Source organism: Myotis yumanensis, unplaced genomic scaffold (genome assembly GCF_028538775.1).
Source record: "Myotis yumanensis isolate MYYU_CA2020_CCGP unplaced genomic scaffold, mMyoYum1.0.hap1 SCAF_5, whole genome shotgun sequence".
Lineage (NCBI taxonomy): Eukaryota > Metazoa > Chordata > Mammalia > Chiroptera > Vespertilionidae > Myotis > Myotis yumanensis.
This window is the reverse complement of record NW_027223756.1, coordinates 99,087,827-99,218,086: the sequence shown is the minus strand read 5'-3', so window position 1 is coordinate 99,218,086 and position 130,260 is coordinate 99,087,827. Positions and strand designations below refer to the sequence as shown.

Sequence of the window (130,260 nt, the reverse complement as noted above, 5' to 3'; positions counted from 1 at the left end):
GGGGTAAGGGGTCCAACAAAGAGGGAGATGGATGCACATGCCATGAAGTTGGGATGATGGAAGGAAGGTGCTTGCTGGTCAGTTGAACCTGGGAAAAAGATAATTGGCTAGAGGGGGGTGGTGCTATTGCAAGTTCTCAAAACCCTGAAGGATTCATTGGATAAGCTCCTAATTAAAATCCCCATTGAATTCTCTCTCTCTCGTTCCTCTTGGCTCTTTTGCTCCTGTTTCTCGCTTGCTCTGTGACCCCTGTGCTAGCCTGCCATGTGGCTTTAAAGAGCCGCATGGCCCATGGTCATGCAGATTCCACACACAATGGACTGCAGCTGGGAACACATGCTAAGCTAGCTGGACTGTACTGTGATAGATCCTCACTTCCCTCAACTGGTGGGCCGAGTGTGACATAACCTGCAGCCTGGAAATACCTGAGTGACTAACCATGTACCTTCTATTGAGCCACCAATCAACACCTTCCAAATACCGTAAGCCCTTGCTCCTATATGGACCATACATTAAGCCACCAATCAGCCCGAATACACTAAGCACCCATACCTTCCCATTCTTCCCCTCAAAAGGCATGCTCACCTCTGTACGGGGTGCTGTTCTCCCATTGCGAGACAGCCTGGCAGGTCTCTTTCCCCTAATAAAGCCTGTAATCCTGGTTTTCAGCTCCCAACTGGTCTCTCAGACTGTGCTTTGGTGAGGAGTGGCAACTCTGGCAGTAGCTTTAATCCTACCTCTGCTGAAGAAAACATTGGATTTTTTCATGGAGGGATGGAGGGAGATGGGATTTTGGAAGGAAGTCTCTTTTTTTTTTTTTATTTTAATAATTTTTATTTCTTAAAGTATTACAAAGAGTATTACATATGTCTCCTTTTTTCCCCCCCTTGACATTCCCCCGGCCCCAACCCCCCCGCACCCCCCGCCCCGTGTCTTGTGTCCATTGGTTAATCTTATATGCATGCATATAAGTCCTTCAGTTGGTCTCTTAATCCCCCCCCCAACCCTCCCCAGGCTTCCCACTGTAGTTTAACATTCTGTTCAATGTTGCTCTGCTTCTGTATCTACCCCTGTTCATCAGTCCATACTGGTCCCCTTTATTTGTCCCAACCTCACTGGAGTAGTCTGAACCTCACCAGGGCCGTCTGAGCCTCACCAGGGCCGTTTCAACCTCACCGGGGCCGTCCCTACCTCACGGGGGCCGTTTCAACCTCACCGGGGTCGTCCCTACCACACCGGGGCAGTTTCAACCTGACCGGGGTTGTCCCTATCACACCAGGGCCGTTTCAACCTGACCTGGGTTGTCCCTACCACACCGGGGCCGTTTCAACCTGACCGGGGTTGTCCCTACCACACCAGGGCCGTTTCAACCTCACTGGGGTCGTCCCTACCACACCGGGGCCGTTTCAACCTGACTGGGGTCGTCCCTACCTCACGGGGGCTGTTTCAACCTCACTGGGGTCGTCCCTACCACACCGGGGCCGTTTCAACCTGACCGGGGTTGTCCCTACCACACCAGGGCCGTTTCGACCTCACCGGGGTCGTCCCTACCTCACGGGGGCCGTTTCAACCTGACCGGGGTTGTCCCTACCACACCGGGGCTGTTTCGACCTGACCGGGGTCGTCCCTACCTCACGGGGGCCGTTTCAACCTCACCGGAGTGGTCCCTACCACACTGGGGCTGTTTCAACCTGACCGGGGTTGTCCCTACCACACCGGGGCCGTTTCGACCTGACCAGGGTCGTCCCTCCCTCACGGGGGCTGTTTCAACCTCACTGGGGTCGTCCCTACCACACCGGGGCCGTTTCAACCTGACCGGGGTTGTCCCTACCACACCAGGGCCGTTTCGACCTCACCGGGGTAGTCCCTACCTCACGGGGGCCGTTTCAACCTGACCGGGGTTGTCCCTACCACACCGGGGCTGTTTCGACCTGACCGGGGTTGTCCCTACCACACCGGGGCCGTTTCGAACTGACCAGGGTCGTCCCTACCTCACGGGGGCCGTTTCAACCTCACCGGGGTCGTCCCTATCTCACGGGGGCCGTTTCAACCTGACCGGGGTTGTCCCTACAACACCGGGCCCGTTTCGACCTGACCAGGGTCGTCACTACCTCACGGGGGCCGTTTCAACCTCACCGGGGTTGTCCCTACCACACTGGGGCTGTTTCAACCTGACCAGGGTTGTCCCTACCACACCAGGGCCGTTTCGACCTCACCGGGGTCGTCCCTCCCTCACGGAGGCTGTTTCAACCTCACTGGGGTCGTCCCTACCACACTGGGGCCGTTTCAACCTGACCAGGGTTGTCCCTACCACACCAGGGCCGTTTCGACCTCACCGGGGTCGTCCCTACCTCACGGGGGCCGTTTCAACCTGACCGGGGTTGTCCCTACCACACCAGGGCCGTTTCGACCTGACTGGGGTCGTCCCTACCTCACGGGGGCCGTTTCAACCTCACCGGGGTCGTCCCTACCTCACGGGGGCCGTTTCAACCTGACCAGGGTTGTCCCTACCACACCGGGGCCGTTTCGAACTGACCAGGGTCGTCCCTACCTCACGGGGGCCGTTTCAACCTCACCGGGGTTGTCCCTACCACACCGGGGCTGTTTCAACCTGACCGGGGTTGTCCCTACCACACCGGGGCCGTTTCGACCTGACCAGGGTCGTCCCTACCTCACGGGGGCCGTTTCAACCTCACCGGGGTCGTCCCTACCTCACGGGGGCCGTTTCAACCTGACCAGGGTTGTCCCTACCACACCGGGGCCGTTTGGAACTGACCAGGGTCGTCCCTACCTCACGGGGGCCGTTTCAACCTCACCGGGGTTGTCCCTACCACACCGGGGCTGTTTCAACCTGACCGGGGTTGTCCCTACCTCACGGGGGCTGTTTCAACCTCACCGGGGTCGTCCCTACCTCACGGGGGCCGTTTCAACCTCACCGGGGTTGTCCCTACCACACCGGGGCCGTTTCGACCTGACCAGGGTCGTCCCTACCTCACGGGGGCCGTTTCAACCTCACCGAGGTCGTCCCTACCTCACGGGGGCCGTTTCAACCTGACCAGGGTTGTCCCTACCACACCGGGGCCGTTTCGACCTGACCAGGGTCGTCCCTACCTCACGGGGGCCGTTACAACCTCACCGGGGTCGTCCCTACCACACCGGGGCCGTTTCGACCTGACTGGGGTCGTCCCTACCTCACGGGGGCTGTTTCAACCTCACCGGGGTCGTCCCTACCACACCGGGGCCGTTTCAACCTGACCGGGGTTGTCCCTACCACACCAGGGCTGTTTCAACCTGACCGGGGTTGTCCCTACCACACCGGGGCCGTTTCGAACTGACCAGGGTCGTCCCTACCTCACGGGGGCCGTTTCAACCTGACCGGGGTTGTGCCTACCACACCGGGGCCGTTTCGACCTGACTGGGGTCGTCCCTACCTACCGGGGGCCGTTTCAACCTCACCGGGGTCGTCCCTACCTCACGGGGGCCGTTTCAACCTCACCGGGGTTGTCCCTACCACACTGGGGCTGTTTCAACCTGACCGGGGTTGTCCCTACCACACCGGGGCCGTTACGACCTGACCAGGGTCGTCCCTCCCTCACGGGGGCTGTTTCAACCTCACTGGGGTCGTCCCTACCACACTGGGGCCGTTTCAACCTGACCAGGGTTGTCCCTACCACACCAGGGTCGTTTTGACCTCACCGGGGTCGTCCCTACCTCACGGGGGCCGTTTCAACCTGACCGGGGTTGTCCCTACCACACCGGGGCCGTTTCGACCTGACTGGGGTCGTCCCTACCTCACGGGGGCCGTTTCAACCTCACCGGGGTTGTCCCTACCACACCGGGGCTGTTTCAACCTGATCGGGGTTGTCCCTACCACACCGGGGCCGTTTCGACCTGACCAGGGTCGTCCCTACCTCACGGGGGCCGTTACAACCTCACCGGGGTCGTCCCTACCACACCGGGGCCGTTTCGACCTGACTGGGGTCGTCCCTACCTCACGGGGGCTGTTTCAACCTCACCGGGGTCGTCCCTACCACACCGGGGCCGTTTCAACCTGACCGGGGTTGTCCCTACCACACCAGGGCTGTTTCAACCTGACCGGGGTTGTCCCTACCACACCGGGGCCGTTTCGAACTGACCAGGGTCGTCCCTACCTCACGGGGGCCGTTTCAACCTGACCGGGGTTGTCCCTACCACACCGGGGCCGTTTCGACCTGACTGGGGTCGTCCCTACCTCCCGGGGGCCGTTTCAACCTCACCGGGGTCGTCCCTACCTCACGGGGGCCGTTTCAACCTCACCGAGGTTGTCCCTACCTCACGGGGGCTGATTCAACCTGACCGGGGTTGTCCCTACCACACCGGGGCCGTTTCGACCTGACCAGGGTCGTCCCTACCTCACGGGGGCTGTTTCAACCTCACTGGGGTCCTCCCTACCACACCGGGGCCGTTTCAACCTGACCAGGGTTGTCCCAACCACACCGGGGCCGTTTCGACCTCACCGGGGTCGTCCCTACCTCACGGGGGCCGTTTCAACCTCACCGAGGTTGTCCCTACCACACCGGGGCTGTTTCAACCTCACCGGGGTCGTCCCTACCTCACAGGGGCCGTTTCAACCTCACCGGGGTCGTCCCTACCACACCGGAGCCGTTCGACCTGACCAGGGTCGTCCCTACCTCACGGGGGCCGTTTCAACCTCACCGGGGTTGTCCCTACCTCACGGGGTCGTTTCAACCTCACCGGGGTCGTCCCTACCTCACGGGGGCCGTTTCAACCTCACCGGGGTTGTCCCTACCACAGCGGGGCTGTTTCAACCTCACCGGGGTCGTCCCTACCACACCGGGGCCGTTTCGACCTGACCGGGGTTGTCCCTACCACACCGGGGCCGTTTCGACCTGACCAGGGTCGTCCCTACCTCACGGGGGCTGTTTCAACCTCACTGGGGTCGTCCCTACCACACCGGGGCCGTTTCAACCTCACCGGGGTTGTCCCTACCACACCGGGGGCCGTTTCAACCTCACCGGGGTCGTCCCTACCTCACGGGGGCCGTTTCAACCTCACTGGGGTTGTCCCTACCACACCGGGGCTGTTTCAACCTGACCGGGGTTGTCCCTACCACACCGGGGCCGTTTCGACCTGACCGGGGTCTTCCCTACCTCACGGGGGCCGTTTCAACCTCACCGGGGTTGTCCCTACCACACCGGGGCCGTTTCGACCTGACCAGGGTCGTCCCTACCTCACGGGGGCCGTTTCAACCTCACCGGGGCCGTTTTGACCTGACTGGGGTCGTCCCTACCTCACGGGGGCTGTTTCAACCTCACCGGGGTCGTCCCTACGACACCGGGGCCGTTTCAACCTGACCGGGGTTGTCCCTACCACACCAGGGCTGTTTCAACCTGACCGGGGTTGTCCCTACCACACCGGGGCCGTTTCGACCTGACTGGGGTCGTCCCTACCTCACGGGGGCCGTTTCAACCTCACCGGGGTCGTCCCTACCTCACGGGGGCCGTTTCAACCTGACCGGGGTTGTCCCTACCACGCCGGGGCCGTTTCGACCTGACCGGGGTCGTCCCTACCTCACGGGGGCTGTTTCAACCTCACCGGGGTCGTCCCTACCACACCGGGGCCGTTTCGACCTCACTGGGGCCATCCCGACCTCACCGGGGACATCCCAGCCTTACCGGGGAAAGAGGAAGTTTGGCCCTCTGTCCCCTGCCGGCGGCTCCCCACTAGACAAAATCTCCAGGCGTTCCTGGTGGTTGAACATCCAGCACTCCTGCCCTCCACCAAGTGCACAGACTGCCTGTCTGCTGTCCCCCAGCGCCCCACAAGAGACTGGGACCAGTGGGCATGTTTGTGGGCTTGCTGGTACAGCAGTTCCACAGTGCCGGCCGAGTCAGGCCCAGCCCTGGCCGGCCCCGGACCCGACTCTGCCCCCCGATTGCGTCCCTCCCAGATGTAAGGAGCTGAAATCTGCAGCCTGCTGGGATGGGCTCTGAACTTGGTGCCTCTGCACATCCTACTCAGTCTCAATGCGCTTCTTTCTATGCGAGGAGTTGAAATCTGCAGTTTGTTGGGTTGGGCTCTGTACTTGGTGTCACATCCTACTCAGTCTCAATGTTCTTTCTCTCCTTCCAGTTGTAGAGCTTCCACTGGGCCAACTTTCCCATGGTTCTGTATGATAGGTGTTTGTCTGATATTTGGTAGTTTCGATGTTGTTGTGTGAGGTAGCACGCACAGGTCTCTTCCTTATGCCGCCATCCTGGTTCTCCTGGGTCTGCTTCTTGAGTGTGTCTCTCATGGCTGCGAGCAGTTGAAGTCTGCAATTTGTTGGGATAGGCTGCAAAAGCGCAGGTGGGTCTTTTTGTGCACCTGGCACAGCTTGGATGGGGATGTAAATTGATTAGGGCTGAGACTCAGGGAGTCGCCATGGCGGAGCAAATAGCACTGGCTGAGTCTCCGCGGCCCCTTGACTCTCTGCCAGGGCTTTGTGTCCCCCAGTGCCAGCGAGCAGCTGTGCAACAGAGTCTCCCTTGCTTTCTGATGGCTGCAAGGCCGTGCTGCCTCTCCCCGTAGGGTCTGGTGCCTCATGATCCCGCCTGAACCAGCTCAGTGGATTTGAAAGTTTGCAGAAGCAAAGGCGTTTCTACTTGTGAGTCTGGCACAGCCCAGATGGGAATGTAAATTGCGTAGGGCGGGGTCACAGGGAGTCGCCGGGGCGGAGACTCAGCGGCCCCTTCCCTATCCAGGACTCCAGGACTTTGCGTCCCCCAGTGCCGGCGAGCAGCCGAGCGCCAGAGCCTCCCTCGCTTTCTGACCGCTGGAAGGCCGTGCTGTCTCTCGCCTTGGGGCCTGGGGCCTCAGAGAACCGCCCGAACCAGCTCAGTGGATTTGAGAGTTTGTAAAAGCACAGTCATTCCCTCTTGTGCCTCTGGCACAGCCCTGAGGGTAGGGCGGGGTCACAGGGAGTCGCCAGCGTGGAGGAAATAGCGATGGCGGCGTCTCCGCGCCCCTCGCCTCCCCGGGACACCAGGACTTCTTGTCCCTCGGTGCCGGCGAGCAGCCGCGTGTCAGAGCTTCCCTCGCTCTCCGACCACTGCAAGGCCGTGGCCGCCTCTCCCTGTGGGATCTGGGGCCTCAGAGACCCGCCCCGAGCAAGCCCAGCGGATTCGAGGGTTCGTAAAAAACCGAGAATCCATTTGCAGCCCGCGTGGCGTGTGACTGCGTACCTCTGGTTTTGGTGCCTCCGTAGCTCCCACTCAGTCTCACTGCGCTTCTTTCTTTTCCTCCAGTTGTAGATCTCCCACTGGGCCAACTTCCCCATGGTTCTGAGTGGCGGTTGTTTACTTCATAGTTGATAGTTTCAATGATGCTGTGAGAGAGCAGCACACACAGGTCCGCTCCCTACGCCGCCATCTTGGTTCTCGGAAGGAAGTCTCTTAATGTTACCTCATCCATAAAGCTTTCAATGATAACTGATCCTCTGATGTGGGCCTCAGGAAATTATTGTTCCAGCGGCACCCCAAGAAGCCCACTTCCACCAGTAACAGTGGGGGACATAGAGGACACACCACCAATAACGGATGGCAACTCAGCTGGGAATTCAATAGGAGAAGAAATGGCTCTAGAAAGCTGGCAAGCATCCCTTCTCATAATCTCTGAAGCTGCAGATGGAGAAACAGCAGAAGGAAATCCTGGCCTGGGTTATGGTGAGAAATGGAACCTTACCTTCCTATGCTGGGAGTTTTATAATTCGTTTCTGTCTCTCTCTCCTGTCCTGGTTCCTGTGTGGGCTTTTCACTTCCTTTTTTCTGCCCTCCGTCACCTCAATCACTGCCCCTTCAGACTCGGGCCCAGGACTAACGTCGTGGGTGTAGGGTGTCCAGCTGTGCCCCAGGCCAGGGCTGCGGCTGCAGATGCCTGCGGCCTGGCAAGCAGTGGAGTCAGAGCTGGTGCTCCCTCAGTGCCACTGCCTGGGCAGATGGGGCTGTGGTTCCCCGCTGGGCGGGAGGGGAGTGTACGTGCTCCCAGTACTAATTTCGTGGGTCCTATATCTGGTGCGAGAGACATTGGCGCGGGGGAGGGGCGCTCCTTGGACTCCTGTCTCTATTCACAGCGACTGCACTCAGAAGCAGAAACCTATTTCAGCTGCGGAGCTCGGCCGCTTCCCTTCTGCAACTCCTCACCTCCATCCTGCCAGCTTTTTCACAGCTTCTGGGGTGCAGCGGGCCACAGACACACACTGCTAAAGCCCAGCGGGGAGGGGGGGGGGAATACTTAGGGCATGGTTCGAGCCCAGCACCAAGGGTCCCCAGACTCTCGCTTCCCTCTGCCTCTACCCTGGCGGTACTCATGCCTCTGCAGCATGAAACCGGCAGGGCACCAGCGGAGAGCAGGCGCACACTCAGTGCTGCTTGGATTTTACTACAGTGCCTTTCCCTGCTCTCCACCTCCCTGTGACTAAGACCTCACTCAGAAGGCTTGGAAATTTGCCCCCTTCGGGCATTCCTGCGTGGGGCGCCCCAGCCCTGCGGGCTTAGGGCATGAGGCTGGGACCTTGTGGTTGTGTGCTGGGGCGGGGGACAGGCACCGGTTAGCTGCCAGCTCCCAGAGATAATTCTCTTGGCAACCACTCATGTTGCTAGGGGGTGGGAACCACAACTGCCACTCCCCGTAACCTCATTGCTAGGGGGCGGAACCACAGAAACTACAGCCAAAGCCCCATCTGATGCTCACAGCTGCTGCTGTGATTTTGACTCATGCAGACACGGCCACTGCCTGTTAATGCTTCCACAGGTATAAGTAATACAGAAAAGCTTCAAATGTACAGGTGCTCAGAAAAATGAAAAGTTTTTGGTAACTAATCTTGGAGACTGACTAAATATTTATTACTATCCCTACAAAAAGACTAACAATTTAACCACAGGGCCCAGGTGTTAAATCTGTTTTGCCAAGTTAACAGGAAATGCTCTCTCTTCTTCTCACTTTGTTAGGCCTCTTGAAAGTCTGATCCTGCATGAAATACAGGAGGAAAGAAACAGGTTACTAGCCCAGCTATTAAAGGCCAGAGTTTTTCTGCCTGACAGTGGAGGGTGGAAACCTCCAGTAAGGTCAGAGGCCATCAAAATCTCTCACATAAAGTTATGTGAACCCAACTAGCAGGGTCAATAACACTACATACCTGGATAATTGTGTCACCACTTCCACTTAGGGAAGACCCGTCGTGGGAAGAGACTTTGAGCTGTGGACAAATTCCACAGCCAGCTTAGGCAGGATTACCATAGGATGCCTCGGGGGGCTAAGGGGTGATAGGCAGTCCCAAATTATACTCTGTGATAGAGCTAGGGAACATTAGGGATGCTCATTCTCCCTCAGCTACCAATATCTCCCTCTGATTAAGAGGATAAAAGGTTTTTAGGTTTTTCTCCCTGAAGATAATAAGTAATAAAATCATTCACTGCACCTCAAAAGAAACTCCTTTGGGTGCATATTCAACTGGCAAAAAGCTAACTCTAGATTTTTTTTTTCAATAAAAGGGCTGTCTGCCTTTAAAGTGCTAATACCTGCTCCCCAAGAATCCTCATCTGAGCCATCTCTTGGAATGCAGATTTCTGGAAGGAGCTATCTAAGCCAATCAATTTAACTTAGTTCACCTGTGACTTGCTACACCAGTGAGTTTTGTTACATGATATGTTTCTAGAAGTTAAGGAATGTGTTTGCCAATCTAGGAAATGCTAATTGCTTACTTTTAGTTTTTCTCCCTACCTTATCACTCCAGAATTTGGCAGTACTTAATGAGTGAATCCTGGCAATATGTTTCTTTGCATAAATTCAATAAGAACAGTCTTCACTTGTGGTATATTAATTAAGACTTTAACTAAAATGCTATGTCTGAGATAGACATGCATGGACTCTGGATGTCAGCAGAAAGTTTAAGGGATTGAGATTAATTTCCAAAGCCCCCACAGCAGAAATGGTCCATTACCTTGCTGGGTCACGTGATTTCCAGGTAAGAAACAAAGGTTGCTTCCCTGAAAGATGGCAAGAAAGGAACCTCAAGATATTTTTGGAACCTCAAGGACTTGAGGAATTTATACAGACCTACAGGTATCACAGACAAAACCTGATGGTAACTGTAGCTTGGCTTCTTTGTCCTGAGGAACTGATTAAAGATCAATCTAAAGATTCCTTGTGAAAAATCCCAGCAAAGCAGACTTGAAAGAAGACGTGTGATTGATTTGATCAATTACTGTTCTTATTGTCACCTCTGCTCCAGTCTGGTTAGTCTTCAGCAAAGGGAAATGCAGTCTTCAGTTTTCTGTGAAAAGGGAAAGTGCACACACAAACCAGAGGGGAGCTGACATATAGAGAGAAGTCCCCTCCCCTAGTCCATGATATGGGAAGCCACCTATTGTCTTCTCTAGCAGAGAGGGTGGACAAAGGAGCCTGGAATGCTGGTGACCCTTGAAGCCCTGGCAAAGGTCAAGGCTATGCACCCACTGTTTAGTCAAGACAATGGTAGCTGAAGCAACTTCCCCACCAGATAGTCATGTAAATTCTTACTGATAAGATAGTCTGTTACTGAAATCCCTCTAGTGTTAACTACAACAATTAAGGCTTGGCTAGAACAAGACTGCGCACAGAGACCACAAGGGGGTGCACCAAGAAAGCATAAAAGATGCGGAGACAAAAAAACATGACAGAAATGGAGGATATGGAGCTAAGAATCGCAATTTTGAGGGCTTGCCATAAATTTGTGCAGAGCCTCACGAAAACTAATGAGACCCTCGATGCTACGATAAAGAAATTAGAAAGTAAGCATACACGGACTGAAATAAAGAATATTATACCCAATAGCAGACCAGAGGAGTACAATAATCAAACCAAAGATTCGACAAAAAACACCCAATTGGAAAAGCAAAATGAAAAAAGAATCCGAAAGTGTGAAGATAGTGTAAGGAGCCTCAGGGACAGTTTTAAGCGGTCTAATATCAGAGTCATTGGAGTCCCAGAAGATGAGAGACAGCAAGATATTGAAAACCTATTTGAAGAAATAATGGCAGAAAACTTCCCCCACCTGGTGAAAGAAATGGACTTACAGGTCCAAGAAGCGCAGAGAACCCCAAACAAAAGGAATCCAAAGAGGACCACACCAAGACACATCATCATTAAAATGCCAAGAGCAAAAGACAAAGAGAAAATCTTAAAAGCAGCAAGAGAAAGAGGCTCAATTACCTACAAGGGAATACCCATACGACTGTCAGCTGATTTCTCAACAGAAACTTTGCAGGCCAGAAGGGAATGGCAAGAAATATTCAAAGTGCTGAATACCAAGAACCTACAACCAAGATTACTTTATCCAGCAAAGCTATCATTCAGAATTGAAGGTCAGATAAAGAGCTTCACAGATAAGGAAAAGCTAAAGGAGTTCATCACCGCCAAACCAGTATTATATGAAATGCTGAAAGGTATCCTTTAAGAAGAGGAAGAAGAAGAAAAAGGTAAAGATACAAATTATGAACAACAAACATGCATCTATCAACAAATGAATCTAAGAATCAAGTGAATAAATAACCTGATGTACAGAAAAAAAAAAAAAAAAAAAAAAAAAAAAGATAGTCTGTTACTGGAACTTGCCTGCCTAAGGGCTTTGGGTCTATCCCAAACTCAATAAAATGATGGCAAGGCCTGAGTACAAGCAGAGTCCATCCTTTTGGGATGAGCTCTGGCCTGGCCCCCCCAATTTCCAAATTATCTCTTGTCTCTTTCATTTGTGTGCAGCCCCTCTTCCAGATCCTGAACCCTGAACCACGCAGGATGTGGGGAAACATACACATCTACACACAATTGGACTGTTCTCGTGTAAATGAGAACTCCCAATCCTCACAATTTGATTGGTCCAAAAAGCACTGTCCTGATTGGCCAAAACAGAGTTGCTCTAATTGGTTGGTGAAGATGCTAATGAGGATATAGCTGCACAGCTCCAACTGGATAGGTAAAGTCTCAAACCTATTGGTTGAAATAGGATTCCAGGAACTCCTTTATAAGAATTGGCTCAGCTGACAGGAACACAATGCAGATAAATAGCTTAGTGCCAGAGGCAAGTAGTGTAGTGCAGGCTTCTCCCTTAAGTGTGGCTTGCATGAAAGGTCCCTTTTAGCAACAGTTGCCAGTCTGTTTATAAATTTGAGCCCAGTTAGCCATTAGGAGCCCTTTTCAACAGGTACATTTATTTTCCGGGTCAACAAAACCTTCCTTAAACCTTCAAGAGGGGATGGTAAAAACAGCCTCATATAAATTGTGAGGATTAAGTGACTCACTCACTATACATGTTACAGACGAACAAAGAAATACCAAGCACACTTCCTGGAGAAAGGGAGGAACCCATTTATTAACACTAGTGGACTCTGGGAATAATTTCCAAATCAGAGTGAAGTAACACGCAGAGGCTTCACTTTTTATAACCTTCTAGGGTCATTGTCTTGCAGATGTGGTTCCGCTGCCTTCTGTGGCTTACAGGAAGGCCCCCAGGTGTCGATGATCTGTCCTGAGGCCAGTAATAATGACCTTTACCACCCCTGGCCCCGGGCAATGCATTGTTCACAGTTTTTATGGCCTGACACGCCTTTCAAGACCAGTTTCCTCCTCATACACAGGGTGCTTACAACAGTACCTGGCACAAGGTATGCCCTTAAATGTTAACTGTTCTCCCCAGCAATGTAGCTGGAACACTATGGTTTCTGGGGTCAGGTAGGTTTGGTTGGCCATGTGTGCACCTAGGTACAGATTGGTCATAACAATATAAAAACACTTGGAAGCACAAGTCTGGCATGTTTTAGTTAGATCTGATTAGGTAAGCAGGCAGCACAAATGCAACTTGTACATCTTAGAACACTGTGTACTTTTCTCATTATTTTCAGAAAGACACACTGAAAAATACTTTTTATGGCAACAATATTTAAGAATAGTGATATGTGGTGTACAGGGTAACACATAAAACAGGGAGGATATATCTGCATGACCAAATCCTGGAACTTGCAGAGAATGGCCATTTGCACAACTGAGAAGTTCTTGAGTGATGGGGAAAATCAAGCTTTGTATTTCTTTTCCCTTCACAAACTGGTATAAAATTATTAAAAGCAAAAATATTACTGCAAATATATTTAGCAGGAGTTGAGATCAGCCAAGAAACTGGGAACCCTCCCACTGCAGGTGAGAGAATTTTGTTTCCATATGTCCTGCTGGCTAATACAGTGCTTCAAGGGAGGGAAGCACCAAGTGCAAAGGAAAAAAGGAAAGGAGAATTAGGCAGCTAGAGGCTACCTATTCTTAAATTCATGTTTAAGGGAATTGTCTTCTTAACCTAAGGCATGAATGCAGTTTGGGGCTATTTGATTCCAAGACTCTGGGGCTCAAGCACAGTAAACTGTGAAACCAAGCCTGATGCAAGGTCAGGGTGCTATTTTAAAAGCAGTTGCTGAATATGGAGGAAGGTAACATCTTAGGGAGATCCCACTGTCAAAGTTAGGCAAACTCAGGTGGACAGGGAGAACCTAGGTGCAAAATCAATCAGCTGGAGATGAGTTAAGACCTAACAAGAGAGGAGGATTAAAGGAATTTAAAAGGGGAAACTTGGAGTAATTTTTTTTTTTTCTCCTTGAGAGCAGGCAATTTCAGTGGCTGTTCATGAAAGTCCATAGTCACTGAAGAATGTAATAAAGTCTAGATGCCATTCCTCTACTCAAATGGTTCCCCAGGCTGAATGTAATTTGCACTTCCAATGGGTTTGCCCACTTGGCAACTCCAAAGTACATGAGGAGAGTACTGTAAGAGGTGGACCAAGGTCCATTTCTCTGGCTCATAGCTTAGCTACAGTCTAGGTGATGGGGTGTGGAGATTGGCTCACATATAAGTCCAGCACTTTCTCTGCCACATGCACATATTCATCATCTGGAAATGGCATAGTCGAGGGTGTGCTGGGAAGTCTTCTGAACTATGTGTGGCCGGGAGTAGTAGGGGATAGGCTGGATGTACTGAGAACTGCACATCACCAGCCCAAACTCAGTAACCCTGAAGGGTGGGTCCCAGTGGTCCCCACCTTTGTCCATCAGAGTCTATGTGGCCAGTCAGCAAGGATAGAAAAGAGAGGTACAGAATGAACTGTTCTTAGGAATCTCTAATGTGTAGGGAGTAACCTGGCTGGGGGTAGGGTAAAGTCCCTCTCAATAATTGCTGAAATCTTGTCTAACACTTTGCAAATCAGTTGGTAGAGAAGGTAACTGAGGAACTCTACCTCAAAGTTCTTGAAAATGCATTTCTAGGGATGAGCCAAAAAGTGATGCTTGGGTAGGTCAGACTGCCCAGGCAGAGAGTGGGTCAGAGCCTTTTGAGAATTGGCTGTGAGGCTCCAACTTCTCATGTAGGTTGCACATCAGGAAATGACAAGTCACAGAAGTGGAGGTAAACTAAAATACCACCAGGTGGTTGGTATTTGTCACACCTGAGGTTAAGCATGCCCCTGCCTGCTGTGTGTAGAGTAACTGCAGTACAAACAATTGGAGAATGTTTACAAAGACTAAGCCCATACTTTAGGTATCACCCCAGGGTCAGAGTCAAACTGAGGCCCAGAGGAACTGGGTAACACAAGAATCTCTGAAACCCCAGGCATAACTTCTAAGTTATAAGTTCTGAAGGCTGAATTTGGGTGCAATATCCAGAATCATGGACTATGTGTGAGGTTAGATCACTATACTCCCCAAGAACAAATGGGCTGGTATTAAGTCGCATAATGTTACCAGTTAGGGGTTGCTAAATCAAAAGAGGGACACACCATTCAAATGAACTGTCCGGGAAAGAGAAGACAGATAGACAGTTAGTGGACACACAGACCAGGGAGATCAGACAAAAGATGATTTGAAGCAAGAGGTGGGGAGCACAATTTAAGTAAGTCCTGGGCTGATACATGAGTAGTAAATACACTTTCTTTACTCTAGGTGTCTCTTATATAAGAGAATCAAATAGAGGGAAATGCTAGCAGACCATTTTCTTACCTTTTTGTTCCTTTGCTTTTTAAACTTAACTTTTACAATTTTATAATTTCTTTTAATAATGAAAATGTAAATTTGATCAACAAATTTCTATGTTGTTAATGAAGCTCCATTTTGCTTCTGATACTTGGTAATTCAGACTAATTACACAGTACTGCTATTCCGTTGAGGCAGTTCTTGAACCATGAGGAGTGTTTGACATTCTAAAACTATCAAAACCCACAATACTGTAAAGCAGTGGTTCTCAACCTTCTGGCCCTTTAAATACAGTTCCTCATGTTGTGACCCAACCATAAAATTATTTTCGTTGCTACTTCATAACTGTAATGTTGCTACTGTTATGAATCGTAATGTAAATATCTGATATGCAGGATGGTCTTAGGTAACCCCTGTGAAAGGGTCGTTTGACTGCCAAAGGGGTCGCAACCCACAGGTTGAGAACCGCTGCTGTAAAGCTTGACTCTCAGTAAATAAAATGACTATTTTATATAAGCTTTCATGGTTAATTTCTAGAATGGATTCTCTTAAATTCAATTATTCATATACTCAGTCTCAAAGCCCTTCCTTATAAACTGCAATTATATCACTTTTCTCCAAAATGATGTTTCTGATGCTGAATGAGGTTTGCAGTCTGGTTGAAGGCTTTCCCACATTTATTACATTTGTAGGGTTTCTCTCCTGTGTGAATCCTCTGATGTTGAGTAAGGTGTGTGCTTCGGATAAAGGCTTTCCCACAGATTTTACATTTGTAAGGTTTTTCCCTAGTATGAATTCTCTTATGTTGAGTAAGGGCTGAATGGTCACTGAAGGCTTTCTCACATATATTACATGTATATGGTTTTTCCCCAGTATGAATTCTCTGATGTTGAGCTAGTGCTGATTGGTCCCTAAAGGCTTTCTCACACAAACCACATCTGTAAGGTTTTTCTCCAGTATGAATTTTCCGATGTCGAGCAAAGGATGAATTATCTCTGAAAGCTTTCCCACATTCATTACACTTATAAGGTTTCTCTCCAGTATGAATTCTCTGATGTTCAGTAAGGGAAGAGTTCACCCTGAAGGCCTTTCCACATTCATTACATTCAAAGGGCTTCTCTCCAGTGTGAATTCTCTGATGCTGAAGAAAACTTGTACTCTGGTTGAAGGCTTTCCCACATTCATTACATTTATAGGGTTTCTCTCCACTATGAATATTCTGATGTTTGGTAAGATGTGCCCTGCACACAAAGGCTTTTTCACATATATTACATTTAAAAGGTTTCTCTCCTGTATGTATTCTATGATGGTGGGCTAGGTGTATATTTCGGATAAAAGCTTTTCCACATAAGTTACATTCAAAAGGTTTCTCTCCAGTGTGGATTTTCTGATGATAAGTAAGTGAGGAGCTCACTGAGAAGGCCTTGCCACATTCCTTACATTCATATGGTTTCTCACCAGTGTGAATTCTTTGGTGATGGATAAGGTGTGTACTCTGGTGAAAGGCTTTCCCACATTCTCTACATTTGTACCGTTTCTCTTTAATAAGAGTTTTTGGATTTGAATTAAGTTTTTCAGTATGAATTTTCTGATGTTTATTAAGAGTTGAACTCTTAGTGAAAACTTTTCCACACTCACTACAGTCAAAGGCTTTTTTGCTAGATTGAAATACCTGACTTTGAACAAAAGATGAGCTCATGATGCAGCGATTCCCAGATCTCTCACATTCCTGGTCACTACCCACAGATGAGATTTTCTGGTGAGTGAGTACCATTTTCTGCAACTTTATCTCCTGGGCTTCATGCTGCCATTCCAATAGGCTATCATATTTCCAGTGACTATTGCTAGTGAATCTTTCCTTTATCATCCACTGATCCAATTCTTCTTCAGGAATATCTGCCTTGAGAGTAGACTTCTTACTGACAGGGATAGTCATCCAGTCTGAAAGACATCAAAAATAAAAATGTCTGTTTTATCCTAGTGAAACATCTAGTTGGGGTAAGATGATGAGCCTGTTTATAATGCTAATAAAAAGGTTGCAGTTTTGAAGATTTCCTGAAGAAAGGAAAGAGGAGGAGAGGTGAACAGAGGACAAAGCAGAAAGGGGTTGATCTAATGTATAATGCATTGAGCAGGAGACCTTGGGAGCTTGAGTTCAGAAGTCACAGGCCTGGGGGGGGATGGGGGGGGTTCTTGAGTATGTTATTTTATTTGTGATTACAGAGAAGTTATCAGACTTTATGGGCCACAGAAAAACCTGTACAGACCAAACTATGTCAACAGTTAAGAATAAATGTACCTTGTTTATTTTAGTGATATGGTCTTTAAATTAATCCAGATGTAAACTTAAGAAACCATTGAAACTACAGGCAACACTAAGCAGAAAAAATTCAACTCCAGAGTAACTACTAAAATCAATATTTTACTGTTTTATACACTCATTTTAGCATTCAGATGGATAATAAAAAGGCTATGATTAAGGTTGTGTGAAGGACCTCCTACTACTGGTGAGGAAGCAATGTCTTCAAACTTATATGAACAATGTAACATCTATATGAAAACCAGGAACAAACGTGCAAATCTGCCAGAATATACCCACTACATCTCTAAAGGCAAGGCCCTGAATCTAGGGAAGGGGGAATACTAGTCACTAGAATGGAAATCTGCTACTAGGATAGGAGCCATGGTCCCATGAATTATCTGACAAAGTAATTCCTCTCTCCAAATACAAACTTCCCAATTATACTGTCTCACTTGCTTTCATTCATGGGTTCCTTGGTATTTACAGAGTTCTGAATGGCATATTAGTTTTGCATATGTTTTGGTGAATATCTGCCTTTCATGTTGTTTGTTTAAAACTCTGTGTAAAGATATGCAATAATAAGGACTAGCTACTAAACACACATGATGCAAATTACTGGGAAGTGCTATCAAGAACAAGCCTCCCTCATTACTTTTTTCCCCCACTTAATCCAGAAAATCTACAAAGAGCTATAATAAAAATAACTAAATAAATAAATTCTTTGAAACTTATCTGAAAAAGAAAGTTAAATAGATGCACTTTACGGCTAAATATCCAGGTGAGCTCAGAATAATGTATCCTTGCTCAAAACAAAGAATGGTCAACATTGCCAAATTTCAAAATCTTAAGGACTGACTTGCACCTCCGGATCTGATAGAGTAACCTGGGACAGACCAATATTCCTTAGAAAACTACTGGAAAATCTTAAGTGAAAATAAAAAATTATGTCTAAAGGCATAATATGTCACTTGAAGCAAACTTGATAGTCTAATTTTGTGGAGAGAAGGGACATACAGAGATGTGATCCCAAAACTTAGTGCAGTGGTTCTCAACCTATGGGTCGTGACCCCTTTGGCAGTCGAACGACCTTTCACAGAGGTCGCCTAAGGCCATCCTGCATATCACATATTTACATTACGATTCATAACAGTAGCAACATTACAGTTATGAAGTAGCAACGAAAATAATTTTATGGTTGGGTCACAACATGAGGAACTGTATTTAAAGGGATAGAAGGTTGAGAACTACTGACTTAGTGGTTTTTATCTCACAGAATGTGCTGAATTCTTATGCTTCTCAGGGCAAGAGACTAAAGTTAAACAGAGATTAAGAATTTCCTATAGTATTATAGTACTGTGAAGCCAAAAACTGGAGTTCAGGAACTTTAAAGGAAGGGAGGAAAGGCATAGTTAACATGTGAGGCTCTCATTTGGGACTCAAACATTTGCATTATAGGGATACGAGAAGGAGAAAAAAAGGAATTGAAAATTTATTTAAAAAAACAATAGCTGAAGACTTTCCCAAACTGGGAAAGGAAACATATATCCAGGAAGCACAAAGTTCCAAACAAGATGAACCCAAAATGATCTACACCAAGGCATACTATAATTACAACTGCAAAAGTTAAAAATAAAGAGACAATCTTAAAGGAAGCAAAAGGAAAGCATCAAGTTACACACGAAGGACATATCATAAGGCTGCCAGCTGATTTATCAGCAGCAACTTTACAGGCCAGAAGAAGTGGCAGGACATCTTTAAAGTGCTGAAAGAAAGGAACCTACAACCTGGAATACTATATCTGGCAAGCTTATCATTCAGAATTGATGGACAGATAAAGAGTTTCCCAGACAAGCAAAAACTAAAGAAGTTCATCACCATAAAACTAGCTTTACAGGAAATGTTAAAGGCATTTCTTTAAGCAGAAAAGGAAAGACCATAACCAGAAATAAGAAAATAAGAGAAAGGGGAAAAAATCTCACAGTAAAACCAAATCTATACTAATAATAGAGGAATATGCAAATTGTCTAGGATGCTGTCAGAGTAAGAGTAATGACCGAACAGCAGGCTGCATGGGGCGACCAGGCCAGCAGGGGGGGTTAGTGAGGGAAGACAAAATGAACAGCAGGCTGCATGGGGCAACGAGGCCAGCAGGGGGGCAGTTAGGGGTGACTAGGCTGGTAGAGGGGGGCAGCTGGGGGCGACCAGGCCAGCGGGGGAGCAGTTGGGTGTGACCAGGCTGGCAGGGGCGTAGTTAAGGGTGATCACCAGCAGGCAGAGGTGGTTAAAGGTGATCAGGCTGGCTGGGGGGAGGGGAGGGAGCGGTTAGGGGTGATCAGGCAGGCAGGCAGGTGAGCAATTAGGTGCCAGCAGTCCCAGATTGTGAGAGGGATGTCCGACTGCTGGTTTAGGCCCGATCCCCGACATCCCCCGAGGGGTCCTGGACTGAAGAGGGTGCAGGCTGGGCTGAGGGGATCCCCTCCCCCCCCCCGCAAGAATTTTGTGCACCAGGCCTCTAGTATTTAATAAATACAGTGAATCAGATATTTATGAGACCACTGCTATAACTCCTGACCTACAGAGCCTTAGCTGTGAGTCAGATATTTAAAAAGCTACTATGATGGTCAAAAGAAAAAAGTATCAAACTCAATTCAAATGACAATAAGTAGTTAGGAGATATACCATACCAAAAAAAAAAAATTTAATACATGGCATCAATAACGTAAAGCAAGGAGAAGGCAGTTAAACTATAATTCTCATAGAATATATTTGAACTTAAATGCCTATCAGTTTAGAACAGACTGCTATAGATATACAATGATATACATAAACCTCATGGTAGCCACAAACCAAAAAACTACAGAAGATATACAAAGAATAAGGAGAAAAAAACCGACTAAACAAAACAAGGAAACCACAAAGGAAGAGATCAAGAGAAAAGGAAAGGAAAAGGAAAATAATAAAAACAATTAACAAAATGACAGTAAGTATATACTTATCAATAATTTCTTTAAATGTAAGTGAATTAACTGCTCCAATAAAAAGACATAGGGTGAGCCCTGGTCTGTCTGGCTCAGTGGGTAGAGCTTCAGCCTTTGAACTGAAGGGTCACATGTTCAATTCCCAGTCACGGGTGCATATCTCAGTTTCAGGCTTGATCCCCAGTCCTGGTGGGGCACCTGTGGGAAGCAACCAATCAATGTGTCTCTCTCATGTCAATGTTTCTCTCGTTATCGTTCTCCCTCCAAACTCCCCTCCACTCTCTCTAAAAATACCAATGGAGGATCAGAAGCCTAGACTTACCTTCCGAAGAACTCAGATACCTCCCACGACCCTACAACCACAACACCCAGGGACCAGCTGCAAACCCACGAACACCAGGTCTCAAGCAGTGTGAATACATGGATGTGGGCGAGCCCTGCACCTTCTCACGGAAAGGTCAAATATTGCCTAGAGAAAGTGAACACAGGAGAGAGAGAGAGCTACATAACCAGACACCCGGAGAAGAGAGATCATGGGAAGACAAAGAAACAGCCCATATATGAAAGTAAAGAAGGCATCACCAGAAAAGGCAGTAAATGAAATGGAGGCAAGCAATAGGTCAGAGAAAGAATTCAGAAAATGGTCATAAGGTCGCTGAAAAGGTTGGAAAACAAATTCAACAATATGTGTAAGAACCAAGAGGAAATGAAGAAGAACCAAGAAGAAATGAAAAATGACATCACTGCTATAAAGAACTCAATAGAAAGCATCAACAGTAGACTAGAAGAAGCAAAGGACAGCCTCAGTGAGCTAGAAGACAAGGTAGGAAAAAATACCCAAGCAGAGCAGCATCAAGAAAAAAAAACTTAAAAAACAGGAGGATAGCCTAGGGGAACTTTGGGACAACATGAAACAAAATAACATCTGCATAATAGGGGTGCCAGAAGGAGAGGAAACTGAGCAAGGAATAGAAAACCTGTTTGAAGAAATAATGACAGAAAACTTCCCTGATATAGGGAAGTAAAAACTCACACAACTCCAAGATGCTCAAGGAGTCCAAAAAAAAATGAACCCAAAAAGACAGATGTCAAGGCACATTATAATTAAATTGGTAAACACCAACGACAAAGTAAGAATCTTAAAAGCGGCCAAAGAGAGACAGAAAGTTACCTACAAAGTATCCCCCATCAGACTAGTAACTGATTTCTCAACAGAAACTCATCAGGCCAGAAGGGAATGGAATGAAATATACAAAGTCATGCAAAGGAAGGGTCTGAATCCAAGAATACTGTACCCAGCAAGGCTATCAATCAAAATTGAGGGTGAAATCAGGAACTTCACAGACACAAAAAAGGACTAAGGTAGTTTATTACCACCAAAGCAGCAATGCAAGAAACGCTAAAGGGTCAGCTGTAAAAAGAAGAAATAGGAAGTGAAGAAGGAACACAGGGGTAAAGAATAAAAATGGCGACAAACAAGTACATATCAATAACTTTAAATGTAGATGGATTAAATGCCCCAATCAAAAGATTGAGCTGAGTGGATAAGAAAACATGACCCATATATCTGCTGACTACAGGAAACCCACCTCAGAGCAAAGGATTCACACAGACTGATGGTGAAGGGATAGAAAAAGGTTTTTCAGGCAAATGGAAATTTTTTAAAAAGCTGGGGTAGCAATACTCATATCTGACAAAATTGACCTCAAAGTGAAGGCCATAACAAGAGATAAGAAAGGCCACTTCATACTACTAAAGGTGCTGAGGTCCAACCCCAGCAGGTCCAGGGGTTCCCCAAGATGTGGACGGAGTCGGCAAAGAAGGAATGACATGGAGGCAGCATTCAGTTGATCATCATGGCGAGGTTCTCCCTCCAGGATCTCCAGCTAAGTTCTGTCCAGGATCTCCAACCAAGTTCTGTAGCCAGGTTCTGTCCAGGATCTCCAGTCAGGTTCTGTCGCCAGGTTCTAGTCAGGTTCTCTTGCCATGTTTTCTTGCTATGTTCTGTCTCTAGGTTCTGTGTCTAGGTTCTGTCTCTAGGTTCTTCAGCCAGGTTCTCTCGCTAGGTTCTGTTTCTAGGTTCTGTGTCCTGTTGTCTTGTTACATCTGTATTTATACCAGTTGATTCCAATCCTATCAATCTCTATTCCAAAGGTTAGGGCGTTTCTTATCTCCATTCCAGGGAGTAAAGATTATGTAGCTTAAGCGTGATTGTTCGTAGTTAAAGTGATTAATTACCCGCCTGGCACTTAGTTAAGGGGTTTTATTCCCTCCCTAACTTCAGGGAAAAATTCCTACCTGGGGAAACAACCTTTCTCAGAGAAGTGACCTTGGTTAAAACACATAGCGCCAAGAAGGGGAGCAAACATAAGAACAGTATGCCATATACGCCAGGTCCCTTGAAACATATGCTGTGCAGATGTTTCTTCTCTGCAGCGACTGTGTCAAGCAGCAAGGATGGACCAGCTTCTGGCATAAAGGGAGCAATTCAACAATAAGATATAACTCTGGTAAACATATATGCACCCAATACAGGAGCACCCAAATACATAAAAAAAAACTTCTGGAGGATATCAAATGAGAGATTGACAGCAATACAATCATAGTAGGGGACTTAAATACCTCAGTAACACCACTGGACAAATCCTCTAAACAAGAAATCAGCAAAGAAACATCAATCCTAAATGACTCACTAGATCAGATGGAATTGACATCTTCAGAACATTTCACCCCAAAGCCACAGAATATCCATTCTTCTCAAGTGCACAAGGGACATTTTCAAAGATAGACCATATATTAGGACACAGGCAAAGTCTCTTCAAATTCAAGAAGATAGAAATCATATCAAGCATCATCTCAGATCACAATGGCATAAAACTAGAAATCAACTACAATAAAAACAATTTAAAAAATCAAACACCTGTAGGCTAAATAGCATGCTATTAAACAATGACTGGGTTACCAAAGAAATCAAAGTAGAAATAAAAAGCATCATGGCAACAAACGACAATGAAAACACAATAATCCAAAATCTATGGGACACAGTGAAAGCAGTCCTGAGAGGGAAGTTCATAGCTCTACAGGCCTACTTCAAAAAGCAAAAAACAAGAAATAGAAGAACCAAGATGGTGGCATAGGTGAACACCAGTACTTGCTGCCTCTCACAACCACATCAAAACTATAACTAAAAGACAGAACAGATATCATCCAGAACCATGAGAGGGCTGGCTAAGTGGAAGTTCTGCAACTAGAAGGAAAGAAAAAAGCACATTCAGACTGGTGGGAGGTGCGGAAGTGCTGAGGTGCAGAGGTGCAGAGGTGTGCATGAAACGGGCTGACAACTGGGTGCACTATTGTTTTTATTTGAATCAGGAGGGAGATACAAGCTCCGGATTGCTCTGAACTCCAGTTCCAGATGAGACTCTGGGGATCCAGACTCATACAGGGAGAAACTGGACTGTCTGGCATCAGGACAGGAACTCGAGGGCGGCTTTCTCTCAGAGGTGCTCACAGCGATCATTGTTCCTGCGTGGAAGCGTGGGACACGGAGACACGGAGACGCAGGAACCTCCCCAGTGCAGGGCTGACTGGCAGCCATTGCTGTTTGCTCCACCCTGGTGATTCCCTGAGACCCCCGCCCCACCCAATTTACAATCCCACCAAAGCTGTGCGCAGCAGCTTTTGCTTATAAATGGCCTGTCCTTTCGCAGCCGAACCTAACAAACTGCAGCTAGGTCAGAGAGCTCTAAAGCTTCCAAAAGAAGGACCAAGGCTTGGCAGTAGCAGCCTGCCTGGCTTCACAGGTGGGCCTCATCTGGGCACTTCCAACCCCCACACAAAGAAGAGGAATCTGAAGATCTCACTGTAGCTCCTGCTGGGTGGCCTCAGGCAGTGGCTGACTTTGTACCTTATTGGAGATCCAAGAGCCAGTGTACCCAGTGGTCAGTGTGAGACCACACCAGATTACAACTTTTCACAACTATAAGCGTCACACTCAAGGGGCAGACTCAGTGAGAACCAGAGCCCCACTGAAGCAAGTCCTGCCACATAAGGGTGTCTCTAGCACAGCAGTTCTCCATTGTAGACACAGCTGGTCCTCACAGCCAATTGGCCTGAAGGTCAATTCCTCCCAGTGATACCAACAGCAATCAAGGCTTAACTATAACAAGACTGTGCACACAGCCCACAAAAGCGTGCACCAAGACTGTCCACCTCAGGTGATTGGGGAGGCTGAGCCACTGGTCCATATAGCACAAAAGGCCACTCTATTAACACAGGAAAGCAGCCAAAATGCGGAGACAAAGAAACAGGTCACAAATGAAAGAAATGGAGGAAAGTAAACTACTGGATATAGAGTTCAAAACCACGGTTATAAAGTTACTTAAGAGTCTTCTAGAAACCTCCAAGAAATTTAGTGAGACCCTCAAGGATATGAAAAAGGACCAATTAGAAATTAAGCATACACTGACTGAAATAAAGAATAATGTACAGAGATCCAACAGCAGATGAGAGGATCCCAAGAATAAAGTCAAAGGTTTGAAATATGAAGAAGCAAAAAAACACCCAACCCGAAAAGCAAAAATAAAAAAGAATCCAAAAATATGAAGATAGTGTAAGGAGCCTCTGGGACACCTTCAACCATACCAACATCCGAATTATGGGGGTGCCAGAAGAAGAGAGAAAGGAAGATATTGAAAACCTATTTGAAGAAATAATGACAGAAAACTTCCCCTACCTGGTGAAAGAAATAGACTTACAAGTCCAGGAAGCACAGAGAACCCCAAACAAAAGGAATCCAAAGAGGACCACACCAAGACACATCATAATTAAAATGCCAAGAGCAAAAGACAAAGAGAGAATCCTAAAAGCAGCAAGAGAAAAACAGTTACCTACAAGGGAGTACTCATATGACTGTCAGCTGATTTCTCAACAGAAACTTTGCAGGCCAGAAGGGAGTGGCAAGAAATATTCAAAGTGATGAATGCCAAGAACCTACAACCAAGATTACTTTATCCAGCAAAGCTATCATTCAGAATTGAAGGTCAGATAAAGAGCTTCACAGATAAGAAAAAGCTAAAGGAGATCATCACCACCAAACCAGTATTATATGAAATGCTGAAAGGTATCCTTTAAGAAGAGGAAGAAGAAGAAGAAGGTAAAGATACAAATTATGAACAACAAATACACATCTATCAACAAGTGAATCTAAAAATCAAGTGAATAAATAATCTGATCAACAGAATAAACTGGTGATTATAATAGAATCAGGGGCATAGAAAGGGAGTGGACTGGCTATTCTTGGTGGGGAAAGGGGTGTGGGGGATGCGGGAAGAGACTGGACAAAAATCGTGCACCTATGGATGAGGACAGTGGGTGGGGGGTGGGGTGAGAGCGGAGTGTGGGGAGGGAACTGGGTGGAGGGGAGCTATGGGGGGGGGAAAAGAAGAACAACTGTAATAATCTGAACAATAAAGATTTAATTTTTAAAAAGACACCACAAAAAAAGAGAACTACAGGCCAATATCTTTGATGAACATAGTTGCTAAAATCCTGAACAAAATTCCAGCAAATCGGATTCAGCAATACATTAGAAAGATCATATACCATGACCAAGTGGGATTTATTCCGGGGATGCAAGGATGGTACAATTTCCGCAATTCAATAAATGTGATACATCACATAAACAAAAATCACATAACCATATCATATCAATTGATGCAGAAAAAGTATTTGACAAAATCTAACACCTTTCTTGATAAAAACTCTCAGCAAAGTGGGAATAGAGGGATTATACCTCAACATAAAAAAAGCCCTGTATGACAAACCTACAGCCAACATCATACTCAATGGGCAAAAACTAAACTCATTTCCCCTAAGAACAGGAATAAGACAAGGATGCCCACTTTCACCACTACTGTTCGACATAGTTCTAGAAGTACTAGCCATAGTGATCAGACAAGAAGAAATAAAAGGCATCCAAATTGGAAAAGAAGAAGTAAAATTGTCATTATTCGCAGATGACATGATACTATACATAGAAAACCCCAAATAATCCATCAAAAAACTAGTAGACATAATAAATGAATTTGGCAATGTAGCAGGATACAAAATTAACACCCAGAAATCAATGGCCTTTTTGTACACCATTAATGAACTCACAGAAAGAGAAATGAAAAAAACATACCCATTTACCATTGCATCAAAAAAATTAAGATACCTAGGAATAAACTTAACTAAGGACGTAAAAGATCTGTACTCAGAAAACTACAGGACATTGAAAAAAGAGATAGAGGAAGACATAAACAAATGGAAGAACATACCATGTTCGTGGATTGGTAAAATCAACATCATTAAAATGTCCATTCTACTTAAAGCAATCTATAGATTCAATGCAATACCTATTAAAATACCAATGGCATATTTCAAAAATCTAGCACAAACTCTCCAAAATTTCATCTGGAATAAAAAAGACCCCAAAGAGCCACAGCTGTCCTGTGAAAGAAGAACAAAGTTGGAGGGATCACAATACCAGATATCAAGCTATATTACCAAGCCATGGTTCTCAAAACTGCCTGGTACTGGCACAAGAACAGACATATAAACCAATGGAACAGAATAGACAACCCATAAATTGACCCAAGCCATTATACTCAATTAATATTTGACAAAGGAGGCAAGAACATACAATGGAGTCAAAACAGTCTCTTTAATAAATGGTGCTGGGAACTTTGGTGAGATACATGCAAAAAAAATGAAACTAGATCACCATCTTACACCATACACAAAAAGAAACTCAAAATTGCTAAAGAACTTGAATGTAAGATGGGAAACCATAAAAATCCTAGAAGACTCCATAGGCAGCAAAATTGCAGACATATGTCGTAGCAATATCTTTATAGACACAGATCCTAGGGCAAGAGAGACTAAGGAGAAAATACATAAATGGGACTATCCTATATAATAAAAGGGTAATATGCACATTGATCCTAACAGCAGAATGACTGGGAATGACTGGTCACTATGACACACACTGACCACCAGGGGGCAGACGCTCAATGCAGGAGCTGCCCCGTGGTGGTCAGTGCACTCCCACAGGGGGAGCTCTGCTCAGCCACAAGCCAGGCTGACAGCTGCAGCACAGTGGTGGTGGCGGGAGCCCCTCCCGCCTCCTCAGCAGCGCTAAGGAAGTCCAACTGGAGCTTAAGCCTGCTCCCCGCTGGCAAGTGGACATCCCCTGAGGGCTCCTGGGCTGCCAGAGGGATGTCTGATTGCCAGCTTAGGCCCAATCCCCCAGGGAGCATGCCTAAGCCAGCAGGTGGAGAACCCCCAAGGGGTCCCAGACTGCGAGAGGGCACAGACCGGACTGAGGGACCCCCCTGAGTGCACAAATTTTTGTGCCCCAGGCCTCTAGTCCTATACTAATAAAAGAGAAACATGGTAATTGGCGTATGACCGCTACCCTTCCCATTGGCTAATCAGCGTATCCTTATGCAAATTAACTGTCAGCCAAGATGGCGGCCGGCAGCCAGGCAGCTGGAAGCGAACAGGAGGCTTGCTTCCTCCAGGAACTGCAGACTCCAACGTTCCCCACCTGCCTTGCAGGCCTCTGAGCTGGCAGTTTGAAACATTCTAACAAATATAGCCGGCTGGGATCTCAGAGCAGAAGTTATACATTGTTTCGATTATAGAACCGAAACAAACCAGACATGCAGCCTCAGAGCTAGAGCCAGAACTAAAGCTGGCCCAGAATAAGATAAAAAAAAAAGGAGCGGTTGGGAGCTTCTATCAATAACCGCCAGCCTGAAAGCAGCCCTCAGCCCCTCACCCAGACTGGCCAGGCACCCCAGTGGGGACCCCCACTCTGAAGGGTGTGTGACCAGCTGCAAACAGCCATCATCCCCTCACCCAGACTGGCCAGGCACCCCAGTGGGGACCCCCACCCTGATCCAGGATACCCTTCAGGGCAAACCAGCCGGCCCCCAGGCCTCTATCCTATATAGTAAAAGGGTAATATGCCTCCCAGCACCGGGATCAGCGGAGCAGCGAGGCCTCCTGGCACCGGATCAGCGTGACAGGGAGCAGCGCCCAAACCCCCTGATCGCCCTGCAGCTCTGTGTGTGATGGGGGCAGGGCCACAACCTCCCTGATCGGACCTGCTCTGTGTGTGACAGGGGAAGGCGCCCCAACCCCCTGATCAGCCCTGCTCTGTGTGTGACAGGGTAGCACCATAACCTCCCCATCGGCCCTGCCCTGAGTGTGACAGTGGCTGCGCCCCAACACCCTGATTGGCCCTGCTCTGTGGGTGATAGAGGGCGGCGCCCCACCCCCATCCCCACGGGTCCTGCTCTGTGTGTGACAGGGTAGAGCCATAACCTCCCCATTGGCCCTGCCCTGAGTGTGACAGTGGCGGCACCCCAACCCCCCTGATGGGCCCTGCTCTGTGCGTGACAGGGGGCAGCGCCCCAACCCCCTGATTGGCCCTGCTCTGTGCGTGACAGGGGGTGGCGCAGCAACCTCCCCATCGACCCTGCCTTGAGTGTGACAGGGGGCGGTGCCCCAACCCCCCAATCAGCCCTACCCTGAGCGTGACTGAGGGTGGCATTGCAACCTCCCAATCCGCCCTGCTCTGTGCATGACAGGGGGCGGCGCCCCAACTCCCCAATCGGCCCTGCTCTGAGCCCGACCAGGGGCTGCACCTAGGGATTGGGCCTGCCCTCTGCCACCTGGGAGCAGGCCTAAGCCAGCAGGTTGTTATCTCCCGAGGGGTCCCAGACTGCGAGAGGGCACAGGCCGGGCTGAGGGCCCCCCCTTCCCAATCCCCAAGTGCACAAATTTTTGTGCACCGGGCCTCTAGTATCAAAATAAAAAGCTTCTGCACAGCAAAAGAAACCATCAACAAAGCAACAAAGAAGCCCACTGCATGGGAGAACATATTTGCCAATATTATCTCCGATAAGGGTTTATTCTCCAACATTTACAGGGAACTCATACAACTAAACAAAAGGAAGATAAACAACCCAATCAAAAAATGGGCAAAGGACTTAAATAGACACTTTTCGAAAGAGGACATTCAGAAAGCCAAGAGACATATGAAAACATGCTCAAAGTCACTAATCATCCGAGAGATGCAAATCAAAACAACAATGAGGTACCACCTCACACCTGAAAGAATGGCTATTATCAACAAATCAACAAACGACAAGTGCTGGAGAGGATGCGGAGAAAAAGGAACCCTCCTTCACTGCTGGTGGGAATGCAGACTGGTGCAGCCATTGTGGAAAACAGTATGGAGTTTCCTCAAAAAAACTAAAAATGGAACTCCCATTTGACCCAGTAATCCCACTTCTAGGAATATATCCCAAGAAAACAAACACCAATCAGAAAGGACATATGCACCCCTATGTTCATAGCAGCACAATTTACAATCGCTAAGATTTGGAAACAGCTTAAATGCCCATCAGCAGATGAGTGGATTAAAAAAACTATGGTATATCTATACACTGCTATAAAAAAGAAGGAATTCTTACCATTTGCAGCAGCATGGATGGAAGTGGAGAGCATTATGTTAAGTGAAATAAGCCAGCCAGTGAAAGAAAAATACCACATGATCTCACTCATTTATGGATAATAAAGAACATTATAACCCGACGAACAAAAAGATAGATACAGAGGCAGTAAAGCATCAAACAGACTGTCAAATTACAGTGGGAAGGCTGGGGAGGGTTGGGGAGGGAGGTAAGAGATCAACTGAAGGACTTGTATGCATGCATATAAGCATAACCAATGGACGCAAGACACAGGGGGGGGCGGGGGGGGCGGGAGGAGGGAGGCGGGTTGAGGGCATGTGCCGGGAGGTAGGGGAGGCCAGGGGAAGGTCAATGGGGAAAAAAGGAGACATATGTACTATTATTTGTAATATTTTAAACAATAAAATTAAATTTAAAAAATAAAAATACCAATGGAAAAAATATCCTTGGGTAAGGATTTTTTAAAAAGACAAAGAGAGGAATTTAAAAAAAAACACAGCAAACTCATCTATATGCTGTGTACAAGATATTCACTTAAGATCGAAAGACACCCAGCCAATATTGCTCAGTGGTTGGGCATCGACCTATGAACCATGAAGTCACCGTTTGCTTTCTAGTCTGGGCACATGCCCAGGTTGTGGGCTCAATCCCCGGTGGGGGACATGCAAGAAGCAGCCAATCGATGATTCTCTCTCATCATTGATATCTCATCTCTTTTCCCCTCTCTCTTCCTCTCTGAAATAAAAATATTTTCTAAAAAAATCAAAAGACACACACAGAATGAAAGTGAAAGGATGGAAAAAGACATTCTATGCAAATAGAAATAAAATAAAAGCTGGTTCAGCAAGACTTATATCAAACAAAATAGACTTTAAAACACAAATTATTTAAAAAGACAAAGAAGGATATGACATAATTATAAAGGGGTCAATCCAAGAAGAGGTTATAACAATCATAAGTACCTATGTACCCAACATAGGAGCACTGAAGTATAAAAAGCAATTATTAATGAATATAAAAGGAGAAAAGCACAGTAATATAATAAAAACAGGGGATTTATTTTCTTTTTAAAAAATATTTAACAAGTAATATTTTTTTTAAAATTTAAATTGTTTAAAGTATTACATAAGTCTCCTTTTTCCCCCCATTGACCTCTCCCCAGCCACCCCCACCCCCCAGCACATGCCCTCCCCCACCCCTCCCCCAATCTGTGGCCATTGGTTAGGCTCATATGCATGCATACAAGTCCTTTGGTTGATCTCTTACCCCCTCACTGACCCCTGCCTTCCCTCACAGGTTGGACAGTTTGTTCGATCCTTTTATGACTCTGGTTCTGTTTTTGTTCATCAGTTCATATTGTTCATTATATTCCATAAATGAGTGAGATCATGTGATATTTATCTTTCTCTGACTGGCTTATTTCGCTTAGCATAATGCTCTCCAATTCCATCCATGCTGTCGCAAATGGTAAAAATTCCTTCTTTTTTACAGCAGCGTAGTATTCCATTGTGTAGATGTACCACAGTTTTTTAATCCACTCATCTCTTGAGGGGTACTTGGGCTGTTTCCAAATCTTAGCTATGGTAAATTGTACTGCTATGAACCTAGGGGTGCATATATCCTTTCTGATTGGTGTTTCTGTTTTCTTGGGATATAGTCCTAGAAGTGGGATTACTAGGTCAAATGGGAGTTCCATTTTTAATTTTTTGAGGAAACGCCATACTGTTTTCCAAAATGGCTGCACTAGTCTGCATTCCCACCAGCAGTGCACGAGAGTTCCTTTTTCTCCCCATCCTCTCCAGCACTACTTATTTTTTTATTTATTTATTTATTTTGGTTAATCCTCACCCAAGGATATTTTTCCATTGATTTTTTAGAGAGAGTGGAAGGGAGAGGGATAGACACAGAGAGAGAAACATCGATGTGAGAGACACATCAGTTGGTTGCCTCCCGCACACACCCCAACCAGGGTCAGGGATCGAGCCTGCAACCAAGGTACATGCCCTTGACTGGAATCGAACCCAGGACCCTTCAGTCCACAGACGCTCTATCTACTGAGTCAAACTGACTAGGGCAAAAGTAGGGGATTTTAACATGCTGCTCACATCAATGGATAGATCAATTATCTAGACAGAAAATTAATAAGGAAATAATGGCCTTAAATGACATGTTAGATCAGATTCACCTGACATAGTATATTCCAGAGTATTTCATCCAAATACTACAAAATACATATTGTTTTTAAGTACACATATAACATTCTCCAGAACAGATCACATATCACAAAACAAGCTTCAATAAATTCAAGATGATTGAAATCATATCAAGCATCTTTTCTGACTAAAGTAGCATGAAAACTAGAAATCAACTACAGGGGGGAAAAAAATTTAAAAAAAAAAAACAGGAAAAAAAAATACAAGTATGTGGAGATTAAACAATATGCCACTCAACAACCAATGGATCAAAAAGGAATCAAACAGTAAATCAAAACCTATCTTGAAATAAATGAAAATACAACTATTTGAAATATATGAGAGGCAGCAAAAGCACTTTAAAGAGGGAAGTTCATAGCTATGCAGACCTACCTTAAGAAACAGGAAAAACCCCAAGTAAACAATCTACCTGTACACCTAAAGCAGTGGTTCTCAACCTTCTGGCCCTTTAAATACAGTTCCTCATATGTTGTGACCCAACCATAAAATTATTTTCGTTGCTACTTCATAACTGTAATGTTGCTACTGTTATGAATTGTAATGTAAATATCTGATATGCAGGATGGTCTTAGGCGACCCCTATGAAAGGGTCGTTCGATCGCCAAAGGGGTCGAGACCCACAGGTTGAGAACCACTGACCTAAAGGAACAAAAAAAAGAACAAACAAAACCCAAAGAAAACAAAAGGAAGGAAGTAGTTAAGATCAGAATGGAAATAAAAATCGAAATAAAACAATAGAAAAGGTCAATCAAAATAAGAACTGGTTCTTTAAAAAGATAAAGTAGAAAAACCTTTAGCCAAACTCATCATGGACCAAAAAAGATCCCAAATAAGTAAAATCATAAATGAAAAAGAAGTTACAACTGACACCACAGAAATATAAGGAATTATTAAAGAATATTATGAAGGGGTCAATCTAAGAAGAGGATATAACAATCATAAGTATCTATGTATCCAACATAGGAGTACTAAAATATTCAAAGCAATTACATGTCAATAAATTCAGCAACCTAGAAGAAATGTCATGGTAAATTTCTGCAAGTATCTAACCATCCAAGACTGAGCCAGACAGAAATACATATCTAAACAGACTTATTACTAGCAATGCAACTGAAGTGGTAATCAAAAAATTCCCAACAAATAAAAGTCCAGAACCAGATAGCTTCACAGGTGAATTCTATGCAACATTCAAAGAAGAAATAATACCTACTCTTCTTAAATTATTTCAAAAAATTAAATAGGAAGAAATGCTTCTAAGCTCATTCTCTGAATCCAGCATTTCCAAGATACCAAAATCAGACAATGACATTACAAAAAAATAGGAAATTAAAAGCCAATATTCTTAAGGAACATAGATGCAAAAATTCTCAACAGAATACAAACTGGATTCAACAATATATTAAAAGGATTATGTACCATAACCAAATGGGTTTCATCCCAGAGATTCAAGAATGGTTCAACATCCATAAGTCAATCAATGTGATACATCACATTAACAAAATAAAGGATAAAAATCATATGAACATCTGACTAGATGAAGAAAAGCATTTAACAAAATTCAACATCCATTTATGATTAAAAACTCTTTAAAAAGTGGATATAAAAGGAACTTAAACCAAAATGATAAAGGCTACATATGACAAACCCAAAGTTAACATCACATTCAACTGTGAAAAGCCAAAAGTTTTTCCTCTAAGATCAGGAACAAGACAAGGATCCCCACTTTCATCATTATTATTCAGTACTAGAGGCCTGGTGCACAAAAATTTGTGCACTCGGGGGGGTGGGGGTGGTCCCTCAGCCCAGCCTGTGCCCTCTCGCAGTCTGGGACCCCTCGGGGGATGTCCACCTGCTGGCTTAGGCCCGCTCCCCGGGGGATCGGGCCTAAGCTGTCAGTCAGACATCCCTCTGGCAGCCCAGGAGCCCTCAGGGGATGTCCACTTGCCAGCAGGGAGCAGGCCTAAGCTGCAGTCGGACATCCTTAGCACTGCTGAGGAGGCAGGAGAGGTTCCCACCAACACTGCTGTGCTGGCAGCTGGCAGCCTGGCTTGTGGATGAGCAGAGCTCCCCCTGTGGGAGCGCACTGACCACCACGGGGCAGCTCCTGCATTGAGCGTCTGCCCCCTGGTGGTCAGTGTGTGTCATAGTGACCAGTCATTCCCAGTCGTTCTGCTGTTAGGGTCAATTTGCATATTACCCTTTTATTATATGGCTGGTTCATGGTGGGGGCTGGCTGGTTTGCCCTGAAGGGTGTCCCAGATCAGGGTGGGGGTCCCGCTGGGGTGCCTGGCCAGCCTACGTGAGTGGCTGATGGCTGTTTGCAGGCTGGCCACAGCCCCTTCAGGGTGGGGGGGGTCCTGCTGGGGTGCCTGGCCAGTCTGGGTGAGGGGCTGATGGCTGTTAGCAGGCTGTCAAGCCCCCCAACGGGGACCCTCACCCCATGAGGGCGTGGCCAGCCTGGGTGAGGGGCTGAGGGTGGTTTTTAGGCTGGCTACACCCCCTTCAGGGTGTCGGGGTCCTGCTGGGGTGCCTGGCCAGTCTGGGTGAGGGGCTGATGGCTGTTTGCAGGCTGCCAAGCCCCCAGCGGGGACCCTCACCCCATGAGGGCGTGGCCAGCCTGGGTGAGGGGCTGATGGCTGTTTTCAGGCTGGCCACCGCCCCCAGCCACCCAAGCTCCCAGTGGAGGCTGGCTGGAAGCAGGTATCTGGGATTTATTTATCTTCTATAATTGAAACTTTTTTGCCTTTAGCAAAGGCCACAGCCAGCCAGGGCAGGCGGGAAGCTTGGCTTCCTCCATCACTGGGGCAACCAAGCCTCCTGCTTGCTCCAGCTCCGTGGCTGCCGGCCACCATCTTGGTTGGGTTAATTTGTATATAGTCGCTCTGACTGGCTGGTGGGCGTGGCTTGGGGCGTAGCAAAGGTATAGTCAATTTGCATGTTTCTCTTTTATTAGATTAGATATTAATGGAACTCCTAACCACAGCAATAAGATGAGAAAAAGAAATAAAAGGCATCCAAATTGGAAAACAAGAAGTAAAACTGTCATTTATTTGCAGATGACATGATACATGAAAACCCTAATGAATCTGTCAAAAGACTATTAGAACTAATAAATGAATTCAGTAAAGTTGAAGGGTTTTTTGCATTTCTATATATCAACAAAAAATTTTCAGAAGGGGAACTTAAGAAAACAATCCCATTTATAATGACATCAAAATGTATAAAATACCTAGGAATAAATTTAACCAAGAAAGTAAAGGGTGTTCCAAAATTCACACAAGAAGTAATTTTGATAGAAAACACAGGTTTATAATTAAAAGTTGTAAATTTTTTATTGATTCATAAAGTATACAGTATAGGGTTATGTATGGAATAGCATATCGGGTAAATGGCCTCCAAGGGCTTTGCTGGCACATACGCACTCTTTTGTTGAAATTTTCCATGACCGTTTTGCATAAATGTGGCTGAATTTCGATGAGGCTCATTTTCAGCTTGATGGCTTGGTTAATCAACAAAATTGTCGCATTTGGGGTTCAGAAAATCCACGAGTGATTGTTGAGAAACAAACGCATCCACAACGTGTCACTGTTTGGTGCAGCTTTTGGGCTGGAGGCATCATCAGACCATTCTTCTTCGAAAATGCGGCTGCTCAGGCAATAACAAAAGAGTGTGTATGTGCCAGCAAAGCCGTGGAGGCCGTTTACCCGATATGCTATTCCATACATAACCCTATACTGTATCCTTTATAAATCAATAAAAAATTTACAATTTTTAATTATAAACCTGTGTTTTCTATCAAAATTACTTCTTGCGTGAATTTTGGGACACCCTTTAAAAGACATATACTCTGAGAACAATAAGAAATTGAAGAGGATACAAATAAATGGAAGGATATACCTTGCTCATAAATTGGAAAGATTAATATTGTTAAAATATCCTTATTACCTAAAGCAATATATAGATTCAATGCAATCTCTGTTAAAATACCAATGGCATTCTTGGAATTAGTACAACTAATTCTAAAATCTATATGGAACCACAATAAACACTGACTAGTGAAAGAAATCCTGAAGAACAAAGTGGGAGGTATCACACTACCTGATATCAAACTACATTACAAGGCTACAATAATCAAAACAGTATAATATTGGCATAAAAACAAATAGTATATAGTTCAATGGAATAGAAAGCCCAGAAATAGATCCTCTCTTGTATGGTCTAAATCTATAACAAAGGAGTCAAGAATATACAGTGGGGTAAAGACAGTCTCTTCAATAAGTGGCATTGGGAAAACTGAACAGATATAGAAAAAAATTGGATAATTTTCTTATACCATATACAAAAAAATAAACTCAAAATGGATTAAAGACGTACATGTAAAACGTGAAAACCATAAAAATCCTTGAAGAAAACACAGGCAGTAAACTCTTTGACATATCTTAGCAATGTCTCTTTTAATATGCTTCCTTGGGCAAGGGCAACAAAAGGAAAAATAAATAAATGGGACTACATCAAACTGAAAAGGTTTTGCACAGCAAGAGAAACCATCAACAAAACAAAAAGACAAACAAATGAATATCTCAGAGTCCACTGTGAAGAGAATTTAAAATCATATATATATATGTCATTTTCCTGTTCTACTTTTCTGTCCCTCCCACAAAAAAAAAAAAAGACAAACAGCTGAATGGGAGAAGATATCTGCCAATGATACATCCAATAAAGGATTAATATCCAAAAATATATACGGAACTCATACAATTTAACACCAAAAAAAACAAACAATCTGATTTAAAAATGGGCAAAGGACCTAAATAGACATTTCTCCAATGAGGACATTCAGATGGCCAACATACATATGAAAAGATGCTCAATATCACTATTCATCAGGGAAATGCAAATTAGAACCATAATGAGATATCACCTCACACCTGCTAAAATGGCTATTATAAAAATGACAAGAAATAAGTGTCTGAGAGGATGTGGAGAAAAGGGAACCCTCATACACTGTTGATAGAAATGTAAATTAGTGCAGCCACTATGGAAGAGAGTATGGAGGCTCCTTTAAAAATTAAGAATAGTACTATCATATGATCCAGCAATTCCTTTTCTGGGTATTTACCCAAAAAATATGAAAACACTTATTTGTAAGAATACATGTGCCCCTATGTTCACTGCAGCATTATTCATGATAGCCAAGACATGGGCACAACCTAAGTGTTCACTGACCAATGAGTGGTTAAAGAGGTAGTACATATACACAATGGACTACTCAGTCATGAAAACGATGAAATATTGCCATTGCAACAACAGATATGAAATAAGTTAAATGGAAAAGGACAAAGAATGTATGATTTTACTCATATGTGGAATATAAAACAAAAAGTAACAAAACTAACAAAACAAATGCATAGATACAGACAACAGAATGGAGGTTATCACAAGGGTAGGGGGACCGGAGGAGGGCAAGAGGGTAAAGGGGTCAAACATATGGTGACAGGTGGTGAGCATGGAACTGAGTACACAGAGATCAAATTATAATATTGCACACCTGAAAATTATGTAATATTATTAAACAATGTTACTTCAATATATTTAATAGAAAAACATATTTAAAATGGACAAAACCAAAGCTATGGTTAGGGTAATAGTTATCTTTAGGACAAAAGGACAAAAGAAACAGAAGGGCTGGGGTTGGGGGTTCTGGTGTGCTAGCAACATTCTATTTCCTGATATAGGTGCTGATTACACAGATGTATTTATACTGTAAAAATTTGTTGTTTTATACTTATGGTTTGTGTACTTTTCTGTGCTAGTATTACTGCAGAAAAACATTACTTTAAAAAATCTGGGCAATGGATTTCAAAAATAATAATTTGGCTCAACAAAACTAACTGCTAGCTTCCTTTTCTAGCAGCTTTGGATAGCTATATCTATTAAAACCTGTTCCTGCCCTAACTGGTTTGGCTCAGTGGATAGAGCATCAGCCTGTGGAATGAAAGGTCTCAGGTTCGATTCTGGTCAAGGGCATGTACCTTGGTTGCGGGCACATCCCCAGTGGGAGGTGTGTAGGAGCCAGCTGATCGATGTTTCTCTCTCATCGATGTTTCTAACTCTCTACCCTCTCCCTTCCTCTCTGTAAAAAAATCAATAAAAATATATTTTTTTAAAAAAACCTGTTCCTGATTGTGGGAATAAAAACACATCCTCTGTATATATAAGAATATTTAGAAAGATGGCGTCTGGCAGGACGGAGGTGAGGGATAGGAAGTGAGTGAGTGAGGGGATGAATGGAGAGTGTGTGGATGTGTGTGGTGTGTGTGTGAGTGAGTGAGGGACAGTTAAATCCGGCAGGAGCAGCAGAGGCTGACAGACCAGGCTCTCTGGGACACAGAGAGACTACCACCGCTGCGGCACTCCCCGGACTGCGGGACTCGGGCACGGAACCCACGCCATCTTAAAGGGGAGAGCGGCCTCTTCCAGGAACTCAGCAGCACCACCACCCAGACAGGCCTTGGACACTGCCCGCAACCCGGCAGCCACTCCAGCCAAAATCCTGCAGCTACACCGGCAGACTCGCGGGCCCTGGGACCTCCACCGCCAAAGGAGCACCGCACTGCCCGCAGCAGTAAGTGCAGCCTCCCCCTCCTCAGCGGCAGACTTCCGACATCGCCTTCACTTGTCTCCAGCATGCAGGTCTCCGAGGCACACCACTCCATAGACTTCTCTTAGGAGTCACTGGGAGCCTCAGCTGGGTGTGATTTTGTACAGACACAGGCGCACTGCCACCCAGTAGAAATTCTGAATTCCCTCTGCCTGAATAACTGCCCACACACACCCAGCTGCGCAACGTAAGTGCCAGGGCCCTTCAGTGCCAGGGCCCCTCAGAGTGCATCAGAGCTCAGTGCAGGCGAACTGCACTGCCACAGTTGCTCACTCCCCCTGAGCCCATCTATCCACAGGGCACTTTGGGGAAGCCGCGGTGAGCCTCTGCTGGGTCCAATCTTGGACTAATAGGGACGCACTCCCCTGGGCAGTAGAAATTCTCAATTCACCCATCCTGGATACCTGCCCAAAGCATGCCAGGGCCCTTCAGAGTGCTTCAGTGCGCCTGCGCTAGCAAACTCACTGCGGGTGCTCCTGTGTGCCGCCACAGGGAACACGAGCCTATCCACCACAGATGCATCAGCAAAATCTGAGTTTCCCCACCTCACAGCTGCAGAACTCCGGACACTACAGTTGCATGCTTTTCCAGCGTGCAGGTCTCCCAAGACCACTGCTCCACAGGCAGCCCTGGGGCCCCACTGCAAGCCCTGCTGGTCGTGCACTTAAACAAACAAGGGTGCACTGCTGGGCTGTAGAAACGCTGAATTCCCTCTTCTGGGATACCTGCCCACAGACACTGCAATCCAGTGACTATAGTGACAGGGCCCTTCAGAGTGTCAGTTTCCCTGATACTGGCAAACACACCACAGGTGCCTCTGTAAGCTGCTGCTGGAATCGCGTGTATCCAACCACGGCGGAGGCAGCAGCAAAAGCTGTGTCTACTCACCCCACAACTACAGAACTCTGGACACCACAGTCACGCTTTGCCAGAACGCAGGCTTCCTGAGCCCCACCACCCCAATAGACGGTTCCTGGGTGCCACTGTGGGTCCCTGCGGGGCACGCGTGATTTCAACCAAGGGCATAAGACAGCAAAAATTGGAACACCCCCTCCACAGCTGCTGACTTCTAGACACCTCAGTTGCACCTTTCCAGCTCACAGGCCTACATCAAGAGAACCCAAATAGCCCAAGTAGGGAGCTACACTAGACTACCAAACCCAGGAGACCTGAGAGGTCACACCAGTAGCACCATACCCTAAAGAAACTGGGTAGCAAAGCAATCAGAGCTACAATTAAAACATTACAGCAAAACATGGGAAGACAAAAAAGCAATCCACAAAGGAAAGAAAAAGAGGATCACCAGAAAGGGAGTTAAATGAAATTGAGGCTACTAACTTATCAGAGAAAGAATTCAGAGTAATGGTTATAAGGATGCTCAAATGGCTGGAGGACAAATACACACAACTCAATGAAAATTATAAGGAGCTGAATGAGAATGTCACCAACATGAAAAGGAACAAAGAGGAAATGAAGAACGACACAGCTGCAATAAAGAACACAATGAAGGCTTAAACAGCAGACTATAAGAGGCTGAGGACCGCATCAGCAAATTAGAAGACAAGGTAGGAAAAACACACAACACAGGAGCAACTGGAAAAAAAAAACTTAAAAAGCAAGGGGAGAGCCTAAGGGAGCTTTGGGACAATGCAAGACGAAACAACATTCGCTTAATAGGGGTACCAGAAGGAGAGGAGGAGAAGCAAGGAATAGAAAACATGTCTGAAGAAATAATGACAGAAAACTTCCCCGATACTGGCAAGAAAAAAACTACACAAGTCCAAGAAGCAGATAGAGTACCAAACAAGATGAACCCCAAAAGACCAACACCAAGACACATCATAATTAAATTGGCAAACACCAACGACAAAGTAAGAATCTTAAAGGCTGCCAGAGAGAGACAGAAAGTTACCTTCAAGGGATCTCCTATTAGAATATCAGCTGACTTCTCAACAGAAACACACCAGGCAAGAAGGGAATGGAATGAAATATACAAAGTGAGGCAAAGCAAGGAAATGAATCCAAGAATACTATACCCAGGAAGGCTATCATTCAAAATTGAAGGTGGAATCAGGAACTTCACAGACAAAAAAGGACTAAGAGAGTTTATTACCACCAAACCAGCAATGCAAGAAATGCTAAAGAGACTTCTGTAAAAAGAAGAAACAGAAAAACAAGAAGAAACATAAACATTAAGAATAAAAATGACCACAAACAAGTACTTTTCAATAATAACATTAAATGTAAATGGATTAAATGCTCCACTCAAAAGACACGGGGTAGCTGAATGGATAAGAAAACATGACCCATATATTTGCTGTCTCCAAGAGACCCACCTCAGAACAAAGGATTCACCCAGACTGAGAGTGAAGGGATGGAAAAAATTTTTTCAGGCAAATGGAAATGAGAAAAAAGCTGGGGTTGCGATACTTATATCTAACAAAATAGACCTCAAAGTAAAGGCCATAACAAGAGATAAGGAAGGCCACTACATACTACTAAAGGGAGCAATTCAACAAGAAGATATAACTCTGGTAAACATATATGCACCCAATACAGGAGCACCCAAATACATAAAACAACTTCTGGAAGATATCAAGGGAGAGATCGATAGCAATACAGTCATAGTAGGGGGACTTTAATACCCCACTGACACCACTGGATAAATCCTCTAAACAAAAAATCAGCAAAGAAACATCAATCCTAAATGACTCACTAGATCAGATGGACTTAATTGACATCTTCAGAATATTTCACCCCAAAGCTACAGAATATACATTCTTCTCCAGTGCACATGGGACATTTTCAAAGATAGACCATATATTAGGACACAGGCAAAGTCTCTTCAAATTCAAGAGAATAGAAATCATAACAAGCATCTTCTCAGATAACAATGGCATAAAATTAGAAATCAACTATAATAAAAACATTGAAAAAAAATCAAAGACTTGGAGGCTAAATAGCATGCTATTAAGCAATGACTGGGTTACCAGAGAGATCAAAGAAGAAATAAAAAGCATACTGGAAACAAATGACAATGAAAACACAACAATCCAAAATCTATAGGACACAATGAAAGCTCTACAGGCCTACCTCAAAAAACAAGAAAAACTGGCAATAAATGATCTAACCCTACAAACTCAAAGAGTTAGAAAGAGAGCAACAAGAAAAGCCCACAGTATCCAGAAGGAAGGAAATAATAAAGATCAGAGCAGAAATAAACAACATAGCGACCAAAAAAATAATACAAAAGATTAATGAAACCAAGAGCTGGTTCTTTGAAAGGATTAACAAGATTGATGAACCTCTAGCCAGGCTCACCAAGAAACAAAGAGAGAGGACCCAAATAAACAAAATCAGAAATGAAAGAGGTGAAGTAACAACTCACCCTACTGATATACAAAGGATTGTCAAAAAATACTATGAACAACTCTACTCCAACAAACTGGACAACCTCAACAAAATGGACACATTCCTAGAAAAATACAAGCTTCCAAAACTCAATCAGGAAGAATAAAAAAACCTGAATAGGCCAATAACTACTGATGAAATTGAAACAGTAATCAAAAAGCTTCCAGCAAACAAAAGCCCTGGACCAGATGGCTTCACAGGGGAGTTTTACCGAACATTCAAATAAGAACTAAAGCCAATCCTTCTCAGACTATTCCAAAAAATTCAAGAGGAAGGCACACTTGCAAGCTTTTTCTATGAAGCCACCATTACCCTAATCCCAAAACCAGATAAAGACACCACAAAGAAAGAGAATTACAGGCCAATATCCCTGATGAAGATAGATGCTAAAATCCTCAACAAAATTCTAACAAACCGGATCCAGCATTACATTAGAAAGATCATAAGCCATGACCAAGTGGGATTTATTCCAGGAATGCAAGGCTGGTACAATATCCGCAAATCAATAAACGTGATACATCACATAAACAAGCTGAGAGACAAAAATCACATAATCATATCGATTGATGCAGAAAAGGCATTTGATAAAGTCCAACACCCTTTTCTGATAAAAACAATCAGCAAAGTGGGAATAGAGGGATCATACCTCAACATAATAAAAGCCTTATATGACAAACCTACAGCCAACATCATACTCAATGGGCAAAAACTAAAACCATTTCCCTTAAGAACAGGAACAAGACAGGGATGCCCACTTTCACCACTCCTATTTGACATAGTACTGGAAGTGCTAGCCAAAGCGATCAGACAAGAAGAAATAAAAGGCATCCAAATTGGAAAAGAAGAAGTAAAATTGTCATTATTCGCAGATGACATGATACTGTACTTAGAAAACCCTAAAGACTCCATCAAAAAATTATTAGATGTAATAAATTAATTTGGCAATGTAGCAGGATACAAAATTAATGCCAAGAAATCTATGGCATTTTTATACGCCAATAGTGAACTTACAGAAAGAGAAATTAAAAAATCAATCCCATTTACCATTGCACCAAAAAAAATTAAGATACCTAGGAATAAACTTAACCAAGGAGGTAAAAGACCTCTACCCAGAATACTACAGGACATTGAAAAAAGAGATAGAGGAAGACATAAACAGATGGAAGAACATACCATGTTCATGGATTGGTAGAATCAACATCATCAAAATGTCCATACTACCCAAAGCAATCTATAGATTCAATGCACTCCCCATTAAAATACCAACAGCATATTTCACAGATCTAGAAAGAATGCTCCAAAAATTCATCTGGAATTAAAAAAAAACAAAAAACGAATAGCTGCTGCGATCCTGAGAAAGAAGAACAAAGTAGGAGGGATCTCAATACCAGATATCAAGCTGTATTACAAAGCCACTGTTCTCAAAACTGCCTGGTACTGGCACAAGAACAGACATATAGACCAATGGAATAGAATAGAGAACCCAGAAATCGACCCAAACCACTATGCTCAATTAATATTTGACAAAGGAGGCAAGAACATACAATGGAGTCAAGACAGTCTCTTCAATAAATGGTGCTGGAAAATTTGGTCAGACACATGCAAAAAAATAAAACTAGACCACCAACTTACACCATATACAAAAATAAACTCAAAATGGATAAAGGACTTAAACGTAAGATGGGAAACCATAAGATTATTAGAGGAATCCACAGGTAGCAAAATCTCAGATATATCCCCAAGGAATTTCTTCACTGACACAGCTCCTAGGGCAATGGAAACTAAAGGGAAAATAAACAAATGGGACTATATCAAAATAAAAAGCTTCTGCACAGCAAAAGAAACCATCAACAAAACAACAAGAAAACCCACTGCATGGGAGAACATATTTGCCAATGATATCTCCGATAAAGGTTTAATCTCCAACATTTATAGGGAACTCATACAACTTAACAAAAGGAAGATAAACAACCCAATCAAGAAATGGGCAACGGACCTAAATAGACACTTTTTGAAAGAGGACATACATAAGGCTGAGAGACATATGAAAACATGCTCAGTCACTAATCATCTGAGAGATGCAAATCAAAACAACAATGAGGTACCATCTCACACCTGTCAGAATGGTTATCATCAACAAATCAACAAATGACAAATGCTGGCGAGGATGTGGAGAAAAAAGACCCCTCGTTCAATGCTGGTGGGAGTGCAAATTGGTGCATTCCCACCACTGTGGAGAACAGTATGGAGTTTCCTCAAAAAACTAAAAATGGAACTTCCATTTGACCCAGTGATCCCACTTCTAGGAATATATCCCAAGAAACCAGAAACACCAATCAGAAAGGATATATGCATCCCTATGTTCATAGCAGCACAATTTACAATAGCTAAGATTTGGAATCAGCCTAAGTGCCCATCAGCAGATGAGTGGATTAAAAAACTGTGGTACATCTATAAAATGGAATACTATGCAGCTGTAAAAAGGAAGGAACTCCTACCATTTGCAACAGCATGGATGGAGCTGGAGAGCATTATGCTAAGTGAAATAAGTCAGTCAGAGAAAGATAAATATCACATGCTCTCACTCATTTGTGGATTATAATGAACAACGTAAACCGATGAACAAAAACAGATGTAGAGACAGAGAAGCATCGATCAGATGCTCAAAACTCAGAGGTAAAGCAGGGGAGGGTGGGGGTGAGAGAGAGAGATCAACCAAAGGACTTGTATGCATGCATACAAGCATAAGTAATGGATGTGGACAACAGGGGGTGAGGGTGAGGACAGGATTGGGGGGATGAGGGGACATTGGGGAGATAAGGACACATTTGTAATATCTTATTCAATAAAGGGGAAAAAAGAATATTTATCTTTTTAATGTTTTAGGTTACAGGACAACACTCATTTAATTGTTAATGTAGAAGGGAGTCACATGCACCCTGGTTTTACCACTTGAAGATGAACTGGTGAGGAGGACTGGAATCTCCAAAACTGGGAGCACTCAGAGTCAGCTCTCCCTGGGCCCAGGTCACTTCAGTGTGGATTGAACTAAGGATCTACAGCCCTAGCTGCATTGGCCCACATAAAAAAAAAAAAAAAAAAAAAAAAAGGTATGGTTTTAAATTATATAACTCTAGGATTTCAAGTAAGGCATGCAAGTGTCTTATACAATGTAGTCAAGAGGCCACCCCCAGGGAGGGACAAGAAACTAACCCAATTTATTTCCAAATCAAAAGTTTCACGAATTGTACATCAGGTACATCCAGGAGTGGAGAGAGGGAGTAGATAAAGGAAGGAGGTTCATGGTCAAATTGCAAAGCTTTTAGGCCCCCGATCCCTTCCTCAACTCAGAGAAGCTAGGGATGTTCCTCTTCTGACTCCACAAATGATCAGAGGCACTGCCTTGCCAGAGAAAATTACAAACTAATATTACTCATGAATCTTGATGCAAAAATTCTTAAAATGTTAGCACATTAAATCTAGCACTATCTAAAAAATATAATATATCAAGACTAACTTGGACTTATTCCAGGAATGCCAATTTGATTTGACATTTTAAAACCAATCAATGTAATTCACTATATCAATCACAACATCATCTTAAGAATTCAGAAAAGGATTGGACTTTTAAATATTCAGTATCTGTTTATGGTAAAAACTCCCATTAAACCAGTAGTTATAAACTCCCTTAACCTGATAAAGAGCACCTATTAAAACCTCAGGAGTGAAAGACTGAAATTTTCCACCTGAAACAGGGAACAAGCTGCTCTCATAGCTGCTGCTTGGCACTGCACTGGAGTAGCAGGTCCAGAAACCCCAGGACCTTGCATACATTGCTGTGGGAATGCAAAATGGACCTGTCACTTTGATAACAGTTCCACAATTTATTATAAAGCTAAATACACATTTAGTATAAAACCCAGCAACCCTACTTCTAGACATTTATCTCAATCAAAACATATGGCCAGAAAAAGCATAGGAACTAAAAATATGCCCACCCAAAAACTCATATCAGAATGTTCAGAGGAACTTTAGGCAAACACTGAAAACAACCCAAATGTTCGTTAATGAATGGATAGACAAATTAGTTGTCCAGCCACACACAACAGGATGCTACTCAGCAAAGCAAGGGACTATGACATATGAAACCGTTAGGATAAGTCTCAAAGATATTATATTAAGTAAAAGAAGTCAGACGCAAAAGAGCACATGCCACGTAATTCAATTTGCAGGAGATCCTGGAAACATAAATTGCCATGGAAACAGATCAGTGGCAGCCAGGAAAGTAACTACAAAGAGGTAAAGGAATTTTTAGGCGTGACTGGAATGTTATTTTTCTTGATTTGTGATGGTTACACAACTGTATGATTGTCTGATCAAATACTACACTTTAAACTGGTTAATTTTATTGCATGTGTATTATACTTTAATGAAGCTGATTAAAAATATTTTTAAAACTTCAATAGAAGAACTGGAGGATAAAATTAAAAATTCTGTCAAAAAGTAGAACAAAAAAGCATAAAGATGAAAATTTTAATAAAAATAAAATTAGAAGACCAGTCCAGAAGGTATTGGGCATTCCATGAAGATAAGAAAAAACTGAAGGTGGAAATCAAACAATAATAGAAGAAAATATCTCCTACTATAATTAAAGAACCAAAGGGTAGGCATTTTATTTTTTCAAGGGACAGTAACATTGTTTATTGATTTAAACTTGGAACAATTCAATAAATTCTGAGTGCATATTAGGTACAATGCTAATAAAACTCCATAAAAATGGATTAGCTCAACAAAAGAATAGTGTCCAACAACAGAGTGTGAATTAAAACATTCCTTTGAGAATAAAAATATTTGCACTGTCTTTGAATTCTAAGTTCTCCAATAACATCAAGTCTAATGCTAAATGATTTCCAACCCAATACCTAGAAATCTGACAGTGGTAAAGAATGAATAGAGACTTTAACCATACCATTACACACACACACACACACACACACACACACACACACACACACAATTTACAGAAAAACCCATCCGCTAAAATATAAATGTGCTGTTCTTTTTTTAAAAAGTATAAACTGTCAACATGAATCTGGAAGAATTAAGGTATAAGATAATATCGAAAAAGTTCACTTAAATTTTATTGAATGTTTAGAGGCATTTTTAAAAATGTACTGTTAAAACCAATAGGGGTAAGTAAGTTCAACTTCTGGTCATGGTGGATGACTGGTCACACAAAATGCAAAGGGCAGGCATTTTAGATGGAAAGGCCTCACCAAACACTCAACCAAAGGCTCATGGATGCCCAATGGATAAAAACAGAACCACGCCAGGGTATATCACTTGGAAACTTCAGAACACTGGTGTAAAGCAGGAACTCCTGCAAGGTTTTGAAGAAGAAGAAAAGTCACAACTGATGAAGATTTAGAATGATTTTGTATTTTGCAAGAGCAGACTGTAATCCAGAAACAATGGAGCAATGTCTTCAAAATTCTGAAGGAAAAGATTTCCAGTGCTGAATTCTATGTAGTCAAACGACCCAGAAAGTGTCAGGGCAGAAAATAGACATTTACAGACATGATAGGCTATAAAAAAAATAAACTCTTTCTTAGGAAGCTATTAAAAGATGTATGCCACCAAAGAAGGGAGCAAACTAAGCAGGAAGATGACAGGAGACATGCAGCCAGGAGTGAGGGGCTTCACAGGAAGACAAGAGAGAGGCACCAGCCACTCTAGAATGGAGCAGGTCACACGTTCCAGAAAAGGCTTTTCCAGGAAAATGAAGCTGTCACATTGTCTGATGAATCTGAAAGTCTTGAGACAAGATTCAGACAACTGGAGAAGGGCTGAGATTAAATTAAATTAAATGGAGCTATGAGCCAATGAATGCTGGGAATAAGATTGTCAAGCAAAAGTTATCATAATTCACTACATGGATCAGTTTTGTGAATAGTTCTTAAGGATGTAAACACTGATTATTATTCAGATCAAAAGGATTCTACAGCTCTACTGAGAACACAGGGAATGAAAGGCTAGATGACTAGTTGGGGCAGTGAGTTTCATCCTCACTTTTTATAGAAAGAATTCAATAAAAAATGTCTAGACCTAGCTGGTTTGGCTCAGTGGATAGAGCATAGGCCTGTGGACTGAAGGGTCCCAGGTTTGATTCCAGTCAAGGGCACATGCCCAGGGTTGTGGACTCGATCCCCAATAGGGCGCGTGCAGGAGGCAGCCAATTGATTCTCTCTCATCATTGATGTTTCTAGCTCTCTCTCCCTCTCCCTTTCTCTTTGAAATCAATATAAATATATTTTTAAATAAATAAATAATGTCTAAAACTGAAAAGTTAAAGATGTAGTAATACAAACATGTTACTTGAAGACATGAAAACAAATAGATCAAATACTCAACTAAAAGAAGAGAAAGTGGGAGAGAGGGGACAAGGGGCCACTGTTTTTCATAATAAACATTGTAGTTTCATTAAACTAAATGTATGCACTCAATCCTGGCCAGGAAGCTTAGGTGGTTAGAGCATTGTCCTGATACACCAAGATTGTGGGTTTGATCCCCGGTCAGGGCACATACAAGAATCAACCAATGAATGCATACATAAGTGGAACAACAAATCAATGTTTCTCTCTCTCTCTCTCTCTCTCTCTCTCTCTAAAAGTAAATAAACTTTAAATGAATGTATTACTTCGAGAAAATTTAAGTCTACAAATAAAAAAGAACAGAATAAACTCCAAAATGTCAAAGGAAAGAAATAATGAAAAGCAAAAATTAATGAACTGGGAACCAAGATGGCAGAGTAGGTAAACACCGGTATCACTGCCTCCCACAACCACATCAAAATTACAACTAAAATACAGAACAACCATCATTCAAACTGCCTGGAATCTGGCTGAATGGAAGTCCTACAACCAGAGAAGTAAAGAAGAAAGCACATTGAGACTAGTAGGAGGAGCGGAGGCATGGAACGGGCTAGTCCAACACCTATGTGTGGCGTTTTTTTTTCAATAGGGAGGGATATCTAGGCTGCAGAGGCCTCCCTTGAAAAACAAGAGGTCCCAGTATCATACCAGCCCAGGGTTCCAGAGCTGGGAAGAGAAGTCCCCATAACTTCAGGGATTGTGGTTAAGTGACACAGAGACTGCTGGAGACCCAGCAGTTCCTCTTAAAGGGCTGGTGTAGGAACTTACATGGTCCTGCTTCCTCTGAGCTCTGGCACCAGGCAGCAGCTTTAGGGTATCCTGGGACATACTGGGAGGAACTAGATTGTCTGGCATCAGGGCAGGGACTCAAGGGCAGCTTTCTGACAGACGGGGGTGCTCACAAGGGGTCACTGTTCCTATGCTGGAACCTCCCCCATCCCAGAGCTGACTGGCAGCCATATCTGAGTTTTTATCAGCATGAACCACATTGTTTGCTCTGCCTTGGTGATTCCCTGAGACTCTGCTCTATTCAATTTGCAACCTAAACCAAGCTATTTGCAGCGGCTTTTCCATATGAATGCCCTGTCACAGCTCAGGCATCAGAATTTTCTAATATCTCTCATATAAGCAGCAGCTGGTGTCAGTGTGCCCAATATCTATCAATAAGAGACCCAAGACCTGGCACTAGCACCAATCTGCCTTGTTTCACAGCTGGGCCTTGCCTGGGGACTTCCAAGCCCAATACAAATAGCAGCCATCTGCAGATCTCTTTGTAGCTCCTGCTAGGTGACCCCAGGCAGTGGTTAACTTTGTACCTCCCAGGAGGCTCCAAGCCAGTGCACCTTGTGGACAGCTTCAGACCATACCATATTACAACTCTACACATCCACAAGCAACACACTCAAGGGCCAGACTCAGCGACCACCAAAGCCTCACTAAAGCAAGTCCTGCTCCATAGGGGTGTGTCCTGCATAGCAGCTCTTCCACTGTAGTTACAGCTGGTCCTCTCAGCTAATTGGTCTGGAGGTCAATTCCTCCCAGTGACACCAATAGCAATGAAGGCTCAACTATAACAAGACTGTACACACAGCCCACACATGGGTGCACCTAGAAGGCCCAGCTCAGGTGACCAGGAAGGCTGAGCCACTGGGTCCTACCAGACACCTATTACACAAGGCCACTCTACTAAGTCCGGAAGACATAGCAGTTCTACCTAATACATAGAAACAAACACAGGAAAGCAGCCAAAATGGGGAGACAAAGAAAGAAACATGTCACAAATGAAAGAAATGGAAGCAAGCAAACTACTGGATACAGAGTTCAAAACAATGGTTATAAAGTTGCTCAAGGATCTTAATGAGCTTCAAGGGAGTTAATGAGAGTTTCAAGGGACTTAGCGAGACAAGAACCTTAGTGAGAATTTCAAAGACATGAAAAAGGACCAATCAGAAATTAAGCCTACACTAACTGAAATACAGAATAATTTACTGGGATTCAACAGTAGAGTATAGGATTCTGAGAATCAAATCAACAACTTGGAATATGGGGAAGCAAAAAACACCCAATCAGAATAGCAAAAAGAAAAATGAATTTAAAAAAATAAGAAGATAGTGTAAGGAGCCTCTGGGACAAATTCAAGCGTACCAATATTCACATTATGAGGGTACCAGAAAAAGAAGAGAGCAAGATATTGAAAACCTATTTGAAGAAATCATGACAGAAAACTCCCCCTACCTGGTGAAAGAAATAGACTTTCAAGTCCAGGAAGTACAAAGAGTCCCAAACAAGAGGAACCCAAAAAGACCCACACCAAGACACATCATAATTCAAATGCCAAGAGTTAAAGACAAAGAGAGAATCTTAAAAGCAGCAAGAAAAAAGCAGTTATTTACCTACAAGGGAGCGCCCATATAACTGTCAGCTGATTTCTCAACAGAAACTTTGCAGGCCAGAAGGGAGTGGCAAGAAATATTCAAGGTGATGAATAGCAAAGAACCTACAACCAAGATTACTCTACCCAGAAAAGTTATCATTTAGAATTCAAGGTCAGATTGTGCTAGGGGGAGGAAATGAAACATGAGAAACTTACTGAATGTGTTGGGGGGAGGGACTGCGGCCTGGAAAAAGTTACTGATTGTGTCAAGGGCAGGGACCATGGGAGAGAAAAATTGCTAATTATCTCGCTAAAAAAGCAATGTGTTATAATTGAACCCAGCCAGGTATGACCCTGCTCGTAAATTTTATGTAAACTTTTTACCCTGACAGTACCAGGAACGGCTAATGAACCGCTTTGTAGTTGGTTTTTTCTTTTTTTTCTAACACTGTGTAGTTGGCAATAAAAGATCTTGCTGCACACTTGGTCGGGGCCACATGCTCCGAATCTTCCAGAGGGGAAGATAGGTGCTGTGGTCAGCTGGCCAGTTTAATAAAAGGCTTTTAAATTTAAATTCTGAGTCGGTGGTCTATCTCGTTGAGCCAACCCATAACAAGATAAAAAGCTTCACGGACAAGAAAAAGCTGAAGAAGTTCATCACCATCAAACCAGTATTCCATGAAATGTTGAAAGGTATTCTTTAAGAAGAGGAAGAAAAAGAAGGGAAAAAAAGATAAAAAATATGAACAATAAAATGGCAATGAATACATATCTATCAACAAATCTAAAAAATAGAATCAGAGGCATAGAAACATGGAACAGACTGACCAATCTCAGAGGAAAGGTGGGTGGAAGGAGCAGGAAGAGATTAACCAAAGATCTCATATGCATATATGTATTACCTATGGGCACAGACAATAGGGTGGTGAAGGCCTGGGGCGGTGCTGGAACCAAGAGAAGGGGGTATTGGAGGGGGAGGAAGGGGACATCTGTAATGCTCTCTACAATAAAGATTTAAATTAAAAAACAAATATTAATGAACTAGATCAATATAAAATAGAAAGGATTAGCTAAGTCAAGCATTTATTCATTAAAAAGTCTACTAAAAAAGCAAACCTCAGATAAGACTTATACAGAAAAAAGACAAAAGTAAATATTAGAAATTTATGCTTTCACTCAACAACTACATACTGGGACCTGGTGTCCTGGGGACACAAGATCAAACAAGACCAAATCATTCCCTCATGGATCTGGACACAGAAAGGATTATTTAAACAGGACACAGAAAAATAAATAGATCATAAAGATAAAGACTGATCTATTCTTGTTCATTAATGAAGAATTTATGTTAATAAAGAGAAAAGATAAGTTATAGACTGAAATACATATTAACTAATAAAGTATTAGATTCCTGAATATATACAAAACTCCCAGAAATTAGTAAGAAAAAAATAATAGAAAATTGGGCAAAGAACATAAATATGTAAGTTATAGGAAACAAATAATCAACATATAAAAAGATATTCAACTTTGCCAGCAAACAAGGAAATGTAATTTATTACCACAATGAGATACTATTTCTCAAGAATGGAACTAGGAGAATTTTTTAAAGGTCTGAAAGTTCCGGAGAGCATCATGCTAAGCGAAATAAGCAAGTCAGAGAAAGATAAATATCACATGATATCACTCATTTGTGGAATATAATGAACATAAACTGATGAACAACATAAACATGAGTAGGCTCAAAGTTTAGGGCGTCCAGGCAATGCACAAATAAGAAGTGCTGGGGAGAAACCAAGATGGCGGCATAGGTAAACACCGGAAATTGCTGCCTCCCACAACAACTTCAAAAATACAACGAAAAGACAAAACGGACATCATCCAGAACTACAGGAAGGCTGGCTGAGTGGAAATTCTACAACTAGAAGGAAAGAGAAAAGCACTGAGACTCAGAGGAGGTGCGGAAGTAAAGTGCAGAGGTATGGAGGCTTGAGTGCGTGCGCGGAAAGGGGCTGGTACCTGAGGACGAGGCTGTCTTTTTGAATCAGGAGTGAGTCACAAGCTCCCGACTGCTCTGAACTCCGGTTCCAGGAAGTCTCTGGGGACCCAGGGCTCATAAGGGGAGAAACTGGACTGTCTGGCAGCAGGCAGAACTCGGAACTTGAGGGTGGCTTTCCCTCAGAGGTGCTTGCAGCAATTACCTGGACACTGAGACTCGCGGCCTCTTATGGCAGGGCTGAGGAACAACCATAGCTGCTTGCTCCGCCCTGTTGATTCCTAGACCCCGCCCCACCCAGGCTGCCGCAGAGGCTTTTGCATATGAATGCCCTGGCCTTTTGCAATCTGAAAATTACCTAACAAATTGCAGCTGGGCCAGACAGACCCAGAACTTCCAAGAGAAGGCCCAAGACCCCACAGCAGCTTGCATTGCTTCACAGCTGGGCCTCATCTGGGCACCTCCAAACTCCAAAAAAGGAAGGGGAATCTGCAGATCTCTTCGTAGCTCCTGCTGGGTATCCTCAGGCAGAGGCTAAATTAGCACCTCTTTAGATCCAAGAGCCAGTGTACCCAGTGGTCAGAGTGGGACCATTCAGATTACAACTCCTCGGATCCATAAGGGACACACTCAGGGGGCAGACTCAGTGAGCGCCAAAGCCCCACTGAAGCAAGTCTTGCCCCAGAAGGGTGTCTTCAGCACAGAAGTTCTCCCACTGCAGACACAGCTGATTCTCACTGCCAGTTGGCCTGGAGGTCAATTCCTCTCAGTGATACCTACAACAATCAAGGCTTAACTACAACAAGACTGTGCACAAAGCCCACAAGGGGGTGCACCAAGAGGGTCCACCTCAGGTAACTGGGGAGGCTGAGCCACTGGGCCCTATAGGACACCTAGCACACAAAACTGTTGGGGTGCATCGCCAGCGGGTCCAGGGGTCCCCAAAGGTGTGGACGGAGTCGGCAAAGAAGGAATGACATGGAGGCAGCGTTCAGTTCATCAGCAGAGTTGGGTTCTCTAGGCAGGATCTCCAGCCAAGTTCTGTAGCCATGTTCTCTTGCTAGGTTCTCCAGCCAAGGTTTCCAAATTCTCCAGCCAGGTTCTGTCGCCAGGTTCTCTCTAGGTTCTCTGTCCATGTTCTCTCGCTAGGTTCTGTCTAGGATCTCCAGCCAAGTCCTGTCTCTTGGTTCTCTCTCTAGGTTCTCTGCCTTGTTGTCTTGTTTCATCTGTATTTATACCAGTTGATTTTAATCCTGTCAATTTCTATTGCAAAGGTTAGGGCGTTTCTTATCTTCATTCCAGGGAGTAAAGATTATGTAGCTTAAGGGTGATTGTTTGTAGTTAAAGTGATTAACTACCTGCCTGGCACTTAGTTAAGAGGTTTTATCCCCTCCTTAACTTCAGGGAAAAATCCCTACCTGGGAAAACAACCTTTCTCGGAGAGGTGACCTTGGTTAAAACACATAGTGCTAAAGGGAGCAAACATATTAAGAACAGTATGCCATATACGCCAGGTCCCTTGAAACATATGCTGTGCAGATGTTTCTTCTCTGCAGCGACTGTGTCAAGCAGCAAGGATGGACCGGCTCCCAGCACAAAACCACTCTACCAACACAGGGAAGCATAAAAAATGCACAGACAAAGAAACAGGTCACAAATGACAGAAATGGAGGAAAGAAAACGACTGGATATAGAGTTCAAAACCACGTTTATAAGGTTTTTCAAGAATTTTCTGGAAACCGCCAATAAATTTAGTGAGACCCTGGAGGATATGAAAAAAGACCAACTAGAAATTAAGCATACACTGACTGAAATAAAGAATAATATACAGAGAACCAACAACAGACAAGAGGATCCCAAGAATCAAGTCAAAGATTTGCAACACGAAGAAACAAAAAATACCCAACCGAAAAAGCAAAAAGAAAAAAGAATCCAAAAATATGAAGATAGTGTAAGGAGCCTCTGGGACAACTTCAAGTGTACCAACATCAGAATTATAGGGGTGCCAGAAGAAGAGAGAGAGCAAGATATTGAAAACCTATTTGAAGAAATAATGACAGAAAACTTCCCCTACCTGGTGAAAGAAATAGACTTACAAGTCCAGGAAGCACAGAGAACCCCAAACAAAAGGAATCCAAAGAGGACCACACCAAGACACATCATAATTAAAATGCCAAGAGCAAAAGACAAAGAGAGAATCTTAAAAGCAGCAAGAGAAAAAAGTCAGTTTCCTACAAGGGAGTACCCATACGACTGTCAGCTGATTTCTCAACAGAAACCATGCAGGCCAGAAGAGAGTGGCAAGAAATATTCAAAGTGATGAATAGCAAGAACCTACAACCAAGATTACTTTATCCAGCAAAGCTATCATTCAGAATTGAAGGTCAGATAAAGAGCTTCACAGATAAGCAAAAGCTAAAGGAGTTCATCACCACCAAACCAGCATTATATGAAATGTTGAAAGGTATTCTTTAAGAAGTGGAAGAAGAAAAAGGAACTCTTACCATTTGCCACAGCATGGATGAAACTAGAGAGCATTATACTAAGTGAAATAAGCCAGTCAGAGAAGGATAAATATCACATGATCTCACTCATTTGTGGAATATAATGAACAACATAAACTGATGAACAAGGACTGATCCAGAGACGGAGAGGCATTGATTGGACTGTCGGGCCTTGGAGGGAAGGTAGGGGAGGGTGGGGGTAATGGGGAAAGATCAACCAAAGGATTTACATGCAAGCATATAGGTCTAACCAATGGACACGGACAACGGGGGGGGGGGAAGGGGGGGGTGAGGGCATGAGTGGGGGGGCGGGGGGGCAGGGGTGAGGGGGTAACGTGGGGATAAGGACACATATGTAATATCTTAATCAATAAAAAATATATTTAAATAAGTAAATAAATAAATAAATAAATAAAAATAAATTAAAAAAAGAAGTGCTGGATCTGAGGGCTGTGAAAGGCATCTGGGAAGAAATGAATCACAACCACCAGGTTTTTCAAGTCATTCCCACACCTGACTATAGAGTCCCTTATCGGCATCAAAGTCCTTCTTCATGTTCATGTTCCTCGCACACCAGTGCAATAAAGAGCTAGTGTTAGTGACGAGTAAATGGAGGAATGCATTCATGATACTGGAGTGGTAGGACAGTGAATGAATTTGTATAATCCCCCCCTTGTCTGTAATAACAATGTTTGTTTAATACAGAATGAAATATTAAGATGCCTTATTTGTTTGTAATAAAACATACAAATTCAGAATGCTATTGGGGTAAAAAATGTTTTTGATAACTGTTTTGGAGTTCATACATTTAAATTCCGTAAGAGATTGTGTCCTAGACATTACAGGTATATAGTTTTTTAACGTAAGATATAAATTCCTGCCTACTACTGTGAAACATCAGTAAGGTTTTCAAATATATATATATATATATAGAGAGAGAGAGAGAGAGAGAGAGAGAGAGAGATGTAATATGCAAATTAGGTTGGGACACCCGCCCTAATGGGTCACAACCAGACAGGAGGAGGTTGCGTGCGCAGGTGAGGCCCTGAGCAGAGACAGAGATGGGGGGCCGAAGCAGACACGGACAGGGACATGGGGGCCAGCCCGAGCCGCCGCGGCCGAGAGCAGACTGGGAGAGGAGAGAGCGAGCCTACCTGCAGCTTCCTTGGCCGATTGCAGGACCAGAGAGGAAAGGGCGGGCCGCCCGCAGCCTCCCAGGCCGATCGCAGGCCAAAAGAGGAAAGGGCTCCCGGACTTGAGAGGGGGCAGGGTGGGCTGAGGGAACACCCCACCAGTACACGAATTTCATGCACCGGGCCTCTAGAGTGTGAGTGTGTGTGTGTGTGTGTGTGTGTGTGTATTTTATAGCCTGCAAGTGTGATAGTAAAAGTGAAATGTTGTAATGTAGTGCTGGATAAGGCAATAAGCTCTCTAGAACAGCGGTCGCCAACCTTTCAGACCTCACAGACCACCAGTAGTCCGCGGACCACCGGGTGGCAACCGCTGCTTTAGCACATTCAGGGGTAGGAGAGGCACCCCTGTTCCTGCTCTTAAGCTACCGATCCAATGGGCTCCTCAAGACAAGTAACAACCACTAAACTATCATGTTCTCTGTATCCCTAAGCAACAAGTCTATGCGACCCACCCAGATGCCACGCATTTGGATGCTGGATGTGAGTGATACAGCAGAGTATAATTTAATTAGTGCGCTACTGCAGAAGGTGGAAAGTAACCAAATGCTGGCTGAATACATGTACATGTATCTGGACAAACAGGAAAGCAGTTGAAGAAATGTGCAATGTTTAGTTAGAAGAGTAGCCTCAGGATGAGCATGGTTACTGGTCCATAACTATGAAGAAGCCACCCTACTGTGTGTGACCCAGCGTGGCTCCTCCTCACTGGAGAAGTAGGAACAGAGACTGCACTGTCAAATGTTGAATGGGACAATGGAACCTGGTGGGGGAGATGCCCAGATTACATGTGAGGTGTTTTCCAAACCAGAGATGATTAATCTATACCAGATAGGGAGAGAAGAAAAATCCCAGAGAGGAGGATTTAGGGAAGCACAAATGGCCAAAAGAAAGGAGTGACATATGCATGCAGGGACAAAGGTGACAATAAAGTATTGAGGTGAACAAAGGGGAAAAGATGCTCATTTCTAGGTCCACAAGCCTGTTGCATTTGCTGAGTTTCTCTCCATGCCTCCCACACACAGGGTCTTACCCAGACAGAAGCCTCGGGAGGTGTCTTCTGGTGTCCATTCTTCCCCTTTTCCAAGCTGGGCAAACAGATCTGGTTTGGGTCCTAAGAGCCCTGTTTTTAAGGGGGGAAAAAATGGACCACATCTGTTCCTGCTATAGAAAAAATCATTGCAAGGAAGAGATCTGGTCCTCAGAACTTCCTGGAAAAGGTGATTGATGGGAAGGTCCAAGATAGAGATGAGTTCCCAGAGGACAAAAAGATGGCTCAGGTCTGATACACAACCTATGCCCATGCCCTTCTCTCTGCCAAAGGGAGGGAGGATTCCACCCCCACTCACTCTATGCTCCAAAAGAGTCCTGTGTCTGGGACACCAAGGTAGGCATGTCATAGACTTAAAAATAACATCTTCAATCAGCCCATGCCAGCTCTGTGCTACCAGTTTAAGGTCCCAAGAGATGTCCATGTGTTAAGGTAAGCCTTCAGAGGCTCCCCACTTACCCAGTGAGACCAGGTGGCTGTAGTTCTCCAGCATCACATCCCTGTACAAGGCCCTCTGAGCAGGGCTCAGCTGTGCCCACTCATCCTGGGTGAAGAGCACAGCCACATCCTTGAAGGTCACTGATTCCTGTAACAACAAGCCCATCCCTGTTGACTGGCAGCTACTCCTTCACATGGCAAACCAATTAAGGCAGAGTGTAAACACAAGATAATTGCATAACACCAACAATGAGTTTGAGAAAATGGTCATGGAAGAGAAACACCCCAGTGCACTGGCACCATGGAGACCAGTTGCACAGAAAAAATGGTGCATCAGATGGGTCCTAAAGGACAACTCAGAAAGTAGGAGCTGTTCATCCCTTGCAATGATTTCTACCACAGATTCCTACCCTAGACAGGCTTAAATGTTGAAGGAGTTAGAACAATTTTACCAAACTCATTGGAATTTATACACTCAAATGAATGCTATCTCCCTCATAGTGTAGTCCATATCCTTATTCTCTAGAGGTTGGCTCTGCTCAAAGCCTTTTAGTAAATTATTAAAAATTGAAAGCATAATCTTTTTTAAAATTTTTATGATTATAGTTGACATACAATATTACATAGTAATTAGACATTTATATAACTTATGAAGTGATTCCCCCCGTAAGTTTAGTACTTACCTGGCACCATACATAGTTATTACAATACTAGAGGCCTGGTGCATGAAATTCATGCACTGGGGGGGGGGGGGGGGGGGGGCGTCTCTCAGCCCAGCCTGCACTCTCTCCAATCTGGGACCTCTCTGGGACCCCAGCAGTCGGACATCCTTCTCACAATCTGGGACTGCTGGCTCCCAACCGCTCACCTGCCTGCCAGCCTGATTGCCCCTAACCACTCTGCCTGCCTGCCTGATCACCCCTTAACCACTCCCCTGCCAGCCTGATCACACGCTAACCACTCGCCTGCCAGCCTGATCTACGCCTACCTGCTCCCCTGCCATCCCTATCGCCCCCAACTGCCCTCCCCATGCCGACCCGATCACCCCCACCTCCTCAAGAAACTGTTCCCATCTCTCCTCTCAACTCCTGCCTTAGGCAGTTTAGATCCCTAATCTTACTTGCTAGTAGAAAGAGTGCAGGTTTCTATTTTGGACCAACCTGGATTCCAGTTCCAGTTGTCACTTTTGTGACCTTTAGCAAGTTCTTTAGCTTGGATGACACCCACTAGGATGAGCCTGACATGGTGGGGGACGGAGAATGTAGTGACTGCATCAGTCCTCTGAATGAGACTGGACTGGGAGAAAAACCTCTGGTCAGGGAAAAGAAACATGCCCACACTCTCCAAACCTCTACATTCAAATCTAATGCAATTCAGTGTGTGGAAGAGTGCTCCACAACAACCCCCACTCACCTGGACCATGTTTGGCAGGTGCCTGAAAGCCATTTCTTCTCTAATGAGCTCTTTTAGGAACAAGCAGAGTAGGACTCCTCAGGCAGAAACTTCTACACACCTGTTATGAGGAGAGGATTGCATCAGAAGAAAGCACACAGCGGTCCAGGGTGAGGCTGTGAACATTCACATCCTGGGAGCCCTCCAATTCTTAGTCCCTATTTGCTCCCAATTCTCTCTCCTTCTGAGAGCATTTCTGCTGGTCCCCACAGTAAAAGGAATCACTCACCATTCTGCTACCCCCGCACACACATTTCCCCTAGCATCCCCCTTCCATATCATAAATACATTGACTTCTCTTTGCAGAAAGCACTCTCCAGCCCCAGCTCTCACGCTTTCTACCGCTCCCAGGCCTTTGCCCTTAAGTTACTCCGAGAGGTCTCTCTAAAGAAGCCTTTCCTCGCTGGACAGCTGCCTACTTCTGGGAGTGGAGTGAGGAAGTGCAGGAGAGTCGACTTCTTTCTCCTCCAAAAGGAAGCAAAGAAGGGTAGATCTCCTCCCCCCCCCACCCCCACCCCCACCCCACCCCCTTCATTGTTGAGGCTCTCAAGCCAAGCACTTCCCTGACCTCAGGCCTGTCCTCTTCCGGGGCCCAGTTTGGGTCACCTGGCGTGAAAGGTAGATAAGCAGGTATTTGGGGAAAATGGGGGAGGCAGCAAGTGGGAGAGGGTTAGGAATCTTCACACAACCCTTCGCCCTCTGCTCTGCTGCCCTCTCGGATGGCTCCACATATAGTGTCACAACCCCATCGGGAGCACCATCTGCCCGCTGGGCGTAATCGGGCTTCCCGGGGTCGGCTCTAAGATGCACGCCAGAAGCCCTGCCCGCGTCCTCCTGAGGGCACTCGCAGATTCGAGCCCGAAATCCAAGAACCCATACCTGGTCGTCCCTTTTCTCTATGGAATCAAACTTAGCCATACATCCTGGGAAGTTTGCGGCATCACATCGGCGTCCTCCAGAACGGAGCATGACCCGGGCTTTCATCTCCGTTCTTCTCCCCGGGCGCAACCACGCACGGCTACTCCAGCTCTCCAGACGAGGCTCTGACTACGGTGCCTGGTTACCCTGGGTTGCCGAGGAGACCCTGCCAGCAGTGAGAGATCCCCATCGCCACTTCGCCGCAGAACAAAGAGCTGGAGTCTGCAGCCTGGGTCTGAATTGCGCTTGCGCATTGCCCTGGGAACCGCAGGGACGAAACTCCCCAAATTCGAAGGCTGAGCCGTTCTGCTCCCCAGGCCACTTCCCATCTGGCAAATCCACCGAGGCGCGCGGAAGAAAATATTGCGCACCCAAGAAGACAGCCCCCTACTTCCTACCTCCCCTCCGCCCGCTCCCCGTCCCCCCTGTGCCAGGTCCCGAGGCTTTCTACACTGAAACTACATTTCCCAGAGGCCTCGGCGGGGCGTCGCCGGTCCAGCTTGCAGATAACTCCCCGCGTGCTCATTGGGAGTTGCGGCTTTGATTCCGCTCTGGTCAGGTTGGGACTCGGTCTCTGCCTTGAAACACGCCCAAGCTAGAGACTAGCGAGAAGTTGGGGTAAGGCAGGTCAATCTGGTGGAGCGGCGCCAGGTCCGCTGAGGAGTGCGGCTCAGGAACGGTCCCGGAGGACGGAGTAGCCGAAAGGCGCGCGCCAGACCAAAGACCGAGACTGTGCATCGGCCGGGACGCAACCGACACTGACAGTGTGGCCGGCTGTCGGGCCTGGAGTGGTTCGGCGAGAAATGGGATGCGGAGGCGGGAGGACGAGGGCCGAAGGATGGCAGATGAGTGAGGAGGCTGCCGCGGAGGTTCGGGACCTGGGCGGTGGCGTCGGGCACGGTGCCTGGGAAGCATAGAGCAGGTGGAAGAGTTGGCTCTTGGCGATTTATCTGGATTTTCAGAAAGATGAGAGGGTTTCAATTTTGTAGGTGGTGAAAAATTCAAGTATGTGACCTGAGGTTTGTCAGGGAACTAACCCGTTGGCTACCTCTTAGGGAGCAGTATCAGTGACTTTCACGTGACACTACAGCATTGTTTGGGGTTTTATTGAAGGTTTCTATAGATACCTTCTTGGAGCACTTATGTGTGAGGCATTGTTCTAGGGGCTGAAAACCCTGCACTTATTCAGGTGTAATTCTATTCGGAGAGGAAGTCAATAAAATATCAGATACTGATGACAGTGAAGCTGGGTTAAGTTTCAGAGTGTGACAGAGGTTCGGTATTATTTTAAGTAGCGTTTTAGGAAGTTCTCAGAAAATATTGAGCAGACACTGGAATACAGTGGGGGAGGAAATCATGTGACTCTCTGGGGGGAAACCCTCTAAGTCGGAGGGAACAGGCATGCTGTCCAGAGAAGGGTACCTGGTTGAGTTTGAGGCTTAGAAGTCCAGTATGACTGGAGAGAGCCTGGTGAACAAGGGAGAGGGGGAGATGAGTTCAAAGGGTAACTAGAACCCTTGAAGACGATTGCAGGACTTAATCTGTGTGTGATGGGAAACCATTACAGGTGTTTGAGCAAAATAGTGACATGGCTGAGCATACTTGGACAGAATCACTGGTCAGTTGTGTGGAAAACACGCTATGGTGGGGCTAGAAGGAATACAGGGAAACCAGTTAGTAAGCTATTACAGCAGGCTAGGGCGGAACTGACTCCCAGTTTTATAAACCTTTTTACAAGGTATGTTTTGAGAGCATAGTCATTCTAAGATAATTAAGGTTTCTGGACGCCATGCTATGGAGTTTGGATATTATTGTTTTCAGGTACATGAGGGTGATAACATTTGTTGGGTACTAAATACACGCTGGACACTTTTATAAGCACTTTACGTTAGTTACCTAATGCAACCTACTAGTAAAGCTGTGAGGTTTGCACTATTAACAAATGAGAAAAGGGAGGCACCAAGGTTAAGTGCCTTGCCCAAGGTGTCATGTCTAATGCATGGAACCAGGAGTCCTGCACCTGTTGAAAGAGGAAAGGTACAAAGTCCTCATTACTTGTTGCCCAAGATGGCTGAGAACTGACATACAGGGTCTAAGACTTCCAAAACTCCTGAAAAAGTAGTGAAACCTCCATTTATCTGGGTCATGTGTCCTGGTGCTCCCTCCATGGGTTAATATTTTACTGACTTTGAGTTACCGCATCCATCTTAGGCTTCAATAACTTCATTCTTCTTCTTCCCCTTATCCTGTGCCTTCCTTTTGAGCCTTTAATGTGCTGCTGTCTTAATCACTTTCTTCTATTTTCTACCCATTTCTTCACTGCCTTTCCTCCCGTCCACTTGTATTCTTGAGATGGAATGAGGTATAAGAAAAATAGGTGAAGGGGAAGGAGGAAACTGGGTGAAATGAAGAAAAATTTAAAATCTCAGTTTCTGAAGATACAGTTTAGTGTTCCGTTCCTCCTTTGTCTTTGATGTTCGAACTCCATGAATTAAAACTGCCCAAAGTCCAAACACTGAGAATCCACAGGGAACCTCTTCCATTGTCACCCACAAACATCTGCACCCATCACTGATTACCACCTCTTCCAGTGGAAAGTGTCCTTCCCAGTGAAAAAGACTCCTGCATCCTTTACCTGTGTTCCAAATCTTATTTTCCCACTTTGAGATGCACATCCCCTCCTTTATGCACCTTTAGAGTCTCTATACCTCTTTTATTATTTTTAAAAATATGAAATTGATTTCAGAGAAGGGAGAGGAAGAGAAAGATAAAGACATCAATGATGACGGAGAATCATTGATCAGCTGCCTCCTGCACACCCCCTACTGGGGATTGAGCCTGCAACTCAGGCATGTGCCACGATCGGGAATTAAACCCTGACCTTCTAGTTCATAGGTCGATGCTCAACCACTGAGCCACACCGGCTGGACTCCACAGCTCTTTTAGGAGATAAACATGCTCAATTCTTCTACCTTAAGTCATACAAACACATTTTCAGCAGATTGTGGGCTAAGTCAACACCTTTATCAAACCACCTTTTCTTTGTCTACCTGCCGGAAGCCGGTCCATCCTTGCTGCTTGACACAGTCGCTGCAGGAAAGAAACATCTGCACAGCATATGTTTCAAGGGACCTGGCATATATAGCATATTGTTCTTAATATGTTTGCTCTCCTTAGTGCCATGTGTTTTAACCAAGGTCACCTCTCTGAGAAAGGTTGTTTCCCCAGGTGGGGATTTTTCCCTGAGGTTAGGGAGGGGATACAACCCCTTAATTAAGTGCCAGGCGGGTAGTTAAGCTACATAATCTTTACTCCCTGGAATGGAGATAAGAAACGCCCTAACCTTTGTAATAGAAATTGACAGGATTAAAATCAGCTGGTATAAATACGGATGTAACAAGACAATAAACATCAGATCCTCATCAGATCCTCATCAGCTCCTAACCAGAACTCCAACCAGAACTTTGACTGGAGATCCTGGCTAGAGGTCCTGACTAGGCTGCTGATCAACTGAAGGCTGTCTTCGTGTCATTCCTTCTTCGCTGACTCAGTCCACACCTTTGGGGACCCCAGCAACTGGCGCCCAACGTGGGGCACGAACCCACGACCCTGGGATTAAGAGTCCCATGCTAGAGGCTCCAAGAGCAAATGCTTATTTTCTCAGTCTCCTTTGCTACTAGTCTCCATGTAACACAGCTGCGGTCAAGGAGATGTAAGCAGTAGTCTGCTGAAGGGTGTCTGGGAAAACCTTTTCTGATAAAAGGTAGTGATGTTGCTAGTGCTACACACTCCATTTCTTCTTGCATTAGATATTTTACCTGAAGCTGTGGCAGCCATGTGCCCATGATGGAAAAGCCATGAAACTCAAGGCATTGAATTATTTTGTCTCTGAACAATCCCACCCACCTCCAGATTTATTATATGAGGAAATAAATCCCTACTTGCTCGTAAGTCATTGTTAACTGGGCTTTCTAATGATGTAACCAAAAGCTCTTCTGATAGAGGTTCTTTCAACCCCAATCTCCCTCTAGTTATCTTTCTAAACTCCTTTTCTAGTCAAGCTACTAAGTCCTTTTCAACCTTTAACTCACTCTTTAACCTACTAAAATTTACATAGATTATCAACCAAACTAAGGGCAATATTTATATTTTTATCTTACTTTAACCCTCTGTAGCATTTGAAAATATTAACTACTAGAGGCCCAGTGCATGAAAACTCATGCACTGGAGGGGGAGTCCCTCAGCCCGACCTGCTCCCTCTCAAAGTCCGGGAGCCCTTAGGGGTGGGAGGCGACCCAGCAATCAGGGGAAGGCGACGCCCCCATCACACCTCTGCTGCCGCCACTGCCAGCAGCACAAGCCTCAGCTGGCCCTGGTTACCTAAGCCTCGGGTGGCCCTGGGCAGCTGGGAAGCCACCATCCAAGGCTTGCCTGTGCCTCCGGCTGGCCCTGGGCGGCTGGGAAGTCGCCATTCGAGGCTTGCCTGCACGTCAGGCTGGCCCTTGGGGGCTGAGGGGACTGGGGAACTCTGGAGGCAGGCACCCCAGTAGGGCTGAGGGGACTGGGCGCCTCCATTTTGTGGCTGTGGGTGCCACCATCTTTGAGGGCATGGCAGTTAATTAGCATATTCTCTCCTTATTGGCTGTGGGCGTCACCATCTTTGAGGGTGTGGAAATTAGCATATGCCCTCCTTATTGGCTGTGGGTTCCACCATTTTTAAGGGCAGAGCAGTCAATTAGTATATTCTCTCCTTATTGGCTGTGAGCAACGCCATCTTTGAGGGCAGGGCAGTCAATTAGCATATTCCATCCTTATTCGCTGTGGGTGCCACCCTCTTTGCAATGGCATGAGGGTCAATTAGCATATTCCCTCTTTATTAGATAGGATTTCTATCCCTACATTAAAGTTCTCCTTTTACTTTTGTTCCACAATGTTCTCCTGATTTTTCTGTTTTTTGTGTTTCTCTTAACTGTTGTTTCCAAAGTATGTTCCAAGACCTCCAGTGGATGCCTAAAACAATAAGTTGTACTGAACTATATAGATAGATAGATAGATAGATAGATAGATACACACACACTATGTTTTTTCCCATAAATACATAAGATAAAGTTTAATTTACAAATTAGGTACAGTAAAAGATTAACAGTAACTATTAAGAACAATTTTAACAAGATACTGTAATAAGTTACATGAATGTGGTCTCTCAAAATATCTCATTGCACTGTACTCAACCTTCTTGTGATGACGTGACATGATACAGTGGCTATGTGATGAGATCACAAAGAAGTGAGGTAGCATGGGAATTCAGCATGCTACAAAGAATGGTGCGCAATTTAAAACATGAATTGTGGGGGTTCTTTTGGAATTTTCCATTTAATATTTTTGGATCCAAGGTTGACTGTGGGTAACAAACTGAGAAAAGCAAAACCATGAATTGGGGCTTGGGGAACTATTATATTCCCAGAGAACCCTCTAATCAATGCCCTACTACTTAGTGTATAGTCTATTATGTATCTTCACTTGGATATCCACATACTCATCAAAATGCCCCCAGACTGAACTCATCATTGCCCAACAAATTGGTCAACTTTATATTTTTAGTTATGGCATCCCTATACATCCAAATAAATTCAAGCACTCACATTTAATCAGTTACCACATTATCTAGATCAGTGGTTCTCAACCTTGGCTGCACATTAGAATCACCTGGGAATCTTTTTAAAATCCTGATTTCTGGGCCTCACCCTCGGAAATTCTGTTTCTTTGTTACTAATGTTGTGGCCCCACCCCATAAAAAAGAAACAGAATTTCTGGAGGATGTGGCCCAGAAATCAGGATTTTAAAAGATTCCCAGGTGACTCTAATGTGCAGCCAAGATTGAGAACCACTGATATAGATTCTGTCTCATTTTTGCCTGAATTCTTCCTCTCCCATCTCACTGTCACTTTCTCAGTTTAAACCTTGGGAAACAAGAATGTATCATATTTATTTTGATTTTCTAATCATGCCTAACACATGTTTATAGCACGTATTAAATGTGTGTGAAATAAAATTGTCTTTACTACAGGTCTATAAAATCTCCATGATTGTTTTACATATGTTTGAATTACAAAGGTTTTGTTAATGTGAGATTTTTATTTCTATTAGTGTTCAGGCTAGCTTCCTTTTCACTCGATTGTCAGTATGATACAAAGATATGTATTTGAGTCCTAGGAAAAGACTATAAGTTATATTATTTTCTAAGTAATTAGCTTATTTAACAACAATTTAATAACTGTTAATTGAGGACTCAAAACAGCATACCATTGCATTAAGATTTGTACAATTATTCCATCACCTGTTTGCAACCAGCCTATGTTTAGAGGAGAAAATAATGCAAGGAGAAGGGGGTAGGCATGGGAGAATAATAGGATTTGGTAGAGATAGAGAATTTTAACTCACAACATCCAGAGAAACCAGACTGCAAAATAGTAGCATCTAATAACATACATAACGTGGTAAAAGATTAAGGATGTCCCAACATTCATTGTATTTACAGGTTTGTTGCTTTATAGAGCTAAAAGGGATCCTGGAGATCTTCTAAATCCAAAATCCCTCATTTATCAAATAAGGGCACTGTGACCTGGTGAAAGTTGGTGACTTGTCTAAGTTAGTGACAGATCAGAGTACATACCAGGTCTTTGGGCTGTCCAGTTAAGCACTCTCACATATTCACTCCGATGTGAAATCTCTGACATCCAAAGGAGAATCTGCAGTATGACATGACAGAACTTATCTTCAGCATGAATCCTCATTGTTTAGAATATCAGCTACTTAAGCCTTCAGATGCAAAGTTTTACTTTCTAATTCAATCAAGATTTTCCACTTTTATATGGTTCCTCTGCAGTGGTCTGTATCATAGGATATGGTATAATATACTTCAACTAAAAGATTCCTAAAATCATTACATTTATTGGTTTCTACATGACATGATATATCAGATTATCACTAAAGAGTTCATCATAACGAGCCCAGTGAAAACTTTCCTCATGTATGAGTTCTCTGATGCCGTGTAAGGTTTGTACTCCGACTAAAGGCTTTCCCACATTCACTACACCGATAGGGTTTCTCTCCTGTATGAGTTCTCTGGTGCACTACAAGGGATGAATTCTTAATGAAGGCTTTCCCACACTGATCACATTCATAGGGTTTCTCACCAGTATGAATTCTTTGATGCTCAATAAGGTATGCACTCTGGCTGAAGGCCTTTCCACATTCATTGCATTCATAAGGTTTCTCTCCAGTGTGAATAACCCGATGTACAGTAAGCGATGATCGTCCAGTAAAATGCTTTCCACAAATGATACACTCATAAGGCTTCTCTCCAGTATGAATCCTCCGATGCTGAGTAAGAGATGAATTCTTACTGAAAGCTTTTCCACACTGATTACATTCAAAAGGTTTTACTCCAGAATGAAGTCTCTGATGTTCTATAAGGTATGTACTTTGGCTAAAGGATTTCCCACATTTGTTACATTTGTAGGGTTTTTCTCCAGTGTGATTTCGTTGATGCAGGGTAAGAGTTGAGCTCTTACTGAAGGCTTTTCCACATTCACTACACTCATAGGGTTTCTCTCCTGTATGACTTCTCTGATGTACAATAAGGTGCATACTTTGACTGAAAGACTTCCCACATTCATTACATTCATAGGGTTTTTCTCCTGTATGAGTTCTTTGATGCACTGTGAGATTCATACTTTGGGTAAAAGCTTTCCCACATTCATTACATTTGTAGGGTTTCTCACCAGTATGAATCCTTTCATGTTGAATAAGGGATGAATTCTTTCGGAACGCTTTTCCACACTCTTTACACTGATAGGGTTTTTCTCCAGTATGAGTTCTTTGATGAACAGTAAGGTTCATGCTTTGACTGAAGGTTTTGCCACATTCATTACATTTGTAGGGTTTCTCTCCAGTATGAATTCTTTGATGTACAGTAAGAGAGGAACGTTCAGTGAAGTGCTTCCCACATACATTGCACTTATAGGGCTTCTCCCCAGTATGAATCCTCTGGTGCTTAAGAAGGGATGAGCTCTGGCTGAAGGCTTTCCTGCATTCATTACATTCATACATTTTCTTCCCTACAAACATTCTTTGAATCTTAATTAATTCAGAATTTTGTTTATCTTTTCCATGTGAATTCTGATAACAGGGCCTTTTTCCCATAAGAGTACTTTGTTGTATATCAATGATTGAACCCTGATTGGAACATCTTTCAAATTCATTACCTCTACATACCCTCCTCTTCGTGAGATTTCCCTTATGGGTAACTGCCACTTGACCCAGATGTCTATCCTGGTTTTTCTGTTGGCCCTCTAACCAATTATCAGGTTCCCAGGTTTCCCTTAAAGAAGAATGCCAGAGACTTTCCTTTTCCATTATTACCCAATAGGATAAATCTTCAGTAATGATGGGCTCTGGAGTTGACTCTTTGGATTCAAGTCTTGCCTCCCGGTCTGTAAAAAATAAAAAATTCAAATGCACATTGGTTTCTATGTTGGGAGACTGAAAACTGTATAAAGTGGGAATGAGAATAAAATTGAGAATACATGGCACATTTGGAGAGCTTTTAAAGATGTCCCTACAATTAGGAAGAGAATTGGAAAGAAAGGAAAAAACAGCAAACCAGTCCACAAATAAGATAACTAGAAACAGGGTAAGCAGAAAAAAGAGTGAGCCTATGCAGAAGGGATAGACATTGAAGTCACTGACCACTAGACAAGGCTAAATAATGAAGATGGAACTAAAGGAAAATATACAGAAGACCGGGAATTGCAAGAGGAAGATCAGAAAGCCCTGCCATGTTGTACCAACTGTTCTTACCAGCCATTTCTTCCTACCTATAATTCTAATACTAAATCTTCAAAAAGTTCACAGAGTGACACAATGAAGACTGTCAACCCTGAATCAGACAACCGGTTCAACACTTACCATCTTAACTAGCTACTTGTTTCTCTAGGTCTGAGTTTTGACAGTTATAAAATGAGGATAAAAACAATCTGATAAGGATAATGTATATAACCTACCCTTTGGGAACATATTTGTCTGGAACATATTTGAAATTCAAACTCTTAAGGGAGGATAACACAATCTAAAAGCTTCCCCTCCCCACACACAAATTTCAAGCAGGCTGTAATTTTCTCACAAAGGTTAAGCGAGTCCTAAAGGGCCCTACACTTTCCTAAATACCCATTCCTTAAAGATGAGAACTGGTGGTGGGGGAAGGCAAGGGAGAATCTGTTGAACTGCTTCAGAAGGAGCTGAAAGAAGGACCACTCAGGCTCTATTTTCTGATCCCATTTCTTATTCCAGACAAAATGACCTAGTGGCAATGAGAGGCAGAGGACAGGAAACTATAATCTGCGAATCTGTTAGCTTGATCAGAGTCAACAGAGCAGAGATAAACACTGAAGCAACAAAGTTTGGCATGTGAGCAGGAGGCTTTACTGTGAAGCAAGGGTTATGCATTAACTGTACCTCCTCCTTACAACCTGACCTGCTTACATAAAAGATAAAAAGTGGACATCCTAGTGGAATCCACCTCCAAAACACACCACCAAGTAACCACAGAAAGGACCTATCCAATCAAGTATGAAAATAACAGGCAACACATGAATTAGAGATGGCCACTTGCCCCACCTCACTATCATATCCAGCTACCCAACTAAAATTCTTTGAGAACATTTAAAGTGCCACCCAGGCAAACATAAAGAGCAAAAGGGGGTTTCGTCCTGTTAGACAAAGTCCAGATAGAACTACCTCCATTCAAAGATAAATGATACACAGAAAATACCAAGTTTGGAAACTACATAGAGGGTTAAGAAATAAAGTTTTAAAATAATGTAACAATGAGAAGAAAAAAGCATAAAAATCAAAAGGGAAAACAAATATTGGAAGAATAATTACATGCTTCCAGCCATCCAAAGACATCATAAAGTTTTTTAAAAGTTGCATACTGGGGAAAGATATCTATAACAATAACCCACAAAGAACTAGAACCTAGACTTGGAAAACAATATCTATGGAACACTAAACCCACTAGAAAAACCAGCAAGACTTGAACAGGCACATAAGAAGTGGAAATCTGAATGAATGGTTTAGCAAGTCCACTATCAGGTACACACACCTAGGTAAATCTAACTTACAAAGGTATACCATTCATAATTTTAAAAGTAGCAGTGCACAACAGCAAAAAAAATGGAAGCAACACAAGTATCAATAATAGGATAAATAACTAAATTGTCAAATATATATACAATGGAATAATTGACAACAGTGAATGTTTGTGTCTCCCCAAAATTCCTATGTTGAAGCTAAATTCCCAATGGTATTAGGTGGGATTTGGGGGAGGTCAAAGGTCATGAGGGCAGAGGGGTGATGGGAGTAGTGCCCTTATAAGGAGAGATGAAAGAGCTTGTTTCCTGTCTCTCCACTTTCTAGCATGTGAGGACACAGCAGGAAGGAGTTGTCTCTAAACCAGGATGAGGGCCCTTACCAACAACCCAACCACACTGGCATTCTGATCTCAGACTTACAGCCTCTGGAACAGTGAGAAAGTTATTTGACTTTTAAGCTACCTGTATAGTGTACCCTGTTATAGCAGCCTGAATTAAGACTAGTTAAAATTAATAAACTATAGCTATACATATCAATATGAATGAATGATTTAAAGTCACAGAAAAATACATATAGCAAGAGTCCACTTAAAGTTTAAAAACAGATTAAAACAAAATATGCTGTTCATAGGTTCATTTATGGATGACAATACTTAAAGAAAAGGGAAGAGAATTATCACAAAAGTGAGAATAGTCATTATGTCCCAGAGAGAGGTTAAGAGTGTATGAATGAGGAGCACACAAATCATGGCAAGGATACCAGTAATTTTCTGTTTCTTACTCTAGGTTCTGGTGCCTAGGTGTTTGCTTTATTATTCATTAATCTTTACCATTATTAACTATAAAAAGATGCAGTATGGCATAATGGCTAAGACAACAACTCTGGAGCCATACTACCTGGCTCAAATTTGAGTTCCACCACAGTTAGCTGTGTGACCTTGAGCAGGTTACTCAACATGTCTATATTCTTTTTCTCACCTGTTAAATGGTCCCTATCTCTCACAGTGTTGGTGTAAGAACAAACGTTAGTTAATAGTTATAGTATTTATATTAGAAGAGTATGTCAGTTTTCTTAAATAATATATATTTTACACATTCTTCTGTATATATAACATTTCAAAAAATAAGAACAAAATACTATTTTAGAAAATACTAATGAAAGTTTGAAAATCATTATGTATTACAGAAAACTTAACAGTAAGATTCATTTTATCTCTATGGAATATAGATACTTCATTTAAAAGTTTTCCTGGCCCTGGCCATTGGGGCTCAGTTGGTTGGGCGTTGTCCCTTGACCAAAGAGTTGCCAGTTCGATTCCTGGTCAGGGTACATGCCCGGGTTGCGGGAAGCAGCTGATCGATGTTTCTCTCCCATCAATGTTTCTCTCTCTAAAAACCAATTAATTAAATAAGTACTTATATTTATTTATTTATTCTGAAGACTTGCTCCCCCCCCCCAAAAAAATTGATTGCCTACAAATTTTTAAAATACTGGCTGATGTGACTCAAGAATTCAACTTGGCCAGTACTCTATTAAAGAAAAACAAAACACATTCTTAAATATGACAGACTCAGTAATTACAGCACTTCTAAAGCATTCCTGAAATATTACATGAAATATGCAATTTACACAAAGGATTTATCCAGGAATTCCAGAAGGTTCACTCCTAGGAATCTATTAATATCATACTAGGTCATGGATAAAGGACACATGATCAACAGATAGATGCTTCAAAAAAATATTTGCTAATATCCAACATCCAATCCTGATTCAACACCAAAAATCTTAGCATTGTCAAGCATAAAAATAAAACACTGTAAAAATTCACAATAACAGAATCCAGAAAAGGGTGTTTATTATTACTGCTACTATTTAATATTGTTCCAAAAGTATGACTAATAAAATTAGACAACTGAGAAGGGAGGAAACTTTATTTTTCTGATTACATGACTATCTGGAAAACAAAACTGTTAGGGTGGCTTTACGAAGAATCAGTGAAATACTGTGGGCTTGGAACTTGAGTACTAAGGGTAAAAAAACTAACTCTTCCAAGACTGGGAAGCATTTCTTGCTATTTTGCTATTTTATTAAATAAAAACTCTGTTTTGCACATAGCACTATGCTTGGCCATGATAAGGTTTAATGATTGTTAACAATTAATATTACCATTATTTTATGTTACACAATATATACCTTTCTTCCTTTCCTTTTTCCTAAACTGGACTTTCAAGTGGCCCATACTCCCTTCTTGTATTAAAAATGCCTAGTTAGCCCTAACCGGTTTGGCTCAGTGGATAGAGCGTCGGCCTGCGGACTGAAGGGTCCCAGATTCGATTCCGATCAAGAGCATGTACCTTGGTTGTGGGCACATACCCATTAGGGAATGTGCAGGAGGCAGCTGATTGATGTTTCTCTCTCATCGATGTTTCTCTCTATCCCTCTCCCTTCCTCTCTGTAAAAAATCAATAAAATAAAATAAATTTTAAAAACCGCCTAGTTAAAGAATAGGATTTTTATATTCTTTTGGTACTTGTCAGGTCATGAACAGGAGTCCTCAGGACTGTGGGGTCTGGGAAAGCACAGGTCTTTCAGTATTTATGGCTGGGACGGCCATGGTAGAGGCTGAGAGCCTGCAAAGTATTGGAGTGGGTATGGGGCTTGGGCAGTATTGCCCACTCTTCCTAGGACAAGTTTGTTTATTTTCCCTGTTTATATTTTTTCCATCCCCTGTGTAGTATTTCAGCTACTCCTCCCACACAACCAGACAATTTCAATACTCACGTGACTGAACTTCTGGCTTACACTCTTGCTACCCTATAATGCAGTCTCCATGCAGCAGCCAAACTGCTCTTCTGAATATGACCGATTGGATAAATGTACATTGAGCCAGGCACTGTTCCAAGTGCTAAGGCTATAGCAATGAATAAAATACATTTCTGCCCTTAGGGAACTTATATTTTAGTGAGAGGAAGGGCAGTCAACATAATAAACAAGTATAATACTTAGTATTTAAGTGGTATGCCTTATGGATAAAATAAAAGCCATAAAATGGAAATGCTATATAATAAAAGCATAGTATGCAAATTGTCCCCTCAACCAGAGGTCTTCTGGGAGTTTGACCAGGGGGCAGGGGCAGGGCCAGCTGGGGGAAGGGAGGGAGGCCCCAGCCAGAGGCAACAGTCGGCCAGGGGAAGTGAGGGAATACCCAGTTGGCAGCCAGCAGCCACTAGGGACCCTACCAGTGCACAAATTTCGTGCACTGAGCTTCTAGTCCTATATAATAAAAGCCTAATATGCTAAGTGTCCAACCGTTGGTTCAACCATTTGACCAGTCGCTATGACGCACACTGACCACCAGGGAACAAACGCTCTGACCCGTAGGTTAGCTGGCTGCTGGAGTCCGGCCGATAGGGACTGGGAAAGACAGGCCAGACACGCCCTGGAGCCTTCTCAGGGTCCCTCCCCAGCCCCGATCATGCACCAGTGGGGTCCCTCAGCCTGGCCTGTTGGGATCAGGCTGAAACAAGCTCTCTGACATCCCCCGAGGGGTCCCGGATTGCAAGAGGGCACAGGCCAGACCGAGGGGCCCCACCAGTGCACAAATCCATGCACCAGGCCTCTAGTAGGGAATATAATGAGTGAGGGGGAAAGTTTGTAATTTTAAATAGCATCTTCAAGAAAGGTTTCACTGAAAAAGTGACTGAAGTGAAGGCTTTGGGGAGTGCCCTAGCTGGTTTTGCTCAGTGGATAGACCATAAGCCTGCAGATTGAAGGGTCCTGGGTTCAATTCCGGTCAAGGGCACGTACCCAGGTTTTGGGCTCCATTCCCAGTAGGGGGTGTGCAGGAGGCAGCCAATCAATGATTCTCTCTCATTATTGATGTTTCTATCTCTCTCTCCCTCTCCCTTTCTCTCTGAAATAAAACGTAAATAAATAAATAAAACTTATTAAAAGAAAAAAAGACTTTGGTGACTAAGGGGGAGGATTAAGAGGCCTACTGAGGGGAGAGCACCCCAGATGGAAGGAACTGCCATGCTGATGCCCTGAGGCAAGGGTGGGCTGCCTGTGTAAGGATGACCAAACTTTTGGATACTCCTATATTTATTATAGTCTTTTACATCAGTTTTCCTACTAATGGAAGCAAAGACATGTGTCTGTACCAAACATTACTGAGACTCACATTAGAATGAAGTTAGTAGATATAAATAGGGACTCTGAAACAGTATATAAATTCTCTATTTATGTGTATATACATATATATTTACACACAAAAACACATGTATACACAGGTAGTCACCCAGTACATCTAGAATGATATAAAATCATGTATGAAACACAAAAAATAGATTTTCAGGTTTAACAGTATCTCCTGAGAGCTTTAAAAGTTATATAATCTCTATACCTTATTTTGAAGCATAATCTTTGATAATATATTTCTAATATTTTACACATGTTCTTAATTGGTTTCCTTCAAAACTGACAACTGATTAAAGACTAAAAATACACTGCTTTCCATGTTACTAATCTTTGTTTCAACAAGTTTATTAGTGCTAATACTGTCTCCAGACACAGCACTTTTAAATTTACATTTTCTACTCAGCTTTGATAAAATAGTAAAACCTAACAAAGCATTCAACAACTGTACACATAAAAACTTTAGCATAGAAACAGAAAACAATCATCTAAGAAGATATTAGGCCAGGCCCGGCCAGTGTGACTCAGTGGTTGAGTGTCAACCTATGAACCAGGAGGTCACGGTTCAATTCCCGGTCAGGGCACATGCCCAGGTTGCAGACTCAATCCCAGCATTGGGAGGGGGGGGGGGGGGGGGGCGTGGGTCATGCAGAAGGCAGCCAATCAATTATTAACTCTCATCATTGATGTTCCTATCTCTCTCTCCCTCGCCCTTCCTTTCTTCAAAATAAATAAAAATATATTTTTTTAAAAAGAATATTAGGCCAGGATATAGAAGTTCTATTTTCACTAAATATACTAGGAAACAAGAAGTCACAGCAAGGCAAGACAAGAAAATAATGATTGATTGATTGATTGATTGATTTTTTAGAATTAGCATTAAACTCTAAGACAAAAACAAACAAAACAAAAAACCTGTGTTTAAATTCTGGCATGTCATTTCACCTCTCCGAGTTTATACTTCCACTATGAAAGGGGCTAATGATACCCACCCCGTGGGATTGTTATGATGAGCACATCAGATGATAGCCAGGGAAGAGCCAAGCACAGCACTCAAGCAATGCTTTCTTGTCTTGATTTTGGTCAGGACAATAAGACTAAATGGTAGTTTAATTTGGCATCAACATTGAAGAAAACCTGCAAAGATCTGGAGTTTTCACATCATCTTGTTTCCTAGGCTCCATGCTCTCCCTCCACTTTTAATTTCTCCTTTCTAACAGATATCTCTGCTCTTGTAAATTCATTCAAGTCTCTTCCTTGGTAAAAACCAAATCGGAGGCACTCAACCTCTGAATTCTTTCAGTTCTTGCCCTTTCTTCTTTTTCCTCAAAGTTAACCTTGTAGAAATGACAGTCTATACTTAAGTCTTTAATTGTTTTTGTGTGTGTGTGTGTGTTATTTCTTTTTTTTTAATCTTTATTGTTCAGATTACATTTGTTCCTCTTTTTTCCCCCCCATAACTCCCCTCCTCCCAGTTCCCGCCCCACCTTCCGCCCTCACTTCCCACCCACTGTCCTCATCCATAGGTGCACGATTTTTGTCCAGTCTCTTCCCGCATCTCCCATTCCCCTATCCCCCCCAAGAATAGTCTGTCCATTCCCTTTCTATGTCCCTGATTCATTATAATCACCAGTTCATTCCGTACATCAGATTATTTATTCACTTGATTCTTAGATTCACTTGTTGATAGATGCATGTTTGTTGTTCACTATTTGTATCTTTACCTTTTTCTTCTTCCTCTTCTTAAAGGATACCTTTCAGCATTTCGTATAATACTGGTTTAGTGGTGATGAACTCCTTTAGCTTTTCCTTATCTGTGAAGCTCTTTATCTGACCTTCAATTCTGATGATAGATTTGCTGGATAAAGTAATCTTGGTTGTAGGTTCTTGGCATTCATCACTTTGAATATTTCTTGCCACTCCCTTCTGGCCTGCAAAGTTTCTGTTGAGAAATCAGCTGACAGTCGTATGGGTATTCCCTTGTAGGTAACTGAGTTTCTTTCTCTTGCTGCTTTTAAGATTCTCTCTTTGTCTTTTGCTCTTGGCATTTTAATTATGATGTGTCTTGGTGTGGTCCTCTTTGGATTCCTTTTGTTTGGGGTTCTCTGCGCTTCCTGGACCTGTAAGTCTATTTCTTTCACCAGGTGGGGGAAGTTTTCTGTCATTATTTCTTCAAATAGGTTTTCAATATCTTGCTCTCTCTCATCTTCTGGTACCCCTATAATTCTGATGTTGGTACGTTTGAAGCTGTCCCAGAGGCTCCTTACACTATCTTCGTATTTTTGGGTTCTTTTTTCATTTTGCTTTTCTGGTTGGGTGTTTCTCGCTTCTTCGCATTTCAAATCTTTGACTTGATTCTTGCCCTCCTCTGGTCTGCTGTTGGGAGTCTGTATAATATTCTTTATTTCAGTCAGTGTATGCTTACTTTCTAGATGGTCCTTTATCACACCATTGAGGGTCTCATTAGATTTCCTGTACATCTCATCAAGTTTATCGACAGACTCTAGAAGCCTCTTGAGAGACCTCAAAAGTGTGGTTCTGAACTCAATATCCTCCCTTGATAGTTTTGTTCTGTTTCTTTGTCTCCGCATTTTTTACGCTTTCTTGGTACACCCCCTAGTGGTCTTTGTGCGCAGTCTTGTTGTAGTTAAGCCCTGATTGTTGTAGTTAATACTAGAGGGATTTGACCACCAGGCTGACTGGCTGTGAGAATCAGCTGTGTGGAAAACTTCTGTCCTCTGGGGAGGTGCTAATCTAGCCTTTGCCTGAGGCGATCCAGCAAATGGCTCTGCACAGGGCTTGGGCGGGGCGGAATCAACAGGGCTGGTGGAGGGAGCAGTTATGGCTGCTCTCAGTCCCGGTCCTAGAGACTCTGCTTCTCAGAACCCCGGCCGCCACTGCAAACCTCGGAGAGAAGGCTGCCCTCAGATTCCAACTGATGCCGGACAATCCCGCTTCTCCCGTCTGAGTCTGAGTCCCTAGAGACTCGCCCGGATCTGGAGCCCAGAGTCTGAGACTCCCTCCTGATTGAAAACGACAACCGCGCCCTCAGCCACCAGCCGGCTTTGCGCGCGCACCTCGGTACCTTTATATTTTCCACACTGCGCCTCTTCTGAGCTTCGGTATGCTGTTCTCTTTCCTTCTAGTTGAAGAGTCTCTCCTCAGCCAGCTTTCCTGTGGTTCTGGGTGATGTCTGTTCCGTCTTTTAGTTGTATTTTTGAAGTGGTTGTTTGCGGCAGCAGTCTCCAGTGTTTACCTATGCCGCCATCTTGGTTATCCAAGTCTTTAATTGTTTACATTCCAACCCACAGTGCGTTTCCCTCAAACCAGAAACGCTCTCCGCTGGGTCACAGACCACTTTTACCTTCTTGGCACTATTGCACTCACCCTCTACTTTTCTCTCTTCCTTTAGCTCTCCTAAATTCTCTCCTCCTTCTTTGACCACTCATTGTCCCCTTTGCTAGAGTATCTTTGGCTCCCAGTCAAACATTATTGTTTTTTGTTTTGTTTTGTTTTTTTAAATATTTTATTGATTTTTTACAAAGAAGGGAGAGGGATAGAGAGCCAGAAACATTGATGAGAGAGGTCGATCAGCTGCCTCCTGCATGCCCCCCACTGGGGATGTGCCCACAACCAAGATACATGCCCTTGACCAGAATAGAACCTGGGACCCTTCAGTCCGCAGGCCAACACTCTATCCACTGAGCCAAACGGGTTCTGCAAACATTATTGTTTTTTGTTGTTTTTTTTAAATATGTTTTTTTTTTTTATTGATTTTTTACAGAGAGGAAGGGAGAGAGATAGAGAGTTAGAAACATCGATGAGAGAGACATCGATCAGCTGCCTCCTGCACATCTCCTACCGGGGATGTGCCCACAACCCAGGTACATGCCCTTGACCGGAATCAAACCTGGGACCTATCAGTCCGCAGGCCGACGCTCTATCCACTGAGCCAAACCGGTTTCGGCCAACATTATTGTTCTTTAGGGCAGTGGTTCTAAACCTTCCTAATGCCGTGACCCTTTAATACAGTTCCTCATGTTATGTTGACCCCCAACCATAAAATTATTTTCGTTGCTACTTCATAACTGTAATTTTGCTACTGTTATGAATCGTAATGTAAATATCTGATATGCAGGATGTATTTTCATTGTTACAAATTGAACATAATTAAAGCATAGTGATTAATCACAAAAACAATATGTAATTATATATGTGTTTTCCGATGGTCTTAGGCAAACCCTGTGAAAGGGTCGTTCGACCCCCAAAGCGGTCGCGACCCACAGGTTGAGAACCACTGCTTTAGGGTTTCATCCTTGCTGCTTTACCTTGATCATTCATTCTTCTTAATAAGACAAATTGATATGAATGTCACACATATAACTCTCCAAATCTGTCTTTCACCTGATTTCTAAAAATTCTACTTGATGTCATTCAATATTCAACTCAACAAACATATATTAAATACCTCTCTGGCAGGCATTGTGCTAGGCAGAGAATATAAAGAAAACTAAGCTCTAACTAAGTGCCAGGCAAGTAGTTAATTAAAAAAAGAAAAGAAAAAGAAAAGAAAACTAAGCTCAATCATGACAATTCAGTGAACCTACATACTAGTGGCTAGACAGACATTCAAAGAGACAAGGAAAACAGTGTGAAATGCAGTCATAAACAAGTGAAGAATCTTTTTTTTTAAAACCTACAGCACCTGGTAACAAGTGAGGAATTTTTAGGATCCAGTCCGGTGGAGAAGTCTGAAGATAGATAAAGAAATTAGAGAAGACAACAAAGTATCAAGAATACATGTGTTTGCTTCTGCTGCCTCCAGAAAGCCCACCAGAATGACAGTGGGGTAATGACAAAGACCTATATAAACCCACTGGAATAATCTAGGGAACAGGGGGGGAATGCTACACATGCATACAAAAAAATAATAATAATCTAAATATCCTCATACAGACAAGAGAAGTTAAGGCATGCATTAAAATAGCAATTAAAAAGGAAGGAACATGCAGAGAATGAGAAGGCTCACAGAAATTTTAAAAACAAAAATGATAGTAGAAACAAATTTTTTCAAAGAACTAAAGATAAAGTTTAAGAAAATCTTCACATCTCCTTGCAATCTTCCCTTCAAACATGCCAGCACCTCCTGTCCCGTGCCCAGTGTCCCCCGTGCAGCCCATCATGGTTAGTAGCTACTCAACAGTCACCTCAGAGGAAAGGCCCTCCCTGACTGCCCCTGTAAAAGTCCACGGTTAACTCTTCCAGTTCCCGATGCCACTATTTCTCCACACAGCACTATGACACTGTGATACTCATTCCCTCCCTCCTTCCTTCCTCTTCTGTCCCTTCTCCCTCCCTGTCTCCTTTCTTTAGTAATTTAGTCCCTTTCACTAGACTATAAGCTCCATGGGGAAACTGCCTATTTAGGTTATTGCTGTGTCTGCAGTGCTAGGAACAGAGCCTAGTGCTCCCAAACCATCTGTTGAACAGAGAGGTTATTTACGTAAAAATAAACACTAGTACAAATAGCAAGAGTAATCAAATCCACACAAATTTGCAATTAAAGCCATTAAGGGATCATTTTATACCTAATAAGTTAGTATTAAAAACATAAAATAATACCCAAGTTTGTGCAGTATGTAGCAAGAGCCATAAAAATGTGTGTATCCTTTGACCCAGTGATTCTTCTAGAATCCCATACTTTAAAAAGCTTACTGAAAACCAGCAACAATGTTCATCAAATCATTCTTTCATATCAAAATGTTCTTTCACTTATTTATTTTATTGCGTTATATATCCACTACAGGCCTGGTACACGAAAATCGTGCACTAGGGGGGAGGAGGTCCCTCAGCCCAACCTGTGCCCTCTCGCAGTCCAGGACCCCTCAGGGGATGTCTGCCTAAGCCAGCAGTCGGACATCCCTCTCGCAGTCCGGGACTCCTCGGGGAATGTTGCCTGCTGGTTTTCTTCTGACTACTTTTAAGATGTTCTCTGCCTTTGTTTGTTTTTGGTATTTTTTGTAGTTTCCCTCTAATGCACCCGGTATTAATTTTCTTTCTCCTTGCAGTCCTCCCAGTCCGGGATCCCTCTCGCAGTCCGGGATCCCTCGCTCCTTACCACCCTCCTGCTCGCTCCTTACCGCTCAGCTCACTGCTCCTTAGCGGCAGGCTCCTTACTGCTCGGCTCACTGCTCCTTAGCACTGCCGCGGAGGTGGGAGAGGTTCCTGCCACCTCCGCTGTGCTCACCAGCCGTGAGCCCAGCTTCTGGCTGAGCAGCACTCCCGCTGTCAGAGCACACTGACCACCAGGGGGCAGCTCCTGCATTGAGCGTCTGCCCCCTGGTGGTCAGTGCACCTCATAGCTGTAATGGTCGCTTAGGATATTATATATAAATAGGTTTAAACTAGAGATCAAAAATTACTTGCCTATTTCACAATTTTTAAAAAGTATGAAAAGAAGTGTATGAACAACACTTTCACACTGAGCAGAGAAATGTCCTATATAATAAAAGCCTAATATGAAAATTGTCCCCTCGGGCAGTTGTTCAACCAGAAGTTCAACCAAGAGACCGGGAGTTCAACTGCTCGTTCTGACATGCACTGACCACCAGGGGGCGGCGTGGAACATGGCGGGCATTGGCAGTGGAGTGCTGCTGGCCCCAATAGGCCCCGACGAGAGCAGGACCGCAGTGGGATGGTGGAGCAGGTGAGTGGGCAGCGCCAGGCCAAGGCGGGTGCGAGTGGGGGCCCAGGTGTTTCCCAGGGCCCAGTGGTCAGCTAGGACCTGCCCTTCCACGCCAGACACTCGCGTTTCCATCGCCGGCCAGGCCTAGGGACTGCACCCATGCACGAATTTCGTGCACCAGGCCTCTAGTAAAGGTATAAAACACATTTTTTTCAGAGAAAAGTTGCTAATAATATCCAAAAAAGAAATTTCAATTGTGATGTGGATTGGAAACCAAGTAATACAGAGTAAAAAGCATTAAGTTTTCACAGGAGAATGGGACTGAATAGGCAGTCAATGCAGATTACAAACTTAGAAATGAGAAAGGAACTATAGAAAATGTAAGGTTACTAGTAACACAGCTGAAGTCATTTCCATTTATTTTTAAATGAAGACTATAAAACGATGCAGCGAAGAGAAAGGTTAACTTTTTAAAAGCTGACAAATGTTTAAGGGAATAAAGGAAAGGAAACTGTAGATATAGGTTATCGCTAAAAAGAAAGACCAATGACAGGGAGTAAAGAGAATAAGGAGAGAGAAAAGCATGGGTTCAAAGTATAGACAAAGAGGAAACAATCGCTAACTTTACTGCATTTTCTGTGCATCCCAGACAACACAGTAACCCGTTTACTTTACAGAATGTGTCACGAGGCGAGGACATGCGACACTAGAAAGGAGGAGAGGCATTGATCATGGGAGACATCTGAGAGGACATATATCAAATGTGCAGATGTTCCCAAGAGACCCAGCGATTTCTGAAGTGACTTCTTGCCCAGGTGGCACACTCATTTAACAAGTCCTGACACTTTACCTGCAAAGATATACCCTGGAAGTTCTTTTGGCATCAAGCTCAGTCCTTCTCGTTTCAGCTAAGAAGTCACATTTGGTTTGGAAAGCTGATTCCCTGCTCAGAGGAACGACATTAAACTTGTGTACTATACTCAGTATAAAAGCTACTTCCAGCACAAGTCTTTTCCCTTCCCCTTCAGGGCTTCTTAAAGGGACACAGGGCTTCTTTAGTTTCCCATTTTCCAATTCTCTACAGAAGAGACCTTTCACGTGGAAAGAAAGGATACCAAGCAATTACCCTAAAACAATGCCATAAAATATCCAGGATTTCATGTCCAAATTCATGAATTCCAGAGGTTGTACAAGATGTCAATAGGTGAGGAAAGGTGAGTTACAAGGGGAAGTCCTTACCCAGTGAGACCAAGTTCCTGTAGTTCTCTAGCATCATGTTCCCACACAACTTCCTTGGATTAGAATCTAGATGAATCCATTCTTCCCACGTGAAATCCAGACACATCCTAGAGTGTCACTGATTCCTGAAACTATAAATTCCTGCTCGACAAAGATTACGCCAATAAAACCCTCTGAGGGAAGTGGAAAAACAAGGAGCCTTAGAAGGGACAGGATAAAGAGACCTCTGTGAGAAAAAATGTGTCATCCCCCAAAAGAAACTAAGCATCTACAACATTATGACACTAGAGGCCCGGTGCACAAGATCGTGCACAGGTGGGGTCCAGACAGCCCGCCCCAATGGGGGCTGATCGGGCCAGGCCGGGGGGGTGAGGGGACACAGGAGGTTGGCTGGCCAGCCCCGCCCCTGATCCAGCCAGGGGCAGCTGGGGGGAGGGGCTGCCCCATCCCCCACCCCCACCCCCACCCCCAATTGGGCCAGTTAGCCGGCCACAGTGTGCATCATAGCGACCAGCTGTTCTGGTCATTCCAATCGTTCAGGAGTTCTGGTTGCTTGGCTTTTATATATATAGATAATCAGAAATAAATATAAAACGAAGTGCTCTGGCATATAAGGACAAGGAGCAGAGGCACAAGGGAGCAATGGGGACAGTAATGAAGTCTACTCTGGATTATCACTGTTCTGATCACCTCCTATCCACACCACTGGTGAAGGAGGGATTCCCACCTCAAATAGCACAAGATGACCCAACACACCATACCTGGCCCTGGGCAGAGGACACACAAGCCATGCAGTTGCTCTCAGGAACTGCGAACCAGCAGGAGCAGTGGGAGGCAGACTGTGCAATGACAAGCTGGTGAGGTGATCTTTGGTTTATTTGAACAATTCTGTGGATTGGTAGGGATGTGAAACCCATTAGATTGAGACCTGGGAAGGGTGTAACTGATGGGGCTAACAAGGGAATTAGCTGGGTAGGGAGCCTTTCCAGCTGGATGGGGGCATATTCGGCAAGGGGAACTCATGGTAGGTCTGTGCAGCCCTGTGAGGCTCAAAGTTGCCAAGGCAGCACATGGAATTACAGGCCTTACAATACAGGTGGAAATCCATTACTGGGAGAAAAGCAAGTGCAAGCGGGACAAATCTAAACTGTGAGTGAGAACCAATAAAACATCCAGCTTGACCTGACTGGCATTTCAGATGTGTAAGTCTATTTCTGCCTTTTCTGTAGCCCTTAAGACTAGGAAATAAAGCACTGTAAGCATTCAGTATCTATTTACTAAGTGTGGTGGTTACTTTTATGTCAACTTGATGAGGCTAAGGCATGCCCAGATAGCTGGTAAAGTAGTATCTGTAGAGGGAGCTCGAATTTGAATGGGTAGACTGAGTAAAGAAGATAAGCCCTCACCAATGAGGGTGGGCATCATCCAGTCTGCTGAGAGCCGGAATAGAACAAAAAGGCAGGGAAGGCTGAATTTGCTCTATGCTTGAGTGGAGAGAGCCATCTTCTCCTGCCTCAGACATCAGTGTTCCTAGTTTGTGAGACTTCAGGCTTGGACCAGGACTTACCATTGGTCCCCAGGCCTCCGGCCTCCAGGTTTGGAGTGGAACTACAGTACTGGCTTTCCTGAACCTGAAGATGGCAGCTCATGGGAACGTTTCAGCCTCCATCACTGCATGAGTCAACTCCCCATATCTCTTTCTACATATTCACATATATCTTTTTGGTTCTGTTTCTCTGGAGAATCCTGACTAATACAAGGAGGAAACACTAACTGAATCATCATTTTATAGATGAGGAATCTGATCAAAAGGTTAAATAACCTCTCCAAGATCACATAGCTGGGACTTAAAACTAAGGCTACCCAACTCCCAGTGTTGTGAGATGAGAAGAAAGCCAAGAAAAGAACACTAGCAATCCCAGGAGACAAGAGAGAGCAAGACAGAAAGGAAGATGGATGGATATTCCGGATTGACAGTTGGGGAAAGACAGTTTCAAGAAGAAGGGAGTGGTCAACACTCTCAGAAGCTGGAGTGGGTCAAACAGAATGATGATTGAAAGGGGAGCTGCTGATTTGAAAATTAGGTAATTCCAGCAGAATGGTGAAGGCAGGAGTCACCTTGCAGTAGACAAAAGAATAAATGGAAGATAAGAAATCAGAAGCGACCAGGTGAAGTTACTTTAAACTTTTTGTGGAAAAGAAGAGTAATAGGACTATATAGAAAGTAAGGAATAGGTAATGTAAATAAAGAAATAGAAAAGGTTTTCATTTAAGGACAGAGAATGTAATATGTAAATAGACAAAAGAGATAAATTTAGTGGGGAGAAAGGACTAAAGAGACCAGAGATAGGACGAAACCAATTCCAAGAAATTTCTGTATTTGCCATTCTACTTGCTATGAACTCCAGAAAAAGTGTCAGCACTGAGGCACAAAGTTCGTTATCTTTCTATCTCATTATTTTCTCCTAATATTTATTTAAACAATATATCAAAATAACAAAAAAAATGTTAAAAATCACTCACAAATATTATCAGGCAAAGGTAACTACTAGGATATAAATACACTAGAGGCCCGGTGCACAAAAATTTGTGCACTCGGGGGGGTCCCTCAGCCCGGCCTATGCCCTCTTGCAGTGTGGGACCCCTAGGAGGATGTCCACCCCAGTGGGGACCCTCACCCCTTGGAGGTTTGGCCAGCCTGGGTGAGGGCTGATGGCTGTTTTCAGGCTGGCCACACCCCCTTTAGGGTGGGTGGTCCCCACTGGGGTGCCTGGCCAGTCTGGGTGAGGGGCTGAGGGCCGTTTTCAGGCTGGCCAAGCACTCTGGCGACGTAAGCTCCCAGCCTCTCCTTTTTTTCTTTTTTATTCTGGGATTTATTTACCTTCTATAATTGAAACTTTGTTGCCTTTAGCGGAGGCCTGTGGAAAGCTTGGCTTCCTCCATCGCCAGGGGCAACCCACTCCTGCTCGCTCCAGCTCCGTGGCCACGGCTGTCTGAAAGCAGGTATCTGGGGTTTGTTTACCATCTATAATTGAAACTTTGTTGCTTTCAGTGGAGCTCAGAGCCGAGCCGCGGCAGGCGGGGAACCTTGGCTTCCTCCATCACTGGAGCAAGCAAGCCTTCTGCTCGCTCCAGCTCCGTGGCTGCCAGCCGCCATCTTGGTTGGGTTAATTTGCATATAGTCGCTCTGACTGGCTGGTGGGTGTGGCTTAAGGCATAGCAAAAGTACGGTCAATTTGTATGTTTGTCTTTTATTAGTATAGGATTTTATTTCCACTTTATGGGAGGTAAGAAAGAGCCAAGAAAAGTCATCAGTTCAAGAAATGTAAAGAAAGGAGAAGGTGATGTGAAGAAAATAAAATGAAATAAGCATTGCTAAGATTGTCACTTAAAACAGTTTTGGAGGCCTATACACAGCTCATGGATAAATCTTCGAACTACTGTTAAGTTGCTGATCTGTTGCTGCACTCAGATGAAGGGCGAACAACAAACATCCTGGATGCATGCTTCACCTTGAAAGGAACCCAGCCATTGACATGATGGGCCTGACAATGCCACTGACCTCGCCAACACTCTTCATCTACTCAAAGGCTTTAATGAGAGCAACTCTGCTGGTTCTGCCCTTTACAAACCCTGCCTTCCCTTGTTCCCTTTGAAACACAGTTTATGTTGCTACCTGAATCAGTGCCATGGATTGCAATCCCTCCTTTGCTCCCATAAACTCTGTATTCTTTATTATAGCCTAAACCTATCGTTAACAAAAGGAAACAAGAAAGCATAATAACCATAAACATTAAATAACCAGAAAAAAACCTGATACATAAAATGGGTTGACTTTCTCTATTAAAAGTCAAAAACTCTAAAATTGGCTGAAAATCCAATTATATGGCACATATAAGAGATAGATCTAAAACACAAACAAAAAGTTAAAATAAAAGGGCGGGGAGGCGGGGAGATAAGAGCTAGCAGGCAATTGCAAATAAAAAGTAAGCAGGGAGAACACAGAAATATCATCTAAGGTAGAATATATGTGGAAACAAAATAGAAACTCCTAGTTTGTGAGAACAGATGTGGCATTCTCTTTCCAAAAATTAATCCACTTTTTTCAATAAATTGACTTGTTAGCTGAAAAAGCCAAATTCAGACTCAAATGAACTATATGGTCTTCCCCACTTCCCTAGTCTCTCATCCCCTTATTGCAGAGCCCTCAGCGTGCCCCAAAGCTTATCTCTCATCATGAAATGTCCTGTGGATTCCTGTGCTGGCCATGGGCTCAGGAAACACTGATTTAGTTAAGCACAGAAAGGCATTTTAAAAGGTTAAAGTACAACAGTATTGTTCACAAAACATGTATTAATCCTTTATTGTTCATAAAATGTATTTCTTGTTAACCCATGAAGACGTGTTTTTGTTTCCTTTTTCTCCTTTTCCACTTAGTCTGGGTCCTTTTCTCTCAGCAATACATGAAGCACAGGATGACTCATGGTGTTGGAAAAAAGCAGCTTCATGGACTTACGTCATTCATGTAACCTAAAAACACTGGCCTTTTGATATTGTTATTCTTTGAAAAGGTGGAGTGCAAGTGAAATAAATAGGGATACATTAAATGATGGAAGTGTGATTTATAGAGAAGATACGATCGTGATGAAGTTGAGGCACCACAACAGCAAAATGTCTTCAGATAGAATTCTTAGCAATCTTTTTTCTTTCTACAAAATCCCAATCATGGTTAAATCACAATCACAATAGCAACAAAAAAATGAAACATGGCAAAATACACTTAATAGAAATATGCAAGATCCTCATGATCAAAGTTAACAGAAGCCATAATGAAAGATCTGAATAACATGAAGGGTAATTTTTTTACTCAATAGTAAAAATGAACATTGTAAATATGGTAGTATTCCTCAAATTAATATATATTTAATGAAATGCAAATCAAAATTGCATATTACCTTTAGAACTTGATAAAGTTAATAAAACTTGATAAAGTTAATAAAACTGGATAGTTATTAAAATTTAATTATAAGGATAAATGTATAAGAAAAATACAGTAACCAAAACTTTGAAAAGAAAAATTAGGGGAATTTGCTTTGTGAAATAATAAATTCTAAATAAACAGAATGTCTGTGGTACTACAGCAGAAACTGTGGGGCCACTCCGGCTGTCTAAACAGTCTCCATCCTTCCCATGTCACAGTTGACCATACCAACCTGCTGTGTGGCCAGCACACCTTAGCAATGTCTTCAGTAATGTCTCTTCTCCATTGCTGCCTCCCCTTTTCAGAAGATAAGATCTAGAAGAGAAGGACTTTGCCTGGCTCATTCACTGTTATCTTCCCAGCATTCGAAACACAGCTTAGCATATGATAGGCAGGTGCTAACTATCTGTTTAATGAATGGATGGATGATAATGAAATTATACCTGAATAAGTTACCTATATATATAAAAGCCTAAGCGACCGTTACAACCAGTCGACCAAACGACCAGTTGCCGGTCACTATGACATGCACTGACCACCAGGGGGTAGACACTCAACAAGGAGCTGCCCCCTGGTGGTCAGGAACTCCCACAGCTAACCTCCCGCAGTCCCTACCCCCGGACTGAGTGAGAGGGCCCTGATGGCCCCGATGGCCCTAATCGCCAACCAGGCCAAGGGACCCCACCCGTGCACAAACTCATGCACCGGGCATCTAGTTTTATATAAATTATACCTGCCTCACCTCACCATGTTAAATGAAGTTAGCTTGCAACCTCATATAATATACAGTAAGTAAATTCCAGATAGCTAGGATTTAAAATTAAAATGATAAAACAAATAGAAAACATAGAAATATATTTATATGTAATCTTAGGGTACAGAAAGTTTTTCACAGCATGATTCCAAAGCCAAACAAAGAAAAAGGACAGTTAACTGAATAAAACTTCAAAACTTATCTGTAACAAAAGATGTTATAAACAAATTTAAAAGAAAAATGACAGGGAACAGTATTGGCAACTTATGGCAAAGGATTAATATTCACATTACAGGAAAGGCTTTTTTTACATATAAACAACCCACTATTAAAATTGGCAAAAGATGTGAGAGATATTTAAAAAATTTATATCCATAGTTATTTTTGAGGGTTTGAAACTTGGGAGTATACATTATAGCTTCAGAAATTTTTTTACAATTATATGCCCAATATTTATATTCAGAAAAAGAAGATATAACTTATAGGCAAATATAAGTCATACTTGGCAACTCAGAGTCACATCACTGGCTGATAAATAGGAGGAAAGATGAAGAAAGGAAAATAGCTCTAATGCTGCACCAATGCATCCCAAATCAGTCACTGTATTCTTCAAAAGTATCAAAGTCACCAAAAACAAAGACTTGAGGAACTGTTCTAGATCAAGGGAGACTAAGGAGACAGGACAGCTAAGTTTCAGTTGTGATGTGGATTAGATCCAACCAGATAAAGGACATCTGTGGCAAAATATGAGTAAGATTTGTAGATTAGGTAACAGTACTATATCATTGTTTCGTCCTTTTGATCTTTGTATTTTGGTATGTAAACCAGTGGATGCCTGGAATGGGGAATGTGGACTGGAAAGAGGTAAGAACACCTGGAGTGATGAAAATGTTCTGCAACTTCACTGAAGTGGTGCATATATTTGGCAAAACTCAATTAATTATAAGCTCAAAATAGGTTATTTTTTATAAATTATACCTGAAAAGAATGCTGACTTAAAAACATAATTAACACTATTTTAAATAAAACCAATCAAGGCTAGTGACAACCAAACCACAACCTTCATCAACCAAAATCTTTTGAATGCTCCCTCTTCAAACCTTCCCCTCTTCTAGAAACTCCCTTTCTATAATAACTATGAGTTATGCTGACTTTTAGAACTAAGCTTGATAATATCAAGGTGAGGAAGTAGTACAAACAGAAATCATAACAGTTATACTTGTCTTCATGAAGTCTTCTTAAAACTGGTTCCTTTGGGTCCTGGCGGGTGTGGCTCAGTTGATTGGAGCATCATCCCATACACCAGAAGATGGTGGGCTCCAGGCAACCAATGGATGTTTCTCCTTCCCTACCTCTCTCTAAAATCAATTTTTAAAAAACTAGCTCCTTCGCTAAATAAGTGACACATTTAAGAGAAGCCTAACACATGATCTAATGAATGAGGAAAACACCGCAAGTCCTTCAGGACTATAAAGTTATGTAAGCCTAACCTTAAAAAAGAAAAATATAAAACAAAACTTAGTGCTTCCTGAGCCAAGTCCGCCTGATGTCTTATATCCTTTTCCAGAGAAGCAATAACTCCAGGTTCTAGTAAAAACTAGCAGCTTCCATTTTATTTTATTTTATTTTTAAACCTCACTAGAGAAGTGAGGACATTTCTGCCATTGATTTTTTTCAGAGAGTGGAAGGCAGGGGGGAGAAGGGAGAGAGAAACACTGATGTGAGAGAGACACATTGATTGGTTGCCTCCCACATGCTCCCCAACTAGGGACGGGGATCGAAACTACAACCCAGGTACATGCTCTTGACTGGGAATTGAACCCATGACCTTCCAGTGAGCAGGCCAATGCTGTAACCACTGAGCATGCTGGCCAGGGCACAGCTTCCATTTTAAAGTAATCAGTGCAAAAAAAGCCAAGGCTCCTCATTCACTGTTTTTGTCCCATGATTTCCTCTAGCTGACGGACACTGCTTCTTTCTAGAAAAATTCTTATGCCAATTCCTTTATCAAAACTTCTGTGACTCTTCCTCCACCCCATGCCTACCACCTCACCAACAAACTCCTTATTCCTGGCACTTGACTCCAAACTTTGTAACTAACTCCTCACTACCAGTCAATGCTACATCTGCTCTACCTCTAAACTCTACTAGTAAATACCAAGCACTTGGCTGGAATGGTGCAGAGGGTGCCTACACTTACCTAGTGCCTTTAACATCTCAGGAACAATGTTAGGCACTTTTTTTTTACATTACTTCATTTGAACTTTCAACAAACCTATGAAATAGGTATTATTAAATGAAATAAGCCATGTGAAATTGTTACCAAAGTCAAGTATGTGGCAAACATTTGGTTAATTCTGTTATTTCTATCATGACCATGAGGAACTGATGCTTCAGGGAACTCAAGTCACCTACCCAAGACAACACAGATATTAAATGGTCAAGTTAGGATTTAGTAGTAAACTTGGGACATTCTGACTCCATTACAGCAAATCCTCTCCCATTATCCCTATCCAACCCTACTTCTCCTGGCTGCCACACTGATCTTCTCCTTCTCCAGGTCTTAGAACACTAACAATCTGGGTACCTAACCATACTCATTCTTATTATCAGATTCATGTACAATCATTGTGACTGTACCTTGTAGAGATGTAACTTTTTATGTTCCCTGAGAGTCCATAGCCCTGTAAGCACCAGGACCTTCTCTCATATAATGTTTGTTCCTTTTCTGACCCTTGAACAGCACCAAGAGCTCAATAGGCCAGCTGAATGAGGAAGTGACAGCCAAGAACAGAGCTGAGGGAAACTGAAGGTAGCTTTGTGAAAAATATCCAACATTCAGAGATCTCAATAGCCCTGTCCTCTGCAGTGAATCCCATATACAGTATAGGAATAAGGGGTAAAGGAGAGAGGTTTGAGATTGAAAAACCTCACCTGAGTTCCCAATGGTAGAGGCCCAGCATCCACTGCCTTCTTCCTTCCTGTGGGGTCCTTCCTAGGAGATGGGTGGGGAGAGGAGGCAGAGCTGATAGGAGGAAAAGAAGCCATGAGAAAGGAGACTTCCACAACAACAAAAAATAAAATACCTATAGATAAAGCAAATACGACATGTTCACACAATTTACATAAAACTATGATTTTTATTGTTTATTTTACTAAGCTTATTTGACTTATATATGAAAAAAGATGAACAGTGAGAGACATACCATATTCCTGGGTAGGATGTCACAATAATTTGTCACTTCTTTTAAAGTAATTTATAAAGTTAACACATTCCAAATCAAATTATACCAAATTAATAATATTTTAAAGTTAATTATGAAAACGATTATTTTTTTAAAAGTTAACTATGTTGTACTGGTATAGCAACAGCCAGGAAATTTCTAAAAGAGAATGGTAATGAGCAAAAACTTGCCCACCAAATACTATGAAGCTATGATAATCCTATCTAATAAAAGAGAAACATGGTAATTAACCATAACTTCGCTACCCTTCCCATTGGCTAATCAGGGCGATATGCAAATTAACTGCCAACCTAGATGGCGGCCGGCTGCCAGGCAGCTGAAGTGAACAGGAGGCTAGCTTGCTCCAGTGACGGAGGAAGCCAAGGTTCCCCGCCTGCCTTGCCGGCCTCTGAGCTTGCTCTCTAAGAAACATTGTTGCAAATATAGAAGCTAAACAAAACTCCAGAAACCTGCTTTCAGCCGTCAGAGCTAGAGCGAGCAGGACCAAAACAGTGTTACAATTATAGAACCCAAACAAATCCAGATCCCTGCTTTCAGCAGCCGAGGCCTCAAGCTGGAGCCGGCCTCAGAGCTAAAGCCGGCTCTCAGCTCCAATGACAGCTATAGAAGGTAAATAAATCCCAGAATAAAAAAAAAGAAAGAAAAAAAGGAGAGGTTGGGAGCTTCAGTCGCCCGCCAGCCTGAAAACGGCCCTCAGCCCCTCACCCAGACTGGCCAGGCACCCCAGTGGGGACCCCCACCCTGAAGGGGGTGTGACCAGCTGCAAAGAGCTGTCATCCCCTCATCCAGGCTGGCCAAGCACCCAAGCAGGACCCCCATCCTGATCCGGGACACCCTTCAGGGCAAACCAGCCAGCCCCCACCCGTGCACCAGGCCTCTATCCTATATAGTAAAAGGGTAATATGCCTCCCAGCACCGGGATCAGCAGAGCCGCAAGGCCTCCCAAACCCAGGATCAGCGGAGTTGCGAGGCCTCCCGAACCCAGGATCAGCGGAGCCACGCGGACTCCCGAACCCAGGATCAGCGGAGCCATGAGGCCTCCTGGCCCTGGAGCAGAGTGACAGGGGGCAGCGCCCAAACCCCCTGATCGCCCTGCGGCTCTGTGTGTGACAGGGGGTAGGGCCACAACCTCCCTATCCGCCCTGCTCTGTTCATGACAGGGGAAGGCGCCCCAACCCTCTGATCGGCCCTGCTCTGTGCCTGATAGCGGGGAGCTCCCCAAACCCCTGATGGGCCCTGCTCTGTGTGTGACAGAGTGTGGCGCCCCAACCCCCCCCATGGGCCCTGCTCTGTGTGTGACGGGGTGGAGCCGCAACCTCCCTATCGGCCCTGCCCTGAGTGTGATAGGGGGGAGTGCCCCAACCCCCTGATTGGCCCCGCTCTGTGTGTGACAGGGTGCAGCGCCCCAACCCCACCATGGGCCCTGCTCTTTGTGTGACGGGGTGGAGCCGCAACCTCCCCATCGGCCCTGCCCTGAGTGTGACAGGGGGGAGTGCCCCAACCCCCTGATCGGCCCTGCTCTGTGGGTGACAGGGGGCGGCGCCCAAACCCCCTGATCGCCCTGCGGCTCTGTGTGTGACGGGGGTAGGGCCACAACCTCCCTATCCGCCCTGCTCTGTTCGTGAAAGGGGAAGGCGCCCCAACCCTCTGATCGGCCCTGCTCTGTGCCTGATGGGGGGAGCTCCCCAACCCCCTGATTGGCCCTGCTTTGTATGTGACAGGGGAAGGCACCCCAACCACCCCATGGGCCCTGCTCTGTGTGTGACGGGGTGGAGCCGCAACCTCCCCATCGGCCCTGCCCTGAGTGTGACAGCAGCGGCGCCCCAACCCCCTGATCCGCCCTGCTCTGTGTGTGACAGGGGTCAGTGCCCCAACTCCCCTATCGGCCCTACTCTGTGAGTGACAGGGGTCGGTGCCCCAACCCCCTGATCCGCCCTGCTCTGTGTGTGACGGGGGCAGCGCCCCAACCCCCTGATTGGCCCTGCTCGGTGCGTGACAGGGGGGAGCTCCTCCACCCCGATGGGCCCTGCTCTGTGCGTGACAGGGTACAGAGCCCCAACCCCCCTAATGGGCCCTGCTCTGTGCGTGACAGAAGGCAGCGCCCCAACCCCCCTAATGGGCCCTGCTCTGTGCGTGACAGGGGGTTGCGCTGCAACCTCCCCATCAACCCTGCCTTGAGTGTGACGGGGCGGTGCCCCAACCCCCCAATCAGCCCTACCCTGAGCGTGACTGGGGGTGGCATCGCAACCTCCCAATCTGTCCTGCTTTGTGCATGACAGGGGGCGGCACCCCAACTCCCCAATCAGCCCTGCTCTGAGCCCGACCAGTGGCTGCACCTAGGGATTGGGCCTGCCCTCTGCCACCCAGGAGCAGGCCTAAGCCAGCAGGTCGTTATCTCCCGAGGGGTCCCAGACTGTGAGAGGGCACAAGTGGGGCTGAGGGACACCCCCCCGCCGCCAGTGCACAAATTTTTGTGCACCAGGCCTCTAGTCTATATATATATAACCCTAATATGCAAATAGACCGAACAGCAGAACAACCGAACAACCGGTTGCTATGACATGCACTAACCACCAGGGGGCACGCATGGAACATGGCAGGTATTGGCAGCAGGCAGCAGTGCATGGAACATGGCGGGCATGGGCCGCGGCGGTATGGTGGAGCAGGTGAGCGGGAGCACCAGACCAAGGCAGGGCACAGGTCGCTGTCATCGAGGCTAGCCTCTGGTGGTTACCGAAAATTCTTTGCTCCCACGTGCCATGGTCCCACTGGGCACTCGCACCTGCTGCCGGCGCTGGCCCCACTTTCACCGTTGCCGGTGCCACAGCCGGAGCCCAGTGCCAGCCCCGATCACTCAGCACTGTCAGCGGGTACAAGTGGGGGCTGCCAGCCCCGATCGCCCCTGAGGGCTTCTCCACCTTCCCCTGCTTTTGAGGGGTGATTGGGGCAGTAGCCACCGCTTGCACCCACTGCAGGCGCTGGCCCCAATCGCTCCGTGCCGTCAGCAGGTGCGAGCAGGGCTGGCACCATAAGCGCATGGGAGCAGCAGTGGCAGGAGCAGGGCTGCCAGCAGAAAGGGGACCAGGGGGCACAGTGGGGGCCAGGCGGGGGCACAGAGGATGGGCCGAGACCCACCTCTGTGCCCACCACAGCCTCACTGCCCACAGTTCCTTTCAAGGTGCACAAATTCGTGCACTGGGCCCCTAGTAGAATATAATGTTACTGAATGTCAGAATCACTCATTTACTAAATATACTGTTGACCAGGCACCATTCCTGTGTCTATGTATATAAGTGTGAAGGGGGAGAGAGGAGAATACAGTTGCAAACAAAATGGAAATCTCTCTGCTCTCCTGGATGTTATAATTTAACTAGTAGCCTGATGCAGGAAGATTCATGCAAGAATGGGTCTTCCTTCCCCTGGCTGCCAGCACCGCCTTCGCTCCGGCCGGAGCCGCTTTTCCACCTTCGCCCGGAGCCGGAGCCACCTTTCTACCTTCCCACACTGCCCAGAGGCCCGGAGCGGCTGGGGCAGTGAGGAATGCTGGCGTCCCACCCTGCCGCCAGCCGCTCGGGGCCTGCTATGGAAATTAACCCGCCATCTTTGTTGGGTTAATTTGCATACTCACTCCTGATTGGCTGTTGGGCATTGTGAAGGTACGGTCAATTTGCATCTTTCTCTTTTATTAGTGTAGATGGGGAAAAGAGTCAATGGAACAAATAGAAATCCTACCAACATAAATAATTCAGAAAAAAAATTACATATAAGAATTCAGGATAAGAAAAAAGTGAAATTCAGGTCAGTGAAGAAAGATGGATTACTCAGTAACTTGGAATAAGGGCTTAACGTTTGGAAAAGAAAAAAATTTGCACATAAAAATGCAACTAAAGAACTAGAAGACAATGCAGGTGAGTTTTGTGATGATAAAGGACTAGGTGGCCTAATGATGCCAAAGGCCCAAACATGAAGGGAAGGTTTTCTTGTCTGACCACATGAAAATATGACATATGTGCATAGTAAGGAAACACTTGTGCATCAGATAGAAAATTTTAAGACAAAAAGCAAATTGCATAAAATAATCATTAATATTCAAAATGCAAATTTAAACAACCCTATCATTTGCACGTCTCCAAAAGTTAGAGAATAGTTAAGTAATACCCAGGTTTGGGGTGGATCATTCTGGCTCAATTACATTGCAAATTTTTTAAACTGCTACTTTTCTGGAGAAAATAAGACAGGAGGTAACAAAAACCCCAGGCACCATGCCTCAGTGGTGGAACATAGACCCATGAACCAGGAGGGGTCACAGTTATATTCTGAGTCAAGGCACATGACTGGGCTGGGGGCTCCATCCCCAGTAGGGGGCATGCAAGAGGCAGCTGATCAATGATTCTCTCTCATCACTGATGTTTCCATCTCTCTCTCCTCTCCCTTCCTCTCTAAAATCAATTAAAATATATATAAATACATATATATTATAAAGACCCAGAAATTTCACTTTAAGGGATTTATAGAATGAGACAAGAATGCAAATATGTAGCCAGGTGGCCCGTGTTGTTTATAATACTGAAACAAAACAACACCTAATAACAGAAAGGCCTAAAGGAAGGATTAAGTATGGCACAGACATACTTTTCCTCACACTCATTAAAATGACAGCTTAGCTGCCCTAACCGGTTTGGCTCAGTGGATAGAGCGTCAACCTGCGGACTCAAGGGTCCCGGGTTCGATTCCGGTCAAGGGCATGTACCTTGGTTGCGGGCACATCCCCAGTGGGAGGTGTGCAGGAGGCAGCTGATCGATGTTTCTCTCTCATCGATGTTTCTAACTCTCTATCCCTTTCCCTTCCTCCCTGTAAAAAAAATAATAAAAATGACAGCTTAGCTATTTTTAAAAATTGGTATAAGTAATGTTTTCAGTATTCACTTCTTTTAAAATTTATTCTCCATGTTGATTGAGTGGTACTTACATGAACAAAAATATAAAAGCCATGGAGCTTAAGATTTGTACATTTTAAATCCCACACCAAATGTATTTCACGACTCATGGAGAAAAGGATATTAATAGCCATAGCTTTAAGAACAGAGTTTCTATGTTCAAACACATATATACGTCGACATGCAAATTTTGACAGTTTGCAAATAATTTTTCCCTTTTGCTCCTTTGAGTTTTCTGGTTGTGAATATTTGTTTTTCTTTGTAAGATTAAAAAAATGCTTAAATAAAAATGAAAGAGAAAAGGATTCTCTGAGGTAAAGAACCTGCACAGGGTTGACCGCCCGTTCTTAGGAAGAAGCGGGTCCAAGAGAGACCACGCCGCGCTCCTCGAATCGGAAATCAGTGGGCGCGCACTGAGGTGCGGTTTACACAAAGGGCCGATGCTGGAGCCTGGAGCTCCCGCAAGAGGGCAGCATCCCCCCAACTGCCGAGCGGGTCCCGGGGAACGCCGAGGCGGGAGGAACGCAGGCAGGGACCCGGATTGGCCCTCGGACCGTGGCCGCCGCGCCACGCCCGCACTCGCCGCTTCTGAGACAGGTGGGGAAGGACTGCGTCCGGTGACCCTCGGCTGGGTGCCCCCCTCCCCCAGCCCGGCTCGGCTCCCGGGGCGAGATGGGGCGCACCTGGAACCAGCGGCCCGGCGCTGCGCAAGGACCCGCAAGAAGCGGCCCCAGCCCATCCGCGCCGACCTCACCTGGCGCGACGTCCAGGGCTCGTCCCATCCGGGCCTCCGCCCAGCGCCCGCCACCCGGCCAGACTCGGCGCGTGCAGCCGCTGCCCCGCACTCACCCTCACCCTCACCCAGCTTGAGTGGGAGCTGCCTCTGCCGAACGCCGTCCCGCCCGCCGCCTCCCCGGGACGCCGAACTACATTTCCCACAAGGCAGCTGGGCAGTGGACGGCATCGGAGTGCGCCAAGCGCAGGCCCGAGGGTGGGGCGGAAGGGAAGGGGCGGTTCCAGCCGTTGGAGGGACTGACGGACCGCGTTGGTTCCCACGATGGGATTGCGGCTCGCATGGCCTGGAGAGGTCTGTACCGAGACCGTATCCCGACTACCCTAAAGGAGCCCTTCGTTAGAGCCGGAGGGTTTCTAATCCCTGGGAGGGGAGAAGGAGACAGCTTGGCTAAGCCTCACTTTCCCCTCTGCAGTAAGGGGAGCCCAAAAGAGTCTCTTGCAGTTGTCAGAAGAATGAGAAGAGGTAGTAACGTCTGGAGTAATAGCGGGCACTCCATGAATGGTGGTTACTGTGCCCCCTCCCCTAGCCTGCTCTAAGGGCTTCAAAATTATCACTGTGCACAATGCAGACAAAATCTTCAATTAAATATGTGGCCAGAGTTAGTTTCAGCTAATTCTGCTGCTGGAACTTGGAGAAGTACATGACTTTGAGAGCAGATCAGTATGATAGAGTGTAATACTTGGTTTTCTAAAAATAACCTCTGCCTGTTTCTATTGCTGTGACAAAGACGCTACCCTTGACCAAACTTTAGACAGGTTCCTCTGAGCCCTCTTTTCTACTAGCCCTGGTTCTTGGGCCCTGTCCTTGGCCTGTGGAGCTCAGTTTTAGCAAGAATCCTGCTAAATGAGCCTAGGTAGAATCCCCATTCTTAATATCTAATCCAATTCCCATTCCCCTACTCTTGATGTCTAAGTCCTTAGCCTGCCTTTATTTAGCAAAAATCCCCCCAAACTTGATACTTTTGGTAGTTTCCATCCACTGACCCTCTTAATTTTTTTCTTTTGCTATAAATCCCCATCTGTCTTTGTTGTTTTGGGAGTTGAGTTTGATTTTACTGAAGCTTCTCTCCTCTGTTGGCAATAGTACTGAATAAAATATGCTTTCTCTATTTCTCTTTGAGAACTGTCTGAACTATTTCAAAATATTGAAAAATATGAAACTCTTCACAATTCATTTAAAGCTTAGGTAACCCAGATACCAAATAAACTATATTTAAAAATATATATCACTGCACTACAGCAAATACCTTGAACCAAACAATTTTTCCAGGATTACAAGGGCATTCTTACAATAGAAGTTATATATCTATATAATTATATAATAACTATAATGAGTTGTTTTGGTAGAGAAATGGTCCTTGATAACACTCACAACAAGTAGGCAGAAAGTAGGGAAAGGGGAGAAGGAAACAAATAAACAAATAAAAAACCCAACAACCCAGAAACAACAATTCAGACAAATAAAAAGTACATAATGAAATGTTAGCAATAAATCAGTCTATCAGTAATCACTACATATACACATGGACTGAACTTTCCAAATAAAAGAAAAATACTGTCCAACTAGATCTCTTAAAAATCTGGCTATATGCTAAAACAAGGATATACAAATCTTGAAATTAGAAAGTTGGATATATTTCTGATATTAACCACAGAAAATTTATTATAGTGATATTTAGATTTTAAAAAGTTAAGACAAAAAATATTGTTAGATATAGAGAAGGTAATTTAAAAATTACCTCATGGGGCACTCTCCAGCATGTTTGCGCCTTTCCTCCCCCTTTCTTCCCTAAAAGCTTTCTTTCTCCTAAACTTTTTCTTTTTCTTTGGCCTCTGTAACTTGTTTCCTAAGCCTATGCAACCCAGCTGGCTCACTTCTACCTCTGTGACTTTTAATATATATATATATTTTTTTTTTATTGATTTCAGAGAGGAAGGGAGAGGGAGAGAGAATAGAAACATCAATGATGAGAATCATTGTTCAGTTGCCTCCTGCACACCCCCTACTGGGGGTCCAGCCCACAACCCAACCCAGGCATTTGCCCTGACAGGAATCGAACCATACATGGGTCAATGCTCAACCAGTGAGCCACACCAGCTGGGCTTCTCTGTGACTTTCTTTTTTTTATATAATATATTTTATTGATTTTTTACAGAAAGGAAGGAAGAGGGTTAGAGAGTTAGAAACATCGATCAGCTGCCTCCTGCACACCCCCTACTGGGGATGTGCCTGCAACCAAGGTACATGCCCTTGACCAGAATCGAACCCAAGACCCTTCGGTCCACAGGCTGATGCTCTATCCACTGAGCCAAACCGGTCAAGGCTCTGTGACTTTCTAAATAAACTTTTGCTTGGGTTTGGGGTGGGGGGGGGGGGGAGAAAATGACCTCATGCTAGCCTATAAAGTGGTCTCAATACATTTCAAAGAATTGGTATCATAGACCATATTCTTAGACATTTTTTTAAAATGCCTTTATTTAGCAAAAATCCCCCCAAACTTGATACTTTTGGTAGTTTCCACCCACTGACCCTCCTAATTTGTTCGTTTGCTATAAATCCCCATCTGTCTTTGTAGTTTTGGGAGTTGAGTTTGATTTTACTGAAGTTTCTCTCCTCTGTTGGCAATAGTACTGAATAAAATATGCTTTCTCTATTTCTCAAATTCTCTCCACCAAACTCTAGGCAGGCTCCTCTGAGCAATTTTTCTTTCTTTTTTTTTTTTTTTAAAAAAATCAAACAAACTTTTATTGAAGCTTAAATTGTGGTACAAAAATACATTTCACATTATTTAAGTCCAACACCATCATGAAGAGAGAAATTATGGCACCAAAAGTTTATCCTCCTCTATCATAATATAATAGGATTAATTTAAATTACTATTTAATCTACAGTTTTTATTTTTCTAGATTTGTTTCATACAAATTTGTGTAGTTTTTCAACATTAGATAGAAATCTTAAATGTATTAGAAAAAAATTAGACCTCAAACCAACACATATATCATCAAATCTACTAGGATACTGTTCAAGAAAATCCACTTTGAGACTTGGTCCTCAAAAAAACACCAAAACAGTAGATACTGTGTACTAATTACAAAATCAAACTGGTCCATTGATTGAAAGCTTCTTCAATGAAACTTTGAATCAAGAATGCACTTAAGCCCTAACCAGTTTGGCTCAGTGGATAGAGCGTCAGCCTTCTAACTGAAGAGTCCCAGGTACAATTCCAGTTAAGGGCATGTACCTTGGTTGCGGGCACATCTCCAGTAGGGGGTGTGCAGGAGGCAGCTGATCGATGATTCTTTCTCACCGATATTCCTAACTCTCTATCCCTCTCCCCCTCTCTGTAAAAAATAAATAAAATATATCTTTTTAAAAAAAGAATGCACTTAAAATAAAAAACAAAAGTGATCCAACCACTTGATTTCAAACCAAGTAGAGGTTATGTTTAGAAACACTAAAAAAAAAAAGTGTTTCATTTACAAATATAGAAGGAAGGAAAACATCACTGCATCAAGCCACAAAAAATCAAAAAAAATTTGAGGACAAGAATATAAAATTTAGTCAACTTTGCTGTTTTCTAATCTGCTTAAATCTCATAGTATTTGCAAAGATAGCTAAAAATGCCAACTTTGGAAAGCCTTTATTTCTAGTCATTTCCCACTGACCAATTTGGAGTTGTGTATGTTTTGTTTTATGGACAGCATTCTACCTCACTGTGTATGTCTGAATAACCTGAACAGTTCTCATTCTGGTCATTCACGTGATCCTCTGAAATCATGGTGAAAGAAACACCACCAATAAGAGGAACACATAAAATCAGAACACTGCATCACAAAGTCACAGAACTTCAAGCACAAGATGGCAAATACATTGATGCCACTCTGAAGTAAAGTTTATGGTATATTATTAATGGCAAATAGTGGAAATGGCTGCTAAAATAAAAATTAAGGTGAATGATTTTATTTGACTTACTGAAACCAGTACAACCTTTATCCTATCTAATAAAAGACAAAAAGGGTAATTAACCGTGCCTCTGCTACGCTTCCCATTGGCTAATCAGGGCGATATGCAAATTAACTCCCAACAAAGATGGCGGTTAACCACCAACAAAGATGGCGGTTAATTTGCATACGCGCAATGATGGGAGGTGAAAGACGGAAGAAGGGTGATCAGAAACCCAGGTGGCAGGCAAGAGCTGGGGGGCGGGCAAAGGCCGCCTTTGCCCACCCCCCAGCCAGTGATCACCATCAGAAAGCCGGGGCGCAGGCCAGGCGGCAACCCCGGACCCCCAGGGCCGGGGTTGCCGGCTGCCTGCGCCTGTGATCGCCATGGCGATCAGAGGGAGAGAGAGCCGGGGCACAGGCCAGGTGGCACCCGGGCACCCCAGCACCTGACATGCAAAGGTCGGGGATGAAATGACTTTTCCCAACCACATCTGCAAATATCCTGGGGAAGGCATCACTGAAGAGTTCACAACTGTCTTACTTGGCAAGGAAGAAAAAAGTTGGCGATGGAAACAATCCCTTACATCAAAGTTAAGGTCCCTCTGGGTAAAAAAGAATATTTCCAACAAAGGAGGGAGCAGGCAAAAATAATAGGTTCTCGCCCTGACCGGTATGGCTCAGTGGATAGAGCGTCGGCCTGCGGACTGAAGGGTCCCAGGTTCAATTCTGGTCAAGGGCATGTACCTTGGTTGCGGGCTCAGTCCCCAGTGGGGGGTGTGCAAGAGGCAGCTGATCGATGTTTCTAGCTCTCTATCCCTCTCCCTTTCTCTCTGTGAAAAATCAATAAAATATTTTAAAAAATAATAATAATAATAGGTTCTCAGGACTTCCATTGAAGATTGAGCATATGACAGAGTCAAAATGAACATACAAATTAAAACAGACAGTGGACATTCAAATGACCTGAATCAACTGTCACTGTTTGTCCCAATAGCAGCAATGCTTATGTGATAATATAGTTTAACAAACATATAAAACAAGTCACATGATAGGAGAGGTTCGGCTTCTAAAGTAAACTGAATATCTTCTTTTAAAATTCTAATGTCCTTCCCTCTGACTATAATTCTTAATTTTCCAATCAGAAAATTACCCCAGGTGATCCAGTAACATGTAGAACTCCAGTAACCTAACTTATTTAAAAAAACAAACATCCCAACAATTTTTAAAATATTTAAATTGATATTTTAGGGTTAAAATTATAGAAGATATTTAGATCCAAATATATTTTCTAAATAGAAAATATTTCAGTTTTTTATTTAAAAAAATAAACATAAAAAAATATATGTGATACATTTTCCCAAGGAACTCTGAATTAGTACCTTTCCCTCTAACTTTCTTCAAATTAAGAGAATCTATGGAGTTCCCTATACTGCACAAGTTTTAATGAAAGAAAATAAGACTTTCTAAGAGCATCAAATACATGTTTTCTTATTTACAAGCATATACACTCTTCTCTCTCTCTCTCTCTCTCTCTCTTTCTCTCTTTAAAATATATTCTTACTGATTCAGAGAGGAAGGGGAGAGAGAGAGATAAAAACATCAATGATGAGAGAATCATTGATCGGCTGCCTCCTACACACCCGTAATGGGGATCAGGCCAAAACCTGGGCATGTGGCCTGACCTGAAATCAAACTGTGACTTCCTGGTTCATAGGTCGATGCTAAACCACTGAGTCACACCCACCGGGCTCAATTCTTATTTATAAATTCATTCCAAGGACATATACAGAAAAACTAGCTTTTAAGTAACAAGAAAACAGTTATAGAAGAAAGTTTAAATTAAAAGAAAAAATTGTTTTAATTTATTCAAGAGTGGGAACATCCTCCATGAAAATGTGTACCTTGACTGTGGATGGCTGGGTGGCCTTATCACACCTTAGGAATTCAAATGCTTTTTACAATGACAAGAAAGAGAGTTTCATCTCATTTCTCTCCCAGGGTAGATGTCTGTCAACAGAAGGTGGACATCAATAAAAGGAGGGGCTTGCACAATCAATCCAGAAAGTCAGCAATCTATGAATAATCCAGAACCCAGTATTTATCTCCTCTGCCACACACCCTCCCTCCCAGCCAGTGAGCAAGATAATTACTCTCAAGTCAAGCTAAGTGCCCCCCAGTCACAGTGGCCCAATGCTGACATACAAAGCATACAAATAATTCTCACTCTGGCATAAAAGTGACAACTTTCTTGGAAGAAAAGCAGATACTGTCAATTTCTCAAAGTCTTCCTGAAACATTTTTTAAAGTAATTTTTACTTCTTTAGAAAAAATGCATACATGGCAAACCATCAGTAATAAAAGGCCCATTCTATAAAATTTTACCTGGTCCTACTCATATCTGCAATCATAATCATATTTACAGACAAATATATCCTATCTAATAATAGTCAAAAATGGTAATTATCCGTACCTCCAACACGCTTCCCATTGGCTAATCAGGGCAATATGCAAATTAACTGCCAACCAAGATGGCGGCCGGCAGCCAGGCAGCTGAAGCGAACAGGAGGCTTGCTTGCTCCAGTGAAGGAGGAAGCCAAGGTTCCTCGCCTGCCGCTGCTGGGCTCTGAGCTGCAGTCTAAGAAACAATGTTGCAATTATAGAAGCTAAACAAACCCCATGCTTTCAGCCAGCCAGCCTGAGCTGGAGTTGCAACAGTGTTTCAATTATAGAAGCCAAACAAACTGAGGTCTCAGAGCTGGAGCCAATCCTCAGAGCTAAAGCTGGTTCTCAGCTCCAGTGAGAGCCATAGAAGGTAAATAAATCCCAGAATAAAAAAAAAAAGAAAGAAAAAAAGGAGAGGTTGGGAGCTTCAGTCACCCGCCAGCCTGAAAACGGCCCTCAGCTCCTCACCCAGATTGGCCAGGCACCCCAGTGGGGACCCTCACCCTGAAGAGGGTGTGACCAGCTTCAAACAGCCATGGTCCCCTCATCCAGGCTGGCCAGGCACCCCAGTGGGGACCCCCACCCTGAAGGGGATGTGACCAGCTGCAAAGAGCCATGGTCCCCTCATTCAGGCTGGCCAGGCACCCCAGTGGGGACCCCCACCCTGAAGGGGGTGTGACCAGCTGCAAACAGCCATCGTCCCCTCATCCAGGCTGGCCAGGCACCCAAGGAGGACCCCCAGCCTGATCCAGGACACACTTCAGGGCAAACCAGCTGGCCCCCACCCATGCACCAGGCCTCTATCCTATATAGTAAAAGGGTAATATGCCTCCCAGCACCGGGATCAGCGGAGCCGCGAGGCCTCCTGTCACTGGAATCAGCGGAGCCACGAGGCCTCCTGGCACCGGGATCAGCGGAGCCTCCCAGCACCGGGATCAGCAGAGCAGCGAGGCCTCCCAGCACCAGGATCAGTGGAGCAGCGAGGCCTCCCAGCACCGGGATCAGCGGAGCAGCAAGGCCTCCCAGCACCGGGATCAGCGGAGCAGCGAGGCCTCCTGGCCCCTGGAGCAGTGTGACAGGGGGCAGCACCCAAACCCCCTGATCGCCCTACGGCTCTGTTCGTGACAGGGGAAGGCGCCCCCAATCCCCCCATGGGCCCTGTTCTTTGTGTGACGGGTGGAGCCGCAACCTCCCCATCGGCCCTGCCCTGAGTGTGACAGGGGGGAGTGCCCCAACCCCCTGATCGGCCCTGCTCTGTGGGTGAAAGGGGCCGGCGCCCCAACCCCCTGATCGGCCCTGCTCTGTGCATGACAGGGGGAAGCTCCCCAACCCCCTGATCGGCCCTGCTCTGTGTGTGACAGGGTACAGAGCCCCAACCCCCCTGATGGGCCCTGCTCTGTGCGTGACAGGGGGCAATGCCCCAACCCCCTGATCGGCCCTACTCTGTGCGTGACAGGGGGTGGCGCCGCAACCTCCCCATCGACCCTGCCTTGAGTGTAACAGGGGGCGGCGCCCCAACCTCCCAATTGGCTCTACCCTGAGCGTGACTGGGGGTGGCATTGAAACCTCCCAATCCGCCCTGCTCTGTGCATGACAGGGGGCGGCACCCCAACTCCCCAATCGGCCCTGCTCTGAGCCCGACCAGGGGCTGCACCTAGGGATTGGGCCTGCCCTCTGGCACCCGGGAGCGGGCCTAAGCCAGCATGTTGTTATCTCCTGAGGGGTCCCAGACTGTGAGAGGGCACAAGTGGGGCTGAGGGACACGCCCCCTCCCCGCCAGTGCACAAATTTTTGTGCACCGGGCCTCTAGTCTATACTAATAAAAGAGTAATATGCTAATTAGACTGGGAGACCTTCCAGGAGACCTTCCAGATGTTCTTCTGGACAAAGCCATGGTGGCGAGGCTGAGGTAGAGGCGGTTAGAGGCCAAGAGGGGAGGGCAGTTGTGGGTGATCAGGCTGGTGGGGGGTGGGGCCATTGGGGGCAAGTAGACAAGCAGGGGGGCCAGTTGGGGGCAAGCAGGCCATCAGTGGGGGTCAGTTGGAGGTGATCAGGACAGCGGGGGTGCAGTTTGGGGTGAGCAGGCCAGCAGGGGGACAGTTGGGGATGAGCAGGCCAGTGGGGAGGGAAGGTAGGGGCGAGCAGGCCAGCAGGGGGGGCAGTTTGGGGTGATCAAGCTGACGGGGGTCATTTGGGGGCAAGCAGGCCGGCAGCGGGGGCGGGGGCAGTTGGGGGCGAGCAGGCCGGCAGGCAGAGTGGTTAGAGGCAATCAGGCAGGCAGGCAGGCAGGTGAGCGGTTAGGAGCCAACAGTCCCGGATTACGAGAGGGATGTCGGACTGCTGGTTTAGGCCCGATCCCTGTAAACTGGCAGGACATTTTTCAAGGGGTCCCAAATTGGAGAGGGTGCAGGCCAGGCTGAGGAACACACCCTCCCCCGTGCATGAATTTTGTGCACCGGGCCACTAGTCTGAAATAAATTGCTAATAAATTTAGTGATAAAATTTTTTATACTACTATTTAGCAAGTTAGTAAAGACATGGTCTTCATGATAAGCTAATCTTATTTACTGGAAAGCACAGAATGGCATACAGTTCCCATGTAGTTCTGCCAGTATATTCTAATATTAACCTGTGTGTCTTCCTTGCTAATCAACACTGGAAGTTTGTTTTTGTCACAATCTTCTAAAAGAGCCAATGCCAATAAAAAAGAAGTCAATTTCCCTTGACCTTAAAAGAAAATTAAAGCCTAGGGTCCACCCTCCTGGCCCCTCTGGGGTATAAGATTGGCATAAACCCAGTGTAACAGTGCTGCTTTATTGGGGTGAGGTTGGGAGGGGAGACACAATGGTGAGGAGCAAAATCAATAAAAGGAATACACGCTCAGGAAGTAATAATGTTAAAATAGTTGTACACAAAATGGTTAACTGCAATCACTTCCTTAAGAGGACTCAACCCATGGAAGAAAAATTTTAATTGTCATTGCAAAATACACCTGTAGGAAGTAGAAATTGGTTTCAGTAACATTAGTAGAGAATACATTCTAGAAATTGTAACATCCTGGCAGCAATTTAATAGAACAGTCCCAGATGGTTAGGCTGAAGCCAACTCCTAATGCGGATGAAAGCTTTTTCTGTGAGGAACTTTGGAGAAATACTACACTGTGCATAACCAAATCGAATTGTTGTCACTAGTGTGAAGTTTCATATAGTAAATGTTTTTTTTCTATGTCCACTTCAATTTCACAGCAAGAGTGGCACAGGACACCTAAACACAGAAGAGAGCAAGATATCTAACTCCTTCATATAATAATGCATACAATTCAAAATGATTACACTATCATTACATCTGGGGCTTTCTGCAACTACAAGGTGGTGGTTATGGTAAGCATGGCCCCTGGTAGCAATATCTAAAAAGGAGCCATCACCTTCTTTTACGTGTTTCCTTTTTGCGTTTTTTCTTAATTCTGCTGTGGTTGCTGCTTCTTGGGAAAACTGGTAAAAACAAAGTTGTAATCATTGAACATTGACACTGGCTATCAAGAGTTTAAAACCTACCCTAACCAGTTTGGCTCAGTAGATAGAGCGTCGGCCTGCGGACTCAAGGGCCCCAGGTTCGATTCCGGTCAAGGGCATGTACCTCGGTTGCGGGCACATCCCCAGTGGGCAGTGTGCAGGAGGCAGCTGATCGATGTTTCTCTCTCATCGATGTTTCTGACTCTCTCTATCCCTCTCCCTTCCTCTCTGTAAAAAAGTCAATAAAATATATATATTTTTTTAAAGAGTTTAAAACCTTCAATCTTCTGGGGCAAAGAAAGCACTGTACAATATTTAGAACTCTGGTTTACAAACAAAGTGGTCACACATTTTCCTGTCTGGAAAACTTCCACAACTTTCCTGATCATCATCATAGGAGGTCTGACTTAAGTTTGTTACAAATAACATAAGAAAATTCTGGTTCTGGAGTGATGTGATGGTCCAGTAAGTTCCATCTGATTATATGCCATTCGTTGAATACCCATAAGGATTGAACATTGTGGCACCAATGACAGGACCTGGTATCAGGTCATGAAGTCCACTTTCACGAGTGACATTCTTTGCAGTAACACCATCTTTCATGTAGAACTGGTCCATAACTGCTGAGTCAAGCTCACTCATCAGAATTTCCAGGGTTTGATCTGGCTGACTGATTACTCTCTGGGAAATCCAACGTATACAAGTACCAACAGTCAGAATTCATACATTCCATACAATATGCTGCTCCGTTTGGGAAAACTGCATTAAGAAACTATTTCTTCCTGGAAATTCTGATGTGGGTACCCTTGGTGAGAAGGCTTCATGACATTCTTACAAGAATAAAAGAAGTGCCGAACCGGTTTGGCTCAGTGGATAGAGCATCGGCCTGCGGACTCAAGGGTCCCAGGTTCGATTCCGGTCAAGGGCATGTACCTTGGTTGTGGGCACATCCCCAGTAGGGGTTGTGCAGGAGGCAGCTGATCAATGTTTCTCTCTCATCGATGTTTCTGGCTCTCTATCCCTCTCCCTTCTTCTCTGTAGAAAATCAATAAAATATTTTTAAAAAAGAATAAAAGAAGCTTTGAATTGAGTCAAACCCACTGTAACCCCAGCGAGTTTCAACAGGGGAACCAGTGCTTTCACCAAGAGGGTGGTACCACATGAAACCTCTCCTGGAGACAAATTTGCTAGTCTCACTGAGTACATAAGCTTCCTGCTTGTAATTTTTATTACACTTATGGTTGAACATTGCACATCCTTCAAAAGTATGTCCCAATTGGATCTTGAGTTGGTGAGATTTGCATTGGGTTGCTGCCTGTAGAACCAAACCTCTAGTAACTTTTCGTCCCTTCAAAAAAATGTACAACCTCCATCACTGTGAGACTAGCAAACAGCCAATAATCACAGAAAATCAACTAAATTAAATCTCTTTTCCTGCCACTGTTGCAGATTTTTCCAGCTGTTTCAGGTTCCCTCCTTTTTGGGGAGGTTGGGGAGGGGTTAGCATTATTTTACATTCACTTTTTTTATAAAAAATTAATAAAATTTTTCTGGCTTGTGTGTGTGTGTGTGTGTGTGTGTGTGTGTAAGTGAAAATTGAACAAGTCAATTTGGAAATAGAGACTGGTCATACTGTGGAAGCCTCTGAACCATTTTTCAACTAGGCCTTGACTTTTGGATTCCTGGATTCATTTCGACATTATCCAATTTGAACAAGAATCCTGCTAAGTCATTTTAGCCAGAATCACATATCCTCCATTCCCCAGGTGATCACCCTGGCTTTACTTCAGCAAGAATTATCAGCTGCAAGCAAATAATCAAACAATCCTGTTGCTGAGGACTACTCAAGCTAGAGAATCTAAACACATTTGTTGAGCTCAAATAACTCTAGCAGCTGAAATTGCAATTCTGTTATCTGTTCTGGCTATATTATCCATCATTATATTTAACTGAACTGTGCCACAGCCCCAATAAAGCAGTTTTTTTTATATTAATCTCAAAATTCTACCCATTCTTATCTTGGAATGATCAAGATTTGGCTACTCTAAGAAAGGGTAAGATGAATGAGACTGAAGGAAATCAGGACTACAACTAAGAGTCTCATATGCTTGGCATGTTTTCTACTGATGCAATCAAAAATTATACAACTGCAGATTTAAAATGGCAGTAGAATAAGTGGATGCTGCACGGACATGGTCCCAGGAACAAACTGGAATTACAATTAAAATACAGAAAAGCTGGAGAACCAAGATGGTGGCATAAGGTACAAACCTGTACGTGCTGCCCCCCACAACAACATTAAAACCACAACTATAAGACAAAACAGCTATCATCCAGAACCAGGGGAAAGCTGATCAAGTGGAAGTTCTACAACTAGAAGGAAGGAAAAAAACACATTGAGACCGAGTAGGAGGGGAGAGGCACCAAGAACAGAGGTACAGGGGCGCGGGAGAGGCTGCTGCACCTCGGTGTGCGGTTTTGTTCAATCGGAAGGGGACAAGCTCTCTGAACGCACTGAACTCATTTACGGCGAGACACTGGGGTCCCAGGCTCCTACAGGGAGAAACGGGACTGTCTTGCAGCGGGTCGGAAAGCGAAGAAGGTGACTTTCTCACAGAGCTGCTCGCAGGGCTGTGGGGGCGCTCGGCAGTCGGGGAATCGCGGAGTCAGAGTCGCGGGGTCGCTGAGGACACCATTGCTGCTTGCCCCGCCCTGGGAACTCTCTGAGACCCCGCCCCATACATCCCCTCGCTTTTGCAGCCTGACTGCAGTGAATCAGAGAGCTCCAAAACTTCCAAACTCCAAACGAAGAGGAGAAATCTGTTGATATTGCTGTAGCCCCTGCTGGGTGGACCCACACACATAAGGGTGTCTCCAGCACAGACAGTGGCTCCTCGCAGTCAGCCAAAAATGCGAAGACAAAGAAACATGTCACAAATGAAAGAAATGGAGGAAAGCAAACTAATGGAGGACATAGAGTTCAGAACCACAGTTATAAGGTTACTCAAGAACCTTCTACGAACCTCCGAGAAACTTAGTGAGACCTTCAAGGATGTTAATGAGAGTGCCAAAAAATGAAAAAGGACCAGTCAGAAATTAAACATACACTGACTGAAATAAAGAATAATATACAGAGATCCAACAGCAGATGAGAGGATCCCAAGAATCAAGTCAAAGATCTGAAATACGAAGAAGCAAAAAACACCTATCCGGAAAAGCAAAACGAAAAAAGAATCCAAAAATATGAAGATAGTGTAAGGAGCCTCTGGGACAACTTCAAACATACTAACATCCGAATTATGGGGGTGCCAGAAGAAGAGAGAGAGCAAGATACTGAAAGCCTATTTGAAGAAATAATGACAGAAAACTTCCCCTACCTGATGAAATAGACTTACAAGTCCAGGAAGCTCAGAGAACCCCAAACAAGAGGAATCCAAAGAGGACCACACCAAGACACATCATAATTAAAATGCCAAGGGCTAAAGACAAAGAGAGAATCTTAAAAGCAGCAAGAGAAAAACAGTTAGTTACCTACAAGGGAGTACCCATACGACTGTCAGCTGATTTCTCAACAGAAACCATGCAGGCCAGAAGGGAGTGGCAAGAAATATTCAAAGTGATGAATGCCAAGAACCTACAACCAAGATTACTTTATCCAGCAAAGCTATCATTCAGAATTAAAGGTCAGATAAAGAGCTTCACAGATAAGGAAAAGCTAAAGGAGTTCATCACCACCAAACCAGGATTATATGAAATGCTGAAGGATATTCTTTAAGGGATAAATACCACATGATCTCACTCATTTGTGGATTATAATGAACAACATAAACTGATGAACAAGGACTGATCCAGAGACGGAGAGGCATTGATTGGACTGTCGGGCCCTGGAGGGAAGGTAGGGGAGGGTGGGGGTAAGCGGGAGAGATCAACCAAAGGACTTATATGCAAGCATATAGGCCTAACCAATGGACATGGACAACAGGGTGGGGGGTGAGGGCATGAGTGGGGGGGGGGGGGGTAAGGGATAACGTGGGGATATGGACACAGATGTAATATCTTAATCAATAAAAAATATATTTTTAAAAAATACAGAAAAGCTTCCTGAATAATCAGCAGAAGACTCACTGGAGAGAACCCTGATAACCAAGGACCGAAGGTGGAGACCTCATAGACTGGTAGGACAAATAGAGGTGGGAAAGGGCTGGCCAGGAATCCACAAACAGCAACTGAAGTTCTGGAGAGATATCTCAGCTGTGGAGGTTGCCAATGAGAACCTTGGGATATAATCCTCAAGCTGGGTCTCCCAGCAGAGAGCACCAGAACTGAGAAGGGTGCCCACATAACATCTGGCTGTGAAAAGCAGCAGAGATGCTATCTGCCAGGGAGAGATGGCTGGAAATTCAGGCACCCTCTTAAAGGGCTAACACAAAAAATTCCCTGTGGAGCCACCTGAACTGGAGCTGTGCAAGCAGAAGCCAGGACCAGGGACTCAGGGGTTAGAGCTCAGAAGGCAGACACCCCTGGTTTCCTGTGCTGAGTCATTCCCTCATGCAGCAGAGGACATCTTTCCCACACAGACATTTGCTCTACAGGCGGTCTAGGCTGTGGAAGGAGAGTTGACCCAACCTATTGGAAAACAGAGGATATAACCCTAGTAAACATATATACATGCAACATAAGAACACCTAAATATATATTTTTTAAAAACTTCTGGAAGTGCCGAAACCGGTTTGGCTCAGCGGATAGAGTGTCGGCCTGCGGACTGAAAGGTCCCAGGTTCGATTCCGGTCAAGAGCATGTACCTGGGTTGAGGGCACATCCCCGGTGGGAGATGTGCAGGAGGCAGCTGGTCGATGTTTCTCTCTCATCGATGTTTCTAACTCTCTATCTCTCTCCCTTCCTCTCTGTAAAAAATCAATAAAATATATTTTAAAAAAAAAACTTCTAGAAGATTTTAACAGAGAGATCGACAACAATACAGTTATAGTAGGGGACTTGAACACTCCTCTGACTTCACTGGATAGATCTTCCAGACAAAAACTTAACAAGGAAACAGAGATTCTAAATGATACACTGGATCAGCTGGATTTAATTGACATTTATAGACCATTTCACTCCAAAGCAGCAGAATATACATTCTTCCCAAGTGCACATGGGTCATTCACAAAGATAGACCACATGTTAGGACACAAAACAAGTCTCTACAAGTTCAAGAAGATTGAAATCATATCAAGCATCTTCTCAGATCACAGTGGAATTAAATTAGAAATCAACTACAGTAAAAAAAAAAAAACAAGCCCACCCAAAAACATTTAAACACATGAAGAATAAATAGCATGTTATTAAACATTGAATGGATTACCAAGGAGATCGAGAAAGAAATAAAAAACTTCCTGAAAACAAATGAAAATGAACACAAAGCAACCTAAAATCTCTGGGACACAGCAAAAGCAATCCTGAGAAGAAAGTTCATAGCACTAAAGGCATGCCTCAAAAAACAAGAAAAAGCCCTGACTGGTTTGGCTCAGTGGATAGAGCGTCGGCCTTTGGACTGAAGGGTCTCAGGTTCGATTCCGGTCAAGGGCATGTACCTTGGTTGCGGGAACATTCCCAGTGTGGGGTGTGCAGGAGGCAGCTGATCAATGTTTCTCTCTCATCGATGTTTCTAACTCTCTATCCCTCTCCCTTCTTCTCTGTAAAAAATCAATAAAATATTAAAGAAAAATCAACAATAAACTATTTAACCCTACAACTTAAAGAACTAGAAAGTGAACAACAAGAAAATCCCCAGAGTAAGTAGAAGGGAGGAAATAATAAAGATTAGAGCAGAAATAAATAACATAGAGACAAAAAAAATACAAAAAAATCAATGAAACCAAGAGCTGGTTCTTTGAAAGGATAAATAAAATTGTTAACCCATCAGCCAGACTAATCAAGAAATAAAGAGAGAGGACCCAAATAAATAAAATCGTAACCACTGACACCACTGAAATACAAGGGACTGTAAGAAAATACTACGAACAACTATATGCCAACAAGCTAGACAATGTGGATGAAATAGACAAATTCCTAGAAAAATACAATCTCCCAAAACTGTATCAAGAGGAATCAGAAAACCTGAATTATTGAATAACTGATGAAATAGAAGCAATTTCCAGCAAATAAATGCCCAGGTCTGAATAGCTTTACAAGGGAGTGTTACCAAACATTCAAAGAAGAACTAACACCTGTACACCTCAAACTATTTCAGAAAATCTAAGAGAAAGGAACACTTCCAAGTTCTTTTTATGAGGCCAGGATGATCCTAATTCCAAAACAAGATAAAGACACTACAAAGAAAGAGAATTATAGGCCAATATCCCTGATGAACATAGATGCAACAATCCTCAACAAAATATTAGCAAATCACATCCAGCAATATATTCAAAATATCATACACCATGATCAAGTGGGATATAATCCAGGGATCAAGGCTGGTACAATATTTGCAAATCAATAAACATGATACCTCACATAGACAAACTGAAAAACAAAAATCACATCATCATATCAATAGATGCAGAAAAGGCACTTAACAAAATCCAATACCCATTTTTGATAAAAACTCTCAGCAAAGTGAGAAAAGAGGGAACAAATCTCAACATGATAAAGGCCATATATGACAAACCTACAGCAAACATCATACTCAATGGGCAAAAACTTAAAAAATTTCCCCTAAGAACAGGAACAAGACAGGGATGTTTGCTTTCACCACTCTTATTCAACATAGTACTGGAAGTCCTAGCCATATTGATCACCAAGAAGAAGAAATAAGAGAAATCCAAATTGGAAAGGAGGAAGTAAAACTCTCATTATTTGCAGATGACATGATATTGTACATAGAAAACCCTAAAGACTCTACCAAAAAACTGCTAGATTGAATTTGGCAGTGCAGCAGGATACAAAATCAGCACCCAAAAATCAATGACTTTTTAATACACAAATAATGAATTCTCAGAGAGAAACTAAACAAACAATCCCATGTACCATTGCAACAACAAAAATTAAGTTACTTACGAATAAATTTAACTAAAGAGGCAAAAGAACTATACTAGGAAAACTACAGAACGTTGAAAAAAGAGATAGAAGAAGATATAAAAAGGTGGAAAAATATATCGCGTTCATGGATTGGTAGAATCAACATCATTAAAATGTCCATACTACTGAAGGCAATCTACAGATTCAATGCAATCCCTATTAAAATACCAGCAGCATATTTCACAGAGCTAGAACAAATATTCCAAAATTTATATGGAATCAAAAAAGACCCCAAATAGCTGCAGCAATTGTGAGAAAGAAAAACAAAGTTGGAGGAATCACAATACCAGAAATCAAATTATATTACAAAGTCACTGTAATCAAAACAGATTGGTACTGGCACAAGAACAGGCATATAGGTCAATGGAATAGAACTGAGAACCCAGAAATTGACCCAAGCCATTACTCAATTAATATTTGGAGTCACAAGAGTCTCTTCAATAAAGGGTGTTGGGAAAATTGGACAGATGCATGCCAAAAAAAATGAAACTAGACCATCAACTTACACCATATGCAAGAATAAACTCAAAATGGATAAAAGACTTAAATGTAAATTGTGAAACCATAAAAAGCCTAGAAGAAACCATAGGCAGCAAAATCTTAGTCATCTCTATTGCAATATGTTTACAGCTACATCTCCTAAGGAAAAGGAAACTGAGGAGAAAATAAACAAATGGGAATACATAAAAATAAAAAGCTTCTGCACAGCAAAATAAACCATAAACAAAATGGAAAGGAAGCCCATTGTATTGGAGAACATATTTGTCAATGAAACATCTGATAAAGGGTTAATATCCAAAATATATAAGGAACTCATACAACTTAACAAAAGGAAGACAAACAATCCAATTAAAAAATGAGCAAAGGACCTAAATAGATACTTGTCCAAAGAGGACATACAGAGGGCCAAGAGACATATGAAAAAACTAGGAGCCCAGTGCACAAATTCGTGCACCTTGAATGAAACTGTGGACTGTGAGGCTGCGGTGGGCACAGGGGCGGGTCTCCGCCCATCCTCCACGCCCCCGCCTGGCCCCTCCCACCACGGCCCCTGGTCCCTGTCAGCCAGCAGTCCCTCTCCCTCCACCACTGCTCCCATGTGCTAATGGCGCCAGCCCTGCTCGCACCGCTGATGACAGAGTGATTGGGGCCAGCGCCATCAGTGGGTGCGAGCAGTGGTTGCTACCCTGATTGCCCCTCAGGAGCAGGGGGAGGTGGAGAAGCCCTCAGGGGTGATCGGGGCTGGCAGCCGCCACTTGCACCTTCTGATGGCACCAAGCAATTGGGACTGGCACCGGGCACTGGCAGTGGGTGCAAGGGGCAGCTCCGATGCCAGCTGCGGGTGTGAGCTAGGCCGTCACTGGCAGCGGATGCGAAAGGCAGCTACAGCGCTTGCAGCAGGTGCAAGCAGGGCTGGCACCGGCAGCAGGTGCAAGTGCCAGCAGGACCACAGCACGATAGAGCAAAGAATTTTCAGTAACCACCAGAGGCTCACCCCAATGATAGTGACTGGGGCCCCACCTTGGTCTGGCGCCCCCGCTCACCTGCTCCACCATCCCACCACAGCCGACGTCCACCATATTCCACGCTCTGCCGCCTACTGCCAAAGCCCGTCATGTTCTGTGCATGCCCCTGGTGGTCAGCACACGTCATAGCAACCAGTTGTTCGGTTGTTCCGCCATTCAGTCTATTTGCATATTAGGGTTTTATATATATAGATTCTCAAAGTCACTAATCATCAGAGAGGTACACATCAAAATAACAATGAGGTACCATTTCACACCTTGTCAGAATGGCTACCATCAACAAATCAACAAATGACAAGTGCTGTCCAAGATGTGGAGAAATGGAAACCCTAGCCAAAACTGGTTTGGCTCAGTGGTAGAGCGTTGGCCTGCGGACTGAAAGGTCCCAGGTTCGATTCCGGTCAAGGGCATGTACCTGGGTTGCGGGCACATCCCCAGTGGGAGATGTGCAGGAGGCAGCTGATCGATGTTTCTCTCTCATCGATGTTTCTAACTCTCTATCTCTCTCCCTTCCTCTCTGTAAAAAATCAATAAAAATATAAAAAAAAAAAAAAGAAATGGAAACCCTAATACACTGCTGGTGGGAATGCAGACTGGTGCAGCCATTATGGAAAATAGTATGAAGTTTCCTCAAAAAATGAAATATGGAACTTCTATTTTACCCAGTGACCCCACTTCTAGGAATATATCTTAAGAAACCCAAAGCATTGCCAAAACCGGTTTGGCTCAGTGGATAGAGCGTCGGCCTGCAGACTGAGGGGTCCCGGGTTCGATTCCAGTCAGGGGCATGTACCTGGGTTGCGGGCACATCCTCAGTGGGGGATGTGCAGGGGGCAGCTGATTGATGTTTCTCTCTCATCGATATTTCTGGCTCTCTATCTCTTTCCCTTCCTCTCTGTAAAAAATCAATAAAATATATTTAAAAAAAAAAAAAGAAAAGAAACCCAAAGCACCAATCAGGAAGAATGTATGTACCCTTATGTTCATAGAAGCACAATTTACAATGGCTAAGATCTGGAAAGAGCTCAAGTGCCCATATATATATATCTACACTAATAAAAGAGAAACATGGTAATTAGCGTACGACCGCTACCCTTCCCATTGGCTAATCAGCATATCCTTATGCAAATTAACTGTCAGCCAAGATGGCGGCCGGCAGCCAGGCAGCTGGAAGCGAACATGAGGCTTGCTTGCTCCAGGGACTGCAGACTCCAACGTTCCCCGCCTGACTTGCCGGCCTCTGAGTTGCAACTCTAAGCAACTATGTACTATGTTGCAAATAAGAAGCTGAAACCAGCTTTCAGCCAGCCGGGATCTCAGAGCTGAAGTTATACATTGTTTCGATTATAGAACGGCAAACAAACCAGATATGAAGCCTCAGAGCTAGAGCCAGAGCTAAAGCTGGCCCAGAATAAAATTAGAAAAGAGAAAAAAAAGGAGCAGTTGGGAGCTTCAGTCAGCCTAAAAGCAGCCCTCAGCCCCTCACCCAGACTGGCCAGGCATCCCAGTGGGGACCCCCACCCTGAAGGGTGTGTGACCAGCTGCAAACAGCCATCATCCCCTCATCCAGGCTGGCCAGGCACCCCAGTGGGGACCCCCACCCTGATCCAGGACACCCTTCAGGGCAAACCAGCCGGCCCCCAGGCCTCTATCCTATATAGTAAAAAGGTAATATGCCTCCCAGCACCAGGATCAGCATGACAGGGGGCAGCGCCCAAACCCCCTGATCGCCCTGCAGCTCTGTGTGTGACAGGGGGCAGGGCCACAACCTCCCTATCTGCCCTGCTCTGTTCGTGACAGGGGAAGGTGCCCCAACCCCCTGATGGGCCCTGCTCTGTGTGTGACAGGGTGCGGTGCCCCAACCCCCCCCCCCCCACCACGGGCCCTGCTCTGTGTGTGATGGGGTAGAGCCATAACTCCCCATCGGCCCTGCCCTGAGTGTGACAGTGGTGGCGCCCCAACCCCCTGATCGGCCCTGCTCTGTGCGTGACAGGGGGTGGCGCCGCAACCTCCCCATCAACTCTGCCTTGAGTGTGACAGGGGGCGGTGCCCAACCCCCCAATTGGCCCCACCCTGAGTGTGACTGAGGGTGGCATTGCAAACTCCTGATCTGTCCTGCTCTGTGCATGACAGGGGGTGGTGCCCCAACTCCCCAATCAGCCCTGCTCTGAGCCCGACCAGGGGCTGCACCTAGGGATTGGGCCTGCCCTCTGCCACCCAGGAGCAGGCCTAAGCCAGCAGGTTGTTATCTCCTGAGGGGTCCCAGACTGTGAGAGGGCACAGGCCGGGCTGGGGGACCCCCCTCCCCTCCCCCCCCCCCCCGAGTGCACAAATTTTTGTGCACCAGTCCTCTAGTCTACACTAATAAAAGAGAAACATGGTAATTGGCGTACGACCGCTACCCTTCCCATTGGCTAATCAGTGAGTATATACAAAGTAACTGTCAGCCAAGATGGCGGCCGGCAGCCAGGCAGCTGGAAGCTAACAGGAGGCTTGCTTCCTTCAGTGACAGAGAACTCCAACGTTCCCCGCCTGCCTTGCCGGCCTCTGAGCTTCAGTTGGAAACATAGTAACATTTATAGAAGATAAACAAAACTCCAGAAAGCTCCTGTCAGTCAGCCGGGATCTCAGAGCTGGAGTCGCAACATTGTTTCGAATACAGAAAACAAAGGCCAGAAACCTGCTTTCAGCCGAGCCTCAGAGAGAAAGCCGGCTCTCAGCTCCAGTGACAGCCATAGAAGGTAAATAAATGCCAGAATTAAAAAAAAAGAAAAAAAGGAGAGGTTTGGAGCTCCAGTCACCCGCCAGCCTGAAAACGGCCCTCAGCCCCTCACCCAGACTGGCCAGGCACCCCAGTGGGGACCCCCACCCTGAAGCAACAAGATGGCGGCTAATTTGCATACTGAAGGCAGGCGGCAGCAGGCAAGGCTGTCTGCGGTCTGGGACCCGGATCTGTGACCCTGCCGGGTGGGATCAGCAGAGCCGCGAGGCCTCCCGGCACCGGGATCAGCGTGACAGGGGGCAGCGCCCAAACCCCCTGATTGCCCTGCAGCTCTGTGTGTGACAGGGGGCAGTGCCCCAACCCCCCCCCCATGGGCCCTGCTCTATGTGAGATGGGGTAGAGCCATACCTCCCCATCGGCCCTGCCCTGAGTGTGACAGTGGCGGCGCCCCAACCTCCTGATCGGCCCTGCTCTGTGTGTGACAGGGGGTGGTGCCCCAACTCCCCTATTGGCCCTGCTCTGTGCATAACAGGGGGGAGCTCCTCAACCCCCTGATCGGCCCTGCTCTGTGCGTGACAGGGGGGAGCTCCCCAAACCCCTGATGGGCCCTGCTCTGTGTGTGACAGGGGGCAGCGCCCCAACCCCCTGATCAGCCCTGCTCTTTGCGTGGCAGGGTGTGGCGCCACAACCTCCCCATCGACCCTGCCTTGAGTGTGACGGGGCGGTGCCCCAACCCCCCAATCGGCCCTACCCTGAACGTGACTAGGGGTGGCATCGCAACCTCCCCATCTGCCCTGCTCTGTGCATGACGGGGCGGCGCCCCAACTCCCCAATCGGCCCTGCTCTGAGCCCGACCAGGCGCTGCACCTAGGGATTGGGCCTGCCCTCTGCCACCCGGGAGCAGGCCTAAGCCAGCAGGTCATTATCTCCCAAGGGGTCCCAGACTGCGAGAGGGCACAGGCCAGGCTGAGGGACCCCCCTCCCCCCCCCCCCCCCCCCAGTGCACAAATTTTTGTGCACCGGGCCTCTAGTATATATATAAAGAGCCAGGGGCCATCGCAACCAAATGGACGACCAAACAGGCTCAATGGGGTGACAAGGCCAGCAGTGGGGACAGTGAGGGACGACCAAATAACTGAACAGCAGGCTCTGTGGGGCGACCAGGCCAGCAGGGGGGTTAGTGAGGGATGGCCAAACAGCTGAAGAGCAGGCTGTGTGGGGCGACCAGGCTGGCGGGGGGGGGGGGGGGGGGGGGAGGGCAGTTGGGGGCAATCAGGCCTGCAGGGGGGGACAGTAAGGGGTGACCAGGTTGGTGGGGAGGGGCAGTTAGGGGCAACCAGGCCAGCAGAGGGGGGCTTTGCGGATGACCAGGCCAGCAGGGGGGGCAATAAGGGCCAACCATGCTGGCGGAGGGAGCAGTTAGGGGTGACCAGGTCGGCAGGGGTGGGGCAGTTGGGGGCAACCAGGTTGGCGGGGGGGTGGTATTGGGGGTGACCCGGCCAGCAGGCAGAGGCAGTTAGGAGTGATCAGGCTGGCAGGGGGGGCCAGTAGGGGCGATCTGGAAGGCAGGCAGTTGAGCAGTTAGGAGCCAGCAGTTCTAAACTGGCAGTCAGACATTCCCCGAGGGGTCCCAGATTGGAGAGGGTGCAGGCTGGGCTTAGGGGACCCCCCCCATCCCCATGCAAAAATTTCATGCATTGGGCTTCTAGTCAGTAGATAAAAAAAAGCTGTGGTACATTTATACCATGGAATACTATGCAACAGTAAAAAGGAAGAATCTCTTACACTTTGAAACAGCATGGAGGGACCTGGAGAGTATCATGCTAAATGAAATAAGTCAGTCAGAGAAAGACAAGTATCACATGATCTCACTCATATATGGAATCTAAATAACAAAGTAAATTGATGAACGGAGTGGATCCAGAGACATGGAAGCATGGAACACAGTGTGGAATCTCAGAAGGAAGGCAGGGGAGGGTGGGTGGGTGGGAGGTATTCAACCAAAGACCTTGTATATGCGTAACCCATGGACACAGACAATAGAGTGCTGAAGGCCTGTGGGGGGGGGGATGATGAACTGGAGAGGGTCAATGGGGGATAATGGGGGATTATATAATCTACACTAATAAAAGAGAAACATGGTAATTAGCGTACGACCGCTACCCTTCCTATTGGCTAATCAGCATATCCTTATGCAAATTAACTGTCAGCCAAGATGGCAGCTGGCAGCCATGCACTGAAGCGAGCAGGGAGGCTTGCTTGCTCCAGTGACGGTGGACTCCAACATTCCCCACCAGACTTGTCAGCCTCTCAGCTGATACTCTAAGCAACTACGTACTATGTTGCAAATATAGAAGCTAAACAAAACCCCAGAAACCAGCTTTCAGTCAGCCTGCCTTCAGCCAGCCGGACCGCAACATTGTATCGATGTTTTCAGCAGTGAAGCCTCAGAGCTAAAGCTGGCCCAGAATAAAAAAAAGAAAAAGAAAAAGAGGAGCGGTTGGGAGATTCAGTCACCTGCTTCCGGAAAACAGCCCTCAGCCCCTCAGCCAGACTGGTCAGGCACCCCAGTGGGGACCCCCACCCTGATACAGGACACCCTTCAGGGAAAACCAGCCAGCCCCCACCCGTGCACCAGGCCTCTATCCTATATAGTAAAAGGGTAATATGCCTCACAGCACCGGGATCAGCGGAGCAGCGAGGCTCCTGGCACCGGGATCAGCGTGACAGGGGGCAGTGCCCAAACCCCCTGATTGCCCTGCAGCTCTGTGAGTGACAGGGGGCGGGGCCACAACCTCCCTATCTGCCCTGCTCTGTTCGTGACAGGGGAAGGCGCCCCAACCCCCTGATCCGCCCTGCTCTGTGTGTGACAGGGGGCGGTGCCCCAACTCCCCTATTGGCCCTACTCTGTGAGTGACAGGGGGGAGCTCCTCAACCCCCTGATCGGCCCTGCTCTGTGTGTGACAGGGGTCAGCTCCCCAACCCCCTGATCGATCCTGCTCTGTGCATGACGGGGCAGCGCCCCAACTCCCCAATCGGCCCTGCTCTGAGCCTGATCAGGGGCTGCCACCCGGGAGCAGGCCTAAGCCAGCAGGTCGTTATCTCCAGAGGGGTCCCAGACTGCAAGAGGGCACAGGCCGGGCTGGGGGACCCCCTTCCCTCCCCCGAGTGCACAAATTTTTGTGCACCGGGCCTCTAGTCTATATAATAAAAGCCTAAGCCACCATTATGACAGAACTACCAAAACGACCTGTCCCTATGATGCGCACTGACCACCAGGGCAGACAATCAACACTGGTGCTCCTCCTAGTGGTCAGTGTGCTCCCACAGGGGGAGTGCCGCTCAGCTAGAAGCCGGGCTCATGGCTGGTGAGTGCAGCAGTGGTGGTGGAAGCCTCTCCTGCCTCTGCAGCAGTGCTAAGGAGCAGCGAGCCAAGCGGTAAGGAGCAGCGAGCAAGCAAGTGGTAAGGAGCGAGGGCTCCCAGACTGTGTGAGGACACAAGCTGGGCTGAGGAAATGCCTCTGCCCCCTGCCTCCATGCACAAATTTCATGCACCAGGCCTCCATTACTTGCAATAATAAAGAATTGAAAGAAAGAAAGAAAGAAAGAAAGAAAGAAAGAAAGAAAGAAAGAAAGAAAGAAAGAAAGAAAGAGAGGGAGAGAGAGAGAGAGAGAGAGAGAGAGAGAGAGAGAGAGAGAGAAAGGAAGGAAGGAAGGAAGGAAGGAAGGAAGGAAGGAAGGAAAGAAAGGCGGGAGGAAGAGAGGGAGGGAGAGAGGGAGGGAGGGAGGGAGGAAGGAAGGGGGGAAGGAAGGAAGAAAAAAAACAGCTCCCTTGCCCTAGAAACCAGGAGGTCACTGTTCGATTCCCGGTCAGGGCACATGCCTGGGTTGCGGGCTCAGTCCCCAGTGTGGGGCATGCAGAAGGCAACCAATCAATGATTCTCCCTCATCCTTGATGTTTCTATCTTTCTCTCCCTCTCCCTTCCTCTCTGAAATCAATAAAAGAAAAATATTTTTTTAAAAACCAGCTCTCTTGGCCAATCACTAGTCCCCATCCCCACACTATTGCATCTAGCCTTCTTCAGAGCCCGGGAATCTGGCCATATGCCAGAAAGGGGTAATGGGCAGGGGGGATTGTAGGAGAGAAGACTTAGAAGATAAAAGACCTGATTAACTAAATAAACATTATTGATTGTGTACCAAACACTTTGAGACCTCTATGATCTGTAGAACTATACATTTTGCAGAGGCATCAGAAAATTAAATAGTCCTGGCCAGTTGCTCAGTGTTTAGAGCGTCTGCCTGTGGGCCTAAGGGTCTCAGGTTCAATTACCAGTCAAGGGCACGTATGTGAGTTGCAGGTTCAATCCTGGGCCCCACCAGTTGGGGCACTTGTGGGAGACAACCAATGTTTCTCTCTCACATCAATGTTTCTCTCCCCCCGCCCCCACTTCCCTTCCACTCTCTCTAAAAATCAATGGGAAAAAATATCCTCAGATGAGGGTTAACAAAAACAAAAAAAGAAAGAAAACTAAAGAATAATTGAATTACTTTATTTCTCAAAATTAATTGAAGCAGATACTTGTGACGTCATAGGGAGAGTCCACATAAGACAATACCAACAATACTTGATCTTACCAGTCACTTGAACAATCCACATAGTGACACAGAAAACAAATAAAATAACTGAGTGAAGATGAAATCAGGACACTAAACAAAAAAAAATCTGAAAAGGAATAATAACATTAAAAAAATCAACAACAGCAATGCTCAGAACCCATTGCAATGCAGAAGGAGGGGTTGGAGCAGTGGTTCTCAACCTTCTGGCCCTTTAAATACAGTTCCTCATGTTGTGACCCAACCATAAAATTATTTTCGTTGCTACTTCATAACTGTAATGTTGCTACTGTTATGAATCGTCATGTAAATATCTGATATGCAGGATGGTCTTAGGCGACCCCTGCCAAAGGGGGCGCGACCCACAGGTTGAGAACCGCTGGGTTGGAGGGTAGAATGGAGACATTTTACCTTTAACCTTTGACAGGAAAGAAAGCAAAGAATATTTAAATCTTCATTTGAAATTTTGATTATTATAGGAAAACAAACCGTTGGACTCCAGCGTGTAAGTGGATGGACAGGAAGCTGATCAAATGCCAGAGGTCTCTTTACTCCTGATAACTGTCAAGCATTGCTTGAGTGCCCTTTAAGTTCTGCTGAAGAAGTTCTGAGAAAGCAATTGGAAACAGCATTGTTGCCTTCAGAAACAGCAGAAACCAGCACTAGAAATCTGGGGAGTTGCATCGGGGAAGAAACCCTCAGGGAAGTGAGACTCTCAATTATTTTTCATTATCACTGAGGAGGCAGTGGAGAGAGCAGAGGAAGAGCTCCTGCTGTGTTGGTGAGGTTTGTTGATGAAGCTCACAACCTGGGAGAGGAATGTGTAGGCTTCCTGCCTTAGGGGGCTGATGCTGATATAGAATTTCACACTATGATAACTGAGAAGTGTGGATTAAACACGGAGTATTGTCATGGCCACGCTTACACTGTGTCCCGTGGATTTTCTTCCAAAATACAGGTTGGTAATTTAGACTTTTAGAGAAATATCCCCAAGCTATCTGCACACCTGCCTTAAACACATGGTTGGCAAAATCCATGCCTGTATGGGAGTATCTGTTGCATTAGGAACAATTGAGGAAGTTGGTTCTTTTTTCCATCGATCACCACAACTGCCTTTAGAGCTTGACAGAGTAACCTCTGTCCTTTTTCAGAACAATAAAGAAGGGGTTAAAGAACTAAAGGAGCCCGGCCAGTGTGGCACAGTGGTTGAGCGTCAATCTATGAACCAGGAGATCACAGTTTGATTCCTGGTCAGGGCACATGCCCAGGTTTCATGTTTCAGGCTGGATCCCCAGTAGGGGGCGTGCAGGAGGCAGCCAATTGATGATTCTCATCATTGATGTTTCCATCTATCTCTGTCTCTCCCTTCCTAGGAAGGAAGGGAGGGAGGGAGGGAGGGAGGGAGGGGAAGGAAAATTGCTATTCTCGGTGGACAGGCAGGCATGATGTTTTCTAAAATTTTAGTGACCTACAAGCATTGGTCTTATGTTTTGATGGTATAAATAGTGGCACAACTATGGGATGGAATAACTGTACAGCAGGCGGACCATTTGTACTCTGTAGTGCAGTAACCAAGTTTGATTTCATTGTTGCTATTGTTCTTAAATATGCTCTACCTTTTACAAGAGCTTTTGGGAAAATCTCCAGGGGCAAGCCTCTTATGTCGTCTTTGCAGCCAGTAGCTTGATTGCAGTGCTGCATTCACTGAGTGAAATGATGGAAAATATTGAAGTTTGTCATGAATTTTGATTTCAAGAAACCACCAATTTGGCAACCAAACTTGATATTCAGATGGAGCTCCCTGGGAAATTTCACAGAGCACAGCAAGGTAACCTGGGATCTCAGCTAACCTCTGAGAGTTCCTGCTAAGAAGCTCTAAGTGTTCCAACAGCAGAACACGTTATTCAGGAACTGAAAAATATATTCCCAGAACAGCACCTCAGAGCGCTTCAATGCTGATCTCTGGCACCCTCTGTCATGGGACAGCTCAAATTCAGTACACTGGATGAACACCATGCTGATGTGCACAGAGGTGACATACCCGGTCCTGACACACTCTCAGCTCAGCTGCATTGTTGGAGAATCAAGTGGAAACACTGAGGGAAAGATACAGAGCTTCCACCCAACATTTATGAAGCACTCCACCTGCCAGACATCAAGTTTTGTCCTAATGTTGATGCATTGCTGAAGGTTTTATGTGTTCTTCCTGTGATGAAGGTAGGAATAAGCTCTATGAAAATAGTGAAAGTATCTCCAAGCATACCTGAGGAATGGAACACCAAAGGTCAAGGTCAAGTAGCTTAGCTTTGTTTAACATAAATTTTGATTAAAAACATGATTTTGAAAGTATGAAAATAGTAAAACATTGTTCAAATGTCTTACCTAACTAACAACATGATTTTGATTTAATGGTAGACACATATATCTAACTCTATACAATTAAGTAAGAGCTTCCAACAAATAATTTAAAAACCATGAAAAATACCTAAGAGACTTTTAAAATGGGCTTCCTTTTATATTTGACTAGTGTCCCAGTGCACGGATTCATAAACATTGAAAGGAAATTAATTAGAAGAAATATTTTAATATCACTATTTGCATCTTGCTAATGAAAAGAAAATAGGATTCCACTGAGTCTCCTATCTACCTACTCCAGGATTTCTGTAAGGATCAAATGAGATAAGGCACGTGAAAACACTTCACAAACATTTGGTTAAATTGTAAAATGTTTGCACCTGGCTATAAAGCAAGTGGTGTTCCTGGGCTGAAGAAACTCCAAGCAGGCTAGTCGCTAAGGAGAGGAAGCTGGGCATTGCTATGTGACATCATTACCCGGCACCCACAGCGATCATTTCCAGGCTGGGCTGGACTGTGGGCTGCATTTTGTGCCATGGGGTCTTGGCAGCACTGGCTGCGATTTAGTAAGGTGTTGCTCCAGGACGGTGGTGGGGGCCTGTGTCCCCCACCAGCACCAGGTCCATGGTGCTGTTTCTTTGGAAATGGCCAGTGCATGTCACGGCAGCTCCTGTGTTGAGTGTCTGCCCCCTGGTGGTCAGTGCATGTCATAGTGACTGGTCAGTTGGAGGGACACTTTATATATATATACTAGAGGCCCGGTGCACAAAAATTTGTGCACTCGGGGTGGGGGGTTCCCTCAGCCCGGCCTGTGCCCTCTCGCAGTCTGGGACCCCTTGGGGGATGACCACCTGCTGGCTTAGGCCTGCTCCCCAGGGGGATTGGGCCTAAGCTGGCAATCAGACATCCCTCTGGCAGCCCGGCAGCCCTCGGGGGATGACCACTTGCCAGCAGGGTGCAGACCTAGGCTGCAGTCGGACATCCTTAGCGCTGCTGAGGAGGCAGGAGAGGCTCCCACCACCACCACTGTACTGGCAGCCATCAGCCTGGCTTGTGGCTGAGCAGAGCTCCCCCTGTGGGAGCGAACTGCCCACCAGGGGGCAGCTCCTGCATTGAGCGTCTGCCCCCTGGTGGTCAGTGTGTGTCATAGTGACCAGTCATTCCCAGTCTTTCTGCTGTTAGGGTCAGTTGGCATATTACCCTTTTACTATATAGGATAGAGGCCTGGTGCACGGGTGGGGGCCGGCTGGTTTGCCCTGAAGGGTGTCCTGGATCAGGGTGGGGGTCCCGCTTGGGTGCCTCGCCAGCCTGGGTGAGGGGCTGATGGCTGTTTGCAGCTGGTCACACCCCCTTCAGGGTGGGGGTCCCCACTGGGGTGCCTGGCCAGTCTGGGTGAGGGGCTGAGGGCTGTTTTCAGGCTGGCCGGCAACTGAAGCTTCCAGCCTCTCCTTTTTTTCTTTTTTTTTATTCTGGGATTTATTTACCTTCTATAATTGAAACTCTGTTGCCGTCACTGGCTCTCCCAGCTCTGAGGCCATGGCTGGCTGAAAGCAGGTATCTGGGGTTTGTTTGGCTTCTATAATTGAAACTTTGTTGCTTTTGGAGCTGTTGCTTTCGGAGCTTAGAGCAGGCCGTGGCAGGTGGGGAACCTTGCCTCCATCGCTGGAGCAAGCAAGCAAGCCTCCTGCTTGCTTCAGCTGCGTGACTGCCGGCCGCCATCTTTGTTGGCAGTTAAGTTGCATATCTTGCTGATTAGCCAATGGGAAGTGTAGCAGAGGTACGGTTAATTACCCTTTTGTCTTTTACTAGATAGGATAGATATTTGAAAATTATCTAAGAAATTTGAAAACATCTAGAAAAGCTGTAAGATGTATACAGGCCATTTTATCACTGACCTATAGGCCTCCCTTTGAGTACATTAGCCCCTGATAATCTGTTTAATTGGCCCTTGTCTGACTCACATGCTTGGGAGACCTGACTGTTCTTTCAGAAGATAGCACTGAAAGTGTTCTTACCCTTCTGCATGGTCTCTGCTGATGGCACTTTGTAATTGTTTTAGTTAAGTCATTTTTTAATGTTTTTATTGATTTTAGAGAGACATAAAGGGGGAGCAAAAGAGAGAGAGAAACATCAATGTGAGAGGAACACCCATCGGCTGCTTCCTGCAAGTCCCCTACTGGGGATCAATTCTGCAGCCAGGGCATGTGCCCTGACCGGGAATCAGCAGGTAGCCTCTTGGTGCATGGGTCAACGCTCAATCCAGAGCCACACCAGCCAGGCTAGTTAAGTCATTTTTTTCCATGACACCTATTATCACTGTGGATCTAGTATTAAGTTAGTTCTTGGAAGAAATAAATTTTGAGAAGGTTTGGGAGGAAGGAATACATTTTATAAAATATTACAATGTAGCAGGAGTTTTAAGTATGTTAAATATCTGTAATGGACAATTCAAGGAATTACCAGATAGTGAAAGAAACATGTGAGCTTGCCAAACAAGAATGTCAGTGTAAATTTTGTCTGTATTCAACGATCTTAAAGAAACAAGTTACAACTTGAGTGGAAGAGCCTGCCATTTTTCCACAGCTGGTTGTTGCTGTTTACATTCCTTTATTGAGCTTCTATCTTCATATGCTTCTTAGCAGGTATGTGTTGAACACTTTTAAGTGTCATGGATCAGAGGCCATGAATACTAACAATTGATTTGTCTGTTCTAGTCTGTCTGTCTTTGTCCATGACTATACCTACTGCCTCATCTTGATTTATAAGCAAAACCTGGAAAACCTACAAAAGTGTGTTTTGTGGTTTACCTAGGAATAATACACAAAATATTGTCGTTATTTTTGGTGAAGAAAATCAATTTTGTATAGTTTATATCAACCTAAATAAAATGTGAATTTAAAAAAACAATAGCAAAATGAAAAGATATTATGGCCCAGTGTAAAGTAAAACAACATACAGTTTTCTCTAATATTCCTACAAATATGTGAGGACTGACTTTCTCCCCTCCCATGAAGCTAGTGTTGGTGGGAGGGGAGGTCCAGATTCCTTTAGACTGGGACAAGATTACACTCTAGTGGGAAAGCCCTGGGAAGGCCTGGAGGAGCCCCCAGATTTGAAACTGGGTTCTGGGCCGCCCAGGTCATCTCAGGGTCTGCACCCACTCTCACCTCATACTGCCTCTGGCTGTTGCTGGCCTGGTGCACCTGCCTCTGTTCAGGGAGACAGAGAAGTTGTCCCCATCCACCAGCTTCTCTCTGGTCTCCTGGGTAGAGCTCTGCAAAGAGAGTGTCTGGTATCTAGGCTAGAAAACATCAGGGACCTGCCTGGACACCACCACGGGGGAACCCACAATAAATTCTGCTCCCCTGATCAGAAACAGAAAGGCATCTGATCCAGACAGAGAGGGAACAAAATGACACCTGGAAGGCCTAGGATAAACAAATGGGTCAGTGAGCTTGGTCCCCAGCACTCACCTTCTCATCCTGCTAGCCATGACCTGGGGTGTACACTTCACAGACTCACCAGGCTTCCAACACCTAACAACCTGCTCCACCCAGGAAGTCCCCCCACTCCATACCTTTCACCCACCTCACCACACACATGAGAAGGGGCAGGGGGACTGCCCCCATGGGATCACAGTTGTGGTCTGACCTGGACTAGCCTGCCCTGATCTGTCCTGAGTTATCTGAGGGAACACCTTGCTGAAGGGCCTGCAGTATGGAAGGTGAAGCTGGAGTCACTGTCTCCAGCATGTGAAAATGCTTTTATTGTTGGCTCTCCAGCAGCAGCACTCTCTCAGACTCGCAAGACAACTAGAAAACATCCTCCTCTCACAGCTGTCTCAAGTTGTGTGAGCTGTCAAGGGGCCTGGTGACCAGAGAAACTTCTGTTGTGTTGTCACAGAGGAAGTGAGGTCACTTCATCAGGGTCCCATGACCTCGGCCCCTTCCTTAATCACCCACCCCAAAGCCCCCCTGAGTATGTCACTGCTCTGCTCACCTCCTCACCCATGTCACCTCCATAACTGTACACAGATGTCCAACACAACCCCCCCCCACACACAGCTCCCTGGGAATGGAACCAGGGGCCCAACTTGGCAGAGACAGAGCTGAATTCAGACCTGCTTTCTTCTGACCAGTTTTGTGTCCCGGAAAAGCCATCGTGTCTCTGTGGGCCTTTTCAGTCTCCCAAGATGCAATGAGGATCATGCTAGAAACTACTTCATAGAGACATTATCAGGTGCATGTGACATAAAACCTACACCTGTGGGATGGTGTCACATGTGTCTGATGCAAAAGCTCAAAGATGGGAGAATTTCAAGACAGGGTGGGATGGAGCATGGGACACTACTTAAAACAGGCCTGGGTTTCACCGTGTGAGCTTGGGAATGTCAGACCTCTCTGAGACACGTTTTAATGTCTGCACATTTGGTAAGAGGTTGAAATGAAGGAAATTTAGATGTTATCATCTACACTAATAAAAGAGAAACATGTAAATTAACCATCACTCCATCACCCCACCACTCCTCTACACCCACCAGCCAATCGGAGTGCCTATGCAAATTAACCCAACAAAGATGGCGGTTAATTTGCATATGCAGGCATGGAGCGAAGACT

At 44.9% G+C, this 130,260-nt stretch overlaps 2 protein-coding genes and 2 pseudogenes across 5 annotated transcripts; 1 reads left to right on the top strand and 3 right to left on the bottom strand.

Annotated features, from left to right (window-relative positions):
* Nucleotides 1–12,357: 12,357 nt before the first annotated feature.
* ZNF454 (zinc finger protein 454) lies at nt 12,358–91,417 on the bottom strand. Of its 4 annotated transcripts, none has more exons than XM_070416694.1 (5): nt 91,406–91,417; nt 59,507–59,606; nt 58,115–58,241; nt 57,638–57,727; nt 12,358–16,958 (listed from the first exon to the last, which is right to left on the bottom strand). In XM_070416694.1, the coding sequence occupies exons 2-5, from the start codon at nt 59,537–59,539 to the stop codon at nt 15,625–15,627; spliced, it is 1,584 nt and encodes a 527-aa protein (XP_070272795.1). In that variant the 5' UTR covers nt 59,540–59,606; nt 91,406–91,417; the 3' UTR covers nt 12,358–15,624. The 4 variants fall into 4 exon arrangements, with proteins under 4 accessions (XP_070272795.1, XP_070272792.1, XP_070272793.1 ...); XM_070416691.1 differs by lacking the exon at nt 91,406–91,417 and adding an exon at nt 68,888–68,944; XM_070416692.1 differs by lacking the exon at nt 91,406–91,417 and adding an exon at nt 60,425–60,775.
* On the bottom strand, nt 65,557–68,896 carry ZFP2 (ZFP2 zinc finger protein). Its single transcript, XM_070416695.1, has one exon. It carries the CDS (start codon nt 68,879–68,881, stop codon nt 67,490–67,492), a length of 1,392 nt encoding a protein of 463 aa, XP_070272796.1. The 5' UTR covers nt 68,882–68,896; the 3' UTR covers nt 65,557–67,489.
* A 15,875-nt stretch (nt 91,418–107,292) lies between the features above and the next one.
* On the bottom strand, nt 107,293–108,720 carry LOC139009987 (S-adenosylmethionine decarboxylase proenzyme-like; annotated as a pseudogene).
* A 14,072-nt stretch (nt 108,721–122,792) lies between these two features.
* On the top strand, nt 122,793–125,778 carry LOC139011524 (52 kDa repressor of the inhibitor of the protein kinase-like; annotated as a pseudogene).
* The last annotated feature ends 4,482 nt before the right edge of the window (nt 125,779–130,260 follow it).

Coding starts and splice junctions, on each gene's coding strand:
- ZFP2 (XM_070416695.1), bottom strand. CDS start 68,881: ATGGAAAAGGAAAGTCTCTGGCATTCTTCTTTAAGGGAAACCTGGGAA.
- ZNF454 (XM_070416694.1), bottom strand. CDS start 59,539: ATGGCTTTCAGGCACCTGCCAAACATGGTCCAG. Junction 58,242..59,506: donor ACCTGCCAAACATGGTCCAG/GTGAGTGGGGGT, acceptor TTGTTGTTACAG/GAATCAGTGACCTTCAAGGA. Junction 16,959..57,637: donor CTCCCGAGGCTTCTGTCTGG/GTAAGACCCTGT, acceptor GATGTCTTTCAG/ACTGGATGACTATCCCTGTC.